This window comes from Panthera pardus, unplaced genomic scaffold (assembly GCF_024362965.1).
Source record: "Panthera pardus isolate Hobbes unplaced genomic scaffold, ASM2436296v1 HiC_scaffold_24, whole genome shotgun sequence".
NCBI classification, from domain to species: Eukaryota; Metazoa; Chordata; class Mammalia; order Carnivora; family Felidae; genus Panthera; species Panthera pardus.
In genome coordinates, this window is record NW_026526810.1 from 122,591,681 (window position 1) to 122,735,859 (window position 144,179).

The following is a 144,179-nucleotide window of genomic DNA, read 5'->3' on the forward strand; positions in this document are numbered from 1 at the left end:
CTGATGAATTCTTGCAGTGGATTCTTTTGTAAAAGTGTCTCCTTGAATTGCTTGCATTTTTAAACATCTGTAATAAGTTATGTACCATTTCTAACCGTATTAGCATTGAATCATTGACTTTTCCAGGAAATAAAATCTTTTTCTTGGTTTTATCACTTTTTATTTCATGATCATGCACATGTGAATGTCTTAGATATTTTTTTTTTTACCCCCAAGGGCTTTACATACCTATAAGAAATGACAATGAGAAGAGAGTTACTCAACCCATTAAATGTCTTTCCAACTGCCGGTAGGAATGCATTTGTGAGCTAAAAATGTGCTATGGTTTGATCTAGGGGAGCTGTCAATGGACCTTTAGAACTCTATGTAGGATATAAAATTGTGGAGATATAGTTCTGTTTCTACTTCATCTCCACCAGCTTTAATTTCTACACAAAGGGAATATTAAATCTTGAAAAAACCTGGAAAAGGACAAAGACTATTTCTTTGTGAGCACATTAAATATACCAGGCTTCTCCTTTGTCATAAAACATGTATGAACAGATACAAGCAGAGGCAAGGAATGAGGGTCATTCCCTTTTCCAAGCTAAATTCACCAACAAATCATTTGTAGATTCTATCAAAATGTGAGCTAATGAATTGTAGTCTGAATATACACTGGCAACACCATTTTTTCTATCTCTTTTTACAAAAATATTCTGCGGGACCAATTCTCTTAAATGGAAGGAGGGAAAGGAATAAGAGAGCAACAGGCTCAGTAATATTTTCATAATAAAGTTGCAGAAACTCTCACTTTTTGTGCAAAGTAATGGAAATAAGTACAAAAATAGTTACTGGGTACAAACAACTTAAGTGTTAAATATATATAAAAAATATCTCCTAGAAACATATGCAAAGTGATATTTGTAAAATTAAATTTGTGATTTGAGCTACTACCCCACAATTCCTCATTTATAATAGAGATAGTTGCACAAATGTACCATAGAGTATTTATTTCCTTCTTATGCAATTTTTGGCAAAATGTTGATATATCATGAAAAAAACCATTTGTTTCTGGGCCCTATTATTTTAACCAGGCTCTGTAAGGTTGGAGAAAACGGAAATGTGAATAATCTGATTAAGGACAGTATACACCCACAGATTTGAAATCCATCCTTTTGTTAATATTATGCCACCAACATGATTTCTCTATGGGCTTCCTGGAAATCGAGAGTCAAATTCTTTCATAAAATTCGAAAAAGAAAAATCTCGGATTTGGTTCTTCAGTTAGACTTCAGTCCCCCAATACCTTGAAAATGTTTGATTTCCTGTTGATTCGGTGGTGAAACTTGAGCTGGTTTGGGTTTCCAGTTTAAAACGAGTGAGAGCTGTGGGTGCCTGGGTGGCTCAGTCAGTTAAGCAACTGACTCTTGATTTCAGCTCAGGTCATGATGTCTTGGTTCCTGGGATGGAGCCCCATGTCAGGCTCTGCACGGTCAGCGCTTGAGACTCTCTCGCTCCCCCTCCTCCTTTATAGGAAGAAAGAAAGAAAGAAAGAAAGAAAGAAAGAAAGAAAGAAAGAAAGAAAGAAAGAAAGAAAGGAAGGAAGAAAGAAAACAAAACAAAAACAAAAAACAAGTGAGAGGCCTGCCAACTCTACAAAGTCGGAGTTAACAGTAGGATTCAAAGGTTTGAACCTCTACAACAGCGCCCTTGAGAGTGCTTGTTTGGAAGGTGGTAGCTCCCCCTTATCCGTGGTTTCACTTCCTGCAGTCAACTGCAGTCTCGAAGGGGATGATCCTCTTCTGACATATGGTCAGGGCAGTAGAAGCCTAAGGCTGCGTCATAATGTCTACACCATTCACCTTATTTCATCTTATCCCGCCAGCCTTTATTTTATCATCTGACGCCACACACAAGATGAAGAAGGGTAAGTATAGAACAATAAGATGTATTGAGAAAGAGAGCATATTCACATAACTTCTATTACAGTATATTGTTAGAACGGTTATATTTTATTATGAGTTATTGTTGTTAATCTCTCACTATGCCTAGTTTGTTTATAAATTGAGCTTTATCCCAGGTATGTATGTATAGGGAAAAATAAAAACATGTAGTGTATGTAGGGTTCAGTACTATTCCAAGTTTCAGGCATCCACTGGAGGTCTTGAAAGATCCTCCTGCAGAGAAGGAGGGATTCGTATGTAGAAACTGAACTTTGAAAGCTTAGCCGGGGAAAATTTGCTTTTCTTCCAATATAGACGGTGTCTTTGAGTTTTGATCAAATCAGCAACATCTGAAGGATGCCTTTGTCACTGGATTTCTCACGTCTTCAACCAGAACCTTAAGAAAGCTGCCTATAGAGGCAGAACTGTATATGTACAATCTATTGATGCCCTTCCTATTGGAAGACAACACTTCTTGCTGGTGATTCATGTGATAGAGGAACTGAGAAGAATCCTTTGCCTCCTTCCCTTCAGTTATTTATAGGACTACATAAAGTCTACATTGCACAAAGCAAAAAATGTCTACTAAAAGCAACCAGAGCTAAAGGAATCTTACTATTTTCAAAATCATAGAAGCAAAATTTCTTGTCATGTGGAGTGATGCATTGAAAAGAGCCTAGTTCTAGGCTCTTATGAGCCTTTTTCATTATGAAAAAGATGACCTTTTAATTTTGAAAGCCAATAAAGTGAAATTTCTTTTCAAGTTCTTTTTGTGGAAGCAATTATGAGATTAGGTCTATTTGCTTTCCGTCTTCATTCCTTCTTTGTCAGATCTACAAAATAACTTTTAAGAACATCTGGGTGGTAACAGCCAAGAATGGCAATGGTTTTAGATATTTTAATTTCCTCCCCTTCCTTTCCTTTCTTTCTCTTTCTTTTCTTTTTCTCTTTCTCTCTTTTTTTCTCTTTCTCTTGATTTCCTATTGGTTCAGTGGTGAAATTTGAGCTGATTTTGGTTTCCAGATTAAAACAAGTGAGAGCTGTGGGCGCCTGGGTGGCATTTCTTCTGCTTAGGAAGCTCTTTGTCCTAAAAGTCTGGATGTAGAGGATGAGAAGAAAATAGAAAGATTTTTATCACAACAGAATGTAATAGATGAGGCATTACGAACTTATGTGCATTTGGGGCCAGATTTGGCAATTTTAGTTATATGTACATAATTTTATAAAGCAGTCACTCAAAATCTGTAGTCTATAGTATATCTTCATCTTTATTATATTCGGGCCTGATCTTTCATTTGGCAGTAAATGAAATTTTAACTTCGCAGAGGACTTTTACTTAGCAGTCATTCAATGTTCTTCAAGCCTACACAAATCAAGTAGAATATAGAAAGCTAAGGAGACACCAGAAAGTTTGGATAGAGGTCTGTCATTGCTTGACCCTGGTCCTGAATTCATATGTGCCATCATTATGCATCTGTTCCTTACTTTCTGGGTGACGATTGACGTGTTAATGGTCCCAGCTCAATCTAAGGATCTTCACTTGTAAAAAAAGAATGATATAATATTTGCTTCACCACATTGATATGGGGTCTGGAGCTGGCATGTTTTTCGAGCCCCCCACCATACTGCAAGGCAGACTTTAGCCTCAACAAGTCAACAACTGGTTAGTTGGTACTACATTATTTCCTTCTCTCTTTGTCATGTGAATGTACAAATGTGTTTAATGTCTCCCATACGAGAAGCAAAATACAACGTCCTTTCATTTGACTTCTTCGCCTGTGCACATACCAGCCAGCTTCTCTGTTGCTATGAAAGAGGTAAAGTTGAAGGAAATATGGTCACCATCCATTCTTACCATCCATTCTCCTTAACCCTAGTCCAGTCAAGGTACAGCCTACATTTTTCTCTCATGCTGTCAAATCCCTTAACTATTTCTGTACACTCCTATTTTTTGACAACATTCGACATAATCAGCCAATTCCCATTTGTTAAAATATTTCCCTTTGGCCTTCTGACATACCTATTTCCCAGTTTTCTATTGACCATGCTGGCCTTTCTATCTCAGCCTTTCCATAAGGTTGTTATATCTAAATAAATCATATTTCTCAGTTTTTCATGGGTATTTTTCACACTCTGTTGTAAGTCTGCCATGTGATGTCACCCATTTTTATGGCTTTAAATATCACATATAACATTGAGAAACAAACATGAGACCCAAACATGAGATATGCTTATCTCCAAGTCAGAAGTCTTACCTGCATGTGAAGCTATCAAGTTGAAATCTTAGACTTTTCTTGTCCAAAAATGATGCTCTTGATTCAGTACTTCACTTCTACCTCAACTCCTCAATCTTTCCCTCATTCCAAATGGCTTTACTATTGCTTAGTTGTTCAGGGCAGAAAACTTAGATATCAGTTAGATACAATGACCAAGAACATGGTCTTTATGGTTCAGATGTTGCCCCTGCCATATTATGCTAGATGACAGTCTAAATCTATTCAGGCTGCTATAATAAAATATATTACGACTTAAACATCAGAATTTATTTCTTTGCACTTTTGAAGACTGGGAAATCCAAGACCAAGGTACCTGAAGATTTGGTGTCTGGTGAGGTCCGCTTCCTGGATCGTAGATGGTCATCTTTTTGCTGTATCCTATGTGGTAGAAGGAGAAAAGAGCTCCCTGGAGCCTTTCTAATCCCATTCATGAGGGTTCTACCATCATGACCTTATCATCTCCCAAAGGCTCCACTTCTAAACATATTTGGGGTTAGGTGCCAATATGCCGATTTTGGGGGGCCATAAACATCTAGTATACAATAGTGACTCTGGGTCATTGTCTATACCTCTCTGAATCACAGTTTCCTCACCTGCATTTTAGTCAGTTTGAGTTGCATTAAGAAATTACAACAGACTGGGTGGGTGCAGAAACAGAAATTCATTTCATGTAATTCTAACGGCTGGAAAGTTCAAGATCTTGGTGTCATCATGGTGAAGTTCTAGCGAAGGCCTTTTTCCTGGTTTTCTGATGACTGACATCATGCTGCATCCTCAGGTGGCAGAGAGAGAGAGAGAGGAGAGAGAGAGGAGAGAGAGAGAAAGAAAGAGAGAGAGATCATTTCTCTTACGTTTCTTCTTATAAGAAACGCATTCATGCAGGTTCCAATCTCTGAGCAGTTTACCTTCCATAGGCCCCCGCTCTAAAGACCATCACATTGGAGGAAAAGGCTTGAACGTATGCATTTTGAGAGACCACAAGCGTTCAGTCCATAGCAACCTACAAAATGAAGATAATCGTTAGTAAAACCTATGTGTTGAGGTTATTGTAAGGACTACATTAGTGACATTAAGAATGTTTTGCTCAGTGCTCTACCTAGAGAAAATACACAGTAAATGCTACCTCTCCCCGTCACCATCATATCACTGTCACCTTCACCCTTACTGCTGCTACATCAGCAGCAGCAGAAGCAGGAATGTTGTCATCATCATTTGTTTGTTTATAACCACCGCTCTCCACATCCAGCCCATAAGAACTCCTTCCTTCTCAGACACCATACTACTGAAGGTCAATATTACTTCTTACTTGGGTTATGACAATAGCCTTCTTGTTGGACTTGCCAATTCTTTTCTTTTTGCCTTCTAATTTTTCACTTTGGAAAAAATGCATTTCCAACATATCAATAATTTGTCTTCAGCTACTTCACATTGTAATTTAGAATAAAAATATATATATGAATGTGATTAGACACTTCTTGCTTCACTTTTCCTTTCCTTTTCCCTGTCTTCTGTTTATCATATTTGTTTTTTATTAAATAGTTTTATGCATTTATAATGGAAATGGAAGTATATGTACACACTAATTGGCAAATACAGATTACCCAAATCGCTGCCGTAGTGTCCAAGATTAATAATTAGTCTACATAGAATCAGTTTTCAAATACAAATTTTGGTAAGTTTCCATAGTCACTCAAGTGGAAATATGAAGCCCACCAAACTACCAAAGAAAAAGAAAAAGAAGGACTAGTAGAAGGAAAAATAAAATGCAAAAATACAGGAAAAGGATGAAACAAAACTCTACTAAAGACAATGCTACATGACTTAAATGTCACTGCACAATAAATAAATTTATTTACACACACATACGCAAACACATATAATGCTAGAAAACCTAGCATCTAAAAGAAAGTAAATGGAAAAAAGAGAAAGTAAATGATGCCTCATTCTATTCCCTGTAGATACATATCTATAGCTCAATACCTCATTCACAATATCAAGGAGCAAATTATTAAGTCAATTTTATTTTAAATACAAAGGTGTTTTGCTTATTTGAGGATTACTTAAGTATAATTATACTTAAGAATAATTATATACTTAATTATATACTAATAAATTAAATAAATTAATAATTTTTTAAACGTTTATTTATTTTTGAGACAGAGAGAGACAGAGCATGAACGGGGGAGGGGCAGAGAGAGAGGGAGACACAGAATCGGAAGCAGGCTCCAGGCTCCGAGCCGTCAACCCAGAGCCCGACTCGGGGCTCGAAATCACGGACCGTGAGATTGTGACCTGAGCTGAAGTCGGACGCCCAACCGACTGAGCCACCCAGGCGCCCCAAATTAAATAATTTTTTACATAAGAAAATTTTATAATAAAATCACGACAAAGAATAAAAAATCACCAAAGACCAAAACTCAAATGCATTTACTATTATCATTTAAATGCATTGGTCTCCAATTATACCTATTTTAATGAGTAAACTTGTATAGATTTAGGAAAGGTTCCTGCCAAATATTAGGATATATTTAAGAAATTGCTATTAACTCAGCATGCAGTAGTCTAACTTCCATTAGAGAAAACTTCTCAGTATAGTGAATAAGCTAGTTCTAAATTTTTCATACATCAAAAACAAAAACAAAAACAAAAAAAAATCTAATTCAATCATCTGCAACACAATACAACTATTTCAGGACATTTATTACATAGAATGAGAGTGAGCTAATGGGTAAAGTACACTTTTCTTTTAGTAATTTTGTAGCCTACAGTGATATAAGCAGATAAATATCGAAAGAAAAGCCAGCATTTAAAATGAAGTAAATGATGCCTCAGTCTATTTCTCAGATGTTTATAGTTTTTGGTTTTTTACACACTTTGGCAGACAATATATGTAGTTTAGTGAGCTTGTACTGACACATTTTATGTGTTTTCTCCTCATTTTCTTTAGCAGTAAAATTTTATCATCTTTTGATTAGATGAACAGAGAAATCTGAAGCTAATTAGAAACCGCAAACATTTAGTGAGGTTTGTTGAGTTCACTGTGTTTGAAGCACAAAACCTTGTTTCTTAGAGCTCCCAGAAAGCTGGGCTACTAAATAGGACTTCTCAGGTAGCTGCATAGCCTCCACACAATTTCACACCCTGCCCCGACACTTGTGTTTATGACACTGTTGGCACAAAATAATGCTTACCCAAATATTCCTGTTGATTTAAGAAAGAGAACACAGAGGCAAACAGAATACACAAAGGATGAATTCATACCGAAATAAGACTAAACAAAAACTAAGGCACATCAAGACAAGACAAAAGTAGGATGCTCCTTTAAAACAAGAAACATGATAGAGAAGCTGAAAAGCTGAATCACCATGCCGTGCACAGAAATAACAGTGGATAAGATGAAGTACAACAAATTGTGTCTTAACAGTCAGAACCATATTCACATTGTAATTGCTGATTTAGTGTCAACAAAGGAACATCATTTGTCACAGGAAACGAATGGTTTTAGTTTGGATTTTATTGTTCAGTTTTGTTTGCATTTAATTTATAAATTCTTCTGACTTTATAGCTTCATGGAAGCTATAAGTAAATAAATTTAGGCACTTTGTTTACGTTTATGCTGATTTAACTAACATTATAATAAAAATAATGCAAGTCAACAAGGAAAGCTAACGTATATGCCATGAATTCTCAAAAAATACCAGTAAAAGCGGAAATATTTGTTACAATATTTTTGTGTATTATCTACATACATGAAAATCAGGTACAAGACCAAGTAAGTAAGGAGACTTCATGCTTTCCACTTTATTCTGTTCTTAAAATTTTTATTTTGAGATAGTTGTAGTTTTACATGCAGTTATAAGAAATAATATGTAGAGATTCAGTCTGTCCTTTACCCAATTCCCCTATAGCAATACGCTACAAAACTTTAGTACAGTATAGAAAGCAGAAAACTGACACTGATATAGTCAAAGTATTGAATATTTCATCACCAGGTTCTCTCCTGTGTTTCCCATTTATAGCCAAACTCACTTCCTTTCTATCTTTACCCCACCTCCCTTAACTCCTGATGACCAGTAATCTGTTCTCCACTTTTTTATAATCTTGGCATTTCAAGAAAGCAGTATAAATAAAATCCTACAGGATGCTAGCCTACTAATGTGGAAGATTACTTTGATTATTAAGTATTTTTTAATATAATTTATTGTCAAGTTAGCTAACATAGAGTGTATACAGTGTGCCCTTGGCTCCAGGAGTAGATTCCCATGATTCATCACTTATACACAACACCCAGTGCTTATCCCCAAAAGTGCCCTCCTCAATGTCGATCACCCATTTCCCCTCCCCGCTGCTTCTCCCCATCAACCATCAGTTTGTTCTCTGCATTTAAGAGTCTCTTATGGTTCACCTCCCTCCCTCTTGTTTGAAACTATTTCCCCCCTTCCCTTCCCCCATAGTCTTCTGTTAAGTTTCTCAAATTCCACATATGAGTGAAAACATATGATATCTGTCTTTCTCTGGCTGATTTATTTCACTTAACGTAATACCCTCCAGTTCCATCCACGTTGTTGCAGATGGCAAGACTGTATTCTTTCTCATTGCCAAGTAGTATTCCATTGTGTATATAAACCACATCTTCCTTATCCATTCACCAGTTGATGGACATTTGGGCTCTGTCCATAATTCAGCTATTGTTGATAGTGCGGCTATAAACATTGGGGTATTTGTGCCCCTATGAATCAGCACTCCTGTATTCTTTTTTTAAAGTTTTTTTTTTTTTTTACATTTAATTATTTTTGAGAGACAGAGAGAGACAGAGCACAAGTGGGGGAGGGGCAGAGAGAGAATGAGAGAATCAGAAGCAGGCTCCAGGCTCTGAGCTGTCCCCACAGAGCCCGAAGCGGGGCTCGGATTCATGAACCGTGAGATCATGACCTGAGCCGGAGTTGGACACTCAACCACCTGAGCCACCCAGCCGCCCCAGAACTCCTGTATCCTTTGGATAAATTCCTAGTAGTGCTATTGTTGGGTCATAGGGTAATTCTATTTTAAATTTTTTGAGGAACCTCCGCACTGTTTTCCAGAGAGGCTGCTCCAGTTTGTATCTCTACCAACAGTGCATCACAATCCCAGACTTTAGCCTCCACTACAAATCTGTAATCATTAAGACAGTATGGTATTGGCTCAAAAACAGACACATAGACCAATGGAATAGAATAGAGAAGCCAGAGTTGGGTCCAAAAATGTATGGCCAACTAGTCTTTGACAAAGCAGGAAAGAGTATCCAATGGATAAAAGTCGGTCTCTTTAGCAAATGATGCTGGGAGAACGGGACAGCCACATGCAGAAGAACGAAACTGGACCCCCTTTCTTCCACCATACATGAAAATAAACTCAAAATGAATTAAAGACCTAAATGTGAGACAGGAAACCATCAAACCCCTGGAGGAAAAAACAGTCAATAACCTCTTTGAGCTCAGCCGTAGCAACTTCTACCTCGACATATCTCTGAAGGCAAGGGAAATAAAAGCAAAAATGAGCTATTGGGATCTCATCATGATGAAAAGCTTCTGCACAGCAAAGGAAACAATCAGCAACACTAAAAAGCAAACAATGAACGGGAGAAGATATTTGCAAATGACATATCGGATTAAGGGTTAGTATCCAAAATCTATAAAGAACTTATCAAACTCAATACCCAAAAAACAATCCAGGGAAGAAATGGGAAGAAGACATGAATAGTCACTTTTCCACAGAAGACATTCAGATGACCAACAGATACATAAAAAGATGCTCAACATCGCTCATCATCAGGGAAATGCAAAGCAAAACCACATAGAGATATCACCAATACTGGTCACAGTGGCTAAAATTAACAACTCAAGAAACAACAGATGTTGGCAAGGATGTGGAGAAATGATTTTTTAAAATATTAAACCAGGCTTATTTCCCTATAGTTAATCCCACTTGGTTATAGTATATATTATTATTTATATTGTCATATGCTACTTACTACTATGTTATTTAAAACGTTTGCTACTTTGTTCAATGGAGATATTTGTTTGGGTTTTGGGTTTTGGTTTTTTTTGTTTGTTTTTTGTTTTGTTTTGTTTTTGTTTGAGTGTCAGGGTAATGCTAACTTAATAAAATAAATTGTGAAGTGTTTTCCCCTGTTGGATTTTCTGGAAGAGACTTGTACGATTTGTATCAATTCTACTTAAAGTATTTGGTAGAATTGTCCAATGTAACCATCTATGCCTGGAGATTTCCTTGGGAGAGGGATTATTAAACTACAAATTCAGTTTCCCTATCAGTTACAGGAATATCCAAATTATCTATTTGATAGTCAATAAGCTATCACAGCCTGTGTTTTTCATGGAACTGGTTAATTTTATCTAAGTTGTGAAAATTGTGTATGTAGCATTGTTCCTGGCCTCCCCCTATTTTCCTTTCAGTGTCTGTACAATCAATAGAGATAGTTCTTGTTTCATTCATGATATTGGTAGTTTGTGTTTTCTTTCTTTTCTTTGTCAGTCTTGCTAGAAGTTTGCCAATTTTGCTGTTCTTTTCAAAGAACCAGCTCTTTGTACATTTTTTTTCTGTTTTCAATTTTACTTTTAATGCTTTTATCTCTGTTTTCCTCCTTATGCTTGTACTTGGCTTATTTTTTTCCTTTTTTCCCCCTAGGTTATTGATATGGAATCTTACATTATTTATTAGAGATTTTTCCTCTTTTCTAATTTCTACATTTAGTGATACAAATTTCTTCTCAGCTGTGCTTGACTTATACTTCAGAAATTATTCCAAATTGTATTTTAGCTTCCATTGAGTCCAATGCATGCTTTATTTCTCTTGAGACTTCTTTAGGAGAGGATTTTATGAAAGTGTGCTTCTTCGTTTTCAAATGTTTGGAGATTTTCCTTTTATATTTCTGTTATTCATTTCTAGTTTGATTGTATTATGGTTGGAGAACACACAATGTAGGATTTAAATTATCTTAAAGTTTAAAAAAATTTAAATTTTTAAAAAGGTTCATTTATTTTTGAGAGAGAGAGCAAGAGAGCAAGAGAGCACAGCAGGGGAAGAGCAGAGAGGGAGATACAGAATCCGAAGCAGGCTCCAGGCTCTGAGCAGTCAGCACACAGCCCGACACGGGGCTCGAACTCATGAACTATGAGATCATGACCTGAGCTGAAGTCAGACACTTATCCACCTGAGCTACCCAGGTGCCCCTGATTTCAATTATTTTAAATTTGTTGAGGTTTGCTTTATGGCCTAGGATATGGTCTCTTGTGGTATATGTCTCATGTAAACTTGAAGAATATGCAAACTCATTAGTGGATGGAGTATTCTATAAATGTTGATTAGATCCTGTTGGTTGTGGTATTGTTAAGTTTCTCTGTATCTTCACTGATTTTTTTTTCTCTAATTGCTCTATCAGTTTCCTAGAGGGACTGTTGAAATATCCAAATGTAATTGCGCATGTGTCTAATTTTCCTTTTCATTTTACCAGGTTTTGCTGCGCATGATTTGCATTTTTTTTGTTTGGTTCGGATGCTAAACTTATTAGTAGATTGACTCTTTTATCATTATTAAATATTCATCACTGCTTCTTGTAACTTTCTTTTCTCTGAAGTACACCCAGTATTATATACTTACACCTGCTTTCTTTTGCTTGATATATGCATAATGTCTATATTTTTTGGTCCTTTTGCTTTCAACTTGATTATATTCTTATATTTGAAGTGAGCTTCTTGTAGATAGCATGTAATTGTGTCACGATTTTTAATCTGTGTCGCGATATCTGTTAATTGATATATTTAGATCATTTACATTTAATGTAATTATTCATATTAGGGCTTAAGTCTGACTTTTTTGTATTTTGTTTTCTGTTTGTTCACTATTTCTCTGTTTGTTTTTTCATATCTTTCTGTGGATTGAAACTTTTAGGAATCAACTTTGTCTTTAGTGTTTTTGAGTGCATATCTCTGTATAGCTTTTTTGAGTGGTTGTTACAAAAACTAAATAATACATATATAGTTTACCACAATCTACTGGAATTCTCATTTTATCAGTTAGAGTGAAATGTAGAAACATTTTATCTTTGCACTTTTCTACCCTTCCTCACTTTCAATACAATCTTTAATATTTATATGTATTTATAGCTGCTTCAGAAAGTGGTAGAGTTTTTCTTTCCACCACAAAGAAACTTTAGAAAACTCAAGAGAAGAAGGAAAGTACACTGCATTTATCCCTATTTTTTCTAACTGTAGTCTTTCTTCCTTTCTGGCGTTCTTAGATTACTTCTTGTATTATTTTTTGTCTGTTTAGAAACCAAATTTCATTTTAGTCTTTATCCATATTTATCCATATATTTTCTGTGTTCTTCCTTCCTTACTAGTGTTCCTGGATTACTTCTTGTATTATTTTCTGTATGTTTAGAAACTTCCTGTAGCCGTTCCTATAGGATAGGTGTGCTAGTAACAACTCCTCCTTATTTTCCTTCATCTGAGTATGTCTTGATTTCTTTCTTCCTTAAGGATATATTTTGGCGATAATATAGGGTTAGCAATTATTTTCTTCCAGCTCTTGAAAAATATTCTGTGACTTCCTTCTGACCTCTATGGCCTCTGATATGAAAGCTATTATTTAAATTGTTTTTCCACTATAGGCAATGTGTTCTTTCTTTCTGTTTCTCAAACTTTTTCTTTGTCTTCTGCTATCAGGGTTTTGACTATAAGTATCTCAGCATGGATTTCTTAGAGTTTATGCTTTTTTAGGCTTACTCAGCTTCTTGAATCTATAAGTATTTATTTTGCTAAATTTGGGAGGTTTTTGTCATTATTTTTAGTGCTTTTTCCTCCCAACCCTTTTTATTGTCCTTTACCCAACCAGGGATTTTGGTAATAGGCACCTTAGTTCATTTCTTCAAATTGTATGGGGTATAGTTGCCACACAAAATGACATTAGTTTCAGGTATGCAACGTAGTGACTCAGCATCTCTATACACTATGCTATGCTCACCACAAGTGTAACCACCCTCTGTCACTGTACAACCCTATTATAATACCATTGGCTATATTCCCCATGCTGTGCCTTTTATTCCAATGGCGTTCATTCCATAACCGGAAGCCTGTATCCCCACTCCCTCTCACCTATTTTGCCCAATTCACCCACACTCCTTCCCTCTGTCAAGCATCAGTTTGTTCTCTGTATTTATAGGTCTGATTCTGCTTTTTGCTTGTTTATTCATTTGTATTGTTTTTTTTAGATTCCATATATGGGTAAAAACCTATGGTGTTTGCCTTTCTCAGTCTGGTTATCTCACTTAGCGTAATACCCTGTATGTCCATCCACATTATTATATAAATGGCAAGATCTCATCTTTTTTATGACTGTGTAATATTCACATACACATGCGCGTGCGCGCACACACACACACGCACCACATCCATTCATGAATTGTTAGACACTTAGGTTGCTTCCATATCTTGGCTTTTGTAAATAATGCCACATAAACAGAGGGGTGCATGTATCTTTTTTGAATCTGGGTTTTTCTAGGGGGGTAAATACCTAGCCGTGTAACTGGATCATGTGGTGTCTCTTTAAAAAACTTTTTTAACATGTATCCATTTTTGAGAGACAGAGAAAGACAGAGCACAAGTAAGGGAGGGGCACAGAAAGTAGGGGAGACACAGGATCCGAAGCAGGCTCCAGGCTCTGAGCAGCCGGCACAGAGCCCAGCACGGGGCTCCAACTCACAAGCCGTGAGATCATGACCTGAGCTGAAGTCAGACACTTCACAGATTGAACCACCCAGGAGCCCCTGATTGTTTCTTCCTTTCAGTGTGAGCTATTCTTGGGTCTTGATGTAACTAGAGCTTTAATATTGAAATTTAGACACTTTTGTATTATGTTTTGAAATGCTGGATCTTATTTAAAACTTGTGTATACAACATCATCTGACAATAAATTTCATAGTTAAAAAAAATTAAAAAAAAATAAAATAACACTTCTATTTTAGCAGATTCCTCTGACAACACTCTGGCAATGGAGGGAGGATTTTTTCCCCTTACTGTCAAATGCAGGTAGAAGGGAGGGAGGGAGGGAGAGAGGGAGGGAGGGAAAGTCATGGCTCCCAGTTTGGCCTTTTCTGATACCACCTAGTCAGAGAAGTTGAAGCACGATGTTACAGCTCGTGAAGGTGGACATCTGGGTTTCTCATTCCATCTTTGCTGAGGAGACTACGGTTTTGTTGCTTTTGTTTGCTTTGTCTTGTTTTGTTTTGTGCCATCTGGCTAGAGTCGAGCGGTTACCATCTAAGACTTTTTTCTTGCTAAACTGCCCCTTTGCTGGTCCTTTGGCCAGACAGAGCAGGCAGTGGGGAAACATGTTGGTCATCACTTGTAAGTATTTCCAGGATGCCAACTTTTTCAGCTCCAAGTCTGGGAAATATAAGCAAAATAAAACTTACATGATGCCCTTCCTTGGATCCTAAGGTCCTTAGCCGATCTGTCTTCCTCGGTCTACCTTACAGAGATTTTTCTTTTGTCTATTTTCTTTTTATTTTTTTAATATTTTGTTTGTTTTTGAGACAGAGAGAGCACAAGCAGGGGAAGGGAAGATAGAAAGGGGATAGAGGCTCTGAAGTGGGCTCCACGTTGACAGCAGGAAGCCCAATGTGGGGCTTGAACACATGAGCCCTGAGATCATGACCTGAGCTGAAGTCAAACACTCAACCCACTGGGACACACAGGCTCCCCCCTTATGTTTATTTTATACATAATTTCCCAAAGTTTTAGCTGAAGCCTTAGCAAGAAAAACAGTGAATTGCATGTCTGCAACATCTTCTCAGAAGTGGAACCTTTCCCTTCTTTTGAACACAAAGTACAATAGTGAATCATGAAAATAACTCATGTTCGTCCTGACAAATTTGTCTTTTCTAGTATCTGCACTTTCAACTCCAAGGTCCACTAAATCTTTGCATCTATTTGACCTTCTATTTTATGTTTTTCACCTCACTTCTCCCATCTGAAAGAGACTGGCATCTCCCTTCCTCAACTCTATATTCTAAATGTACTTAAAATTTGCTGTTATTTTGCAAGCATAGCTATCAATTTTTTTTTAACCTGGGCTCCACCTCTTTACTGCTTGATTATTTTGCTTTTGTTTTTGTTTTTGTTTGCTTTTCTGGTGCTTTTCTGCCACATCTTGTCTTCCATTACTGCTTTTGTATTGTATCGAGTTGAGCCAAACCTTGCCTGGCAGAGCAAACTCTAATGCTGTGTGACGGGACCTCAGTCTTCAGTTGTGTTCAGTATAAATCCCATAATCAGCTGCTGCTGAATTTAAAAACCTCATAGATACAAGCCATCTCAAAGGACGATGCCTCATAAGGCAGAAGACAAAAGAGTTATGCTCTGTTATCAAACGCTGAACTAGATTTCTAAGACCCAATGAATTCTTGTACTTCCTGATCTCAGAGACTTAGCTCTTTCTTCCTGACTTCTGGGCCTTTGAGTTTTGACTCTTGACCAGATTGGGTCATTCACTGAGTTAAATCAGCTTTTAATAAACATTGACATCTGCCTAACCTAGTCTTTGTTATGTTCTTTCCAGACATTTTCTCCCACAACTCGGCCATCCTCAGCCAGGCATTTAAATGGTTTTGTTTTGATTATTAAATCACAGCTCTGGAAACCCTATATTCTGCTAATCCCTCTTTAAACTAGTTGTTTTATGAGGTATATGTGAATGTACTTAGAAAAGTTAAAAACATCTTTATTGAAATGTGGGGAATTATGATCGTTAGAAGTTTATTTTAAAGTAATTCCCTACCCAAATATGTTTATGTGATTCAGAACTCAAAAATGACTAACACTTCTGGGGGAGGTGGTATACATTCAGCCCTTTCAGGGTGAGATGGGGGTGAAGCACATATTCCTTCAGTAGTCTCCTTTATTAATGTAGCACTCATTTATTACATATGTGCACATTTATGTATAAATGCATATTTTCTCCGTAGCAGGGTATACTTTATTATTGTTTTATAAACGGTAAATCTGTACGAAATAAATCTTTATTGTTTAGTTGTTTTGAAAAATCAAAAAAGTCAGCCAAAGAAAGCAAGTGAAAAAAAAAAAAAGAAATATTTTGCACATTGCCTAGATTTTGATAAGCAATGGTATGTAAGGTGCTATTCTGTTCCAAGTATAATCTGTAAATTTCTTATGAAACATTTATTTAATGAGAATGCTCGTTTTCCACCAGTACTAAAGGATGCCACATAAGCAGAGTATAACCCAAATGATTTACTTGTTTATTCCTGATGGTGTCTCTCTTCTTTGGAGAAGAAAACAAGGCAGAATAAAGATATAACGGAAAGCCATTGTTTCCTCTGCCCCAGCACCCATTTATTTTACTTTAGAGAATAGAACCCCAGTTTTCCTTTGGAAAACTTCCCCCTTTACTATCCATATTTTGCAAAGAAATCTACCCCATCTCTGGTTCCCAGGATGGCCACTCAGCCTTGCTCTGGCTGATCAGCACCCTCCAGCTATGATTAGCCATCCTGACCAGAGTGCTAGCAATGTTCAGCAATGGCCAAGTGGCTCAAACCAGGCAAGCAAACTCCAGGTTTTTCACTGGAAACAATGATAAAGTGATGGATAAAAATATGAGACAGAGGAAGCATAGACTACTGGCTAAGACACATACTCTGGAACCAGATTGTCTACCTCTAAAGCTTACATCATTATGACATCATTACATCAAGTTTCTTAACTTCTCTGTGCCTCAGTTTCCTAATCTGCAAAATGTGGGTAATAATGGCGACTACCTCATAGATATTCTCAAGATTGAAAGAAGTACTGGGTGTAAAGTGCTTGGAATAGGTGTTTGTTTATTATTATGTTCTTCCTGACATTTTGTTAAATGGTAGGGCACAAATAGGGAGCTTCTAATAGCCATTTTGCCACAAATACTATTTAGAGAATAAATCCAACAGAAAGCAAGTATAGACAGCTAAGAGATGGAAAGAGAGAAGCCTTGATTTGCAAAGTTCATAACTTCTTTTTCATCTCAATGTGTGTTAGTTGTCTTTCCCCTGCAAGTGAAGATGCCTATTCCCTTATAAGTGGAAGAGCCCTGCGGAACAAAGGAAAAGGAGACAAATTTTCTGGAATAGTCTGTCCATGATGCAAACTGGAGTAGCAAAATAAAAATCTCTAACGGAAGAATGAGGTACCGTATTCAGTCAACACATTTAAACAGTATTTATTGAGTGACTGCTATATGTCAGGTACAAGGTAGGGATTTAAGATACCAGAAAAAAAAGAGCTGCCCCTACATTAGAGGAGGTTACTATCTAATGGGGAGATAAGTGTATTAGCTCAGGCTGCCATGACAGACTACCACAGACCCAGTAGCTTAAATGACACAAATGTATTTTATCACAGTTTTGGAGGCTGGAAGTATAAGATCGAGGTGCCAGAATATTCAGTTTCTGGTGAAACTGTCTTACAGTTGGCCTCCTTCTCATTGTGTCCTCACATGACAGAGAGAGAGAGAGAGAGAGAGAGAGAGAGAGAGAGAGGGAGAATGAGAAAGATCTGATATTTCTTCTTCTTCTTAAAAGGAGACCAGTCTTATCAGATTCAGACATCACCATTATGACATCATTTAACCTTAATTACCTCCCTAAGTACTTTGTCTCCAAATGTAGTTCCATTGGGGGTTAAAGCTCCAACATACAAATTTGGGAGGGACACAATCTAGTCCCTAGCAGCAATTAACAATGCCACCTGAGTTTAGGGAATTGTATGGTTAAATAATGAATTATCATGCATTTAAAAAAATTATTCATTTAATGAAAAGCAATTTTTAAAGACAAATACACTCCAAGGCAGCTTCTTGGAGGTAAAGGCCTAATATAAAAAATGTGCATTGAGAAGATAATTTTTAGCGAAAGCAATTCTACTGTTCCAAAAGAAATTTTACAGAAAAGAAATGTTTATTCTGTAAGATAAATTGGAAAGCATGTTTATCACATGTTTATGGATTTGGCTATGAACACAGAGACCAAACGACGCAAAACAATCTATTAGATCGTGGCTGAGCCTGGCTGTGTTAATTTCACCCAGTCATTATATTGACCTAGTCAATGAACGCAATGAAAAAGAGAAAAAATAACTAAATGAGGAGTTTGACATTCTCAACAATTAATATACATAAGCAAAAAACTCGTTCATTGATCTGACAACAGATTGAGTTGACAAATGGCTGAATCAATTCATTGATTTAAGCCTTTGTAATTCCAAGCACTAAAAGGGCAAAGCTTCCAAGGTCAAGTCGGTGATAGAAACGCATGGGTTGCAGATAGAACGTGATGCTCGAGGCGGTACATTTGGTAGCGGAATGCCAACAAAGAACAAACGACTCTCTGGGCACTGTCTGAATGGAATCACTTTTGATTTTCACAACAAATCTAAGTAGTGGGTCTTACTGGCACTACTTTATAGACTAGGAAACTGGGCAAAAGATTTTTGCTCTCCGGGCTCGGCTCAGCCACAGAAGTCACATCTTAGCCAGAACACATGAAACTGAATACAAGACCTTGTTCTTTGTACTTCAACATGCGCTGAGCCAGGGAGCCTCCAGCATGAGCTACAACCGCGTCAGTTGACGTGTGTAATTAACAGTGAGGGAGAAAAGCCACCACCGGTCCGAGGTAAAAGAAGTCCACGATCCCATGCTCAGTGCCCTTATTTTGCTTTGGTTTTCACCACACACATTGAAGCACGTGGCCTTTCATTTAATGGTTTAACGATTTTTAAAATTTTATCATGCTGTTGGTTTGAAAAAGCCAAACATCTAAAAAATCCTCACTGGGCAGAAATAAAAAATACCAGTCATCTGTGTCATTTCTTGTCAATCCTTAGTCCTACTCCCCAGAGGCAACGATTCTCTTCACTTTTACCTTGTTTTTCTGGTCTGTCACAAATCTCTGAATAACGTATTCAGGCTGTTATTTCATTTTTTTTAATGTTCATTTATTTTGAGAGAGAGGGAGAGGGAGAGAGAGAATCCCAAGCAGGCTCTATGCTGTCAGTGCAGAGCCCAAAGTGGGGCTCGATCCCACGAACCATGAGATCATGACCTGAGCTGAAATCAAGAGTTGGATGTTTAACCTACTGAGCCACGAAGGCACCCCTGTTTTTTTTAAGTTTGTTTATTTATTTATTTATTTATTTATTTATTTATTTAATTTATTTTATTTTATTTAATTAATTAATTTATTTATTTAGAGCATGTGTGAGCAGGGGAGAAGCAGAGAGAGAAGGAGAGAGAATTCAAAGTAGGCTCAGTGCTAACGGGGGAACAAACTCACCAACCATGAGATCATGACCTGAGCCAAAACCAAGAGTTGGACACTCAACCGACTGAACCACTCAGGCACCCCTAGGCCGTTATTTCTTGATTCAATTATGTAAACATTCTTCGTCTACTTCCTGTGATGGTATGTGAGGTATCAGCTCTCCATAATCCTCCTGCCATCTTCCACATTCTTTACATATAGTGAACAAACCTCTGGTCCATATGATGATTATGCAATTATATTTTATTCTTGAGGCAGGTGGTTTGCAATCATCACGTCATCTTGTAAAGTTTTTGTTTCATTTTGCTTTGCTCCATTTTAACTTTTGTATTGTTTTCTTTAACTCTGTAGAAGTTATCCAGGTATTAGTGTTTCCACGTTTTGCTGGAGCTCTCCTCCTCCTGCAGGCAAGATTACATGTTCTGTAGGTCGTGTCGTAGAACTTCTCTGCCTTTCTTTTGGATCAGATGACATCTTTGCTGGATTCCAAATGTTCTTCATTTTCCCAAAGCACATCTGCCAGTAGCTCCTTGGGAGAGAGGAGAAGGACATGAGTGTAAGAGATATGTGATTTGAGGCCACGCAGGTCTGGAAAACATCGCTACTGTACCCTCATTCTTAACTGGTAACTTACCAGGTTGCAAATTTCCAGATTGAAAAAGATTTTTCAGAATTTTGGAAGCAATACTCCACTGCATTCTATCTTTCGGTGTCTTGTTTGAGAAGTTTGTTGCCATTTGATTCCATAATTTCTCATATGAGATTTGGTGTTCTAAACTGCAGAATAATTTAGGATTTTTGCCTCTGGTCTTTTAAAGTTATATGATTAGGTCCTTAGAATTATCTTGTAATTCATTGTGATAAGTACTTGATAGACCCTTTGAATATAGAACCTTATGTCCTACTTGGGGGAATGTCTTTATTTTTTTCTTTTTACTGTATTATAACATTTTCCTTGGCTCTGTTGACACTCTTTTCTGTTTCTGAAACTCCAGTGGATATACCTCCTTCACTAATTCTTTGTCTTATCTTTTCCACTCACACTATCGATCTATCTGTCTTTTGGTTTCAGGAACTCTTAGGTATTATCCTCCACATTTTTTACTCTTTAAGAAGCCATCATGTTTTAATTTTATTTTCTGCTTTTGATAGTGTTTTCTGGTTATTTTCTGGTTTTAATTGTATTCCATTTTTGTATCATAGATGAAATATATTTTCTTAGCTCTTAAAGAGTATTAATGGTGGTAAATTGAAGTTTTCTTCTGTTTTCTACATGGTCTCTGAGGTACTATTCTCTGTTTCTTTTTATTGATCTCTCATCTCTTGCTGGAGCTTTTCTGAAAAAACACTGCTATTTTTATTGTGCAGTCATTTTTACAAGTGTGAAACACAAATTCTGATTGGGTCGACACTTTTGACTGGTAGGGTGGTCAGGCAGTCTGCTGGATTTTTGTTCAAAACACAAAATATTATACTGTTCCTTGGTCTGGACTGTTCGTTCGGTCTTTCACCCTCTTACCCAGGGGTTATAATTCTCTACTTTCAACTTCCTCGTGTCTGGTGGTCCTGAGTTCAGAGTGTACACATTAATTTCTCTAGTAAATATATCTGAGGAAGGAAGATTAGCTGCCTAATAAAATAAGGTGGGATTGGTACAGGAAAGTTTAATTGTTCTTTGCACTTACTTTTGAAATATCCTTTCAATTGTCTGGATCTGACTTTCTTGATGTTTGGTGCCTCCATTTCTAAGGGTTGCAGTTCATCATCATCTCCTTCCATGGGCACACATTTCTTAACTGGTTCTGCCAATGGATTCCCCACTCCTCCACGTATTATCCATCTTCTTATATTATGGTATGGGTATGAAATATTTTTTGATTTCATCAATAACATTTTTGTGTCTAATTTTTGATTTTTAAATTTTTTTCAAAGACAACCTTTTTTTTTTTCTTTTTCTTTTCTTTTTTAAGTAGACTTCACTCCCATTGCAGAGCCCAATGTGGGGCTTGAACTCACCACTCTGAAATTGAGACCCGAGCTGAGTTCAAGAGCTGGACATTTAACCAACTGAGCCACTCAGGTGCCCCTTGAAGATTACTTCTAAGGGGAAAAAAATGCTTTGAGGTCTTAGAAGACATTTTTCATCCTTTCCTTCTTGAAACTAGAAGTAACACACTTTATTTCATACAAGGATATGATGTGGTTGCCGAACATGCTTTGCCTGAAGTAGAAAATCAGAGAAAGGCAGACTTCGTAGCAGATCGAATAATCATGGAACAAATGTTTGGAGCTACTTGCTGTCTAAGAGCCATCGAGGAAATTTACTGTGGATTTTAGACAGGTGTAATAGCTATTGAGGGGAAAGTTTCCTCCAAAAGGATTTTAGTATTGTTTTCTATTGTTTTGCCACAAATTATCAAAAATGTAGGATTTGGCGTGGAATGATTGTTCTCTGCTGAGGGTAGTGCAAAGTGAAAAGTAAGGTATTATCCTGGCTGAATTATTATCTAGATTCTCTGGGAACAAACCTACTTCCAAACTCATTCTTGCTGTTGATTGAATTCGGTTCCTGTGGTCGAAAGACTGAGATCCCTGTTTCCTTGCTGTCTGTAAACCAGGGGCTGCTTTCAGCATCTGGAGGTTGTGTGTGTTCCTTGACACTGGTCCTTCTGTCTTGAAGCCAGCAACAGTGCATAAAGTCCCTGTCTGCATTTTGCATCTCTGATTTGCTCTTGTGTAATGACTCACAAAAACTTTCTGCTTTTAATAGGCTCATGTGATTAGGTCAGGCCCACCCAGATCATCTCCTTATCTGAAGGTCAACCGTGCCAAATAATAGAGCCTAATTATGGGAGTAAAATCTATGATATTTCAAGTTCTGTGGATTATGTAGGTCTGTACGTCTGGGAGTGAGAAACCTTGGGGGTCATTTTAGGATTCTCCCTATTGCAATTAATAACTCAAAATCCTGTCTTATTTATTTCCTATTAAACACATATTTGAAGCTGCTTTTAAACTTACGAAAATTTCCAAAAATATTCTATATTCCATGTTTCTCATCCAACCTCCCTTAATGTTACCATCTTGGATAACTATAGTAGAAGCATTAAAGCCAGGAAATTAAACTTGGTTAATGCCTTAATCGTCTCTTTATCCCACAGAAAACTGGCATTATAAGCTCCATGCACCTTTACCCTTCCTTCCTTTTAAAATGATTACTCTCGGGGTGCGTGGGTGGCTCAGTCGGTTGGGCGTCCAACTTCGGCTTAGGTCGTGATCAGGTGGTTTGTGGGTTTGGGCCCCGCGTCGGGTTCTGTGCTGACAGCTCAGAGCCTGGAGCCTGCATCGGATTCTGTGTCTCCCTCTCTCTCTCTCTGCCCCTCCCCCTCTTGTGCTCTGTCTCTCTGTCTCTCAAAAATGAATAAATGTAAAAAAGTAAATAAATAAAAATAAATAAAATGATTACTCTCTTTCAGGCAGTAGCACAAAATGTGCACTCTCGGGGGCCTCATTCTCTACCCCTGATATTCGACATCATCTTGCAAATGCTTATATTATTTACACATTTACGCAAATAATTAAAAATCAATATATCTGTTTCTTCCGTCTATAATGTGTATGTTTTCATCATCATTTTATTAAGAAATTCCATAGTGCCATATTGCAAACAGGGAGCTACTAAACCCCCAAACCAGAGGTATTTATCTTCTGCCTACCTCGCTCCCTATCTACTGTAAACCCTAGAACTTAATGTGCCATTTATTAATATTTGGTCGAATAAATGAGGGATACAATTAGGGTATTCACAAAAACTGTGATTAAAAGTTTTTTGGATCTCAAAATATACCGAAATGACATCATTATACATTAACATACACAGTATATATTTTTACAAACCTAGGTTTGAGGGTTATTTATTTTTCCTTCAGGTTACTACATTAGTGTGCCAATTTTATTTGTCTGATATGGGTAATAAATAGCAATCTGTGCAGTCATGTGCCTTTTTAGCCCGTGCATATTCTCACAGACCCTTTTCTAAAATTAATGGAGCCTTTTTTTCTTTTTTTATTTCTATATGTTAAAAATGAATCTCCTGATAATAATGCTTTTAAAGTCATTGACTAGTCCCCTCAAAAGCCAAGGCTTGGCAGATATCTGGGTAGTAAAAGAAAACGCACAACCACAGGACGTAATTCCATGACATTCCACTCTTCCATGCACAAATGAAATGATGGAATGATGCCGGTCTTTGCCAAGGGCAGAGCAGAGAAAGGGTGCCCTTTAGAGCTCCACCCTGTAGTGCAGGCTTGCTCATCAAGAAAGACCTCAGAGCAAAAGGGCACTTTCCCATGTCGCATATGGAGACTATCACATAGCCAGCAGGACAAATTAATGACCCTATAATAAAATATGTTTTCACATGCTATTAAAGCTGTTGTCACACTTCATTGCATAGATGACTGGAAGCTCATGGTGATGGAGGGTGAGGTCAGCTTCCTAAGCCAGCCTGAGTTACGAGTGGGCCGTCCTTTCCCGTAAAGTCCGCTGGAGTTTGGGGAGTTCTCTGTGTTCACTTTGGTCACTTTTGTTAAAAGGGCCCTTCCACACGTAATGGCCCTTCCACACGTAGACTTGGAAAGAGAGGTGCAAAATGGCCCTTCCAGGTAGGCACTGCTAACTGGCGTTCCGGCTAGATGACAAAAACAGAAAGGTAACTAAATCTCCTTTAGGAAAATGAGTTGCTTACTTACGGGGCATCTGGCTTATGGAAGACGGCATACAGTTTCTGTGAAAGGGAGAATAGGTTGACACTTCCGGAAAATAATGGCTTCCAGTGTGTATTACGTTAACAGTCTGTGCAAAAGTAACCTACAGAAATTTGTTTGGACCTGCATTATGGACCTCCAAAGCATTTCAGTGAAAAGCATTTCAACTTCTCCCATTCGGTGATTATTTCGTGACTTAGTTAGATATCAGGAAAGCATGACATCTTCCACTGTCTGATAATGTTTGGTTGTAGAGATTACACGTTTTTGAACAGTCCAAACAAAACAAGATGGCGCCTTATTTAATTTTTGGCCACATAATAGTTGCTCAATAATATTTGATATTTTAATGTATGGATGTCACAACAGTGTAAACTCTGGTAGGGTAGAAATGACGCTGTGTTGGGAATGAGAAACCTTTTGTCAATGTTGGGTCTGCATCTCCCTTTTTGTGTCATTCTGGACAATCATGCCATCTTCAAAATTTATATTTATCTCGTATTTTATTTTATTTTTTAATGTTTATTTTTGACAGAGAAAGAGAGATAGAGCATGAGTGGGGGAGGGGCAAACAGAGAGGGAGACACAGAATCCGAAGCAGGCTCCAGGCTCTGAGCTGTCAGCACAGAGCCCGACGCGGGGCTGGAACTCACAGACCGTGAGATCATGACCTGAGCCGAAGTCGGATGCTCAACCGACTGAGCTACCCAGGCGCTCCTCATATTTTAAACTAAGATGAAAATCGGAGCGCCTGGGTGGCTCAGTGGCTTAAGCGCCCGACTCTTGGTTTCAGTTCGGGTCATGATCTCACAGTTTGTAAGTTCAAGCCCTGCATCCAGCTCCACAGCAGGCAGTCCGGAAGCTGCTTTGGAATTCTCTCTCTCTCTCTCTCTCAATCTCTCCCTCGCTCTCATCCCCTGCCCCATTCATGCTGTCTCTGTATCACTTCAAATAAATAAACAAACTTGTAAGAAATAAAATAAGAAGAAACAAAGTAAACTCCCCACTCCATCTTTCTCAAGAATTCCATGATTTTTCTAGATCATCAGCTAAAAGCAACTTCTTCAGTACAGAGACTTCCATAGGCTAAAAGTGCTGTAAAGGATAAAACGGTACTTATAAATACTGAGCATCATCACTTCATAATTTGTCCTTTATTTCATGACTCTTTACATGTGCTGTTTCTTATAAACTGCAGACCATACTGGTTCGTCACAAAACCTTTCTGGTTCAAGAGCTGAACGCTTGTCTTGTCTTATATGGATCACAACCACTGCAGTTGACCTGGCACACACTTCATCACTGTAAAAAGAGGTGGTGAACCCACAGGATCAGGAGGTAAGCTCCCCTTATGCATTCTACGCATTAACAGCTTTTGCTTTTTGTGTCCCCTCTCAGACTTTAGGCCGGTTCTCCCTTTCATTCATCTAAGACTCCATTTCCTGAACCTAGTCTTATAGATGTCTGCATTCACCTGTGACAAGACTGTGTAAGTATTGCAAGGTCGTGTTATTGGCGGTCAAAGCATTAGCCGACTGGTTGAAAAATCAAAGAGAGAGTTCGCAGACCAATGTATGGTTAATTGCACGTTGCTTTGGACTAGACACAATCTTCCAACGCAAGGCTATAAATACCCAAGGAACAATGGGGAACAGTGTTTGCATTTTATTAGGCTGTTATAATATTTTCTTAAACTACAACTGGAATGCGATATCTGCTTCTGTGCGCACAAATATGCATTTGAGGGCACGAGGTCATGTTCCCCAGCCTAGGGATTAGAGAGTTCTTTGGGTTCTCAAATACAATAAGAAAATCTTCTAGCTGATTTCTTCTTTCAAAAATCTAATAGCGAGGAATATAAAATGTATAAAATAAAGAATACAGATGGCCAAGTAAACATATACAATTTATCCCCACTAGTGCTTAAAGACCTGCAAATTAAAATAAAATGAAAATATCACTTTTTGGTTTTGGTAAAAAATAAGGCATTAAAATATTTAATGTTGAGAATATTGCAATATGGGCACATTTCTCTTACCCTGAATGGTAATGGATTTGGAGATGTGTTGATTTTTTTAAAGTAGATTTATGAAATCGCAAACATATGTAACATGCAAATGTTGACAATAAAACTTATTTTTAAAAGTTATATAACTGATGATTTCTTAATGATACATAGTGAATTAGATAAACAAGATATAAAAAAGCAAAATATGCTTTTGAAATGTTCAAAAGTAGGAAGAATCAAATCATCAATCTAAAAACAGAATTCAAAAACAACCCAAGAGAAGGTTAAAATTATTATTAAAATAACTACTTTTTAAAGATGTTTATTTATTTATTTTGAGAGATAAAGAGAAACTCCCAAGCAGGCTCAATCCAGGCTGGATCCCATGAACCGTGAGATCATGACCTGAGCTGAAATCAAGAGTCAGAAGCTGAACCGACTGAGCCACCCAGGCGCCCCTAAAATTACTATTATCTCAAATAAAATGTTCATTTCTTCTGTGTAAGTTATGCCTTCCGTCCCCTCATCTCTGATGAAACTGGCTAGCATCTTCATTATATTCTCCGCACCCTCACACTTTATCCTAACTCCAGAAAATTATTCATTAAGCATCTATTTATAGGTCTATTTCTACATTTAGTGGAGTCTTCCAAGGATTGGATCAAATGTTATTTACTAACTGTTTTCCAATACCTAGCAGAAATTACCACGACTTGACAAGTCAAAGGAATTCTATGACTTGTTTCTTAAAAATTCATATTTGAAGCTGATGCTGACTGTATCTGAATCTCTGTGAAGGGGTTCAGGAATCTGTGTTTTAGTCAGCATCCTAGATAATTCTTATGTGCAGATTAATTGGGAAATGATATCTTTGTCTCTAAGAGGTATACACATTTAGTGAAATGGTGTGCAATGTAAATTTGAGACCCATATGTCCATTTCAGGACAATGGATCCTTAAGTGACTGGGTATCAGTTGACATGGCAAGAGAGGGCTGACATTAAGTCTGCCTGAGGTCGTGTCTGGTGTCCCTTGTCCCAGGGAGCAGAGTAACAATGCTTGGGCAACTTTTGGTGGACTTACTATCCCTGGGTTATAGCCCTCTCCTGTTCACCAGTCTTTGCCAAATGGAATGAGTACAGAGGCTGACACCACCCTCTGGCCACCATCTTCAGGAGTAGCATTTGGGTTGGGAACGACACTGCAGTCTGACGTCTTTTGGTGGCATTCAGCAGCCAATAGTAGAAGAGATATCACACGTGTTAGTGACAGAGTCTACATCTGACTATTTCAATGCCTCCAAGGAGAGCTCCCCACTCTGCTCCTTGAAAGGCACAGCTTCAAGCCTACCTATCCCATTTTTTATTGTTAAGCTGTTAGATTTCCTTGGCTTTGCACACCTTATTTTGGTACATCTACTTTGTGAAAAAATTCTATAGCAAAGCATTTTTTAGTTCACAAGATCTCCTACACTTTATAATGTTTCAAGTTAATCCAACTCATTATCACTTTTGTTTTGTAAACAAACAAACAAACAAAACCCAGACAATAAAAATAAAGCATAGCATCTGGCCCTTTGCTGAAATGGTCTGGACAACTGGAGAGGGACCAGAATCCTTTCTCGGTGAGTTATTCTGGGATTAATTCCCCTGTATTAATTCCCCTGTATAATTCCCCATCTGTTTTTAAGACTATAGCAAATTAAAACCTGGAGATTTTTGAACATTAATCTTGATTAATTTCTTAATTGAGGGACTGGAAAATAGAGTCTGGGCTAAATAAGACCTATTGAAGGAAAAGAAAATTAAATGATGTGATACATGTTCAGGAAGATATTTCAAGAATTAGTTCTTTAATGCATGATATGTAATAACCGACTCCAGATACTTTTGTTTGTTTGTTTCACACTCTATCAGGTGACTTTATGTTTCCTGCGAATCATACGAATATTTTTTTAACTAATATTCCTTTCTCCTGTTAAATCTTATAGAAGAAAAAAAAAAAAAAGCTTTCTTCCGGAAACACTTTTTTTTCTATCAGCTTTATTATTCAACATTTAAAGGGTTATTGTGTTATTATTTTCCTTGAATGATGAACACGATACATCGGAGCCCAGCGACCAGGAAATTGTATGTTTCGAGTGTCATTTCTTACTAAAAATTCAATATTAGGTTAGTGCTTATGTAAGCACATTTTAATTTGCCAACTGTTAATTGGCTATCTCCAGCGCTTAAGATGGTGAATTCCGAGGTACATTCTTCACCGCAGAATTCTGTACAATTCCAGCCAAGATGACCACAAGTGCATTAGGAAAACCATGCCTCTCCCAAGTACATATTCCTGTAATTGTTGTCACTTCCACCCCCTCGGCTCATCTCATGATTAAATCAAGCTCGCCTTGTGCTTCTCAACCCTCTCAGATGCCATGCATCATTCTGTAGAAAAATATTTATAAAAGGAATTAAATCAAATATTCGCACACACCCCAGTCATTATGGGTGATTAATTTTCTTTTCCAGACTCCATTAAGGGCCTTCCCTGATATTCTTACCAGAGGCTGAGGTCTCTAATTTATTTCCCTCCCTCTCTCCTCGAACCCCCCCTCCTTTTAATGGCCCAGGGTCGTGCTGGGATACTCATTAGTTTCCCGCTAGCTGTTCTGCCAAGCAGCCTCAGAGGCCTTGGCGTCACCTCCGAAATCATTAACGTAACGGGCGCTGCAATCTCCACCTGCCAAGCGTAATCATGTAGAGAATGAAACCCGCTCCTCCATAAAGGAGCGTTTGGGGGGAGAGAGGAGTTGGGAGGGGAAGCCCACGTGGGGCGGTCATTTGCTCCGAGCAAGTGAAATCTCACTAACAGAGATGGGAAGCCAGATGTGTGCAGGCATCCCGGTCGTGTTCGGGGAACAGAAAGGGTCCGGTGCGGAGGTGACGGGTCTTACTTCTGGCTCAAGAGGTAGATACGACGATGTACAGAAGGGCGAAGGCGGTCTGATCACGTCCGTGGTTTTCTAGAGCCGCCCCTCGCTTCTGCTGTGTTCATGCGTGGCGGTGGAATCTATTTGCAGATGCCTTCTGAGACATCTGTGACGCTGCTGTTCCCAGCGAGGATGAGGAAAGCCCGCTCGCCCTTCAGTCAAAGAAGAACGTTTACACACAATTTATGTGTGGTTTATGGGGTTTTGGTGAAAGACACAACTGCTGGCATTGTTCCCTAGGTCATCATTCAAAATTAGGTCTGATGTGCTCAGAAGGGCAGACTCCACATTAGGATTCTTGACCCTAAAATACAGTTCATCTGACAGGGGAGAAAGGGGGGGGGAGACCGTCAGCCAACGCAGTTACTGCCTTGTTGGATGCAGAGAAAATAGAAATCGTGCGTGGAAAAAAATGCAGAGACTCTGCATACAAGTTTCCTATGGACAAGAGCTTTCCGGAACATTTTATCTGCGTTTGCTCACTACAGGGCCTGCTTTTGTTCTGCCCCCTACGGTAGCATCGGGGAGCCTGGCATGGTGGGGCTAAGGAGTCGCTGTGTGCACCAGAGGCCACGTAGGGTGGAAGCAGTAATGCAAAGTCGTTCAAAGTAGGAACTATGAAGGGGCACCTGGGTGGCTCAGTCTGTCAAGCATCTGACTCTTGGTTTCGGCTCAGGTCAGGATTTCACGGTTTGTGAGATGGACCCCCACGTCAGGCTCTGCACCGACAGCACAGGGCCTGCCTGGGATTCTCTCTCTCCCCCCCCCCCCCCCAACAAACTCTCTCTCTTTAAAAATAAATAAACTTTAAAAAACATATATGGACTTTGGGAATCCCATAGACCAATGCTGAGGCTTTAGTCACTAGCTGTGTGATCATAGATAGGCATGTTGCCTTAACCTCTTCAAACCTGGGTTTCTTTATTCCTAAAATTTGGTCCGTAACAGTGGCTCAGTAATAGTATAGTGGTTGAATGCTATGAACTCAGGCAAAGCACTTAGCACTAGTACTTAGCATGTACTAAGCAATCAATGAATCGTAACCAAAGCTGGCTGCTTACTTTAGCCAAGCCCCGTGAAAAATAAAAATGTGCAGTCCCTTGCTCAAACATGTCACGTGGTTTGTTATTTGCTGTTTAACATCATTCTCTCTTAGGCACAAAGATACTCACCCAGTAAGTGTAAAATCTTACAGGTCCCCGGGGGCACTTCCCATGGCCCAGGAGCAAACAAGGGTCGCTACCTCCCAGATTCCCTCCTCCTGCCAGTTGACACACTAAATCGTCTCTTCCCAGAAGTCTGCTGCCCAATCCACAGCAGGCCTGAGAACCTAAAGAGATTGCAATTTCTGGGATGAGTGTGGGACAACATGAAGGAGTAGGCCAGAAGCTTATTGCTGCCGAGTCCCCCACTGAACACAATATGGCTCCATCAGCCTGGCCTGAAACGTGGTGTGGGGTACACACTTTTCCTTGGCCCTTCTCGAGAACACCCGCCTCCCCCGCCCCCGCCAGCTCCCTTCTGGGAGTGAAAGGCAGGAGCAGAAAGGCAGAGGCTGGTTGATTCTTGGGGACCCCTGGGAACAGTCCACAGGCATCCGGTCCTGAAGAGGGGGAGTCAACAGGGCGAGGAACCACATATGAGTGGAGCCTCCAAGCCCTAGCACATGCTCCTGTGTCCTCTAGGACTCCACTAGCAGAGCGCCGCTCAAAAATAAAATCGTGAAGGATCCTAAGACATCAGTCCCGGAACATTAAATCCTGAGTGTGGGATCCTGAGAGCTGGGCCGTGGGCACTGGTCACACACCCACGATACTAAGCATATCCACTTGGATCACCAGTGCCGCTTTCCGGTTCTGATCCTGCTTTGCCAATAAAGGGCCAGATAAGTTTGGGTATCGCACTTAGCTGTTCAGGTTATTGGAGCCCCACAAGTAAAATGAAGGGATAGATGGTGTCTAAGTGTTCGTTGTTACTAAGCTTTTCTTTTTTTTTTCTTTGTTAAATTCTTTTATTTTTCCCAGCTTTGCTGAGATATAGTTGGCATGCGGTGTGTACATTTAAAGTGCACAACGTCATGATTTGATATATATGTTATTGCAGAATGATCACCGCAATAAGGTTAGTTAACACACCCATTACCAATTTATGTGTGTGGTGAGAACAAGTAAGATCTCCTCGCTTAGCGAATTTCAAGTATGCAATATCATATTATTAACTATAGCCTCCACGGTGCACACTACAGCCTCGAATTTATTCATCTTATAATTGAAAGTGTGTATTTTCTGGTTGGTATCTCTCCATTCCCCCCACTCCCCACTCCCCTGGTGACCACCAATCTACTCTCCGTTTCCATGAGTTCAACTTTGGGAGATTCCACATATAAGGGAGCCCTTACCATCTTTCTGTGCCTGATTTATTTCACTTAGCAAAATGCCCTCAAGGAGGCAAATAACAGGTACTCCTTTGTTTCTGCTGGATCATATTCCGTTTTATAATATAACACGTTTTCATTATCTCTTTGTTGATGAACACTTACGTTTGCATGTCTTAGGCACTGAGCATAATGCTGCAATGAACATGGGAATACAGAGATCTCTCCAAGATAGAAATTTTATGCCCGTCAGATATGTGCCCAGAAATGGAATTCCTGGGTCACACGGTAGTTTTGGTTTAACTTGATTAAGGAACCTTCATACTGTTTTCCACAGTGGCTGCACCAACATACATTCCAACCAACCCATAAGGGTTCCCTTTTCTCCACACCCTCACCAGCATTTATTATCTCTTGTCTTTTCTTTTTATGATTATTTTAGAGAGGGGGGAGGGGCAGAGGAGGAGAGAGAAAATCATAACCAAGCTCCATGCTTGTGAATCCTGACGTGGGGCTCAATCCCACCCCGGGGGGATCCTGACCTGAGCCAAAATCGAAAGTTGGATGCTCACACCCACGCACCCCACCACTTGTCTTTTTGATAATAAACATCCTAACGGAAGTGAGGTGGTCTGGATGTGGTGGTATTGATTTTAAGAAGCGTTCTTTAAGGGCAGGGGCTACGTTGTAATTATTTTTGTAAACTTCATGGTATGTTGTCCACAAAGGTATTCAGCAAATACATGCTGATTTATATTCAGTCACAGGCCCTGTTTCTGTGACAAGACCACACTTTCCTTGAGAAAAGAAGCCATGTCTTAAATACCTCTTCAGGAAGGCAGCTTTACATAATAATATAAAAACGGACGCTGGAATTGACCATAGAGTTTACATCCTTGCTCTATAGTCTGCTAGCTGTGTTATCTGGAAACAAAAAACCCTGAGGTTCTGGGCTTTATACATGTAAAACAGGCCTAAAATACCTATAATATGGAGCTGGTTAGGGCTTTAATATGATAATGCATAGTAGGTACTTTATGTCAGCAGGTGTTTCATAAATGGAAGATCTCTTGTTAAAACTTAGTCACTGTATGCAAATTGGCTTTCTTTGAGTTAACTAAAACACAAGCCTTAATGTTTTTTGTGTCAGTTATTTTATTTGTGTAAGTGGCCTAGACATTGTTCCCATGCGAATGACTTGTATGGGACCCGATGAAAGGGACTTCACTACCAAACTCACCACGATGTCCTTCGAAACCATTTGGGGGTTAGCTCAGTGTCAAGTTCTAAAGCCGTTGTAAGTCCCGTTTATGTCACATGGCAGATAAGACGGAACACTCACGTGCAGGAAGGATTGACAATAATACAATGAATGGCCGGCCAGCTGTCTCTGCATGCTTATTCATCTGGCCTCTTAACTTTCTGCACTCTTGGACACGCTCCTTAAAGATTCTTGTGTGTGTGTGTGTGTGTGTGTGTGTGTGTGTGTTTTATTATTTGTAATTGTTTTTAAACAAGCAAAGGGGAAAATATAAGAGAGAGAGACACACACAAAGCAAAACAAAACATAACAGGTCACAGAGTACTGTTATGCTCGTACTCCATGGAACTCTCTAGGTCAGGAAAAAGCCAAGCCAATAAGTGAAAAACTACTTTCTCTGACTCGTTTTCTTTTCTTTTCATCTCTGATCAGATACTGACTATTTAGCAAACAGTCATTCTTGTAGTGACATACATGACAGAAACAAAATGAACTTGTCCAATGATGATGGATGGTGAAGCAGGATTATGATTCGCGGGTCTGCAGTCAGTGATGTCTATGGAGTTATTTTCTCACTACTCAGGTGCGAAGGTGTTCAGGCCACTGGAGCAGTGGGAAGTAAGAGCTTTTCTTAGCCTGGATCAGGCCTGTTCTTTATTGTCTGGCTTTGCCCACAAGAGAATTAGCTTGATAGCATGTTTCTTTGCAATCATATATTCACTTTTCTGTCACTCTCATTAGACGCTAAGCTAACGAAAACCAAGCCCTTATTTATTTTTTATATATACACTTATTTATTTACTTATTTTAAGTTTTATTTATTTATTTTGAGGGAGGAGAGAGAACATGAGCAGGGAAGGGGTTCAGAGAAAGGGAGAGAAAGGATCCTAAGCAGGCTCCGTGCTGTCAGTGTGGAGACCGATGTGGGGCTCAAACCCACGAACCGCAAGATCATGACCTGAGCCGAAATCAAGAGTCCAATGCTTAACTGGCTGAGCCACCCAGGCGCCCCCATACTTCTTTATTTATTACATTCTCATGGTTGCTTCCGTCCCTGGCGCAGGATATTTAGGAAGGAAGGGTTAAAAGGAAGGAGTGAAGAATTGAAGAGAGTTTTATGAGGTTTTCACTAATTTTTAAGGAGACTCAACTGCCATTCATATGAAACAGTTGGACTTTGTATAAACTTTGGAATAGGTTTGAATACTTTCTCTATTTGGTGTAATAAATGTTGCTTAATGTATATGAAATAATATTGTACAAAAAGTGACCATACCATGGCTCCAAATATCCTTTACAAATCCATTATGACACAGTAGTATGTGTGTGTGTGTGTGTGTGTGTGTGTGTGTGTGTGTATATATATATATAATATATTATGTATATATATATATATATAATATATTATATATATATATAATCATTCTGTACATAACCCAGGTCGAATGGTTGTGTTGAGGACATGTTTGATACATAAAACACAGTTAAAGACTTCTAGAAACTTTTATTTGTTGCAGAATACCTATTTGAGGAATGTTAACTATAGCACAGTTCTGCTCTGTTTTATTTTGTTCCAAGTAACTTCGTAGTTAGCAAACAAATATTGAGCTGGGAGAGGTACAAGAAACTAGAAAGCACAAAAGGAAGACACAAAGTAATAAAAAGAACGAAATTTGGTTCTAAGGAGCTTTATAGACTATCAGTAAATAATGCTCAATGAAATAACAAGCAATTTTTGTTACTAAAAACAGAGCAATGACGTTTTGGATTCTTATCTCTCAGTTATCAATAAGTTTCTTTTGGCCATGCATGCACGATGATGTGGAACGTGTGTGCATGTGTATGTGTGTGCATGTGAGCGTGTGATAGAAGCTATACAACCCAATTGATAAGCTTTAAAATTTACTGGGTTTTGGTATGGTCAAATCGCAAGTGACAGGAACCACTCCAAGCTGTGAATGATAATCTCTTAATGTGAGGATATTATACAATAGCAAGAAATATGATGCATTAAATGATGGAATGAGTATCCTCTTAAGAGCATTGCAAATGCTGCCAGCCTCTGTGGCAGAATCCATTGGATGGCTTTTGCATTTTGCTGAGTTTGCAGGCTGCCTGAGGCCCTGTGGTTATGCTGTTACTCAGCGGGCAATGACACGCCGGGTTGCCAGAGAGGTGAACACAGGGAATCACATCAAAACATTGAGACCACAAATTCAGTGCCTCGTCTACACGTTGTGAAAACGGAAAAGAATAACTATCTTCACCTGCTGCTGCTTGCTATTTTTCTAAGGGCATTTTTGGATGATTTTTATCCTCTTTTTTTCTGGGAAGGAAAAGAAGAATTCGCCTCTCCCTTCTCCCTAGAGTAAGCCAGTGGAAAGAGCTGATATTCTGTTGCTATTAAGCAGTTCCCACGGTGGCTAGTGGAAAGACCTTTCCACTTAGTAAACATTAAAACAGGAAGTGTTATGTAACTAAAATACATGCAGTAGGGTTGAAATGCTTTGTTAATACTGAATCTAGACAGGAATATGCGATCTGAAAGTAAGAGAACATTAATACCTCTTCGGTGAGTTGTACATAGGAAAATGCTAATAGTACAGAAAGAAATTCTACAACTTTCTGAAAGAAAATGGGAAAATACCTGCCTTGTTCAATTTGGGATATGATAAGACACAAACCCTTTTAACACAGACATTGGCAACTCCTTCTTTGTCTCCTTTTTTCCCTTCCTTGCTTCAGGCAATGCACCATCAAAAATGTATCTAACATCTATTCTGCCTCAGTCATTTTGTTAGGTCACTAGGACACAAATATTAATAAATCAATAACCCTTACACTTGAAGGTCTCAGAGTCAATGTGCTAGATATCAGGAAATCACTATGTTTCCTTAGTCTCCAGTGTTCTTAGCTTTATTACTGAAGTGATGAAGAACAAGGTTTTTTGTATGATTTTTTTTTTTACTACTTGTTCATACAATCAGCCTTGGGTTTGGGGAAGGATCCAAAAACCTTAGTTACATTAGCCTGAGCTGAACATTAAGAGTATGCTTATCTAAGAAATGTACCACTAGGAGGTGTGTTTTTGTCCAGATGAGGGCATTAGATGTCTTCAAGGCTGGCTCATCTCTTTTGGTCATCAATCCATATCCAACATAGGCAGAGTTACTACAGCCCTTCTAGAGAGACAGCTGTGGCATCCACCCACAGGGGCACTTGGGTATCCCTCCAAGAGGCAGCATATCTTCGGGAACCTGCCACTTCCCAGCTGTTTCGCTCCTATCAGTCTCATTTTGCTGTGTATAAATTGTTATGCCAATAATCTTAATATCCACCCTGCAGATTTATTTTCAGGCTGACGTGTGTTAAATAGGGTCCACCAGATAAGAGAATATTCACCTGAATATATTTCAAGAAAGTTTTATTCTCCTCTGTTGGACTGTATTTTTTTTTTCGTTATGATATAATCCGTTAACGAATCCAAAGAGTAAATACCAACTTAACTATTAAAAAAAAAAAAGCTTCACTAATGACTCTAGCTGTGTCGCATGGACGAAGACACTCCAGAGAGTTATAAAATGCCATCAACAAACACTCACAACAATATCAACATCCTAGTAGAATTGGCTGAATTTCATGAAGAATATCTCAATATATTTCTTAGAGGAAACTCTAATATTCAAATTAAGAGACTGTAACATAAAGAGAATGCTTACAAGTGATGTTCATACATGAACTCTAGCTTCCGTTTACCTGGTTTGGATATTTGGTTGGAGGAGGAAAAAGAGGCTGAGGAGGACGAAGAGAAAGAGAAGAAAATGAAGCGTATGTAATATTGACATTATTTTACTTAAAGATTATATCTTTCCTCATTTACCTGGTCAATTATTTGAAGTCTTTTTTTTTTCTCCAAATTACTCTTCTCAATCTAAATATAAATATTTTAAATAAATATTTAAACAACTAAGAATAGAAATAACTCAATAAGCACAAGTGACTTGGTCTAATCTGAAGATAACAGTAGACACTATAAGCATATAGGATATTTTTTTGAAATATTTATGTAGGAAGAAGGTAGGTTAATAGTAAAATTGTAGGATAATAAATCTATATATAATTTGTAAAAAGTTCACTTGTAATAAATGACCCCACAGGCTTGCAGTGAAATAAATCTAATTATTTATTGAAATGATATAAAAATAATGAAGAAAGTCATAATTCAGAAAGAAGATAAGGCAATCGTGGAAAGGAGGCAGCATGAGACTAGAGCAAATAAATCATGTTATATCAACTTCATAATACTACCCAAATTAATAAGTTAATAAATACAAAAAGAACAGTGTTAATATTGCATGTGGTTTTTACATTTAAGAAAGCGCTTTGTATTTTAAGAAAACATTTGAGATTGTTCAAGTGCAGTCTAATTTAACATATTATTTGGGACAAGCTACTTGTTTCTATCTTATTGCTGACTAGTTTGTGTGTCACGTATAGATGAAAGAACAAATATAATATGTTGATGAAAATAGTCACATTCTAATGCATTCACATGTCAACATGGAACCAGAAACATGATTAAATCAAAGAGCTTTTCTGCACCTAACTGGGCTAAGTGGTCTATAGTGATTGCATATTAGATAAACAGTCTTACCTGAGGTGGAGTTTGAATCCACTAAGAGCATGAAGAGGCTGTCAACTCAATTCACCAATCATCCGATACTTTCTACTTGTGCTCTGGATTCTTCCTTCTTAAAATCTCTTTTGTTACTCTTTTACACTAAGTCACAGTATCACTGTTCTGCATTCTGAATAAGATGATCTTTTAATATATTTTATGTAAACTTTATTGTAATGTAATTCAGACACCATAAAATCTACCCATTAAAGTGTATACATTAGTGATTTTTTTTTATGTTCATGGATTTCTACAACCATCACCATTAGCTAATTGTGAAACATTCTCACTACCTTAAAGGAAACCCTGTATTCATTATCAGTCATTCCCCATTACTGTCTGCCTTGAGTCCCCAGCAAACACTCTTCTCTTTCTTTGTGGATTTGCCTATTATGGATAATCTATACGTAGGGAATCATACCATCGTGGCCTTTCTGAATGGCTTCTTTTACTTAGCATAATGTTTTCAAAGTTCATCTGTATTGTCACACATATCCTTTATTTCTACTCATTGATGAATAATATTCCACTGAATGGATATGTCGTACTTGACTTACCCATTTTCCAAGCTGATGCTTCTTTGGGGTGTTTCTCCTTTTGGCTATTAAGAATAATTCTACTATAAACACTAGTGTTTATGGTTTTATTAGTTACATTTTGGGGAGGGTGGCATTTTTTTTCATTCTCTTTGGTATGTACTTAGGGGTATAATTTTGGGATCATATGGTAAACTCAGGTTTAGCAGTTTTAGGACCATCAAACTGTTTTCCATAGTTGCTGCAACATTTTACAATCTCATCTGCAACACTGTCTGAGTGTTTATTCCACATCCTCCTCTCCACTTGTTATTGTCTAGTCATACTGTGGGTGTGATGTGGTATCTCATGTGGTTTGGGTTTGCATTTCCCTAATGACTACTGCCTTGGGGTATTTTTTCACGCGTTTATTGGCCATTTGATTATCTTCTTTGGAGAAATATCTATTCAAATTCATTGTCTCTTTTTGAATCAGACAATCTTCTCCTTGTTGAGTCATAAGTCTTCTTTATATATTCTGGAATTCGTTTCCTGGTAATATCTATGATTTGAAACAATTCTCTTCGTTTTTTTATGGATTGTCATTTCATTTTCTTGATGTCGTCTTTAGAAGCACAAAAATTTAAAATTTTTACAGACTCTAGTTCATCTCCTTTTTTGTTGTTTTCACTTTTGGTTTCATAGAAAGCATTGGCTGAGACAATATCACAAAGGTTTATTTTTTATTTTAAGAGTTTTAGAGTTTTAGTTTTTATATTTAGACTTATGACCCACTTTGAGTTAGTTTTCATATGTGGTTTTAAGTAGGGAGCCCAACTTCATTCTATTACATTCTATTATAGTTGCTCTAGAAACATTTGTTGAAAAGTCTATTCTTTCCTTTATTGAATTATCTCAGCACCTTTGTCAAAAATCAATTGAGCACAAATGCAGGGTTTGTATATGCATTGTCAATTATAATCCAATGATCTTTTTGCTTATTTTTATGCCAGTACCACACTGTATTGATTACTGTAGAATTGTAACAGGTTTTGAAATCGCGAAGTTTGAATCATACAACTTTGTTCTCTTTCTTCCAAGATCATTTTGGCTATTCTGAACCCATCATTTTTGTTTGAATTTTAGGATCAGTTAGTAAGTTTCTGAAAAAAAGAAAAAAAAAGCAACTGGGATTTTGATACGGTCGTATTGTATCTGTTGACTAATTTTGGGAGAGTTGCCATCTAAGATATTAAATCTTCCAATCTATGAACATCAATTCCCTTCACTTCTTTAATTTCTTTCAGCAATGTTCTATGCTTTTCAGTATACAAGTTCTATACTTTTGCTGTTAAATTTATTCTTAAATATTTCAATATTTTGATGTTATTATAAATGGAATTGTTTCCTTGATTACATTAATCTGAGCCCTGTCCTCAGTCCTAAAAATTGATGAAGTAATTATAAAAATATAATTCACAATATTCCTTGATTTAAGTATAATAACTAACACTTAAGTATTATTTATTACACAGCTGGCATTATCCTAAATATGTTACATATATTCATTAATGTAGTCTTTATGCCACACTATGAGATACCATCTTACAAATGAGACAGAAGGAGGTTAAGTGATCCTTTCTGATTAAAACGACAAAACAACACCTGCATATTCCCTTATATCTTTTAGATCACTTATAGTTTCACTGGATTTTTCTTCTGCTCCCTACTTTCTCTATTGTCTTTCGCATAATATCACTTCTTCATGTTAGTTTATTTTGGATTTTGTCATTCCTGCCTTATGAAGCTTGACTGTTGACTGGAACTCTCTGTCCATGTGTAGGACTTACTAAATGGGCCTCAGTGTAAGGAAACCCTTGCTTTTCACAGGGAAACCACATTACCCCACACAAAGATGCCTATGGTTTTTATTTGTTGGCTCTTCAGCCTTTCCGAGAATGGACCTGCTAATGTCCTGTTGAAAGGTGCGTGTGCTGAATATAGGAATTGTGGAAGCAGACTAGAAGAAAAGGATCTGAGCTGCCACTATGTTCTGGTTGTTAGATTTTCAGTGAATCCTCATTTTTTGTGTGAAAACTCACCTTCACTTCCTCTTTTACTCGTGTCCCTGACTTAAAGGCTCTGGTGTTTTTGTGTGTTTGTTTTCAGTGAATAAATGTATAAGGGGGGATGGCTGGCTGGAAGGGAAGAAAGACAAAATGAGAATTACCTTGTAAAGCGTCTATTTCTAATAGATTTTATATTGTCCTCTGTTGTCCTGATGTGTCTTCCTCATCTTCTAAAGTACTTGTATTTTCTAATTCCAAGCCTTCCTGATCTAATGACAGAAGTCACTAGATTATGACATGGAGCCACTCCATTCAGGGGCTTATGTTTCAGCCCTTTCAGGTGTATTGTCAGTTATCATAACTTCTGAACATAAATTCACATTTCTCATTTACCATGTTTCCCCTTCCATTTTTAACATCCTAGTGGGTTTATCTATTTTACTCTTGTTTGTTCTCAGTTTAGTAGTGTTAGAAGGGATCTTAGAGATCAAGCACATAATCCATCCACCACAATCTACTACAAGTATCTGAGACACGTCTCTGTCTCTTGTAACTATGACAATGTTTGGCACACAATATGGAATTAATAAATTATTGGTGAAGCCAATTGAATTGAATGGTACATAGTTTGAAAAAATGGTTTATAACCACTGTAACTAAATATCATATTTCAGTAAAATTACAATGGAATGATGTGGAAAAAAAACACATTTATTGTTGTTGAATTGTATACATTAACTGCTATATAGTCAAACTATATGGAGTAAGAAATCTCCTGGAAATAAAGACGCTTGGTCAATAAAATCTAGAACCCCGTGCCAGATGGCTGGGTATTCGCTGACTATTCATGCTGATTTCATTGTGGTAAGTTTGTTGCTTGAAAGCCACAGCCCAGTTATCCAATGGATTCAGTGTTCAGTTGAGACACTGAGACTCAATTCTAAATAATGTTGTATAGAATGAATCAATATATGGTACAAATCTTGCCCCTCCTTCAAAAATCCACCCTTCCTTTTGAATGGATATCAATATCCAAAAAAAACCCAACAACAACAACAACAAACCTGTGTTAAAAATTATGGAGTCTATGTCAGACTTGGTCCCTGATGACATCACAAAAGAGAGATCCCTCATCTCTGACTTTTGCATCAATTAAACAAAATAGAAATAAGAAGGTATCCTATGTTATTGTATAACACTAGGACTTGAAAGTTTGTTATTAGCATTATCCTAATAATGAAAATAATGAATATAATGCCACCAATATGTTATTAATAGGAAATAAATGTGAAATTGGTTTGAAGATAGGTTAGTATATAGTGTAATCTCTGGACAGTTCACAAAGCCCATCTGCCTTCCTCAGTAATTACTTCTACTAAGAAATCCTGAAAGCAAAGCATTTTGATTAAATATTTAAAAATACATATTTCTGTTTATTCTGCTGTGTGTATGCGTGTGTGTGTGTTGTTTTCATCGTTTTCTTTTTCTGCTTAAAAAGACAAGGACGTTACTCAGTGATTAAGTCTTTCCTTGAGATGAAGGTCACACACTACTGGCCCAAATCCAGATATAGACTCTAATTATCATTTAATTGACTAGAATTGAAAAGCATTACAAAACTTCACATCAAAATCTGGAATTTGCCGTCTCTGTTGACAATAAGATCTGACAAGGGTGCGTCATTTCAACATGGCCGCAATCAGCTGGAGCTGACTGGCTCTTTTTCTTTGATAAGGTGTCTGTTTTCATTTCTCCTTAGGTGCAGCCATTCTCTCAAAGTATACACGTATCCTTACACCTCATTCATGTTACCTGTCTTGTCCCAATAGGAATTTGGATCACAACCATTTTTGCAATGATTAAAAAAAAAAAACCTAGACCATTTAGTCATAAAACAAAATATATTTAGTTTGTTTTCTGGCACTTGAATTTTATAATTGTTACACAGATTTATTATCATCACATAGAGCTTGCATCTGTGATTATCTTAGCTGAGTGTCAGAAAGGTGGATTGCTATTATGATCTTACTTCTGTGTATTAGTTCATATTTTTTAAAAAACTTGTTAGTTACATTTTGTCTCATCTACTTATCTGCTAGCGGGAAACATGAAGCAGTGGTTGTGTTTAATCTTGAAATGGAGAGTCAATTTAAAAAATATAAACTATTAACCATATGTGAGCCCACATAAGCCTCATAGGAAGAATATGTATATTATACATCAGACTTCCAAAGGTATTTAGAAGAAGTTGTCATCGACTCACACATGTGCTCAAATTTCCAAATATTCTTAATACCATTTTCAGATGTGAACTTGGGGAAATCAGTGTTCTTTTAATTTTGTGTAGTGTTTAAAATAGAAATGAATTTTATTTATTTTATTTTTTTTCTGTTTGGCTGCCCAGGGTGTGGGGAATTCGTAATTGTACTAGTTAGAATGTGTTTAGTTTCAAGGAATAGAAAACTTGAGTTCAAAGACCTAAACAAATAGGGGTTTATTTTTCTTATATTACAAGAAGTCTGCATCTTGTTTTTGCTGGCACTGATTCAGTGGTCCTATATTATCAGTGTTTGCATCTGTAATTTTCCTATCCTTGCTACAGTCAAAGCTGATTGCTATGACTCCAGGCCTCATGCCCACTATCGAAGCAGGGCAAGGGGATGAGAGAGAGAGATGACATCAGTTGAAATTATCTTTATTACCAAGAAAAGCAAAAACATCTCCAGAAATCCATCTACATAATTCAACATATGTCTCATTGGTTAGAAAGATTTCAGATGGCCACTTCTAACTCAAAAAGAAGCCTAGACTAAAAATATTTAGAAGAGATGGTCAAGGGAAAAGAGACAGGAATGAGTTTCAGTTAGCCAACGATTTGTATGTGCCCATAAACCATATGGGTTATGATAGGAAAGTGTGTGCTATTTCCTACTATAGTAGAATTAAAAAGCACCAGATACTGACTTACCCAGTCACTCTTGCTAAGCAGTTGCTCCCCTGCCGGTTTCTGACTGGATGTTTGCTACGGAGTAGAGGTAGTCAAGCAGGAACACTGAGTTCTAAGACCAGTAATGTGAATGATGCAGTAGCAATTTCCAGAGGCCATAAAGCAATAAAATCAGTGCAAACGATGGCAGCCAGTAATCAGTACCAATACTAGACTGATTTGGGCCATGGTGTGTCTGCGGTTCTGATACCCAGCTTACCTTATTCCTGTCTGTTCCCATATCTGATTCTGTAGACTTCTTGGATATTACTTCTGTGTTGAATCCCTTATTTGTTTCATGCATCCAAGAAGGTAACATAGAAGTTGGAACAGATAGTTGTTATAAGCCAAAGACATTCGCAGAAATAAGGAGAATCTGGGATTTGTTACTTGGAATTAGTTCCGACTAAAGGCAATTTTTAAACATCTAATAAGCATTAAGGGATGGGTGTCTGGCAACCCATGAAATGCAATAGGAAATGAAAAACAATTATGTTATTATCAATGGTCACCTGGAAGAATTGCCAATTGAAGACAACGTTTAAAAAGTCATTGGGCATCAGAAATAAAATTCAAGACTGTAGAGTGGAGTGATTTACTCCAATGGGACCTTAAAACAAATAAATAGATGGATAAGTTCAAATTCTTATGTTGTTGTTGTTGTTGTTTTCAAATGCAGGTAGAAGACCAGAAAATCCCTGTGCTTCTGTGAAACAATTTTTGTCGTAGAGCCACTAGACCAAGAGCGAAAACCCAGACACAAAGTTTGGTTCTGTGGATCGTCAAATTATATTAATTGAATTCACAACATCTCAAGAAATTTAGGGCACTGATAAGGAAAGAATGGCCAATAATCTTTAGAAAAGGGGCATATGTGAGGAATCAGAGGATCATGAGTACCAAAACTCAATCCGCTCTCAGCCTTCTTTAGCAATAGGAGTGACCACTTTTTTCAAGTCACTGAAGCTGTCCCCTGCTTTGGTGAAAGACCTTGAAAGGTTTGAGATGCAGAGGTTTAGTGATTCCTGGGCTGGAAAGGATTGTCAAGGAATTACAAGGAAGCTGCATGGAGAGTTGATCCTATGAGATTTAGAAAAGAATTATGTATATGGAACTCTCAGAATTGACTCAGAGGGTAAGAAAATTTGTGTCCTATAAGTTTCTCTCTTTGCAAAGATGTTCCCACTTTAATGAGGTTCTTAATAACCAAGGGAGACAACATAACTTTTATAACAATATGAGGTAGTATTTTTTCCATTCACTCTAGAAATTCCTAAATTAGATCATGAACAAATAAGCAAATTAACCACGGTAGTAAAAGTGTATAAAGTATATTGCAAAAGTTCACCTATCTAATGCTATTGATGACTGTTGTACTTTCCGAGAGGAATACCCAAAGACCCAATATGGCAATGTCCACCAAAGAGACAAGATAACCACCTGCTGCATTTGGCCTCCTTCTACCAAGGTTGAGGTAACAATTTGCCCTTACTAGAAGAGTCATATTCTGGATTTGGTTTTGCTTTTTCCAGCTTAGAGGCAAAGATACTTTAAAACAGTAGTAACATCCCACATATATTAGTATGTTTGGGGTGTCATAGCAATATACCATGGAAGGGGTGGCTTACACAACAGAAATTTGTTTTCTCACAGTTTTGAAGCCTGGGAAGTCTGAGAATAAGGTTCAGCAGGGTTCAGTTTCTGGTAAGAATGGTCCTGCCAACTTGAAGACAGCTGCCTTTTTGCTATGTCTCCACATGACTGAGAGAGAAAACTCTGGTTTCTCTTCTTTTTATAGTGACACTAACACTGTCAGATTAAGACCACAGCCTTACCATCTCATTTAGCTTTAAAGACCCTGTCTCTAAATACAGTCGTATTAGGGGTTCATGCTTCAACATATACATTTTGAGGGCACAAAATTCAGTCTACGGCATCACGCACCACTGTTGTTGACCTAGGAATTCTCTTTACCGATAAACAAAAAAAAAGTGCATAAACATATAAGCAAGAGAATGAATATATAAAGGCAATGCATTGATACACATTACGGTTGTATGCCCTTTCATGTACCCATAACTCAGAAACAGCTGACCATACAGAATGACAGGATGTCTTCTAATGTCTTTGTTATGGCACGATTGTCCGAAGCCACCTTATGTTGTGTTTGGAACCACAGGTGATTGATGATGTTGTTTTTCTTGTAGCCAGTATTCATAGACACGGGAACTAAGGGGGGAAAGTAGGAGTGTCAACTTTTTCTATTATATATATTAATCTACTCACAAATCTTTTCCTCACGACTCTGAATTTTTGTAGTTCAGAGGTTTTATTACACAAGGGAGAAAAACATCCCTCAGTGGACTTAGCAGGATCCAGTTCTATTAAACTGAAAGCTAAATGACCACTGGTCATTTGGGGCCTTTCCTGCCAACAGATGAGGACAAAAAGGCTTTAATAGCCTGATATGACTGATCCTGGCTATCAAAGTGAGGTAGGATTGCTGCTATACAGTGGAGACAAGAAGGAACATACATGTAACTAAGGGCTTACTGTATAATATTTAAGAGCTATCTTGTTCGGTGCTAAAAGCTGATGAAATTCTATAGCAACTATAGATGGGGCCAACAAGAAATCTAAAACAAAGGTTTGGATCACCTCTATAAAAAAACAACAACAGGCTGAGGTCCTGATTGAAAGAAATGAAAATAAATATGAACTTCTTAGTTGAGGAGGTAAGTTGTAAATTTTAAATATCGGCTAGGAACCGCTCTGGGAATGAGAGACGTAATGCAGATCTTTCTCTCTCTCTCTCTCTCTCTCTCTCTCTCTCTCTCTCTCTCTCTCTCTTTCTCTGTGTGTGTGTGTGTGTGCGTGTGTGTGTGTGTTTGATTTAAATCATTTATAACACCACTTCATTCCAAAATGCAGCGTTTATTAAAAAAGCATGATACTCTTGGGGTAGGCCTGGGTGGTTCAACCGGTTAAGTGTTCACCTTCAGCTCAGGTCATGATCTCATGGTTCGTGAGTTCAAAGCCCACCTCGGAGTCTATGCTGACAGCTCAAAGCCTGGAGCCTGCTTCGGATTCTAGATCTCCCTCTTTCTCTGCTTCTTCCCTGCTCACACTCTGTCTCTCTCAAAAATAAATAAACTTTAAAAAAAAAAAAAGCATGATGTTATTGAAAAGCTGTAAGCGGGGCATATGCCCTGAGTTGTTGTTTCAAGTGGGTCAAAACTGAGTCCTCAGCATTTTCATACCTAATTCCATAGCTGACAGCAGTAACATATGAGTTGAGAAAAGATTCAGAGTAATTTACAAGGTTTTTCAGAAACCATTTTTCTAGAGAAATGAACCCAGTTTGTTGGCTTCTGGAGGATTAAACTCTAACCAATTGGAATAACTGATCATAGATAATTAAAAGCCTCTAATACTGATGTGTTAATATCTTATAAGTTTCTGATGTATGGATTACTTTGTTGGCTGTTCCAACAAGATGTACATGCATATGAACTTACTTGTTCTGCTAATGATGAAACAAGCCTAGGGAGATTGCAACCATAATCTCAAAGCTATTAAATGGAGAAGCTTGAACTAAAATATGTGGTTCAGAATCCAGATCAATTTTTTTTTACCATGTGACATTGATAGAGTTTATAGACATACTAAAAAACAATACAATTGACCCTTGTAAATAAACTCATGCAACTTTGATAGCTTTGTTGCATGAATATTTTCCAAAGTTATCTTTGAAGCTAAGCATTAGGATAGTCATGATTTATGAAACAGCAATGATTAAACATAATTTTTGGTCACATGTTTTATGTTCCCTCTCTCTTCCTGAATTATATGATGATGAAAACCCGAAAAGGGTTTACATTTGGGGCACAAGGAAAGAAGGCGTTTTAACTTTACTCCTCCATAATGACACTACAATTTTTTAAAAATGTTTTCCTAATTCAAAATAATTCATGTCATTCTGTTTTAGAAGTTATTTAAAAACACATTTAGCAATTCATGTTGTGGGGAGACAATCTTTGGAATTGTCACTTGCATATATCATTGATCCACCATGATATTTTCCTAAAAAATAACTTTGTATGGTTATTAAGTACCCATTTTCATTTATACTTATGGATACAAAAAGCTTCTGCTGATCTCTCCCCCACTTGTTTTCTTCTTGTATAAAAATTCATGAAATGAAAGAAACCATGTCCTTACCTCCAATTTTTTGGAGCAGACATTGTACTGAGCTCTGATATCAGACAAGAGTATCTAGGTAAATATTGACAAAATAGTGAAACTTAAAGAAATATATATTTGCCCTATAGTATGTTATAATACTTAAAAATTACTAAACTAGCAACATACTAATAAAGAATAAGCAAAGTAAAAATTCATAAACAACGCCTCATCCTTCTTTGTAGGAACAGTTCATTTTCTATTTCAATTGACACAAATATAAAATGCTTTTCTTTAACTGAGTATCCATATTGATTTTGCTTTATGATCCGTTCATCTTCTTCATGACTTCATTCCCTTTACTAAGACCACACATAAGTCAAAATCCATCCATTCTCTAAGGTAGTCTCAATTTTCATGATAGATCAACACAGTTTTTGAGCCGAATACCAACAGTAATTCTCTTCTTTGTCTCTTTTGACAAGTAATTGTATCAACTCTATATTAAAAAAAACAAAAAAACAACCCTCATTAATCCACATTGTTCTTTACAAAACCAGATTTTATGTTAAGATGTTGATTTTATGTTAGATGTTGACTGACCATGCATCTCAAATCCCTTTTTATTATATTGAAAAGGTTCAGAGGATGTTACTCATAAATGAACTGCACACCTCGGAAAACAATGTGGTTAAAAAAGATAGAGAGATGCCTGGGTGAGACCTGAATGAACTAGACATTTTCAGAGTGCTGAACGTTTACATTTTCAGCACATCTAATTAACCTTGTGGGTATTACATTCCAGTCGATGCAGAGAAACTCATACACATGCATGAAAACATCACTGCCACAATGAAATGGTGTTTCACACTTATACCCCCACAGGCAGTTTTCTTTATTTCAGAATTAAATGCATCAAAGCTGCATATTGGAGTCCACTTGAAACTTTTCCAATACCTGTTTCTCTTCCTTCATGTCTTTTCACTCTTACCTCCTAGTGAGAATGGAAAGTGGAGACTGTGAAGAACCATGGAAGAAAAACCCTGAGCATATTCTCAACCACAAACATAAAGAAAACAGTATTCGAACTTCATGGGACTTTGTTTTAATCAAATTCAATCCCTTAGAAATTTATTCCTCCACTTCCAATCTAGGAAGAAACCCCGACCTGTTCACTTTAATGAGTAGAATTAGTGAAAACTTTACTCAACACATTATTTTCAACACAGAGTAGAAATAACATCACCACATGCTTATAGGAAGCCCTGTTCATAATCTGGTACTTCCTAAATCTACTCTTGAAAGCATAAATGACCATTTGCAAAATTTCTCTCATGGGCACTGTATACCTTTTAAAGTCCAATTGGGAGTTCAAAATCAGACAATAATATGATCCTCATGGTTTCTTATATTGTGAATTCCTGATCACAGAGAAAGAATATATTCTAAAACTATATTTAAAACTATTAGTTTGGCATGAAAATAACTCAGAATAAATCCATTTCAAGTTTAAGTTTCTTCAAGCAAAAACAATAGATCAAGAAATCACTTTGATGCTTTTGACACTTTTGAATTCACTAATAAGAACAGCTGCATGATGAATTCAGTTGGCTGTGTACAAATTTGTCATTCAGATGGGCAAAAACTTAGTCACAAAATGCATCATTTGTGGGGATAAACAGCCTCTGTCCACACTGACCAAATAGAATATGAAGCAATTTGTCCGTGAAGAAAATACAGAATTTGCACATACATGCCAGCAGAGGAGATGACTTCTTCAAGACGGATTTATTGGTCCTAATGTTGGTTCATTTATCAAGATTTTGGTGTTGCTATTTTATCTTACTTTTGTTCTGTTGGTTTTGCTTTTATTTAACCATCAGTAGGGACTATTACCCACTTAGATTACTTACATTTTAGTCCAGAAGCTAACATAACTTTGTCCTCTTGCTTTCTTCAATTGTCACTTAAAGATATTCAGGATTTATTTATGATATTAACATTTCTCAGAAACAGTAAATCACACAACTACTTTCAAACAAAAACGTAAAAATAGAGGGAAAAAAAAGAAAGAAGAGACTGTGTAAAACTGAACCAAGAATTTCCCCAATCATAATGTGGAGAAATGCTTTATCTCTCTAAATTTTAGACAAAAAGAAATTTCTAAGAGGGAAACTATGTCTGCTTAATCTCTTTGGCAACTGTTTTCCTTTTCTCCTTTCCTTGCTGTTTTTCTAAGACAGATCTAGTGTGCACATCAGAGAAGTAAACACTATATTCTGCAGATACCATATTACACACACAGCAATTTGTATGATAATTTTTTTTCCTTGATTGCAATTTACTTTTTAAATATGCAAATTGTATAATTACTGCCAAAAAAATGTCTTCCATGTGTAACAACAAAAAAAAAAAAGATGCATAAAAATGCTATAAATTTTGCAGAATAATGGGTTTACAGATGAAAAAGGAACGAACTATATTAGATAACTCCATTATGGAAGAAAAACACAAGAGGTTGAAAATCCTTGGAGTTAGAAATGTTTAGGTTGTTGTTGATAACTGTCCAGAGCTGCACCCCACTCTTCCAAAAACTTCATAAGGTAAACTGTTTTTTCTCCTCTGATAGATTGTCCAAACATGATCAGCTAGATCAAAAGTAATGTCATAAAATCTAAAACTAAATATTTAAACCTTTAGCTAATAGAAATATGGGAATACAGCAACATAAAAATTAGATCTATGCTCATAATCGATTGTACAAATGATTGAAAATAGGGACTTCAGTAAACATCTACGCACACTTACTCTATAAATTCTCTGTATATCTTTTTTCTTGATAATTTTTATATGGCCAGATAGAAGAACACTGCATTTCTCTAAAGCAGATCGTCATCATAGGCACCGAAGTTAGTAGTATAAGAGCTAAACCTTGCTGAGCCCCCGTTATTTGCCGAGCTCTGTGCTCAGTGAGCTATAAACATCAGATCCTTTACAGTTCCCAATCAGTAGGCATGAATAGCATCTCAATATACAGATGAGAACTTGAGACACAAAGAGGGTGATTAAGAGGTAAGTCACAAAGCCAAAATTTAACTGTGTATATCTGGTCCTAGAGCCTGCACCCATAATGTTCTACCTAATCCTTCCCCTGGGAAATTGCCAGATTCAGTAGCCAGTTGGCTTGGCTGGGCACATGGGCAAGTTAAGTCATGCACATCTGATAAATGGAAAGCTAATTAACTTGCTTGCCTAATTCATAAAGAAGCTATGTAACATTATACGAATGAGCTTTGAAAATTGATGTATTATGTAAATGTAAACTACAGAAACTTTTACAAATGATTATTTATGCTGCATGGGGTTTAAAAGATTAAAAAGTGTGTATAAGGAAAAAATATCTTCAAAATCAAACACATATAATAAAATCCCGTATTTATCCTTTAATAGCTAAGAAATCACAGAAAGGATCCTTAAACCTGAGGAGACTGATTTTTTTCTCTGTAAAATGGGATAGTGAGTATTGCAAGATTTTTGATAGAACTGGAATAATTCATGGAAAACAATTTGACATGTAGTAGATGTTAAACAAATCATATCTATTATTTTATAAATCAGGAAAAAATATCTGAGCACCAAATCAGTACCTGAAAACTTGTATGCATTCCCTATTTGCATATTGCTTTTCAAGGTAAAACCATCTGCTAACTGAGTGAAAGAGAATCTTAGTTTTAAAGTAAATAAACATAATTCTTTCCCTCTCTTATATCAGATATAACTGGATTAACCAATTAACCATATTAGAAAAAGCCATTCTGGCTAAGGCATATTTGCAACATGTCATCTTGAGTCAAATTTATGTTGCATGTATAAAAAAATGTGACTTACTTGGTGCCAGTTTCATGTGAAGGACCAAGGGAATAGGAGGCACCCATAACTGTGTTGCCAGTTCCCCTATGCTGGACTTGCTAAAGAGTTGGGAACACATCAGTTATGTGGCACTTTGAGGACCATCACTCCTAGCCTGTAAGTTATCAGAGTTTGAAAAAGTAGCAGGAGATTAAAAAGAAAGTTCTTTGGCAAGAGATGGGCTGTGGGGCCACCGCTCTTTTGTGGCAGAGTGGTGGGCAACATTACTCTTACTTTATGTCTAATGAGAAAGGCAAAGAAGTTGATGTATGTCCTCTACAGTTGTGGGCACAGAAAACTGCTGTTTGGTAGACACCTAAGGAAAAGAAAATCCAGAAATTTGCCAAATGACATACACATCTGAAGTCCGACAGGTCAAAGTGTGCGTGAGTTCTCTCTGTGAACCAGATGGGGGTCATGTGTGGGCATTATCTTGAATTCTGTTCAAGAAGGTCACCTTATGATTAAAGGAAAACTCATGGAATAGCTCCAGCCATCTTCTTTCTGGTTTGATAACAAAGCCCACAGATAGAGTTATCTGCAGAGGTGTAGAACCAAGAGAATGAGCAGAGAGTGATGCTAGGAAGGTGCCACACTGCTTCTGATGCCTGTTTAACCTCTGGTCTTCTGGTCATAGGATAGAGTTTTCCATTATTATTACCTAAGCCAACTTTGGTCAAAGATTTTGTTTCTTGTAGCCAAATCATCATAACCACTATAATATCTAATCTACAGGATTAATGTGAGAATTGGTAAAAGTTTATGAAATATCATTAATAAGATACCTTTGAACATAGTTGACAGGCACTAGATAAAGAGTAACATTTTTACTCAAGGTTTTTGATAAAAAGGAGGGAGAGGAGAAATGAAACACACGTAAATCAATTGAAATACATCAAGGAAGACGAAATATGTATGCAGAAGTACATAATACACAAAACTGTGAGTTTTCAGAAGAGGGCGAGATTATTTCCAGCTGAGGACATTTACAGAGACATTAATTGAGAGAGTGTTGCTCTCTGGCTTCCCCCAGGCAAGTTTCTGCTCACAGACATGTTTGCCCATGTCTGAATCAGGCTTCAATCAGAGAAGCAGAGGCCTATGAGCTACACAAAGGAAGGAAGTTGTTATGGAGATTAGACTTTACGTAGTCATGGGAAAGATGAATGGTGGGGAGATCTATGCAAAGCTGTTGGCTCTGCATCTGGTGTTGGAACTAAAGTTGCAATAGATCAGTCAGGAGAACATTTGGAGAGGAAAGCCTGAGAAGAAGTGTGCTAAAATAAGGAAAACCTGGCATCCCTGTTGATGAACAGAAACACACAAGGGCAAACAAACTTGCGTCTCTTTTCCCCACCCTTGTTGATACGGGTAGTCTTCCATTGTAGCAGCACCTCTGACAACAGATCAGCACATAGACCTGGACCTAGACTTAAAGAAACTTTAGAAGATCTACTATGAATTGGAGGCATTACCAGAGGTCTGGACACTGCCCCACACCAACAGCATGAGCTAGTAATCAGAGGTATCATGCCAGACCCTCTAATTCCAAATATAAGGCACTCTCGAAAATGCAAAACTAAGGAGATGATGTAAAGAGCATTGGTAGCTAAGGGTTGTGGGCTGGGGACAGGTCAATAGGGAGAGCTCAGAGGATTTTGAGGGTAGTGAAAATACAGGGTATGACACCCTTTACTTTCAGATAATAAAAATGGCTACTGCTTCACCTGCCACTTCTAAATCTCCAATTTCCTAAATTGTGTTGGGCAACCCCGACCCAAAGCCACACATTCTGACAAACATAGTCACAGCTTAGCAAAGCCAACTGTCTTTTTTTTTTATTATGATTACAATGATTAGATAGCATTTAAACATTAAGAGATTTCACATAAATGACCAAATACTTGAGATTCCCTTAAAAGAAAATGATCTCTAGATATTGACAAATAGATTCTAAATTTATATGGAGAGGCAGCGGACTCAGAAGAGCCAATATTATGTGGAAGGAGAAGAACAAAGTTGGAAAACTGACACTACCTGACTTTACGATTCACTGTAAAATCAAGACAGTGTAGTATTGGTGAAAGAATAGACAAGCAGACCAATGAAGCAGAAAAGAGAACCCAAAAATAAACCCACCAAAATATAATCAACTGACCTTTGACAACAGAGCAAAGACAGTGCAATAAAACAAAGATGGTCTTTTCAACAAAGGATGTTGGAACAACTGGATATCCCCATGCAAAAAAAAAAAAAAAAAAAAAAAAATGAACCTAGACACAGACTTCACACTCTTTGCAAAAATTAAGTCAAAATAGATCACAGACCTACATGTAAAGCACAGAACTATAAAACTGCTAGAAGATATGTAGAGAAAACAAAAGTGACCTTGAGTATGGTGATGACTCTTTAGATACAATGCCAAAAGCATGACACACATACACACACACACACACACACACACACACACACAAATGATAAACTGGATTTCATTAAAATTAAAAATGCTGGCTCTGGAGCATCTGGCAGACTCAGTCGGTTAAGTGACCAACTTCAGCTCAGGTCACGATCTCATGGTTCATGAGTTTGAGCCCCGCGTGGTGCTCTGTGTTGACAACTCAGAGCCTAGAACCTGCTTCGGATTCTGTGTCTCCCTCTCTCTCTCTCTCTCTGATCTTCCACTGCTTGCTCTCTCTCTCTCTCTCTCTCTCAAAAATGAATAAGTAAACTTAAGAAGAATAAAAATGCTGGTTCTGTGAAAGACAATGCCACAGACTGAAAGAAAATTTTTGCAAAGGACAAATCTGATAAAGGACTGTTATCCAAATTATAGAAAGAAGACTATAAACTCAACAAGATGAAACAAACAACCCAACTAAAAAATGGGGAGAAGACCTTAACAGATACCCCACCAAAGAAGTTATACAAATGACAAATAAGCATCCGAAAAAAATGCTCTTCGTGCTATGTCACCAGAGAAGTACAAATTAAAACAGCCATGAGATAGAACTACATACCAATCAGAATGACCAAAATTTGGAACTGATAATATCAAATACTGATGAGGATGTGGAACAAGAGGAACTTTCATTCACTGCTGGTAGAAACGCAAAATTGTATGACCAAAATGACAGTTTGGCTATTTTTTACAGAACTAAGTATACTCTGAACACATAATCCAGCAATCACACTCCTTAGTATTTACTTAAATGAGTTGAAAGCTTACGTCTGCACAAAAACCTGCTATAAAGCAGATGTTTGTAGTAGTTTTATTCATACTTGCCAAAACTTGGAAGGAACTAAGATATCCTTCAGTACGTGAATGGATAAATGAACTGTGATACATCCAGACAATGGAATATTATTCAGTGCTAAAAAGAAATGGGCTATCAAGCTATACAAAGGCATGGGGGAAACTTAAATTCATATGACTATGTTAAAGAAACAAATCTGCAAAGGCTAAATACTATATACTTCCAAACATAAGGCATTCTAGAAAATGCAAAGCTATGGAGATGGTATAAAGATCAGTGGTAGCTAGGGGTTGTGGGCTGGTGAGGGGTCAATAGGCAGAACTCAGAGGATTTTTAGGGTAGTTAAAATACTCTGTATGACACTATAATAATGGATACATATCATTATACATTTGTGCAAACTTACAGAATGCCCAACCCCAAGAGTGAATCAGAATATAAACGATGGACTCTGGGTGATAATAATCAATGGAGGTTCATCAGTTGTACCAAATGCATGACTGGTGAAGGATGTTGATAATGGGGAGGAAGTCTATGCATGTACGAGGAGGGGCTGTCTCTGCACCTTCCTCCCAGTTTTGCTGTGAACCTAAAACTGCTCTAAAAATTAAATTTTAATTAAAAAAAATGACCTGGGCTGGCATTCATACATGATAGCAGATGACAAGAACTTAGGAATAGGAGCCTCCTTAAATGAGTCCTGTGCTTTCTTGTTTGCCATTATCACCATCATTTCCTACCAAACTCCATCACCAAAGCCATGTTGGTTATCATTTACCATTGCTAGTGACTGGATGTTTGTGCCTCCAGCCCCAGACCGTATGTTGAAGCCCTAATCCCCAATGTGGTGGTATCTGAAAATGGAGTGTTTGGGAGGTAACAAGACTTAGATGAGATCATGAAGGTGGGGACCCCATGATGGGGTCGGTGCCCTTAGAAAAGGAAGCAGACAACAGAAGTCTTTCTCTGACATATGAGGACACAGCAAGGAGATAGCTCTTTTTTTTAAATTTTTTTTACATTTATTTATATTTGAGACAGAGAGACAGAGCACAAGTGGGAGAGGGGCAGAGAGAGAGGGAAACACAGAATCCGAAGCAGGCTCCAGGCTCTGAACCATCAACACAGAGCCCGACGCGGGGCTCGAACTCATGAACCATGAGATCATGACCTGAGCTGAAGTCGGATGCTCAACCGACTGAGCCACCCAGGTGCCCCAAGGAGATAGCTCTTTGAAGGAGGAAAGATCTCCTCAAAGCCTGACGATGCTGACACTCTGATCTTCTAGCCCTGAGAACTGTAAAAAATAAGTTTCTGTTGGTTAAGCCACCCAGTCTGTGGTATTTATTATAGCAACTCAAGCTAATTAAGGTAAACTTCATGCTGTTCTTATCTTGTTTCTTTTTACACATGAAAACTGGATTCTGAAGGGTTTTACATTTGGGACCCCATATTCTGAAGGAGGCTTTGGGTTGAGTGTCAGAAGAGTTTGTGGTTGACATGTAAGTGATAGGTATTTCCGGAAGTGGTATTGAAATGAATATTTTTAAACTCATGAACAGTTTTTGGTTTGGTGATGTTTGAAGTGTGGAGAGTTTGGTGAAATACTGTAGTTTGAAACTAGTTTGGATCCAGATGGCAAAGGGTCTGGAATGCCGGTTTTATTTGGTAGATGTCAGGAAACAATTGAAGCCTTTTTACAGAGATGAGAGAAATGCCTACAGCTACGGTATAGGAAAATCAATCTAGAAGTTGTGTAACTGAATTAGGTGGGAGCAGAGACAGATATGGGAACTATCTGTTGTGATGCAGCAAGTTTTATTTTATTATCAGTCTTTGCATGAAAGCACAATCTGGTTATTCTTGTTGCCACTGAGCCATTGTCTTTGTCCCATTTAAATGCATCGCAGAATTTGATGCCCTAGATTTATTTATCACTGTGGTTGATGGATAGAACTCCAAGTTTTCTTCTGTTTAAGGCAAACACATTCAAGCTGGTAATCAAGTTCATATCCAAGCTTCCCAGATGGTTTGGTTGCCAAGACTGTTCTGGAAATCTTGCAAGCACTGTTCTGTGGCATTTTAGCACTGCTGCTTTCAATCTTGGTTGGAAACCATAAAAATAAAAATTTCACTCATTATGCTGTAGAAGAGACCCTTACAGATCTATATTTGAAAGAAGGGGTATTATAGACAGCATCACATTCCTATGCAAAGTGAGGCACCAGATTGACAAACAGGTAAATTATGATTTAGGGGATATCAAATGAATGATGGCATTATACTGTCACCAAAAAGTTATGAGGTCTCAGATACGTCCTCTAAGCGACTGATTGAGAGAGAAATTATTCAAACTAGTGAGCCTGGAAAGCCAATTTAGTTCCTTCTTGAGCAAACCCACGCTTACTCCAAATGATAAATAGAGATGGTGTCTTTCCACAGAAACTCCCAAATGACAATGAACCAAGGAGATATTACCCCACTGATTACATCTCAGAAAACAGAATCCGAGGGCTCAAAAGCAACATTGTTGAATATCTCCAAAATTTCAAATGAGTGCAAAATGACCAGCTGCTGAAAATAGAGATTAAGAAGTAAATAAATAGAAATATTTGATGTACATTAAATATTACTAACGTCTTCTACTCTTTTGGGTAGTAGAGCTTGAGCGATGATTGAACAAAACCACCAGTCCCTCTTCTTATCTGGTATAAGCATAATGTTATCCTTCGGCACACATATCTGGCTTGATTTTACTGACAGAACTTTAGGGTTATGTGCAGAGATACAGCTGGGAGGTCACTAGGTGTGATTAAAATGAGAATACCTTGGTGCTTCATAAAATAAAAGAAGTGCTCACGTAAGCTGTCTCTCTAGAAGTCCTGTACACTAAAGTTCGCTGTTGCCATCTTTGGCTCTCCCAAGCCCTTGTTCCATTTTGGGGAATAGTATCTGCTAGACTTTATTTCCCTTTGAAATGAAAGCAGTTTCAAGGCAGGACAAAGACCTTCTCCTACAACCAATGGCCAACTTCCCTTCTTTTTCACTTTCGTGTAAGCCAACCTACTAATACAAGAGCCTCTTCTACAGCTTTCTGGTTCTAAGTCAACTTGCTTTTTTTCTATCCTCGTATCTGGTTTGAACCACAAATCTTGGCCAATTAGTGGTTTATAATCAGAAAGCAAGAATCAGCTCAGGCTTCCACAATAAAATATCCCAGGTTGCATGGCTTTAACAACAAAAATTTGCTTTCTCACAGTTCTGGAGGCTGGAAAGTCCAATATCAAGGTGCCAGCCAATTAGTTTGGTTCCTGGTGAGAACCTTCTCACTGGTTTGCAGATGGCCGTCTTCTCACTGTCATCAGACGGCAGAGAGATACAGACAGAGGGATGACCGATCTTCTCATAAATCTACCGATCTTACTGAATTAAGGCCATACCCTTATGACCTGCCTCCTTTAACCTTAATTACCTCCTAAAAGCTCTGTATCTAAATAAACATTGAGGGTTAGGACTTCAACATATGTGTTTTGCTGGCACACAATTCAGTACGTAGCACATAGGAAATTACTTAACTTCTAAGCCTCATTGTCCTTATGTTGAACATGGGAGTAATACCTTCTTCAAGTGGCTGTTGTCCAGAACAAATGAGACATTGCATTTTAACAGTAGAACAGTTGTGAAGTAAATGTAAGCTTTCCCCTACATTAAACCACCTGGCTAGGTATCCATAGTATTCCCGGACCTGCACTTTGTCCACATCCCTTCCTCTGCCCTCCTGCTAGGTTTACATCTTTACCCAGTGTTTCCAAGCCCATAACAGCCATGATCGGACCTCTGAATGCCTACTTAAGTCCCCTGCTTGTGCTTAGAAATGTCTACCTGTTTACTGTTTTTTATATATACCCTCAAAAATCCCAGCAGGGATGAAATAGGTCAAAATAGATATGAGCTATTTAGATGTTGACAAATGGATGAAATCCTTGATTTCACTTATGCAGAGTTTGTACATTTCCACGCCCATCCAGTGGCTTCTTCGAACAAGTCCTGGCGTCAGATTCCAGAAGGGCTAACCGATAATATTTTCAAAGAAAGATTAAGAAGATTTAATACCGGCACTCTTTCTACTTATCTGGCCCTATCTTGCTTTTTATTTTTGTCCTATTACCTGCTGCTTTCACCAGACCTCTAGATCAGTGGTTCTCTACTGGCAACATAAGGAAAAATGGCATCAATTGTTCTAAGGATGCTTTTGAGCAATTTCAAATATAATGCTTTATTTGTAAAGAAACCAAGTTCAGTGTATGAACATAAAACTACTTTATGTTTCCAAAAATTGCGATACACTGTGCACTGTTGATCCGTTCACGTTTCCTACTGAGACACTTTTGATGCCAGATCTAGCCACTGCTTTCCAGCTTCTAAGGCACGTGTGCTCTTGTTTCATCCCCACAAAACCCCCTGTGGGCAAATAAAGCACAGAAAGATAGGTGACCGGCCCACGGTCACCCAGCTAGACAGTGGGGAAGCAGAATTTGGACTCAAGCAGTCTGCCTTCATAGGCTACACTTAACCATGGTGCAATATCACCTTGAGTTAGAGGGAAGTGGAATCAGCCAGTATCCATGGGATTGTCCATAACCTTGGCTGTCTTTCCCTGGGATGGCATGCCACTTGTCACATGTCTCGTCAGCCCTTGAAGAATGACTGGACAATGCAGCTCTTTTATATTCTTGCTGGAAACATGATCACATCTCATAGAAAAGGTTTCTGAGAGTACAGTAACCGTTAGATACGTTTCTGCTTAATGAATTAAATCTGACCAGAAGCAGCAGATTACAAAGCCCTCTCCCCAAATCCTACATCTTTCTGTTATTTTAAAATATAATTTGTGGGCGCACCTGGTGGCTCAGTCAGTTAAGCATCCAACTCTTGATTTCGGCTCAGGTTATGATCTCATGGTTCGTGAGTTCGAGCCCCGCATAGGGCTCTGCGCTATTAGCATAGAGCCTGTTTGGGATTCTCTCTCTCTCTCTCTCTCTCTCTCTCTCTCTCTGCCCCTCCCCCCTCAAAATAAATAGAAGCACTTAAAAAATAAAATATAATTTACTTTGTGTCGAATAAAATAGTCCTAGAATGATGCCTCCAAGCTGGAAATATTCAGAGGACTAAATGTCTACATTCAGAATTTAAACTTACATGATATAAACAAAATCCAGTGTTAGGTTATTATTTTTGCATTCATAGAGGAAAATTGGTAATTCTCTTTCTCTGAGATCTTGGACAGGCTGGCCACTAGAAAGGGCTTAGGTCCACCAGTGATTTGACCAATCTATTTGGGAATTAAGCCCTAGCATGCTCAGAATGAGAAAAATGCTGTTTTGTAGAAGTGCAGGCAGATTGGAAAAAGGGAAAATGAGAGACAAGAGACAGAAGGCATCTTGATTCAGCTTTTTTAGAGTCTGTATTATTCACCTAGCATTCTGCAAAGATTTGATATTTGCCTTCTTATTGAAAGGAATGCACATAATTGTAAAAGGAAAAGACTGCCTTTAGATGTTATTTAGGAAAAACAACAGCAACAACAACACAGCGTTAGAGATTTGAAGTCAGCTTTAAACACCCAGATGGCGTCTAAGTCATTAATATAATGTAAATGCCCACCATCAGAAAGTAAAGAGAGCAGTGAAATAAGTGGATATAAGGGTGCTACAATCTGAGTTTCCTCATTTCCAAAATAGGGATTCATCCCATGGGGTTCTCATGAAAAGCAATGAAATATTTCCAAATCATCACGCTCAGGGGCAGCGGGCGTAGTGGAGATTGTGAACAAGGACTTGGGAGCTGGATTTTTTTCCAAATCTTACCTTACTTTCTGTTATTAGCTATGTGAGATCAGGAAAGTTACTTTACCACCGTGCACTTATGAGTTGATTTGAAGAGTGCCTCCCACATTGGATGATTCTGAGGATTTGGTAACTAACTAATCGTAAAGCGATTGGAACCGTGCCCAGATCAGAGTAACTACTATGGAAAATATTGAAAAATAAATAGTATGTTGGCTGTTAATAGTCGGACATTTACTTCCTCCAGTTGCAGAATCAGCACCCCATTTTGGCTTTGGGGAATATCTTCACCACCTGTCTTAAATACAGTCTTAGTGATGCCTAGGTGCTACAACCAAAACTGGCTGGAAGGGGGGCAGGTGACCAGAGCTAAGCTAGTCAGTCATTCTCTCCCTGCAATTTGACTCATAAGCAGAAACCACACAGACTGTATTGTAATGTATTCATCTTGACTACTGCACCCTACAGATACCCTCCGTGAATTCCTCACTCCAAGATTTCCAGTTTGCCTAGTGTCTCTCCACTCTGGGACCTTATCCATCAATTGTATGAGGCAACTTCTTTCAATAAATGAGCCCCTAAACAATAAAATAAATTCAAATAAACAAACCAACAAACAAGCCTCCATTGTTGTTGTTGTTGTCGTTTTAATCTATTTCTATGACTTTTAATCAAATGTTCCCAGATGTCCACAATGGGTACCCAATAAATTTTATTCATTGTTAGAGTCAGAGTGATCCTTCTAAATCGTTCTTTAGTATTGAAATTAATTTATTAGTTCCATAAGAAATTAGTTATATCAGTGTGATCCCCTTCCGCAAATTAGTATCTGTTTATGCTCACTTAAACTCTGATGGGATTATTTAGTGCCATACCATCGTGATGCCCATCCATACCAAGCAGAAAGGCTATATAATTATAATCTGGCAAGGTTTGGCAGTGTGTATGACTGGGGAGTGAGGTCTCCTCAGTTACCAATTGTAGCTCCGGGATCTAGTAGACTACTAGCCTGGTCAATGGAAGACCCACTGTTGGCTGTTCATTTTCTGAAAGTCTCAGAGGTACATAGTACTAAATAAAAAATGAGAGATGGGAAAGAAGTCAAGTCATTGATAACTCATGAGTTCTTGGTGTTGCTGCTATACCCCTCCTCTCACTGCTAAAATATAGAAAGAAATAGAGCAGAAAACAAAATATAATAGGTCTGAATAATCTGAGAATGGCTAATTGGGCTTTGAAAAATATTCCAATACTACAAGATAAACTTTAATTGCTAACACTCCAGACCCTATTACAAAATGAATAACTTCATACTGAGATGCTAGAGATCATATGGTGAGCAATTTGGAGGGGAAAAAAAAGACTTTGTTTTCTGGACTAGTTAAATCATTTATCAAATATTATAAGCAAATCTATAGAGACAGAAAGTACATTAGTGGTTGCCTAGGGCTGGGAGATGGTGTAGGAAGTGATTGCTAATGGGTACAAGACTGCTTTGGAGGGATGATGAAAATGTTCTAAAATTAGATTATGATGATGGCTGTAACCCTGTAAATATGCTAACAATCTGTGAATTCTGCACTTTAAACAGGTAAACTTTATAGTATGCAAGTTAAACCTCAACACGTTGTTTAAAAATGATTGAATCCCCATCTTTCGAGTTATCAGAAAGCTCTAGCTAGCCTGGGTGAAAGTTAGCAGACTTGGATTAGGGGTGTTCAGAATAACCTAAAGCCTAAAAAGCCTAAAAATCAGTAAGATGCACCCAAGTCAAAATCCACATTCAGATCCCTCGGGTCAGTACCAGACCGCCAATGGAAACCAAGTCTGTATTGCAAATGAGAAATGGGACTGTGTTAGGAAGGAGATGGACATTGGACTGAGCGGGAGTCATTTCAATTCAACTTGTTACCCTTATCGATTGGGCGTCATGGTCTAGTAAGCATTTCTCGATGAAAGATAATCCATCTATATTTTCTACCTGCCTGGTGTGGAGTCAAATAGCACCCTGCAGGTAGAGTAAAACAGTACATGTTAGGGCACCCTTCACGGTTTTCTTCTTTCCTTATCTCAGTCTTATTAAGTACTCTCAGGCCGTTGCCAGTTGCTGACACACTGTCTTAGAGAGTGTGGTTACACAGGCCACCCACCTAGCTGGCCCTATGGAATTGCCGATGTTTGACTCGTCATGTATGAGGCTAACTGGTAAGGGCCTTCTTTCTCTCTTTATGTTACGAAGTTGTATGGATAGCAGCTCTCACTGTGAGGGACAAAGCCCTGCTCATGATTTACAAAGCATATATTCATTGCATACTGAAAGGAGCCTAAGACATCGAAATAATGAGAGTTTTAAAAAGTGATATTCAAGAAGAAAATAGAGGGCTCGCACCCACGAACTACAAGATCATGACCAAGGCGAAGTCAGATGCTCAACCGACTGAGCCACCCAGGTGCCCCTTGGCCATTCTTTTTCTGTTAGTACACTTGGGATCGATGACATTTAACACAACTCACATTTTAGTAGACATGGGCAGGTATGCTGTAGGATATAGGCAATCCTCAACATTTACTTTCAGGGAAGCATGCCAGATGACAGGACAATGAGAATAAGACTGTAGAAATTACTCCAAACAGACATGTAGTGAATTACGAATCATTAGCATGATTTAACTCCTGTCGGTCATGATTAATTTGAGATTTGCCTCACAATTAATTGCTCAACACACAAATCACACACAGATGTCATGAGAGCACGTCAGAGAACCTCCAGAAGGGTTCCCTCTCATAGCTTTTATATGAGAAGAAAGAGGATTCAGGGACTTGGGGCATTTTGCTCAAGTGTTATCAGTGTAAATTGAAGTCAACTCTACAAGATTAAGGAGGTTTCCCGTTACACAGTCTCCACCCTTTTTGGACCAGTGTGTCTCCACATTGAATATGCATATGAAATATTGATCAGGGGCATTTGGGTGGCCCAGTAGGTTAAGTGTCTAGCTCTTGATTTTGGCTCAAGTCATGAGATAGAGCCCTGCGTTGGGCTTCATACTGGGGATGGAAACTACTTAAGAGTCTCTCTCTCCCCCTTTCCCTCCAGCCCCCATTTCTCTCTCTCTCTCTCTCTCAAAAATAAGAAAAAAGAAGAAAGAAAAGAAAATACTGATCAACTAGGCAATCTTGTCAAGATCCAGAATCTCACTTTGAGGACCCCTGGGTCGCTCAGTTGATTAAGCATCCGACTCTTGGTTTTGGCTCCTATCATGATTTCATGGTGTTCATGTGATGGAGCCTTGAGTCTGCACTGTCCATGCACAGCCTGCTTGGGATTCTCTTTCTCCCTCTGTCTCAGCCCTTTCCCTGCTCATATGTGCTCTCTCTCTCCCTCTCGCTCTCTCTCTCTCAAAATAAATAAACATTAAAAAAAAAAAAGAATCTCACTTTGAGTTGTAAGGTTCTACATCTACTTGAAAGCACCACTGTATTTTGCAAAGCACTTTACGTATGGTTCTAGTATTTGTTACCATAACACCTATGACAACAGCAGATTATAACTGCACTTTTATAAATGGGGGTGTAATACGCTTTGTATCATGCACTAAGTGATAGATAAGAATTTATGCTAAATTTGCGACTCTAAATCTTACACCTTTCCCCCCAATCCCATTTCTCCTTGATAGGAACACATGTTCTCTGAATGTCTCTTTTTGAAATGTAAAAGGGACTGTAACTTTTCCAAATGTCCTCTTATTTCCTTTGTTTATTTTTTCATTCTCTGCCTGTCACAGATTTTTCTTGACATGTTTCCTATGTTTAAATATGACCCCATATGATAGTAACTTTTACTATCAGTCTCCACCATAAACCCTTTCAAGGTGAAGTTGTATTTCTTCCTCTAGGTTATTTACATATTTTTCCACTGGTTTCAAATCTCTTCTATACTCAGTCTGTTAGCCATGGTACATTAAACACATTATATTCCCGTATTTTATTTCTATCTATCAATTTGCCTTTTAATTATATTTGCTGTTTGCCTAGAACTTTCCTGAACCTCTTAGCCCTGCTTTTGTATCAGAGTAATTAAAGGAATGCAAGTTATCACAGTCCCAGGTTTCCTAGCTCTGAATCTATAAGGCAAATCATTTCTTTGCTCTTTTCAAGGAGTTTTATGAAAATAGATATCAAAGGGTTCCAAATTAATTTTGTTAGTTACTTTTTTATTTTGAATTAAAGAAGTCACAGGAGGAAAAGAGAGAGAGAACACATTTGGAAGGGCGATTGACTGGAATTATAACTTGCAATATTTAGCTGCACATTATTTCATTGGGATCATGAAAATATATAAAAGATACACTACCGCTGATTTTTCTATGCAGAATTCTTAAAATGTATAGCATCTATATTAGTGAAGAAGACTTTCTGATTATTGGTAATAAAAATATTTTGTGCTCTATTAAGAATAAAACATGACCCTTTATTCTGAATATTATTTTGTTTTTCTATTATACGGGTAAAAGACCACTGGGTGGAATAATCAGTCAAGAAAACCCAGGGATGTATAACAACATTTCTAATTTGGGAAGCGTGTTTTCTTCCTGCTCAAATTTTCTGAAATGATCTGAAACAAAATCAGCACCATCTCTCTGGTCATGCCTGGCTAACTGATTCAGTCCTCAATTCCTCCATGTACGGAAGGAAGGAAGAACACCTAAAAGAGAGAAATATGAACACCCCAGAGAGAGGAACCATTCCGTAGGTATCTAGTAGGTTATACTTCCATACTATTGTTTTTAAACAGTCACCACATTGGAGGCCAGCTCTAACTGTCCCATCACATGCAGGGCTGATGGAATCAAGGCACATGAGCCTCTGATTTTGAATTGAATACATTCATTGAATACGGGTTGTACTCAATGAAAGATGAGATGACTACGATGTAGAGACACTTAGGGTAGCTTCAGAGAAGGCGTGTCTTTGGTTCACTTAGAACTGGGATATAATGCTACTCTTAGAACGTGTCTACTCTTAGAACTGGGATATAATGCTAAGGTCATTTATTACTGGTAAGGATTTCTCCCAAGATCTGGGTGTGTGTCTGCAAGAGAACTTACATTCCTTCTAGTCTTAAATTCCTTTCCTTTCCTGGAGATGTTACAGCACCCTAACACTTACCCCACAAGGACAAATCCCCTTAATGAGGGAGAATCTGGGTCCTAGGACAGTGATCTCCAACCTAGGCTTATATTAAAATAGATGAAGATTTTTTTTTACTTTACTTTTTATGTTTATCTGTTGGAGAGAAAGAGACAGAGAGAGAGGGAGAGAGAGAGAATCCCAGGCAGGCTCCACACTGTCAGCACAGAGCCCGATGCAGGCCTCAATGCCATGAACCGTGAGATCATGACTTGAACCAAAACCAAGAGTCGATGCTCAACCAACTGAGCCACCCAGGAGCCCCAGTGAAAAAATTTTTTAAACTTCAAATGTCCATGTTCCAGTCCTATACCAGGTAAACAGGATCATTTACACAAGGGGCTCCCAAGCTTTAATGCTTCTCAGATGATGGGGTGCCTGGGTGAGTCAGACGGTTATGCGTCCGACTTCAGCTCAGGTCATGATCTCACAGCTCTTGAGTTCAAACCCCGCATGGAGCTCTGGGCTGACAGCTCAGAACCTGGAGCCTGCTTCAGATTCTGTGTCTCCTTCTGTCTCTGCCCCTCCCCCTCTTGTTCTCTCTCTCTCTCTCTCTTTCTCTCTCTCAAAAATAAATAAACATTAAAAACATTGTAAAACTTCTCAAATGACTTCAATGTGCACCAATTTTGGAAGCTACTTTGGAGATGATCTAGGTGTATAGTTAAAAAATAAAAATAAATCCAAAAGAAATTGGCCACAGAGTTAGGATGACTCCTTTCTAATCAAGGGCTCTTTGTACTGCAGTAGGAATTACTGCAAATATATTTTAAAGAGGATACACGTTGAATGACTAGTCAATTGCAACTGAAGAAGACACGGATATATGTTGCAGTAAGGTAGGGCAATAGAAATCAAATTTAAAACCCCAGGGGGAGGAAATCACCACGGTCAGTGCAAGTTTGTAGCAGGGGAGATTATGTCACATATTTACGTTATTATTTAATTGTATGTTAAACAGGATTTGTAAAATGAACTACAAATCCAAATACCCCACAGAGGCAGAGTGCTAAAAGCTTTCATCTCGGGTTGACACGGATTAGAGATTTGAAAGCCCACTTCTCCTTTTACCATGTCAAATTATAAAAGGAAAAATAAAATGCTGATTCGCGTCGCTAATGAAAGGTAACTGTGCAGTTATTGGAAACATACTTTCACTGCAAAAACGGATCTTATTACAGCACAGAGCTAGGCCTGCGTCTTCCTACCTTAAGGTTTTGAGGGTGAGATTGCTGTTTACTTTCATCTGGTTTTCATTTGAAAAATCCCATCTGTGCTAAGCCTGAAAGAATTGTAAAAATACTAAAGTTACAAGCATTTAAGTAAGGTGAGCAGAATTTCCTGGGTTTACTTTGCTAAAATGATGTTTAAAGAAGATTTTGGTGATGTCGGCTGTGAGACCACTATAATATACCTGCTATAACTAATTACGTGTCTGAGATGGGATGCAACGCAGGGCTTCAACCCCTCGGGGGTGGGGGGGGGGGGGCAGAATATGCCGGCAGCCTCATGCACTCACATTAAGTATGGACATTTTCAAAAGTGAACGCATTATACTTAAACTAATTATGCAAAACTTTGGATAATAGCCTATTTATCTGCCATTGTATATTATAATCTAAACACATGTTGCTATACACATAAAAGATGGGAATAATGGAGTGGAGGAAAGAGCGTTTCCATATTTCAAAAGAACTGAGAATCAAATCAAAACAAATAAGCTAGAATGTTCTCCTTTTATACATTACTCATAAAGCCTCAGGTTTACTAAGAGAAAACAATGTGTAGCTTAGTTACTCTGGCATCAGCGGATGAAGTATGTCTCAAGGAAAATAGGAGATATAAAAGAAATGGGAATGTCAATAAGTTAAATATGAAGGCTGTAAAAGGTATCTTGGCACCAGACATTACAGAAATAAAGGAGAGTGTTTGGGTCAACATGGCGTCTGAGCAAGTAGGGACACTTATTAACCCCCACTTTCACCCCAGGTATACCATTTATATTAATGGAAATAATTCAGGCCAGATATTTGAAAAGATGACTTTGGTCTTTCTAAGGTGCTCATTTCATAGTTCAAAAGAGACACTGAGCAACCATCTGGCCTTTGCCCAACTTTGGATGATCATTCACTGAGTGTTTCGATGACGTTCAGACCAGCCATTGGTCCAAGAAATAGTATCTGTCTAGGTGATTTTAATCCAGCTGATCAAAATCCTTTGCAAGGTCTGCACCGATGACTAGCTTCCCCCAGATACGTTTGTAGAAGTGTAAGTCCAGTTCAAACTTGACCTCTAATTCTTGCCTGGTTGTAAAGTGTAGAATTTACAAAAGGTCCTCACCTTGAGGACCGATGAAGGAAAAGGGGTCCTTCATTGCTTCTTTGAAGAATTATTCCAGAAATTTAAACACACAGCCACACACACACACACACACACACACACACACACACACTGTGGGAATGGAACATACAGAGCCAGATAAGGAAGAAGGCTCTGCTAGCTGGGGTCTCCCAATCAAGATGGTCATGGGTATATATACTTACCATTCAGGAGTGAGGTGATCGTTGGAATTTCCTTTCTGTGGCTGTTTCCTCTTACTGGTCACAAGTCAGCTGTGTCACAACCTCTAGGTGATGTTCTGTGATGTCTGATTCTGATAAATTCTGATAGATTCTATATGAAAATTCCCCATTACATTTTCATAATGATATTTGCATTTAAAATAAAATTTGTGGCACTTTCTGACTACTTGATGGTCAGTTTCTACCCCAATACTCTAAGGAAGGTCCTAGAAGGCAGACAGAGTATCTTATTTGATTCTCTACAAGTAGGCATAAATAAATATTTTGATAATAAATCAGGATATGAATGAATATTTAACTTGGTTAAATTAAGTAGATATATAATTTATTATATCTATTTGCAAGAGCTTTGAGATCCTGAAATATCCAGCATCATGTTTAGAACTTCCATTCTTTCTATTGTCTTATATAAATTATTTTAGATTGAGTCTTTTTAAAAAATTTTTTTAATGTTTACTTATTTTTGAGAGACAAAGCACAAGCGGAGGAGGGGCAGAGAGAGGAAGACACAGAATCCGAAGCAGGCTCCAGGCTCCAAGCTGTCAGCACAGAGCCCGACGCGGGGCTCGAACTCACCGACTGTGAGGTCATGACTTGAGCGAGGTCAGACGCTCAACCGACTGAGCCACCTAAGCGCCCCTAGATTGAGTCTTAATAATTTTTTTAAATACACTATTTTTAGACACAGAGAAGCCTATAATGATACCTCATAATCACCCAAAGTGTGTAGCTTGCATTAAGATTTATTCTTGATGTGGTATATTTTATGGGTTTTTAAAAATTATACAGTGACCTGGATCCCTCATTATAGTATCAGACAGAATAGTTTCACTGCTCTACAAATTCCCCATTCTCCATCTATTCACCCCCTTCTTCCCATGACTCTCGGCAAACACTTCTGTCCTTACCAGCTCCATAGTTTTGCCTTTTCCAGAATGCGGGATACCTGGAGTGACACGACACGTAGCCTCTGCCGACTGACACCTTTCACTTGGTGACATGCATTTATGGTTCCTTCAAGTCTTTTCATGGCTCACCAGCTCTTTTCTTTTCACTGCTGAATAACATTCCATTGTCTGGATGCACCACCGTTTATTTATTTACCTACCGAAGGGCATTTTGGTGGATTCCGAGTTTTGGCAGGGACGAATAAACATCTGTTTGTAACAGGTTGTTGTGCAGACGTAAGTTTTCAGCTCATTCGGGTAAAATACCAAAGGGCACAATTTATGGATCGTGTAGTAAGAGTATTGTTAGTTTTGTAGGAAATTGCCAAACTGTCTTCCAAAGTGGTTGTATGATTTTGCATCCCCATTAGCAGCGACTGAGATTTCTTTTTGCCCTTCATTCTGAGCAGCATTTTGTGTCGTCAGGGTTGAGGATTTTGGCCATTCTAAGAACGGTGTAGTGCTATCTTGTTATTTTGATTTGCATTTCCCTACTGACATATGATGTCAAGCCTACTTTCACGGTCTCCTTTGTTAACTGTATATCTTCCTTGTTGAGGTATCCACATCTTTTGACAACTTTTTAATCAAATTCTCCATGTTTTTATTGTAAAACTAATTTTTTTTTAACTTGGAAGCTTTATCTAAGTTGTTCTCAAAATTTTTACCAAATTGTTAATCAATAAACTGTTCCTACAGTTCTCGGAGATGTTGGTAGGCAGCTCTCATGTTTACTTGAATAAGTGCAATTTGTTCCTATTATTTTATCTAAACTCACTTTTTGTCACCAGACATTGTTTGAATAGCAAACTGGATAGAGATTCCAATGATGAGCACCCTATACTCTACACTGAAGAAAGCAAGATTTCAGAAAATGAATGGGTACAGCGACAAAAATACTATAGAGGACTTTAAATATTACTTTTCTGAAAATTAAATAAATAGTAGTATGGATTTAATTCTAAGAGCCAGACCCCAAAAATGTGTCATAAAATTGAGTGCCACAGAGGTTGCATTTTCCCAGCTGTATGCCCAGCATTATAATTTCCCAAGAAACATCCAGAAAGAGAAAACTGACAATATTTGATACCTGTATTTAGTCATTCTCTAAGGATTATAAATGTGATTTCAGGTGATTTTAATGAAGGAGAGAGAGAGACAGAGACAGAGAGAGAGGAAGAGAGAAAATGAGAGAAGAGAACTTTTCTCACATCTGGCCACTTCACATCTTTAGCCTTTTAGATTTCCAAATCCTGTTCCCGCAGGGTAAGCAAAGCGTTCTTGCCATGACTCACTTTCTGTACAACAGCTTGTTAGAGAACGAAAATGGAATCCCCAATTAGAAATATATACATAGTGTTCAACTTGTGTCCAGCTCTGCAAATGGAAGGGACAGAAAATAGCAAATGCATTCCATTTACATAAAACAAACACACTTTGCTCTATAGGAGACATCTATTAAAGCATGATGTTGCCCAACCAGTTTGAGCTTCGTGCAATTCCAAATAAGCCAAGAATCAGAGATCTCTGGTACCCAGTCCTGGCTTTCACAATATGGGAATTTACTTTTTTTAAGACGAGGAAAAAAAACACAGCAAATTATATTGCTAATGAGAATTGCTTGTATGGTGCCTGGGTGGCTCAGTCAGTTGAGCATCTGACTCTTGATTTCAGCTCGGGTCCTAATCTCACGGTTCGTGAGTTTGAGTCCGTCACCGAGCTCTGTGCTGACAGTACAGACAGAGCCTGCTTGGGATTCTCTCTCTCTCTCTCTCTCTCTCTCTCTCTGCTTTCCTCTCCCTCTCCTCTCTCTCTCTACCCCACATGCACTGACTCTCCCTCAAAATAAACAAACTTTAAAAGAAAATTTTTAAAACACGGAATTGCTTGGACTACCTGAAGCTTAGGAAATTCTTTGGATATTAAAACAAATTTTATTAGCGGATACTGGGAATAGTCATAGATTCAGGAAGAGTTTACAAGACATTGATCATCCTATTCCAATTTGTGTGTTGTTGCCAATTGACAGCCATCATTTTCTTTCCAGGGCACATAAAATCAATAGTGAATACTAATCCTGATGAAGGGAAGTGATTCCATCCTGTGACTAAGATCGCTGTTCAACAGCTCTATGCCTGCTGCTGACACTGCTCAGGCAAAGCTCTACTTCGTGAACTATCTATACGTCCGGTGGATTTATTCTGTAATCTCTTTGGAAGCAGATGTTTGCCTTGCCTGCCAATCAATGATTATTTTATTGAGTGCTCCGTATGTTTCGTGGAGTACGTGGTACTTGTCCTCAAGGGGCTTATAACTGCTGATTGGATGTCTTGATTAATTTAACAGCTAGCTAAAGAGGAACTCTGTTTGTGTGCCAGTCTCTACATGAGCAGCTCTTAATCTCCTCAATATTCCTGTGTCACGGGTGTTTTTATTGCCATTTTACAGATGGGGAAATAAAAGCTCAAAGCTCAAGCTCTGGGAGTAATGTTGGAATTCAAGCCCCAAACACTATGCTCCAAAAGCCAATGTGATTAATTTCACATATTTTCCTAAGCTGCCTTCCCTTAAACTTCAGAGAAAGGCTTCCTCCTCACCTTTGCTCTTTTTATGACATAAAAATAGCCTTATTTGCATTTAACGCCCTTTACACCGCTGACAGTAATCTTGGTGTATTTTTAGGCCATCGTAACTTTAGAGGAAAGCAGGAACAAATGGGAAAAAGCATCCAATATTGAAAAGTGCTCAACACGTAGCCAGGAGAAATTTTTGCTTGGTCGATATGTTGCGAACCTCAATGTTTGCAATGTAAATTCACTCTAGGGTGAGTAAGTGCCCTTAACGGTAACAACAGCAGTAACAGGGTTCATTCACAGCCTCTTTCCCCTACAAACAGTGTTCCAAATGAAGTGATGTAGTAAAACGATGTCTTGGTCTGGGAGAATTAAAAAGAAAGTCTTTATGGAAATAGCAATATTACATTTTGGTAGATGCGGCTTAACCACATCAATGAATGTATGAAGGACAGCAGGCTGAGTAGCAATGTGCCACAGAAACAAAGATGCAGGGTAAGCATTCTGAGGCAGTGATCGTGTGGGTTCTCGGCTACCCCCCCCCCCCACCCCCTGTCCGACAACCAGAAGGGCCTGTGTCTGCCTGCGTGGCTCAATAAACCCTATGCTTTATTAAAGAAAGTACCGATAGCGGCGCTGGGGGAGGGGGGGGGGGAGGGGGGTGGAGGGGCTCAGTTCGTTAAGCGCCCAACTCTTGATTTTGACACAGGTCATCGTCTCACAGTTGTGAGATTGAGTCCCACGTTGGGTTCAGGGCAGCGCGCAGAGCCTGCTTAGGATTTTTTCTCTGTCCCTCCTCCTCTCCTGCTCTCTCTCTCAAAATAAAGAAATTTAAAAAAAAAAAAAAAGGTCTGATAAAATGTATTACCATATCATTATTTATTTCACTCACTTATTTATTATTGATTAACTTATGAGCATGATGATGATTAATATTTAACCACTCATTTTTTCCTCACTTTTAAATAGTATTTATCTAAAAAAGTGAACCACTTAGCTGTTCGATAAACATTTGCTGAGCCCCGTGTAATGATTCGACACGCACTTCCATAGCCCTTAACTAGATGCCGAATGTTGTCCCAAGTTCCTCACAAATAGGAATTATTTATTCTTCTTTTTTTTTTAAATTTTTTTTAACGTTTACTTATTTTTGAGACAGAGAGAGACAGAGCATGAACAGGAGAGGGGTAGAGAGAGAGGGAGACACAGAGTCTGAAGCAGCCTCCAGGCTCTGAGCTGTCAGCACAGAGCCCAACACAGGGCTCGAACTCACCAGCTATGAGATCATGACCTGAGCCAAAGTCAGACGGACTGAGCCACCCAGGCGCCCCTATTCTTCTTAACTTCTTGAGCCTTCTTCACAATAGGTACACTATTATCCCATTTTCCAATTGAGGAAACTGAGGCAGAACAAAGCCGGGAAAACTTAACTGTGGTCAAGTGGCAGATCCCTGGCTGCAGGCGTCACACTATTAACTGTTACACTTTGTGCCTCTCACTTTCTCAGGAAATTTTCTCGATTATTTATCCCTGAAGAGGTAGTGCGGTTATAAGTATATTTGGTTATAACCAAATTTTGGTTGTGGTACAGTTAAGGAACAAGAAAACGTTTTCTAGCAACATTTCAGAAAATCCCCAAGCAAAATAATTTATCGGGTCATATATAAAATATATATGTTCTTAAAAACGTTAATGACCTAGGAGTCGGACCTAATTGGTCAGGTAAGTGAATGTGAGAAAATCTGCACTGTTTCTTAACCGCAGGAATGTTAATATGCAGACATGTTTAGGGGGAAAAAATTAACTTGAAGGCTATGATGAATTTTATTTTATTATTTTGAAATTAAAATGTGTACGTTTGCAGAATTCATCATCCACGTGCCGCCCACTTGTGCCTAGTATTTGTCACTGCAAATCTCAGCAGATGGAAGCCTTGGTTGGTTGAACTATCTGTAGACTTGTCTCTGTTCGCCATGTTTCCGGTAGCAATATGGGCTGGCAACTGTAGTAAAGACATTTTGGTTGACACTGTGTGCCATTTCCTGCCCGCCCTCGTATTGAACACAGGGGTGCAGTTAGCAGAAATTGCTTTGTAAATCGGCCGGGGGTGGGGGGGAATGCGTGGAACCGGGGAACGGATCAATGTTTCCATGTTATACCAGGAGGCCATGACAGCGATGCTGTAAGTCAGATGTGCCTGGTGAAGAGTTTGGTCATGCTTGACTAAAACCCTATGTCTATTTTGAGACTCTTGAACATGCAAACTCCATCTTTATTCGTGTTACCACATTAGCCCAAATTCTTGATTTTCACAGCTTTCCAGCTGAATCTGTCTACATAGATCAGGTAATTCGCTCACAAGCCAGATGGGTTATCATTAGCCCACTCTTCTCTTTGGAACTCCCAAATCTGCGGTTAATTTCCTCAGCCATAAAGAGGAGTCAGGTTCTGAGAATGGCATCTCGTTTTATTTACACAAATAGGCATGTTCCTTACAAGAATTTCCATAACATTAGAAATGGGAAATGACCACTTTCTCACCCAATATTACTGTCAAAAATCATATTCGGAGGACGAGGTTTCGAGTGCTAAGGTTTTAAATAATTTATAGCACATGTGTATGCCATAAACAAAAATATATTTGAAGCACATGAATAACATGTTAGGGTTTCTTTTTTTTAATCGTTTTCTTTCTTTTTGAAGAGGGAACAATAAGCTGGGTTTCAATCTGAGAGAATTGAATGACTCTTATTTGCAGAAAACAAGCAATTTGGCCGATCATGTTTAATCAAATTATTCATGTGTGAGGGCTGGCATATTTTCTTTGTGGGAGCAACAAGCTAAGTAGGAATGTGCCGTCATCGTAAAGCCTCTGTGTGTGAACATACTCTGTGTGGTCATTTTACTGTCTACTATTTGCTGACTGGGGAAGACAACCAGACATTTTTTAAGTCCCGGTCGCCTACTAATTGCAGACTTTCCCTTGTTATTCTCCTCTCCTGCTTTCCTCTCCTCACTGGATAGTGACAGAGGACAGGCCAGATTTTTTACGTGAATGTGAAGCAAAAATGTGTTCTCGAATATACCCTGTAAAGACATTCCAGTGGTAAGTGTAATCACATCGTGGTCAAAATTCCCTTTCTCGACAGTTTCTAATTTATTTAATAGCAATTGGCATGCTCACTTTCCCTCTCCTTCTATCGCTCCACCTCGCCCCTGGCATCCTGATTCTTTTTCAAACTGGTTTGCCACAGGGAGAGATACACAACTTTTGGGCTCCAGGGACAAGGGAGGAAGATGGTGGAGAGTGTTCAGCTGTGAAATCTCTGAATGTTGTAGTAGGGATCAGAGAGCAAGTGACATCACCGTGGTTCAGGCCCCGCTTTGGCAGAAATCTGTTCTCAATTTTTGAGTTGCCTGGAAGCAAACATAATATTTTAGCAAAATGGGTTATAAAATCAGTGTGTTGGTTGGTATTATGTAAGTCAGTCATTTTATCATTTTACATCTCTAAAAACACTCATGTACATTAAGGAGACATTGGAATTTAGAGCAGGCACCAGGACATTGGGACATCAAAATAACTAAAGAGGAGTTAATGGCTCCATGACTCGTGTTTTGAGGGGTCCTAGCTGTAGCTCGCTCCTCAATAACAGTTTACTATGTGCCTTGAAAATGGGGTTCAGGGGAAGGGAACATGGGGCCCTTTTGTTTTTCCTAACCACTATCTCTAATGAGTTACAAAGAATTTCCTTTTTCTCTCCCTTCCCTCTCTCTCTCTCTGGCCTATTTCTTGGGCCACGTTTAGCAGTTTTCTTATGTTGCTGAGCTACTGAAAGTCCACTCTAGTTGAATTCAGTACTCATATCTCCAGCCTGGCTGTTCCTGCAAAATGATCCTAAGCATGCTTCTGGGTGAGACTTTCTATGAGTCTGACTCCACCCAGCCCTCTGGTCCTGTCCTTCAGCGTGGTCACTCACAACCTCTGGGTCACGCGGGCAGTTCCCCAGCCGGCCAGCCCTGGGGGTGAGTCAACAGCCAGCGAGTGGATGCAAAGCTATCTGCTAGAGTGTACCCAGCCATCTGTGGCGAAACAAAAGAAGCAAGGGTCATCAGCTTCACTGCTGGTCCCTTTATGTGCTCAGGTATCTCTCTCTGGATTTGTTTCCTTCACATCAGGTAAGTGCAGAAAGAATGAACAAGGTCACTACCTAAACTGGTATGCACTGTGGGAAGGAGATAAACATTCATTTTGCAGAAATCCTCCATACTTATAAGTGATTTTCCTGGTGACACCCTCACTAGATGTGGGACGGTTGGCATCCCCTTGTAAGGATCAGAAGGAAAGCCCTGGCACTCCTCAGTTAATGCCTCCCAGATATGAAGATCCCTCGTATTCTTAACCTTATGCAGTCGGAAAAGGCAGAGACTGGATGGGGGGTAGTCTTATCAAGCCCCAAGAGAGATATCTGGCCCTCAGTTCGGGCATGTTCCTCTTTAGAATATTGGCTACGTGGTGTCCACTTCTCCAGGGCTTTGAGATTTAGTCCTCAATGCCAGGATAGGTAGAAAGGCATTTCTAAAGATTATGTGATGCTATCTTACCTCACGTGCAATGGTTACTCTACAAGAGGAATAATTTGCAATAACGGGACCAGCTAAAGGTACTGTTAAGTGTCACATTTTGAATTGTGAATTACCGTTCCCATCACCCCTCTTGAGTTCTCTCCTATCCTAGGTGTACTTTAAGTTAGAGAGAAGAATAATTCATTTTATTATCTGTTTGAAGTATTCCCCACCACCTTGAGAACCCAGGACAGTACAAACATAAATAAATCCCACTCTAACATGTGATACCTGGTGTTCTGGACATTCAGTGGGTGTTTATCAAATATTCCTGCTGTAGAAATAATCAGAAGACTGAAGAACTCAGACGTTATCAGATCTCGATCACTTCCTTGGAGCGACTGAGAGGACAATGGTAAAAAGTAATATATATGAATGCAAATAGAAGTAGCTTTTCCTCCAAAGAGTTAAAGTCTTCATAAAAGTTATTATGTTTATTATGGAATATTTTATTTGAGATAAGTACTCTTCATCTTCAGATTGCATGGATTTGAAATTTGACAAGCTGACGCACACAGTGGCTTATTCCAGTGCTCAAAATGTGGCTGGTTGAGGAAACCAAATCCAAGATATGTTTTTTTTTAGAATTTCACATCCTTTTTTTAAAAAGACTTATTTCTTTACTTTTGACCCAAAGAGAGAGAGAGAGAGAGAGTGAGCAGGGGAAGGGAAGAGAAAAAGAGAGAGAGAATGCCAAGCGGGCTCCACGCTGCCAGCACAGAGCCCAACGTGGGGCTCAAACTCACAAACGTTGAGTTCATGACCTGCGCCAAAATCAAAAGTCAAACGTTTAACCGACAGAGCCACCTAGGCCCCTGGGTTTTTAGAATTTCAGGCTAGAAAGGCTGGGCTCCATGAACGCTGCTTAAAGGAGGCATCTTGCTAACCTTCTGTATCCATTCCTGCTTGAGATCAAATTCCTTTACCCCAGAGAGACCTGGCACATTCAAGAACCTCAAATTGCAGGAAATAATCGAGGATGGCTTATGGTGATCGTTCGTATCATATGCAAACCTTATGAGGTCGGGGAGCTGTGTGGAATAACACTGCTGTGTCCTAGCCACGGAAATTATCCGTATGAATGGTTAGTTGACTGTGTCACTCCAAACCTCAAATATGTGCAACGCTACTTTCATTCAAGTCATATGTGTCCGGAGATCTTCAACGCAGCACAAGTTACTGTGAAAGCAAAAGCTATGCATAAATTCCACACCCCACCCGATGCCTGACTCGGTGTTCTTCACCTGTAGATGCAGATTCTTCTGAAGAGAGCATCTTGGGCTTTCCCTGTCTTGTTTGTAAGAAGCAATACTGAGAGGAGCCATGTCTCGAAACCCAGAAGGACGTTCTGACAGGACACAGAGTTCTCTTCTGCCGGGAGTATTTAGAGGATTTTTTTTAAAATTTGGCTTCTGAAAAAGAGCAGCTGAATTATCACATGTAATAGAGCTCTAATGATTTTGGAACAGGGGGAAAATTGCCTTTAAAGGCACGGAACTATGTTCACATACGCAAATGTGTTTATACAGACACATTCATGCATATGCTGATAAATGTGACTTTTTTTCCTTCTTTTCTTTTCAGTGCCGAAGAGAATTGGGCCAATACTTGAAAAACATTATTTTCTTTGCTTCCAAACTTTTTTTGATTCCAATCACGGAGAGCATAATGCTATCTGGTAAGGATAAATTGGAATGCCATTTATTTCTAGATCTCATACGTTTCTAAATTCCCTGCATTCCACCTCCATCTTATACAAATAAATCGGGCCTCCGTTTTTGCATTTACATCAGATGTCACACTATGACAAGTAACTTGCTGCACCTGCCAGAGAAGTGTGTCCATTTGTTATTAGTTCCCGTTCGGGTAACTGAAATCCTAAGGAAGAAGTTACTCTGCACTGATGAAGGCAGTGTTGTCTCCAGAGTCGAACAAATTGTCTTTCTCGCTGGTGCTGATTCCTTCAACACTCTCTGGAACTTGTCAAGGACGAGTAAGGTCAAGAATAGCTTTCCCATTTTAAGCTACATGACAAAACAGCATAAAGTGTCCCATTTCAGCAAGACTGCATGAAGTTTATTCCTGTCATTGGTGCAATCAAATCAAATCTGTTCACCAGAAGTCAAATGTATTAGCTCCATTCTTTTTTTATAATTCAAGAATTAGAGAGCCATCTACTGGCCTAATCTTCGCGAGTGGGTTTCCAAAAGCTAGGGTACCATCATGAAGAATTGAATCACAGGCCAAAAGTTTAAGCCAAAGAAAAACTATTTACCTTGCCCATTATATTGGGGGAAAGAGAATTAAATGTTTTCTTCTTCTGAGACTAGGGAAGAGAACAGAAGTACAATTTCTGTTGGAAAAATTAGATAAAATGGAGTGTCTATTACATAAGCAAAATGAAATGATAACGAATATTAACTAACAGTTAATCAGCAAGTAGTGATGAAAAACTATGCCGCACGTTCAGGTTTTGTTCTAGAATAATTATAAGACATGTTGAGTCTTGTCAGAGAATGTATATTCTCGTTTGAAACACAAAGAAAAAAATAGGACACTAAATGCATGATACAACATTCTGGCATCACAGTAAATGTACAGGACTTACAGTTACAACACCTATGTCTAAATGTTGCTTATCCCACTTGTGACCCTAAGAATTCCGGGCAGCTCACTTAGCCCTAGTGGTCAGTTCTGAAACTTGAGGGAGATAATATATGCCTCATAATTTCTTATAACTTATTATAATAATATGCCCAAAGTAAAAGTCTGTCGTATACATACAGGGCAAAAATGCTAGAATCATAAAGTCTAAATGCATGAAGTCCCGAGATCTAAACGGGGCACGAATGTTTATCCCATATCCCGCTCCCCCCACCCCCATTAAGGCCAGAGTACTTACGGGTGGTGTTATAAAGAGGGCCTGAATAATGCTGAAAGCGAGTTGGGTGGGCATTTTATAAAGTATTTAAGTCATCTAAACATAGAACACCTCAGTCTGAAGGGAAAAAAAAAAGTTAACACCTGATTTCCCATGGCTGGTGGTAGTTGAGTTTATATTGACACATTTGAAGGATGGGAGGGAGGACGAACTAAGTGGAAATTTAATCTCTGGCTAAGCCGAACATGGGTTTTAAACAATCAGTGAGGGAGAGAATAAAAAATCAAGTATGGAGTAAAATGAAAAAGGGGAAGACGATAAAGAATTTCAGAGAGCATGAAGCTGAAAAGGGAGACTTCATGAAATGTAAGTGAAAACTTCGAAAGAATCAAATTCGCTTGGAGAGCAGGAAGTAAAAATAATACTGTTAGTGACCCAAATCTCTGGGATATCTAGAAGTTTGTGGAAGCGTCCCGACTGTTAGGTGAGCATACTTGTTGCAGATACACGACGGTCTTCTGGGACCGCTAAGGAAGGCGATGGCCCCTGGAAGAACACCGCTCCCCTCCTTCAAAGCCCTCTGGAAGCCAGGAGTTTCCGGACAAAAGGTCTGAGACTCGGAAGCTTCTTTGCAAAGAGAATTCTAAAGCCTACGTTTGCTTCAAGAATAAACGCTGGTATGAGTGTTTCTTCTTTGGGTGACTTCGTTCGAAAGAACTTCCCCTGTATTTTGAGAACGTAATGAAAGAGCCCTGCATCGGCCTTTTGCTTTTTCCGTTTGCATGATGACAGTGAGTAGAATAGCTATTGTTAATTTGTAGACAATGACGGCACATTACTACCGGGCCACCTTGTACGTTTCCCAAGTGTTTCCTATTTTTTGTCTTAATTAAAGAGTGTGTCTGCCAGCATCGCTCATCATCGGGGAAATACAAGTCAAAACCATGAGGAGCTATACCGCCTGACACCTGTCAGAACTTAGAAATAACAGGTGGTGGCCAGGATGCAGAGAAAGGGAGCCCCTCGTGCACTGTCGCTGGGAATTCAAACTGGTACAGCCACTTTGGAGAAGGGCAGGGAGGTTTCTCAGAAAGTTAAAAATAGAGCTACCCTACAACCCAGCAATTGCACTGCTAGGTATTTATCCAAAGGGTACAAAGATAGTGATTCAAAGGGACCCATGTACCCCAATGCTGGTAGGCAAGTTACAGAATGGATAAAGAAGGTGTGGTATATACATGCAATGGAATATTACTCGGCCACCGAAAGGAAGGAAATCTTGCCATTTGCAATGACGTGGATGGAGCTAGAGTGTGTCATGCCAAGCAAAAGGAGTCAGTCAGAGAAAGAAAAATGCCATGCGATTTGGCCCATGTGTCAAATTTAAGAGACGAAACAGATGAACATAGGGGAAGGGAAAGAAAAATAAAATAAGGTAAAAAACAGAGAGGGAGGCAAACCATACCAGATTCTTAACTACAGAGAACAAACTGAGGGTTGCTGGAGGGGAGGTGGGTGGGCAGATGGGCTAAACGGGTGATGGGCATGAAGGAGGGCACTTGTGATGAGCACTGGGTGTTATATGTAAGTGATGAATCACTAAATCCTACTTCTGAAACCAATACTACACCATATGCTATGTGTTAACTAACTTGAATTTAAATAAAATCTTGGAAGGAAAAAAAAAACAAATAAAAAGCATATTCGCCACTTCACTATTTCTAATTTAAAAAAACTCATTAAACGTGATGTATATCAACAGTAATAGATTTAGTGGAAAATACTTAGGATGCCTAAACTTTTTTTTTAATCTTTATTCATTTTTTTGAGAGATACAGAGACAAAGAGACAGAGCACAAGTGGGGGAGGGGCAGAGATAGAGGGAGACACAGAATCCGAAGCAGGCTCCAGGCTCCGAGCTATCCGCACAGAGCCTGACACGGGGCTTGAATCCACAACTATGAGATCATGACCTGAGCCAAAGTCAGACACTTAATTGACTGAGCCACCCAGGCACCCCAAATATATTCTATTTTCTGGATAAAACATTTAACCATTTGCAGTCTATATTTGTAATACAGAATTCAGACGTAAGGTCCATTTTTCCCCCCACACCTACCATCTTTAAAGGCCCAACAAACAGGATACCTCTTTACTGAAGCCAGTTAAATCCTGGTGCTGGAGAAGTCTGAAGGTGAAACACAAGTTCTTATAGCACAGCCTGCTGATTTAATCATCGCCACCTACAATGAACTAAGCTTACGTGCATGTGTATCTTATTTTGTTCCCATTCCTTTCTTAACTGCACTGCAAAATGTCTCTTTTGCACACGAACATTTATTTCCTTCTCTCAAATGAAAATCCCATATTCTTCCCTCTGAAGCCCCCTCTGGGGGGTTTTAACGGACTCCTCACTTGTATTTATATTTCCTTTGCATCTTAATTAGTGTCGTCTTTAATAGATTCTGGCATAAAGTATTGCTTAAAATAGATGCCATGCTCTGGGAGGGGTCAACGGGTTGACGGATGACCCTCTCCCACCACACAAACCACAAGTCCACACTCACACATCTCTTAGCCCGTAACACGATGGAACGGGAAGAAAATGAGGCACATTACCCACTAGGAGTCCTGCTATTCTGATCAGGCCATTTACGCTACGGATGAAGGCAGCGTACCTGATTAACGGATCTAAGAGGTTGCCAAAACTAGCTGGACATCAAAATTACCTGGAAGATTTGTTTTTTCTTAAAAAGAACTTACCTGGACTTATCTTAAAAATTCAGAATTACATGCCCCCCAGGATGGAATCCTAAAAGTTGTGTTTTAAAATCCCTTTTAGTGATTCTTCTGCAGGCAACTTACCATTCACGTCGGGAACCACTGGCTGACCCAAAACTACATGAAATTAGTTAAGTCTTTGACATACACATTTAAATTAGTTTGAGATACTTCTGCCTGCTACCTTCTGACCCAGCCAACTAGAATCCTTTGTAAGGGTTTAGGACTCAGGTTCAATTCATTGCTTTGTCTGCGTTCCTTTGCCTGGTTTTGTATGCTTCTAACTCAAAGTCTATTCGGAACAGAATAGATTTTTGCAAGCGGAATTCTGGATGCTGTGTTTAGAACTCGGGACATCCTGACGTAAGCTAGATTCCCCACGGTCGCCCTACGATTTCTAATACTTATAACATAGTGTTATACTGGCTTAATAAGGTGAATCGAATTAATAGTTAAGTTTAGAATTTAGGGGGTAGCCCTCAAATCCTGAAGGCATTTTTTAATAGAGATAAATTGAGTACAAAACCATCATCTGAGCTACGGTTTACAGCCTTGGAAATCTTTGGAAAGCTGGGACTCAGCGTGTGGATTTTCACATCAAACTGGGGAAGTTCAAAGCACATCTTCCATTTGTTTGCAATTATGCTGAAACTGTTCCATCTTTCTTTTTTCAGTGTTTATTTATTTATTTATTTATTTATTTAGAGAGGTAGAAGGAGGGGGAGAAAGAGAGTCCCAAGCTGGTTCCACACTGTCAGCACAGAATCAGAAGTGGGGCTCGATCTCACAAACCCGTGAGAACATGACCTGAGCCTAATTCAAGAGTCGGACGCTCACCCCACTGAGCCACCCAGGCGCCCCTGTTTCATCCTTCTAAGACTCAGTTGCTTCAGCTGTCAAATGGTGATAATTACATTCTTTATAGCCCACGGTGGTCATGAATATCACATGGCATAAGCCATGTAGTGCACTTAGCACAATTTTTCAGAAAATAAGTACTAGTACCTGCTAGTTAACACTACTTTTACTATATTATTATCATCCTACTGCAAATTTAATAGAGGCAGCCCTCAGAGACACTGCGAGTTTGGTTCCAGACTTCTATAATAAAGAGAATATTGCAATAAAGGGGGTCAATGAGCTTTTGGATTCCCGGTGCACATCCTGGGAATGTTTACACTCTGCTCCATAGTCTATTAAGGGTGCAATAGCGTGTCTCAGAAAGTGTACATACCTTAATTAAAAACAAAATATTTTATCGCTAAAAAATGCTCCCCAACATCTGAGTTTTCAGCAAGTCATGATCACTGATCACAGATAACCACAACAAATATAATAATGATGAAAAAAGGGTTTGAAATATTGCAAGAATTAGCAAAATGGGACGCAGAGATGCAAGGACAGCAAACACTGTTGGAAACATGGGGCTGACAGACTTGCTTAATATGCAGAGTTGCCACAAACCTTCAACTTGTTGGGAAAAAAAAACCATGCAATATCTGTAAATCACAATGAAGTGTAGCACGCTAAAGTGAGGTGTGCCTGGGGCACCTGGGTGGCTCAGTCGGTTAAGCGTCTGACTTCAGCTCAGGTCATGATCTCTCGGTCCGTGAGTTCGAGCCCCGCATCGGGCTCTGTGCTGACAGCTCAGAGCCTGGAGCCTGTTTCAGATTCTGTGTCTCCCTCTCTCTCTGCCCCTCCCCTATTCGTGCTTTCTCTCTGTCTCAAAAATAAATAAACGTTAAAAAAAATTTATAATAAAAAAATAAATAAATAAAGTGAGGTGTGCCTATAACAGATACCCTGAAACGGCTGGAGAATTTAAGCTGGTTTTCTTGGTTTTGGTCAATCCTCCCCGGTACCCTTGGCAAGATAATCTTCAGTACTAAAAAGCCTGAGATGGGATTTGCCACAAGTAGGTGCACTTAGTCGTTGGACTCTTGCCTCTTACAGTGAACTGAACTCTTGAGCATGTGTCCCCTCTTTTGTTTCCATTTCTTTCTCAACCAGGCTGCAAACTATCTCTCGCACGGGAACTTCACAGATACAAAATTGCAGGAAGAAGCCTGGGGAAGCTTTTATTGCAACACCAGAATCTCTCCAAAGCATCCTGGGAAGGTTATTTATTTAATCTTCCTCCTTCTTATTCCATCTTGAAAACAAGGGGGAAAAAAAAAAAACCTGTCCAAAACCTCAACATTCCTACAGAAAAATATCTGTGCAGGATTCAGTAATTACAAAGACTAAAGGAGATGCCACTTGGAGATAAATTGATGAAAACCAAAACCTTCAAGAAAAAAAAAAAAATTAAGTATGCGCGTAATGACCCAGATTTCTGCCTCTACCATTTGGCTAGTTTTAATCTCGGGCTTCTTCATTGTAGTTGATTGAATAAATTGATCTCTTAGCTGTGCCAGGTAGCTTCTGTACGTCTCAGACAATGCCTGGTTTCTGTGTATTTCATAGCTGCGGTAACATGCTGTGGGGTTTTATCTGTACATATTTATGCCTTTGAAAATGATCTCAGCATGAGCTGTTAAATGTTATTGGATTTGGTCAATATTCCATGTGAAGTGGTGAGTACTGCTCAGCTAAGTCACCTGACAAGTCCCTGCAGTTAAGGATTTAATTTATAACACCTTCCAGAGCAAAGGAATAAAACTAAAGTACCACTTAAACCCACATTATATAATATGTCTATGTATCTCAATTCTTCCAGAGGCTGAAGCTGTTGAACCAGCTGGACAACGAAGAGAGTCTTACCTTTTCATAAGTGGAGGGTCCTAAAAATTTTCTTCCTCGCACGGTGCCACAAGGAGTCTTTTTTTTTTTTCCTATTTAACCAAAGCACTACTTTAAACAGGTATTTCTGCATTTACCACTGTCGTGAAATTTCAATTGTGCATGCATTTTTTAGTCTGAAAATATAAAAGCGCTTTATTCAGACATGAAGTAAACCTCTCGGGATTGAGGAGTAAACATTTTAGAGATACAGCAGTTGATGCAAGTGGAGGTTCAGTTCTGTGGTCTGCCCAGGACAATCGGCGGGATATAAACGAAATAAAAGCAGGGATTCTGGAAGTTAGTGTTTTAGTATGCCTTTAGGATGCGTCTGATGTGACTGAAAGAAAATTTTTTTTAATGTTCATTTATTTATTTTGAGAGAGAGAGAGAGAGAGAGATTGAGAGAGAGAGAGAGGTGGGGTGGAAAGTGGCATAGAGAGAGGGAGACAGAGAATCCCAAGCAGTCTCCGTGCTGTCAGCACAGAGCCCAGGTCGGGATTCAAACCCACAAACTGTGAGATCATGACCTGGGTCGAAGTCAAGAGTCTGACACTTAATGGACAGAGCTACCTAGGTGCCCCTGAAGGAGATTTTGGACATCATAATATGTCTTGGAGAAGATTGTTTTGAATTGAGCTAATGGGGTGATCTATTTGCTTCCTGAGCTTAGAGGTCCAGTTCTCCCCAGGTTTGGTATGTTCTCTGCTATGAGTCCTTAAAATAAACTTTCTGTCTCTCTCGTCTCCTTCTGGAACTCCAGCGATTCTTGATGAGATTCTCTAAACTGTGTTGCCCTTATTTACTCTTTTTTCATTCTTTTTTCTTTATTCTCCTCTGCGTTGTTTTCAAAGTTCCAATTGTGTAAACTCGCCGAATCCGTATTCTGTCTGGCTATTCTACCATGGATACCTGCTATCGCATTTTTTATATCATGCAGGGAAATCTTCAGTTCTAGAATTTCCATGCGTTTCCTGTTTACGATTTCTCTTTGTTACATGTCTCATTTTGTTCATGTATTGTTTTCCTAGGTATGTTGAATTGTCTTTCTGTGTTACCTTGTGGGTCTTTGAGTTTCTTCAAAATAGCTATTTTGAATTCTTTATCAGGTAATCACAGATCTCTGTGTCTTCAGGTTTGGTTGTTGGAGGATTATTATGTTCTGGTGATGTCATGTTTCCTTGATTCGTCACATTCCTCAGAGTTTTGCACTGCTGTGTTTGTATTCAAAGTAGCGGTCACCTCCCCCAATCTTTACTAGTGACCTTCAGGTGACACATTTATTTGTGGGCAGATGCTGAAGTTTAAATGTTAAAAGGAGGAAAACATGAGGTGTATCTTTTATGCCATGATGTGGATATCACTCCAGACTACATCCTTATTAAACAGGTTTATACTCTATTCACCATCAATTTTTGCACTAATGTTGAGTTTTTAAAAAATAACACATTAAAATATTATTTACCTTAGTTGTTGAATGTTTTGATCCCCTTTTAAACTGTGTGTACTAGAGGAGGGCCTTCTTTCCCTCCCCCTAGTCTTGGCCCCGCATTCCTGATTACTCACCATGCGAATAGCAATAGTCACCCTCCCCCTTTCATTTTGTACAAAATTATATTATTACACATATCACACAAGATTATATCATTACACGTATCACACAACAAAGTTTCCACATCTCTAAGCACCGCCCACGCACATTTCATCCTCAAAAACGGGAGGGGAGGTAATACTGATTTTCCCATTCCACAGATGTGAACACTGGTATTTGGAGATGGTACGTAATTACCCAAAGCTACATGCTTCTGAGTGGTGGAGGAGGGATGTGAAATCTAGTCTAAGTACGCATCCTTCACTTTAAAAAAAAAAATTTTTTTAATGTTTATTTTTGAGAGAGAGAGAAACACACACACACACACACACACACACACACACACACACACACACAGAATCCGAAGCAGGCTCCAGGCTCTGAGTTGTCAGCACAGAGCCTGATGCCACGAACCACGGGATCATGACCTGAGCTGAAGTCGGACGCTTGACCCACTGAGCCACCCAGGAGCCCCACACATCCTTCACTTCTACCGAAGACTGTATTGAATATATCTGAAGCTTGTGTCAGCCCCCGAAGGAAGAGCATCTGGACTGACTGATCCCCCTGCAGTCGGGAAGGAAGACTGTGACGGTTGTATGCCCTCTGCCAGCCAACGGAAAATGGGTTATCGCATTTGAAGACTTAAGAGTTCTTCCTGAGAGACTGACGGTCAGCTGCCTGAAGCTAATCTTCTTCCCAAGGTTGTGCCCACAGTTTGGGGCTCTATGTTCCATACTCCCTGGAATGGCTGCTTCCTCTTAGGTACTCAACACACATATAAAAGGAATCGATACGCACTTTCAACTGCCGCTGGCAGAGGAAGGTGGATTCTTGTTTCCAAATATTTCAGAGTAACCTGCTCCTGTAGAACTATTAAGTCTGTGTGACTTGTCGGCCCACCAGACTTCAAATAAAGTTATTTCAATAGATAATGAAAGTCTACCAAGCTCACAAGACGAGGGAAACCTTAATTAAAATCAATGAAGAAAAAAAAAATCTCTAAAAACAATTAAGCACTGAAGTTGACTTCTTTTAATTTGGGGTCTGAAGGTCTTCTTGGGAAATTACTGAATCACTGGGATGATTTAATTTGGCTGCCTTGAATTAAATTTTGGTAGATTAGAAATAGTCTCTCAGATACTGTGTAATGTATAATCCTGAGTAGCATTGTAGGAACAGTAAAAATCCAAAGCAAAAAATACAACATTTAAGGAGTCGATTACACGGAATCAGCTGACTTGCGGAAGAGATTCTTTCAGTTGAAATATTTCATGGCCTGTTTGTTCCAAAAAAAATTAGTTGGAACCATTTTTGAGAAGTAAATGGAAGTTTAAATATAAGTTTTACTCAAGGGTCTATGTTTCAGTCTCAGACTTTTTCTAGAATTCAGCGTATTGAAATAAATTCATCAGTAAACAAAACAGAATCACGATTGCATAATTTCTTTATAAACTGTTTACAAAAAGTAGGCAAGGTCATGAATATTAATAAGAATAATTGTCTTGTTACTCATTGTAATAGGCATCTGTTATTTCTATAGCTGGTATACTAATTCTCCTTTGGGAGAATACCTGTTACCTTGTCTCTTTCTAGATGGTTCTTGTGGGGCTAATCCGTCCCCAGCTCCACTGGATACGTGTGATTCAAGTCAAAACCAATGCACCATTCCATTTGCCAAGATCAAGGATGGCCATGTGATTCAATTCAGTCCAAAAATTTACAAAAAAACAAAAATGAGGTTTAAGACTTTATGTTTAATTGATTAAAGAAGAACATTTCTCTCTCTCTCTCTCTCTCTCTCTCTCTCTCTCTGTCTCTCTCTTTATGGACTTTAACCAAGAGCATTTGTGCCTAAATCTGCTAGAGTCACTATGGGAAGAAAGAGTAAAGGAATGGAGAAAAGCCAAAGCCTAATGATATCATTTGGACTCCTGGATCAAACCTATTCTGAAGCTTACATCTAAGTTTTTTAAGACTATGACTCTTTCTGCATAATACAATTTGGATTTGGTTTTCTCTTGTTTGCAAATAGTGAAGCAAATGTCTCTGAGGAAGCTTATTATCCCTCACCTGACTTTGAGTCAGATGATACCATTCCATGAATGAAATGCATACATTTACTCGGGTTACATTAATAGGAGATAACTAATTCTCATTTTCTTGAATGGAAGTTTCCCTATCTATATATTCCATAAAGAAGATACTTGACCTATTCAGAGATTTTTCTCATTCACCTTAAATTTGCATATGTGCAACCACTGAGCAGGTCTTTAAAAAATTCAGCCTTTAAATTTTATGAGGCCCTTTCTCTTCTGAAAGTATGACTTAAGCCAGGAGGGCATCATAAAACAAGATAATAATCTGAAATTTCCCAATTTATTATATAGGACTGATCTTACTATGGTCAATTGACAGTAGTATTAGGCAGACAAGGAAGGAATAGAGAAAACCACAGTTCCAAAGTGAATTCGGGGTAGCAAAGGTTGACTAATGATTGAAGAGCATTACATGGAAACAAAAAAAGTTTAAATAATTGGAAGCAGTATTATTGAAAGCAATCTGACCCACTTTCTTTGATTTCTTATATCTGTGAACTGTTGTCAAGTAACTTACTATTGTACCATCATCAGAATGGATTGTTTTTGATAATCACATCCCTTCCTCAAATGTTTATGTCGGGGTAAAAAAGGGAGACAGCCAAACTAATGACATCCAGTCGTATGAATTTTCACTTCCTTGGTTGAGTCAGCCTTGCATGGACACAGTCTTTAGGAAATTCATGCCCAAATACTTTGGTTAATGATGAACTTACTCTGCAATTGTTTAACTCCCTTTGGCTTTTCTTTCCCATCTGTAATGGGTGACACATCCCCCACTGAGTCACTTTTGACTTTAAATTGTGAAATGATGCCAAAGCTCTTTGCAAAAATAAAGTGTTCTGTATGTGATTCATAATCAAAATAATGATGTTAACCTCTACAGAGTCTCCTAAAAATAATTATGCTTCATAGACTCCAAATCGGTACAGCTGGCTTGAGTTTCGTTTTTAAACCCACGTTAAGTTAGAAGCATTTGATCAAGTAGACCTGCCTTAAAAGCAATAGACAAGCTAGGGAGAAGATGGAATCTCTAGTTAAGAAGAAACTAAGTGGAAAGAGTCAGAATGTGGTTTTTGGCAATTTGTATACGTAAACACAGGTCTATTCCCAAAGGCAGGGAAGTAATTCCTTGTTTAAAACAAAACAAAAGAAGCAACAACAACAAAGAAAGGGTTGATAAAGCCAGAATGAGTCAATACCTTTTGAAAAAACAATGGTTACAGTTTTCGTTTATTGAGGGTGTTGTCTGCACCAGAAACCAGCTAAACTACGTATGTGTATTTTCCAAATTATTTCGTGTAACAACTTTAGGAGTTGTGTTATTAAATCCCACATTTTACAGAAAAAGAAACTGAAATTTCAAGAGGTTAACTAGCAGTACCAGAATTACAAATTAGTTAATGACAAAGAGGTATTCACAGAAAGCTTGGGTAGTTGCCAGAAACTACAATTTACAACAAGAAGGATCTTACACCCCATGTATTATTAGGTCATGTGTACCTAAAAATAACAATTTTGCTTACACTTAAGCAACATAAGCTACGACCTCAATTTTGAAGCAGTTCATAAACTAAAATTTTCCCTTTCTTTCTTTCTTTCTTTCTTTCTTTCTCCCTTTCTCTCTCTCTTTCTCTCTCTCTTTCTTTCTTTCTTTCTTTCTTTCTTTCTTTCTTTTCTTTCTTTCTCCCTCTCTCTCTCTTTCTTTCTTTCTCTTTTTCTTTCTTTCTCTCTTCCTTTCTCTCTCTCTGTTTCTTTCTTTCTCTTTCTTTCTTTCTTTCTTTCTTTCTCCCTTTATTTTCTTCCTTCCTTCCTTCCTTCCTTCCTTCCTTCCTTCCTTCCTTCCCTCCTTCCCTCCTTCCCCCCTCTTTTTGTCATCCCAATATCCTAAGAGCCAATCTCAACTGTGATAGAAAGAAATGGCAATCACAGATTTTTTTTTCACAAATCCTTCTAATTACACCAAAATGTGGTCGAAGATAACAGTAGGGTTCCAAGGAAACCCCCAAAATGCTCAGCGGGTATTTCAAACTATCAGTGACAGAACCTCAAGGTAATTAGCTGAAGCAATGAAAAATGCTGAGCAGATTTACTGGGTGATATAACTGGGAATTCCAAGGGCAGATATAGCTTCAAGCACAGCTGGAACCCAGAGCTAAAAAGGTTCATAAAGTCTTCCACTCTCCCCAACCGCACCCACCCATCTCTCAGTTGGGCTTCTCAGTGTGGGTCTCATTTTGGTGGGGTGATGACTACCAACCATTAGCTTTAGGACCACAGATGTAACTTAGTTATAGCAGCATGAAGCTTATCTTTCTTTCCAGGCCTGTGGATCAGTTTGAGGTAAGGAATTTGAGTGACTTGCCTGGATCACTGGTCCGAATTGCAGACCAATCAATGCCACCAAGATGTGGGGGCTAGGGAGGTACAGGCCCACAAATAATTGTCCCCTATCCTAACTCTCATTGTGAGGAGGGCACACTGGGAAGACAAAGATGACAGATATTCATTATACAGGCTGCTGTTTTTTGTGTGCACTGTATGTAATATTGTTTCAGGACTTATTACCTCAATGCCCGGGGCTCGTTGTCTTGTGCTCCAAAGAACGAAGAATTGGACACAAAATGAACAGCAGGCAAAAGTTTATGATCGTATAAGATCAGAAAGGAAGAATGGTTTGAAAGCTGTCTTTATAGAGAGGGGGCATTTGAAAGTGAATGCCCAGGATAATAGGCAAGGGTCCTTGTTTTATAAGGTTCTGGCTGACCCACCCCTTCCCTTCCCCCTTGTTCCTTCTAAGGTCCTCCCATTATTGGCTGGATAACTCTAGGTACTGGGTGGTCCATTCCTGATTGGCTCACTTCCATTGTGTGAGGGGTGGTCTATGGTCATACCATTCTTTGTGGGTCATACGTTTTATGGTCTACTATTTATTTTAGTTAGGTCTCTTGTCAAATTCCTGAGGGGAACCTGAGAGGGAGTAGGTCGTGTCTGTTACATTCTTAAGAGGAACCTAACGCCCAAGGGGGTTTGCTGTGGTCACAGGCTCCCAGCATTATTCCAAAACATGCATTTTCCCACCCAGGGACTCAGGTCCTAACCTCTGCGTACTGAATCCTATCTTTTCCTATCATTATATCTTACTTAGCTTTCATAAACCTCCAATAAGGTAGCATTATTATTATTTTAGAAAGGTTGAAGTTCAGAGAGCTTAGGTATTTCGCCCATTACAACGCAGTGTTATCTTCAACACATGCTTATGCCCTAACCCATAATGCTATGCCTGTAGGAAAGACTGACGTCACTTACCTCTCAAAGATGAAAAATAATTTTTTTTTTTCCTGGATACCTAGGATACCTAGAAATTGAAAAAAGCCTCTATTTCCTTTCAATTTGACCTAGGGTTTCCAAAATTTTCAGCATAGCCAGACTTATCCATAAAGAAATGGAATCTGAATCTGCCTGGAACTTTACAAACTATGATGAAAATCTCCTTGCTACTTTATTATCACTGAGAGGAAGCACTGATTCTTGCTTTCCTTACCAACCTGATTGAGGCTAATTAAATCAGACATACTGGCGTGCAAGCTGTTAAAAAAAGAAGCTCATTTATAGAAAGGCAGAGGTTCAAGTAAGAGAAGTAGTGGACACTCTTATTCAATCTTTTTCTACCCTTCTTGGACCCAGGCAGGGATAAAGACTTCACTCTGATATAGATTTGCAACAAAATTACCACCTGAAGTAGAAATAGCCAATGGAATGGAATGAGCCCTCTGGCTAGGAGTGGTTCTTCAATTGTCTTAGGAAAGCAGAGAATAAAAGCAACTATGTTCTGTCCCTTCAGAAGACTCCATTTTCATAGCCCCAGGCTGTTTGATCCTGAGCTGGATAAGTGGTACCTCACTGGCCCACAGGGAAGACAGTGGTATCATTGGCCAGTTCTAAATTTAATGTGTTTGCTCTGTTGTAAATGGCCTCCATTTAAATGATTTCGGTCTAAGTTTTCCTTAAAAATCCCCCTTTGGATTCTAATACTCACCCTCTTTGGCTGATATGCCAAAACCTGACATAATTATTAGTACAAGATATGTAGGACATATATTAACCTGGGTTCGATAACAGTTCTCAAGAGAAGCTAATATGTAAGTTCACATAACCAACGTCAGCAGTGTAGTAAGTACATAATACCACTCTGGGGTTATACCGGGGGTGTGGGCAACAGATATTGTCCCTGATCTCTGACATTATTTTGACTCAAAACATTTAGTCAATTCAACCCAATCAACATTTATTAAACACTAGCTGAAAACTGAGCAGTAGTTTTGGAAATATGGGGACCGTTTGTGAAAGGTATGTGATGGTCCAGCTGCTGGCAAGGCCATCATTCGTTCTATGCCAGCTATAGCCTTGGAGTGGGGAATAGTCACATTCTTAACTGTGCATCTAGACTCTAAATTTCCCAAGGGCATTTCTAAAATCCCAAATTAAGCTGCAGTATGTAAAAGCACCACCACATCTTAATTTTGCCAAAGTATTATTTTCCAGAGAAACTCCAAGTATGGAGATTCTAGAAGGAGACCTCAGGGTAGGGTATTTATACCTCAATGTAGACCATTGTGGTAGGTGGTAACACACACGTAGAAGATGAAATTCTAATTATGCCATGAAATGACTATCTCATTGTCCAATGTTGATTTGGTTTCCATCACTTCTGAGGGTTATAAACCCTTAAAGTATTATAGCCAGGACCTGCTGATACTTATTCATATTAGACCAAGGACCATTAGCTGGCAAAGAAGATGCTGAGAAGTCCTTTTGACTAGTCCCTAGATATCAAGTATTAACTACAAAGGGATGTCATCTTTTTCTTTTTCCTTTCATAGTTAATCTCAGTGTTAAGGATACTATATGAAAAAAAAAAAAGATTTAATTGCCCATATGAGGATTACACAAGGATTAGATAAGTATTAACACCTGTTCTCACCAAAATCTTAGTAAGACCTCTCACTATTCATCCTTGAAAGATCCCTTGCACTTAAATAAATTGTCAGGTATGACAAGCACATTGGCCTAGTCAAAAAGTTATTAACACATAGTAACTTTATGCCAACAGAAAAATTAAATCTCCAGATTTAATGGCACATAAAAAAAAATAAGGAAACAATGTTTGCTGAAGAGGTCAATATCACTTTCTTCTTGGAACCAATTTAGAATATGACTTAGAGAGCAAAGAAATCTACTTGAAAAAATAGTTTATTCTTATTTTTCTTGTAAGGTGTTATTTTCGAGTGCATGTTTTCATTATATTAGTCCCCATTTTGGTTTTAAGTCTGTTAGATAAAAGCATGATTAAGATATTGAACCAAGTAGAGTAAAAGTGGCCCTCAGTTGAGGAAAAAAAATTGAAGATGGTATTCAGGAAAAATTGAATATTTATTATAACTATCTGCTGAATTAACTTTCAAAAAATCTAAGAAAAACTTAGGATCATATTGATGCCTCTCTCTCTCCCCCCCTATGTATCTATCTATGTGCCTATCTATCTATCTATCTATCTATCATCTATCTATCATCTATCTATCATCTATCATCTATTTCTATCAACATATATATCTCTATCCTCTATCTAGTTATATCTATCATCTATCTATCGATCTATTTATCTTTATCTATCTATCTATCTATCCCTATCATCTATCTGTATCACCCTATCTCTATCATCTATCATCTAGTTATATCTATCATCTATCTATCTATCTATCATTATCATCTTCTTTATATATCTTAGAAACATCTGAGTTTGCTTCAGTTCCTATTGCCAGATTGGAATATCATTGATTCTCTTTTTCTCAAAAATGTTACAGATAACGAAATAGGAAGGTAACAGGGAAATGCAGTGGAAATTATCTGAGGTTTTGTGACCAATATAAAGCCTCCTGCTCAAATCTTGCCTGGAGACAGTCCCAGTGCTAGTCCCCATACTTCAGAAGTTAAGACTACTTCAACCGCAACAGGCTACAAAGCCTTATTATGGAAAAGAGACTGAGAGAAGTCAGCTTATACTCACTGACTAAGAAAAGAATCCGTAATGATCTAACCTCAGGTTATAAAGTTACATCTGAGTTGAATATTCAAGGAAACATTTCGCACATAAAGTAATAAATCCACACAAAAGAAAAATTAAGGCTTCTGTCAGTGTAAACAAAAAGAAATAGGCAATGCTCCATTCCAAACCTTCTGAATGAGACAGGAAGAGATTTTGAGATAAGAGCTAATAAGATAAGATTTACAGAGTGAAGAGGGAGCGTAAGGGAAGAATAATTTTTGGAAGCTGTAATAGCATTGAGGATGACTTTTGGGTTAGTCACTGGAGATTAGGACTGGAAGGCGTCTGTTTGTACCACTGCCTAACTGGTTAGTTACCTTTACTGAGCACAGCTCATCACACATTGCTGAAATGTCCCCTTTCCCCTCGACTTCCGTGTGGCCTTTTGTATCCAGAAGATGCTCTTGAATATAAATTGTTGCGAATGGACCTAGTTTCAAATTTCTCAGCAGGCAATGTTTGCATTCAAATTTGAGTGTAATTTCTAAAGATACCTGCATTAAGATACTTCACAAGTATCATTCTAATAGAAATATTAGGTTAGCAGTGTACTTCAGCGTCGATAGAGATTTCTCCTATGTTGTTTCATTTGAACGCCCACCACCTTGTAAGGTAAGGCACGTGTGTTTTACCCCATTACACGGAAGAAGAAATGTGAGGTTTTAGGTCTCAAATAACTGTCCCAATTTGCATCGCTGGTAAAGGGTTATAAGGAGCTTTGCTATAGAAAATGAAGAAGAATAGTGCACAGTGACAATCAGTCTCTAAGAAGTGGCTTTGGTGATGGAAATCTACAGTTCGACCAGTCCCTGTAGCAACTAAGAGAGGAAGCTCTGACAGAGCCAGTGTTGATATACAGACGAATTATGCAATTTTAGGATTTTATAATCATTTATTCACTCACTCCTTCGTTTATTTTCACTGCTATAATAAATTATTGTGGAACCATCATCCAGTCCCAAAACAAAAATATTTTTAATAACTTAATGTTCTCTTCTCCAGTCTTATCCCCTTATGCTCCCATCTCCCCTAGAAGTGACCACACTACTGAATTTTGTGTTTATCATATATATAATATATAGAGTATATATATTGTATTTCTCACATATATATATATATCACATGTATATACTTAAACAATAATATACCATATCTATATCTGTAGATATTCCATATATATGAATATATATATTCAAATATATACTTACGATACGTACAGGCATACGCACACACGCATATGCCTAAAACAAATAAAATCATGAAAAAATAATAAAATGTATTTATTTTACTTGAATTTGCCTTTGAAATTTCAAATCATTCCCAATTTTGTTACTACGATTCATCTGTGTTTGTTTGTTTAGTTGCAGGCCATTTATGTTCAATAGTGTACAATATGCAGAAATGTAATAGTGTACATTTATGTACAATAGTGTACAATATTTTGGGGATAGGCCACACAGTAAAAGCCATTTTCCTATGGCAAATCATTTAATTATTTATTCTCTATTATGAATAGAAATGTTCTGAACCTTCTCGGAAGTATCTCCTATACACATAAATTAAAATGTATGTTTGTTATCTACGTAGCTCCCTCGACTGATGAGGCACAGTTCCTGTGAATGTCCAGGTTTACCAGACAATGTTACATTGTTTTCCGAAGGGACAATACCGATTTACACTTTTACCAACAATGTATAAGACAGCACTGTGACCATTGGTACTGTCGGACTTTTCAGCTTTTTCTAATCAAATGATTGTAGAATGGTTTCTCACTGTGTACTTAATTTGCATTTTCCTAGTTACTAGTGAAATTGATGTTCATTCACATAGCTGTTAGTTGTATGTTAAGTCCACTGATGTTCAACCTTTCCTTATTGACATGTAAGTGCTCCGATTAAATGCGCTGCAAATATTTTCTCCGGGTTTTTAAGTTACCTTTTCACATTTTTTAAGGTGTCTTTTGATGAACCAAACTATCTGATTTTATTCAACTCAAAGCTTTTAGTCTTTGTAGTTCTGCTCTGGACTTTCTGTGTTTGCTTAAGAAATCCTTCCATGTCCTCAGGTGAGAAGGGTGTTCATTTATTCCTCTTAGAAGTTTCAAAATTTTTCTTTTGGTATTTAAATGCTTAATCCATCTGGAGCCTGGTTTTGTACATGCTGTTAGCTAGAGATCTGATTTTTAACAGAGGCATAATAAATTTCTTATCTACATTTGTTGAACAACTCATTTCTTTCTCAGTAATATGCTATGCTATCTCTTTCATGTAATAATTTTCATTATGTGAGTCTGCTTCTAAGCTCTCCATTCTATTCAGCTGGTCAATGTTCTCTTTCCTGCATAAACATCACATTGTCCTAATTACTGATGTCTTTGTATCTGCCCCTCCTAAACCTGCTTTTTCAAAAATATCCTGGCTGTTCTTCCCAATTTGCCGGTCTAGACACATTTTCTAAAACATTACTGTGAAATAAAATAACAGAAAAGTGTGTAAAAACATAAATGTGCAGCTGCGTAAGATATTATAATGCCAACACAAAGAAATAGGACTCGCCTTTCTTTCCAGAGGTCTCCCAAATCCCTCTTCTCCCTGAATGAAACTGACATACAATTTTAGTGATAATCACTTACCTGCTGTGCTTTATACTTTTATCATATAAGAATGGCTGCACATCTTAGCAATATACTTTAATTTTGACCGCTTTTAAATATTGTATCTGTGGATAAATATAGTATTACATTCTGTTTGGCTTCTTTGGAAATATATTGTTTTTAAGATTCATTCATGTTGTGACATATAGGTGTACTGCATTCATTTTTCTCTCTATATAGTATTCCATTGTATGAATAGGTACCACAATTAGTGTATATTTTGGAAATTTGTGTTGTTTCCAGTTTGGAGCTATTAAGAATAGCATCGCCAGGGTGCCTGGGTGGCTCAGTCGGTTGAGCATCTGTCTGACTCTTGATTTAGGCTCAGGTCATGATCCCAGGGTCGTGGGATCGAGCTCCCTGCTGCTCGAGCTCCGAGTTTAGGATTCTCTCTCTCTCTCTCTCCCCCTCTTCCCTCTGCCCTTACTCCCTGTTCTTACTCCCTCTCTCTCTTAAAAAAAAAAAAGCATCTCCATGAATTGTTGTAAATGTCTTCTTTAATGCGTGCACACACATTTCTCTAGAATAATGCTGGCCCTGAAACGAATGGTCACAAAAGGATGCATAAATTAAAGCTTGACAGGTAAATGCTGAACTAGATAGACCAATTTGTATGCCCATAAGAAGTATATAAACGTTCTGGTTACTGAATATTTTCACTACTGGTAGTGAAGTTTTTTTTCTTTTGGTAAGGTGTTTAGCTACTCTGATGAACAGGTATTGGTATATCATGGTTTAAATTTGCGTTTTTCTGATTACTAATAATGAGGCCATTTCCATATAAATATTGGTCCTAAATATTATTTTTGTTGTACTTGTCCATTTTTTCCTACTTGGTCTCTTTTTCGCAATGAGTTTAGAATTTTAAAAAATATTGTAGGCAACTTTTGTTGGCTAAGTTTGTAGTAAATATGTTTTTGAGCTATATGTTTTGCCTTTTTATTCCCCTCCTCTCTAAAAGGTGGTCTTTCTCTCTCTCCCATTTCATGAACAGAAGTTTTAAATATAAACATAGTCAAATTCATTGATTTTTCCCCCTTTGTTATTGGTGCATTTTGTGTTTGTTTTTGAAATCTTTTCCTATCCCAAAGCATAAAGGGATTTTTCTGTAATATATCCTGAAGTTGAATATGCTTTTACATTACATTTTTGGTGCTCCTTTATTATAAGATTCATAATCCATATGGAATTGATAATTTGGGGGATGGCGTAAGGTAGGGGCTAATGTTCTTTGCCCCCTTCCTGACTAAATATCAGGTTACTCTAAAAGTTTACTGAAAAGATGGCTTTTTCCCATTATTATGAAACATCACCTTTCAAATTAAGTGTCAGTGTGGGATATGTTTGTGTGTATGTGTTTATCCTTGCTCCAGTAATCTACTATTTTAATTATAATAACTTTATGTAGATTATGTCTTTTTATTGTTTTCATCTTCCAGAGCATTCCAGCTATTCTCAGTTCTTTGCATTTCCACATGATCTTTTAAATGATGTCTCAGTTCGCGCACACACACACACACACACACACACGCATGCATGACTCATGCACATTAGTTACAATTGCACTGAAACAATGAACAATCCGTAGGGAATCTGTATCTCTATCTTGTTCCTTCTTCCAATCTATGAAGATTGTTTGTGTATTTTCTTATTCCAGCTGGTTTGATAATTTTCTGGGAAGTGACCTTTAAATCTTGTTATAAAGACGTAATTTCATATGAAAATATTTTAAAGATGTATTCCTAGATAATTTGTTATTTGAGATGCTATTATAAATAGCATTTTCACATTTTATTTTTGATTTGCATCAGAAGTTGAGAAGTAAGATATATTTTTTGCTGTAATGAATTCATACTCCTTGATAGATAGATAAATAAATAAATAAATAATTTTGTGTTTCTGTTTTTTAGGATCATACTAAATCTTCATAGCAAAGTGGTGGGAACATCTATCTTTATGGTATTATCTTTTTATTTTTATTTTATTTATTTATTTATTTATTTTTTTTATTTTTTAATATATGAAATTTACTGTCAAATTGGTTTCCATACAACACCCAGTGCTCATCCCAAAAGGTGCCCTCCTCAATACCCATCACCCACCCTGCCCTCCCTCCCACCCCCCATCAACCCTCAGTTTGTTCTCAGTTTTTAACAGTCTCTTATGCTTTGGCTCTCTCCCACTCTAACCTCTTTTTTTTTTTTTTTTTTTTCCTTCCCCTCCCCCATGGGTTTCTGTTATGTTTCTCAGGATCCACATAAGAGTGAAACCATATGGTATCTGTCTTTCTCTGTATGGCTTATTTCACTTAGCATCACACTCTCCAGTTCCATCCATGTTGCTACAAAAGGCCATATTTCATTTTTTCTCATTGCCACGTAGTATTCCATTGTGTATATAAACCACAATTTCTTTATCCATTCATCAGTTGATGGACATTTAGGCTCTTTCCATAATTTGGCTATTGTTGAGAGTGCCGCTATAAACATTGGGGTACAGGTGCCCCTATGCATCAGTACTCCTGTATCCCTTGGATAAATTCCTAGCAGTGCTATTGCTGGGTCATAGGGTAGGTCTATTTTTAATTTTCTGAGGAACCTCCACACTGCTTTCCAGAGCTGCTGCACCAATTTGCATTCCCACCAACAGTGCAAGAGGGTTCCTGTTTCTCCACATCCTCTCCAGCATCTATAGTCTCCTGATTTCTTCATTTTGGCCACTCTGACTGGCGTGAGGTGATATCTGAGTGTGGTTTTGATTTGTATTTCCCTGATGAGGAGCGACGTTGAACATCTTTTCATGTGCCTGTTGGCCATCCGGATGTCTTCTTTAGAGAAGTGTCTATTCATGTTTTCTGCCCATTTCTTCACTGGGTTATTTGGTTTTCGGGTGTGGAGTTTGATGAGCTCTTTATAGATTTTGGATACTAGCCCTTTGTCCGATGTGTCATTTGCAAATATCTTTTCCCATTCCGTTGGTTGCCTTTTAGTTTTGTTGGTTGTTTCCTTTGCTGTGCAGAAGCTTTTTATCTTCATAAGGTCCCAGTAATTCACTTTTGCTTTTAATTCCCTTGCCTTTGGGGATGTGCCGAGTAAGAGATTGCTACGGCTGAGGTCAGAGAGGTCTTTTCCTGCTTTCTCCTCTAAGGTTTTGATGGTTTCCTGTCTCACATTCAGGTCCTTTATCCATTTTGAGTTTATTTTTGTGAATGGTGTGAGAAAGTGGTCTAGTTTCAACCTTCTGCATGTTGCTGTCCACTTCTCCCAGCACCATTTGTTAAAGAGACTGTCTTTTTTCCATTGGATGTTCTTTCCTGCTTTGTCAAAGATGAGTTGGCCATACGTTTGTGGGTCTAGTTCTGGGGTTTCTATTCTATTCCATTGGTCTATGTGTCTGTTTTTATGCCAATACCATGCTGACTTGATGATGACAGCTTTGTAGTAGAGGCTAAAGTCTGGGATTGTGATGCCTCCTGCTTTGGTCTTCTTCTTCAAAATTACTTTGGCTATTCGGGGCCTTTTGTGGTTCCATATGAATTTTAGGATTGCTTGTTCTAGTTTCGAGAAGAATGCTGGTGCAATTTTGATTGGGATTGCATTGAATGTGTAGATAGCTTTGGGTAGTATTGACATTTTGACAATATTTATTCTTCCAATCCATGAGCAGGGAATGTCTTTCCATTTCTTTATATCTTCTTCAATTACCTTCATAAGCTTTCTATAGTTTTCAGCATACAGATCTTTTACATCTTTGGTTAGATTTATTCCTAGGTATTTTATGCTTCTTGGTGCAATTGTGAATGGGATCAGTTTCTTCATTTGTCTTTCTGTTGCTTCATTGTTAGTGTATAAGAATGCAACTGATTTCTGCACATTGATTTTGTATCCTGCAACTTTGCTGAATTCATGTATCAGTTCTAGCAGACTTTTGGTGGAGTCTATCGGATTTTCCATGTATAATATCATGTCATCTGCAAAAAGCGAAAGCTTGACTTCATCTTTGCCAATTTTGATGCCTTTGATTTCCTTTTGTTGTCTGATTGCTGATGCTAGAACTTCCAGCACTATATTAAACAACAGCGGTGACAGTGGGCATCCCTGTCGTGTTCCTGGTCTCAGGGAAAAAGCTCTCAGTTTTTCCCCGTTGAGGATGATGTTAGCTGTGGGCTTTTCATAAATGGCCTTTATGATCTTTAAGTATGTTCCTTCTATCCCGACTTTCTCAAGGGTTTTTATTAAGAAAGGGTGCTGGATTTTGTCAAAGGCCTTTTCTGCATCGATTGACAGGATCATATGGTTCTTCTCTTTTTTTTTGTTAATGTGATGTATCACGTTGATCGATTTGCGAATGTTGAACCAGCCCTGCATCCCAGGAATGAATCCCACTTGATCATGGTGAATAATTCTTTTTATATGCTGTTGAATTCGATTTGCTAGTATCTTATTAAGAATTTTTGCATCCATATTCATCAGGGATATTGGCCTGTAGTTCTCTTTTTTTACTGGGTCTCTGTCTGGTTTAGGAATCAAAGTAATACTGGCTTCATAGAATGAGTCTGGAAGTTTTCCTTCCCTTTCTATTTCTTGGAATAGCTTGAGAAGGATAGGTATTATCTCTGCTTTAAATGTCTGGTAGAACTCCCCTGGGAAGCCATCTGGTCCTGGACTCTTATTTGTTGGGAGATTTTTGATAACCGATTCAATTTCTTCGCTGGTTATGGGTCTGTTCAAGCTTTCTATTTCCTCCTGATTGAGTTTTGGAAGAGTGTGGGTGTTTAGGAATTTGTCCATTTCTTCCAGGTTGTCCAATTTGCTGGCATATAATTTTTCATAGTATTCCCTGATAATTGTTTGTATCTCTGAGGGATTGGTTGTAATCATTCCATTTTCATTCATGATTTTATCTATCTGGGTCATCTCCCTTTTCTTTTTGAGAAGCCTGGCTAGAGGTTTGTCAATTTTGTTTATTTTTTCAAAAAACCAACTCTTGGTTTCGTTGATCTGCTCTACAGTTTTTTTAGATTCTATATTGTTTATTTCTGCTCTGATCTTTATTATTTCTCTTCTTCTGCTGGGTTTAGGCTGCCTTTGCTGTTCTGCTTCTATTTCCTTTAGGTGTGCTGTTAGATTTTGTATTTGGGATTTTTCTTGTTTCTTGAGATAGGCCTGGATTGCAATGTATTTTCCTCTCAGGACTGCCTTCGCTGCATCCCAAAGCGTTTGGATTGTTGTATTTTCATTTTCGTTTGTTTCCATGTATATTTTAATTTCTTCTCTAATTGCCTGGTTGACCCACTCATTCGTTAGTAGGGTGTTCTTTAACCTCCATGCTTTTGGAGGTTTTCCAGACTTTTTCCTGTGGTTGATTTCAAGCTTCATAGCATTGTGGTCTGAAAGTATGCATGGTATAATTTCAATTCTTGTAAACTTATGAAGGGCTGTTTTGTGACCCAGTATATGATCTATCTTGGAGAATGTTCCATGTGCACTCGAGAAGAAAGTATATTCTGTTGCTTTGGGATGCAGAGTTCTAAATATATCTGTCAAGTCCATCTGATCCAATGTATCATTCAGGGCCCTTGTTTCTTTATTGACCGTGTGTCTAGATGATCTATCCATTTCTGTAAGTGGGGTGTTAAAGTCCCCTGCAATGACCACATTCTTATCAATAAGATTGCTTATGTTTATGAGTAATTGTTTTATATATCTGGGGGCTCCGGTATTTGGCGCATAGACATTTATAATAGTTAGCTCTTCCTGGTGGATAGACCCTGTGATTATTATATAATGCCCTTCTTCATCTCTTGTTACAGCCTTTAATTTAAAGTCTAGTTTGTCTGATATAAGTATGGCTACTCCAGGTTTCTTTTGGCTTCCAGGAGCATGATAAATAGTTCTCCATCCCCTCACTCTCAATCTAAAGGTGTCCTCAGATCTAAAATGAGTCTCTTGTAGACAGCAAATAGATGGGTCTTGTTTTTTTATCCATTCTGATACCCTATGTCTTTTAGTTGGCGCATTTAATCCATTTACATTCAGTGTTATTATAGAAAGATATGGGTTTAGAGTCATTGTGATGTCTGTATGTTTTATGCTTGTAGTGATGTCTCTGGTACTTTGTCTCACAGGATCCCCCTTAGGATCTCTTGTAGGGCTGGTTTCGTGGTGACAAATTCCTTCAGTTTTTGTTTGTTTGGGAAGACCTTTATCTCTCCTTCTATTCTAAATGACAGACTTGCTGGATAAAGGATTCTCGGCTGCATATTTTTTCTGTTTAGCACACTGTAGATATCGTGCCAAGCCTTTCTGGCCTGCCAAGTTTCAAAGGAGAGATCAGTCACGAGTCTTATAGGTCTCCCTTTATATGTGAGGGCACGTTTATCCCTTGCTGCTTTCAGAATTTTCTCTTTATCCTTGTATTTTGCCAGTTTCACTATGATATGTCGTGCAGAAGATCGATTCAAGTTACGTCTGAAGGGAGTTCTCTGTGCCTCTTGGATTTCAATGCCTTTTTCCTTCCCCAGTTCAGGGAAGTTCTCAGCTATAATTTGTTCAAGTACCCCTTCAGCACCCTTCCCTCTCTCTTCCTCCTCTGGGATACCAATTATGCGTATATTATTTTTTTTTAGTGTATCACTTAGTTCTCTAATTTTCCCCTCATACTCCTGGATTTTTTTATCTCTCTTTCTTTCAGCTTCCTCTTTCTCCATAACTTTATCTTCTAGTTCACCTATTCTCTCCTCTGCCTCTTCAAGCCGAGCCATCGTGGATTCCATTTTGTTTTGCATTTCGTTTAAAGCGTTTTTCAACTCCTTGTGACTGTTCCTTAGTCCCTCGATCTTTGTGGCAAGAGATTCTCTGCTGTCCTGTATACTGTTTTCAAGCCCAGCGATTAATTTTATGACTATTATTCTAAATTCACTTTCTGTTATATTATTTAAATCCTTTTTGATCAGTTCATTAGCTGTTGTTATTTCCTGGAGATTCTTCTGAGGGGAATTCTTCCGTTTGGTCATTTTGGAGAGTCCCTTGCGTGGTGAGGACCTGCAGTGCACTTCCCCTGTGCTGTGGTGTATAACTGGAGTTAGTGGGCGGGGCCGCAGTCCGACCCGATGTCTGCCCCCAGCCCACCGCTGGGGCCACAGTCAGACTGGTGTGTGCCTTCTCTTCCCCTCTCCTAGGGGTGGGATTCACTGTGGGGTGGCGTGTCCCGTCTGGGCTACTTGCACACTGCCAGGCTTGTGTTGCTGGGGATCTGGCGTATTAGCTGGGGTGGGTAGGCAAGGTGCACGGGGGGTGGAGGGGCAGGCTTAGCTCGCTTCTCCTTAGGTGATCCACTTCAGGAGGAGCCCTGTGGCAGCGGGAGGGAGTCAGATCCGCTGCCGGAGGTTTGGCTCCGCAGAAGCACAGAGTTGGGTGTTTGCGCGGAGCGAGCAAGTTCCCTGGCAGGAACTGGTTCCCTTTGGGATTTTGGCTGGGGGATGGGCGGGGGAGATGGCGCTGGCGCCTTTGTTCCCCGCCAAGCTGAGCTCTGCCGTCCGGGGGCTCAGCAGCTCTCCCTCCCTTTGTCCTCCAGCCTTCCCGCTTTCCGAGCAGAGCTGTTAACTTCTGACCTCCCAGACACTAAGTCGCGCTTGCTGTCGGAACACAGTCTGTCCGGCCCCTCCGCTTTTGCCAGCCAGACTCGGGGGCTCTGCTTGGCCGGCGAGCCGCCCCTCCGCCCCGGCTCCCTCCCGCCAGTCCGTGGAGCGCGCACCGCCTCGCCGCCCTTCCTACCCTCTTCCGTGGGCCTCTCGTCTGCGCTTGACTCCGGAGACTCCCTTCTGCTAATCCTCTGGCGGTTTTCTGGGTTCTTTAGGCAGGTGTAGGTGGAATCTAAGTGATCGGCAGGACGCGCTGTGAGCCCCGCGTCCTCCTACGCCGCCATCTTCCGGAACCCCCTGGTATTATCTTTTTATCCATGAACATGGGTTATATCCTTTACCAGGTCATTCAATGACTTTTGAGAAATTTTGTAATTTTATACATATATAATTTTATACATATCACACAATTAGCATAGGATTTTTTTTCCAAAAATGTTATACTTTTGTAATTGTTAAAATTGATCTCTTTCTACATTTATGAAGTTTATCTCTATGCATGTTTATAGATATTTCAATATTAAAACATCCTTGTGTTACTAAGATAGGTAAATTGGTTTTAATTTTAAATTGACTTCAGCCTGCTTATATTTTTAGGAATTTTTTTTTTCATTCAAACTTAAATATGAGGATATGGGAACTTAAAATTTCCTTACTTATTCCATTCCTTCCTAGTTTGCTATCAAAAATATACTACTTACATGGAATGAGCTGGAAAACCCTCCATCTTTTTCTCTTCCCTAAAAGAATTTTTTATGTTCATCCATCTAGGTTAAATGAGATCATATTTTAAATGACTTTTCAATTTCTGAGATCATTTATGATTTCTATTTCTTTTCAAGTTGGTTTTAGGAAGACACAAGCTTTAAATTCTATTGACTGTAAATTTCACAGAATTCTTTCTTGATTCTAAAAACATCTATTTTATCTACTGTGATAGTCCTTTTCATTTATGATACAGTAGGGTCCCCTTGTCCCTGGTCTCGCTTTCTGTGTTTGCAGTTACCCACGGTCCACCACCTTCTGGAAGCAGATGCACTTCCTTCTGACATATCATCAGAAGGTCAGTAGTGGCCTAACCCTACATCACAAAGCTGTCTCACTTGACTTCATCCCATCGCATGTCTATTTCATCTCAGAAGAAGGGCGAGTACAGTACAATAAGATATCTTAAAAGATCACATTCACATAACTAATTCCGAGGTATTGTTGTGATGGTTTTATTTTTAGTTATTGTTAATCTCTTAAAGTACCTAATTTATAAATTAAACTTTATCATAGCTCTACATGTATAAGAAAAAACAGAGTATACATGTATAAGAAAAAACAGAGTTTTATTTTTAGTTATTGTTAATCTCTTAAAGTACCTAATTTATAAATTAAACTTTATCATAGCTCTACATGTATAAGAAAAAACAGAGTATACATAGGGTTTGACATAATCTATGATTTCAGGCATCCCCTGGGAGTCTTGAAACATACACCCTGCATTTAGAAGGGGGACTACTGGACTTGATTTTTTTTCTTTTTTGTCTTCATTTTTTGTTTATATGTTTTGCTCAATGGTGACAGAGATTTGTCTGTTTTACTAGGCATTTAAAGGAACCAACTTTTGTGATTATGAATCCTTTTTATTTCTTAACTGATTTTTGCTTTTATCTATGTTTTCTTCTTTGTGCTCTGGTTATTCTGTTGTTCTTTTTCTAATTTCTTAAACTGAAAAATTAGCTTATTTATTTTACCCTCTCTTAGTTTCTAATGTAAAATATTCAGGACTGAAAATTATCCTCAAGTTACCACTTTTGCTGTGACCCTCTGGTTTTGATATGTAATATTACATTGTCATTAGATTTTGCATATTTTTAGAAAGTGTCCATCGATTTTTTTCTTGGACCCATGCATTATTTATTAGTGCCATTTCCAAGTTTCAAATATATGAAGATTTTAAAAATGATCTAAATTAATTGCATTGAAGTCAGAGAAAATTATCTGTATGTAAAATTTGTTGAGAAGCACTTTACATCTTACAACATGGTTAACATAAGTAAATGTTCAATGGGCTTTTATCAGTCAGCTTTTTTTTTCTTTTTTTTTTTAAATGTTTCTTTATTTCTGAGACAGAGAGAGACAGAGCATGAGTGGGGGAGGGACAGAGAGAGAGGGAGGCACAGAATCCAAAGCAGGTTTCAGTCTCTGAGCTGTCAGCAGTGAGTCCGACACGGGGACCGAACTCACAAACCATGAGATCATGACCTGAGCTGAAGTCGGTCGCTCAACCGACTGAGCCATCCAAGCGCCCCCTTTTTTTTTCAATAACAAATGTTCCCTGTTGTCTATGGCTTGCAACAATAACAACAACAACATCTTTGTTTCTTAATTCATATTAAGAACTAAGCATCAGCTTCGGTTGTGTTCAACTCTTCTGGGCTCAGCTGAGCTCCAGGTGTCTTCTCATTCTAGAAATTACAATAAAGGAGCCAGCAATACCTTTCTGGGACACACTGATATCATGGCAAAGAGCAGAAACACCTGAGGCTAACCCACACCACGCAAGCAAATTATTGTTTTGTCTTAGTTGTGTTATGACTGGATTGTTCATATCTCTTATGCAAAGCAAGTTATATACCAATCCTGACTTTGGGATAGGAACATATATACTCACTCTTCCTGAAGACATAACACCATTAAAAATAATAATACTCTTACAAGTGAGGGATCCTATATTGGAAACAGTAGTACAATCTACCATTAGGGTTGAAAAGGATGCCGATTCTGGTTTGTTTGTTTTTTTTTTTCAGAATTGGCATATGCTTATTAGACCATGCTTATTAATTATTGCTCAAATCTTTGTATCTTTGTATCTTTCTGCTTGACACAACAGAACAGAAGTTCACCAGGAAGATAAAGTGCATTTACTTGATAAAGTAGCTTCATACGTATGAAACAAAAAATACTAGGCCTGTTGACGAATTGAATAAATCCATCATCATAATGGGATATTTTGAAACACCTCGTGGTCTGACTAAAAAAGAAACAAAATCTTATCTGCTCAATTGCTTGTGTGAGCAGTTTAATTTCGTGTAAATTTTTGCAAGTAGCCTTTTTTTTATTTCCTTAAAACAGAGAGGAGGAGGGGGAGGAGGGGGAAGAAAGAGAATATTTAATTTCTGAATCTATTTTATATGGTTTAGCTGTCCGGACTATTTTCAGTGCAGTGGTCTGAACTTGGAAAGCAAGGGATGCCTGGGCGGCTCAGTCGGCTAAGCGTCCAATTCTTGATTTCGGCTCAGGTCATGATCCACGGTCTTGAGATCAAGACCTCATTGGGCTCTGCACTCAGCATGGAGCCTGCTTATGATTCCCTCTCTCTCCCTCTACCTCTCCCCTGCCCATTCTCTCTCTCCCTCTCAGAAAAAAAAAATACAATAAAATACAAAAATATATAATTTCGAACTAAGAAAGGCAAGTTATTTAAGTTCAAAAAATACTCAAATTTTTACATGTAGAAGAGATTAATTATTCTTAAGTTATTGTTAACACGGGTTTTATTTTAAGTTTTTATTTTGTCACTCGTAACAAAATCACATCGAAAGACATAGCTTCGCTCCCAAAGGCCGAGATTCAAGTATGTCTATGAGTCACATGAATGGAAGGAAGATAGGAAAGATTTAGGTTTGGCCTGAGATAAGACTCCGAATTGTGAAATTCAGGTTAGATGAGTCATAAGCCCAAGTGCAAAATAACAGATAACCCATAAATTGACTTAAAAGATAGTTGATTGGATGGATTGGTATTTCTTACACATACTGCTTCCATAGACAGCTTCTAGCTGATGGAAGCTGTGTTACTGTTAGCAGCTATTGAAATTTACAGAGCAAGGCAATGCCATCCCAAAAAGAAAAATTAAAAATTAAAATTCTGTGTGTATACGAATATGTGTGTGTTAACAGTTTTGCTGCACCAATTTAGAAGAACTATCCTGTTGTTCAAATATAATTTTATCATTAATATTCATCAGAATTTTGCAGCTGGATTCCCCCGAATGTTTTAATCCTGACAGATTTTGTTAAAATGTGCAGTTGTAGGTTCTGGAAGAGGGCAAGTCAGGCAGAGATAAGACGGTCTGTCCCCAGTGAACTTTACAGTTTCTCTGTTGCTGTGGTTCATGTCGGAGTCAGACAGAGGTAATTTCTCTGAGCACTTCACAAAACTCTGGAATACTGCCTTCAACTACATGGAAAAACACAAGTTTCAATTCATAGAAAATTTTAGACCATGCCTCCCTAGGCGTGAACACAGGGAGCTTTCCTAAATCCACCTGAATTCTTTGTACCCATCATATCCTGAACTATGTGAAACAAATGACTCAAAACACGTCCATTGCACTGTTCTTTCATTCATTCTCTTTCCTAGCTATTGTCTTTGTGCAAGTTATTTATTGACAATACAATTCTTGGCCTCCTGACTTCTTCTGTGTAACTAAGAATATATTTGTTCATTCATTCATTCATTCATTCATTCAACAGACGGGGAGATCTATGGAAAAGTTCGACAAATAGGAGAACGCTAACCAAGGGTTATGTAACATGATGGTTCTACCACTGTATCCTTTGTATTCTGTCCCCAGCACTCAACAGACCTTGCGCAAATCAGCCAGTCATTGGTCCTATCCCAATCCATCTTTTGTAGGCCTTTGATACAGGACTCCATGACCTCATTCCTCACATAAAGAAACTACAGTACTGAGGCACCTGGGTGGCTCAGTGCGTTGAGCGTCCAACTTCAGCTTCAGGTCATGATCTCATGGTTCATAGGTTTGAGCCCCATGTTGATCCTCTGTTCACCCACCCCCCCAAACCTCCTTTGCTCATGGTCTGTCTCTCAAAAATAAGTTTAAAATTTAAATTAAAAAAATGTTTAAAAAATGAAGATAAGTTAACAAAAAAAATAATAATAAAGAAACGACAACTGTCACCTCTCCCATCATTGTTCGACTTAAATTTAAGACCCTTCCACCTGTCCTTCCCCAAATTCTTCTAATCAGGCAGTTTGTCATTCAGCAATGTCATTGCTTTGCCCAGACTGGCAAAAATCTCTTCAGGCTGTTTTGTCATTCCATGATCTTTTGACTTTCTATGAGCTCACTCCAATTCCAATAGAGCAGACTCTTTTTTTTCTTTCCTTACCTGACCAAATGCAACCCCCAAAAAGTGTACAATGCAAAAATTCCCCTTTGTGATCTAGGGACAACATGGGGTTGTTTATTCAGGCCGTTCTGTCCTTAAAATCCCAACTGTTGCCCATGAAGGAAGATTCCATTTCAAAATGTGTTGGAGTCAGTGTAGCTCATCTCATTTTGAAATTGAGACTTATCTGGGAGTTGGGTATGAATGGTAGACCCTGGTTAAGAGGCAAAGGTTTTCATAAGCGCTGGATCAATAGAAAGTGCATTTATGAAGGTTTGGATTTGTTTTCAGAAGCCAAGAAAGGTGAAAGCTCTGATTTATGAGTTTGGGATTAAGAATGAGTTATAGGCAGTAGGAAAGACAATGTTCGGCACTATTTTTTTTAACGATGAGTCATCTCTAAAACCGGAGCAAACGGAAGGCTGATGTTCAGATCAAAATGAAGAGTTGTAATTGAGTTAAAAGACTGAGGTTATCGCCCGTCCTTACTAATTGTATCACATACTATTTTGATTTTTAAGGTGAGATTAGAACCATGCATAATATGAATCGCAGTGCTCCAGAGTGATACATAAATTACAGTTAGTTTCATTAAAATTGAAAGACACTCTTGTGTGATACAAGAGAATTTCACAAATAGGGATTATCATTAACAAAACCTTAAGAAAATCAATTAAGGAAAAAATTTCCTTGCAGAAGTGAAAATAACATTTAATAATACTAGAAATCCTTGTTTTGTAGAGTTTTCAAAGTCTTAACGTGCACAGGCAAAGCGATCATTATGCCAAAAATGCCTTCAACTACATCAATTAATTATAAGCTTACTCTGTCTTTTTTGGACATGCACTTCTGTGGAAACTTTAAGGACATATATTCAGCAAAACCAACTACCAATCATCACTTTTTTAGGTTTCTAAATACAAAATGGAAAAGATAAGGTTTCTCGATACCCAGGATTTTAGGATCTGATTACGCCAAGAAAAAGAATTAAGGAAAGCCTTTCAAAATTTCTGTTTTCTGGCAATAATTTCATTGGACTGGTTTAAAGGAAAAAGATGAGAGTTCTCATTATGTGAGGAAAAACCAAATAAAACTCATTTCAAAGTGCATTTACCCAGTCTACAAGAAACTTCTATGATGCAGTCCAGCTAACCAGTAGAAGTATATGTATATGCTGTATAATCAATATTTATGCAAAATGAATGCTAAGTCATAGTTGAGGGAAAACACCATCTGTCCGGTTTTGGTGTAGTTCCTAACGAAGCCATCAGGTGAACCCCCCCCAACACACTCCTCCTCTCATTTGCCACCAGTTTCATGTGAAGTTGTCCATAACATGAAATCCTGTTAATGTGCCGCTTCACAAAACATCTTAATATTCATACAAGGGAGACAGTGTTCTCCCCAGATTATAGGTGGAGTATACTCATATACCTTCCAGGGTTATTAATATGTTTTCTGATTACGGTTTCTACAAAAGGGGGCAAAAGTATTTTTCGCCACTGTTCAGGGTGATTCAATATGATTCATGTCAGAGGAGAAAGAACACGACGTGAGGCCACGGGACACCAGCAAGCCACTTGGCATAAGAAATGGAAAGAAAGCAGGATTTGGAGGGGGTGGCCCTGGCTTGAATTGATTATGTTATCTCCAGAGACAGTCACTTCTCAGACCTGTTTTCACCTCCTCACAATGAGGAGAATGAGAAGTGCCACTCTTTTAATTCTTGAGAGTTCCTGTAAGGATATAAGGATATAATCTGTAGATACGCCATGTACATATATAGTTACTTATTTCCATTTGAGTAACACAAAAAGGAAATGTGTTCTGTGGCCATTGTCCCCACATTACCTCCAAGCAAACTCTGAATTGCATTCATGATGGCTGCCCGCCTTCTCCTCAGACATTGGTTATTCTCCTTATGGTCTCTAATTCACAGGGTTGCCCTTTCTTTCTTTCTCCTTTTTCTACTCAATTCTCTCTCCTTGGTCTTCTTGCTGGTCTCCGTCTGCTTGATTTAGTCCTATTGTTTTCTATTTAACAAAATCCCCCTATACAACATAGCAACATAATTGCAACACTGAAGAAGGCTGAAGACAGTTTGTTGGCCTCATATAGGATTGTTTATCCTACTTCAAAACTTAGAGTCATCATTCCCCCTCCATGGTCCTCAGAGCCCCTTTCTTTGCAAAATGATTTCTTGGTCCTCTGGCAACTGAATTCTTGACTAGCGTTCAGCTGTTGAATTACAACAGCTATGCAATGTTTCTCCAACCGGGCGTTCTTCTGTAGGAGTTAAGTGACATCTGTTTGGTGTCTCTTTCAATCTGTTTTGGTGGAGGTAACTATCTTCCCTGATGATATTTAAGAAAATGAAAGAAGAGAGTGAAACAAGCTAAAAAAAAACCATAAGAGAGCTTAACTCTGTGTCTACACCAACTGCATGCATGTAATACCAGTCTCTTTGACTCGAAGAACGTCTGCAGGGCCACTGTGATGTACCTCACGTGGAAATGAAGATATGCTCAAATGCCAGAGTCATCCACAAAATGTCTCGTCTGAACTGTCAAGCTCCTAATTCACAAGAGTAAGTCTACTTGATGTCCCTCTTTTATTAAAACTGTACATTATTTTCAGTAAATACCTTGTTTCTTTCCTACAATATGGTCTTTGAAAGCTCAGAGTCCTGGTAAAAATGCTCCAAAGAATCCAAGGTCAATATTGATGTGTCCAAATGGTGAGTGTCACTCTTCCAAAACAAATAAGATCTGGGGCTCTGGGATTATCATAAGGTTGTATAAAAACTGCAAAGTACATATATACAACCTACGAACAACATCAGATTTTTGTACACTCAACATAAAGTTCAAATTAAATAAATGTGCCAAGTGTTATATTACACTGAATATTAAGAATTATCCTTGTAATGCACTCTTGGTTGCAAGGTTTATTTTTCTTAAAACAAGTATTTCAGATCACAGTTATGTAAGCAGAGGCAGCAAACACTTACTGGCTGATCAGCCAGCCCCCGGGATGGTGTCAATCAGTCTTTAAAAATCAGTGCTGAAACCTACACATGCATAAATCACATTTGATCAAGCATAGCAATTAGTACTGAGCCACACAGCTAAAGACTCAAAAGGTATGAACTATAAAATTTGGGCAACCGGGTCAAAAGAAATCGAATACTCTGACACTTATAAGCCTTTTTTTTTTCTTAAATGTACTATTTATTGCTAGTAGTGGAACCTACTTCAGAACACAATTAAAAATACCGGGAAAACACGTCTTTACTCTTTACACAGTATTTTTTTTTTATATTAGCAATATTCAAAAATGGTTTTAAGAGCAGGATCTTGCTCTAAGCACAGAAGGCCAGTCTATTTTACAACTGATACAAGCTGGACTTGTGATGTAGAGGCAAGCCAGTGGAGAAAAAGATAGGAACACTTCGCACATATCCTCCAGAGACTTGTAGAGGCCTCAGGGACCCCTCCATCTGGGGAATCATCAGGACTCTGTCCAGAGTAATTTTCAGACCACTCCATTTGGACTTTTTGTTTTTAAAAACTACCCCCTTACCCGCCAAGAACACTTGTTATTATCTCAGAGAAAGCTGGGCCTGAATGACACGGAGATCTGCCCAAGTTTTCCTGCCAGCAAGGCAGAGTTTTCCAAATCCAAAGCGCTTGCCCTTTTTTATGAAGCCACGTGTGTCTACAGGAGAAAATAGTAGCCGCCTGCCTACAAAACAGAGATCACGGTAGAAAAGAGACGAGTATAGGCGATGGCTGAACGGTCAAACATAATTAATTTGGTGGAATGATTATAAAATACCTACGAATCCTTTTGGTCCTGGGAAATAACTGCCGATCAAAATCCTACAGGCAACCCTATAAAATGACAGCCTTCTCTGGATCCTTTAAAGTGGGGAAAGGTGATTTTTCTAAGTTGAAAGATGTCAGAGGATGAATAAACATACACATTTTCTAACTTAGGAGTGGTCTGCAAATTCAGTTCTGGTCAATTTCATCGGTTTTATGCTAGCTGTGAACCTATCTGCTTGTCACTGGCGAGTTACCCTTTATTGACTAGCTATATACCCATATAACTTCCAGTTAATGAGCATTTTAAGGCCATCAATTTGTGGGAAGAAAAAAAAATCAGTATCTTTAATCGTTCACACTTATATGGAAAATTCAATATAAGAGGAGGGCTTAAAAACTTTATTTTGGTGTCCTTTTATTTATTTATTTTTATACCAGTGTAGTATTTTGGTTTAAAGAGGTTAAAAAAAAAATCAGTCTTCTTTGGAGGTAGATAACATAAAGACTTCATTATATGCATGATTTAGGGACCCTAATGTCTTGTTTCAAAGAAAAGGAAAAGTGAATCTAGAAGTTCTGACCTTCCAGTTTTTGTCTCACAAATGTTTTATAACAACACTCACATGTGATGTTGGGAGTAAAACTATTCAGAATGTTTAAGATTATTGCAACTCTTTGGTTGTAAAGTACTCATGAAGCATTGAATAATGATATTTACATTTCTTTTTTTAGCAAAATTAAGTTTGTAAAAATGTCTTCAGTAAGTTAGGATAAATTAAAGTACATAACACATATTAATAAAAACCCAGTGGTACACCAGGCACTGTGCCAGTAGCTTGGGGAACAAGAAGGACTTGTTCCCCCAAGGTCCTCAGCCTAGTGGTGGGGACAGAGACCCCAAAACAATAAAAATTGGACTAAATTAAAAATAATAATCGTGTGTCATTTCCTGCATTTTCCTTTCTGTCTTTTTTTTCAAGCAGAGGAAGCATGTGATTTCTGGAGCCATGCAAGGGAACCAAATCTCCCTAGTCGCCAGGCTCACAGGAAGATCCCCAGGTAGCGGTAGTAATGGCTGTGTGCCATATGTGGAGGTTGGGCCCTAATTTCCCCCAAATGTCTCCATGCCCTTCACAAAGTGCAAAGGAAGAGTCGGGGACAAATAAGACTGGGAAGAGGGGTATCGCATGGCATGAGGAATCTTCCTAACATTCCTGTATGGCATATTATCCCAAGAAATTTCTACAGCTTCTGGGGTAGGAAACCTCCAAAATGCCGACACTTGAATTCCCATCATCCGAGCAGAATGGATAGTTAAGGTCAGAATTAAATTGATAGGAAGGAAAACAAATGCAATCTGCCCTTAATACCTGAGATGAAATGCATATCTATACAATGGAAAATTGTTTTTACTGGAAGCTCTACGAAAAAAATATACATAAGTAAGTGGGATGACGAAGGATGTCTCCTCTGTGGAGGTGATGATTCACCAGAGAATTAGGTGCAAGAAAAGTTGTATGGGGAACACCATTTAGCCAAATATGGGATTTATGGGGCCATCTATCTGGCTCCTTGCTGTCACGCATGAGTCACATGATGGCATTACTAGCCAATGGGTAGCCATTTCTGTAAGGTAAAAGCTGTACTTCTGTGCCAGATGTACAGGGCACTTGAGGACTCACCCTCTCCGCCATTTTCATGGATGGACATTCCTCGCTCACACTCTACATCCAACTAAACTGAGGTGTCGTCAGATCCCAATCATACCACACTCTTCGCCTTTCCATGCCTCTTCGGAGTAAGGTTCTCTTTACCTCAAATGCCTCATCAATTCTTATTCATTCTGTGAGATTAAATAAAATAGCTACTTTCCTTTCAGTAGTGCCTTGAGCTCCCCACGGTAAACTGAGCACTCTGCTACCCTGTTGTGACATGGTCTCCATCTCTTACCCACCTGTTATATCACATTGACTTTGGATAGCTGCATTTTCCAAGAGCTCATAAGCAGTTTGGGAGAAGGGACAACAAGGTAGTGGCAGAATTTAATGCAGAGCCCGGCACTTTTCTGAAAAAGATTAAATTTAATTGAATCTGTTCTCTAAAAAGACAGGGGCAATGTTTACCAGCTACAAATTACCTGGACTCTGCCCAACTTCTTACAAATGGCCCACCCTTTGCACGAGTGCGAGCCTAGTCCTGATCTCAGGACGGATGGACAGTTTCCGCATGGTCTTAAAAATAAGAGATGTTCTCTCCTCTCCCAGTTTCTAGAGCGATGCACCTCCTGTTTGACATAACTGTTGCCAGGGCACCTGCATACTCTTCTTCTTCCTCCTCCACGTGATATAACCAAACCATCACTGGTCTCATAGTATGTGCCAGGCCTGTTCACACCAGCTCCCCTGAGCCATCCGTGACGCCTTGTCCCAAATCCACATTCACTTACTCCATGTGAGTAGCTTGAAGTTTGCCTTGGTGGAATTGATTCACTATGGAAATTGGGAAATACTACTAACCACACAGAAGCTGACATAGAGACAGACACAGAGATAGAGATGATTGAGAGCAAGAGAGAGAAGGGGAATGAGTGAAAGAGTTTTAAACTGAGGCTCAAAGAGATGGGGAAACTTTCTCAAGGTCGTCAAATGACAGAGCCAGAAAGTGTGTCTGTTACCTCAACGTCATGCATTCCTTCTCTCATTTCATAGCTAGGTGCCCTTTCAAGTTCTTCTTTCCCAGCCCCCTCATCATCCAGTTGGCAAACTGCCCCAAATTCATGTAATGCTAATTTGCCGAAAGTATGTCCAGAGTCAGGGCTGAGGCTCAAATGGTTTGTTAAACAGCAGGTAGAAGGAATTGCCAAGAAAGACTGCTCTGGCGATCCTTTGCCCGTGGTGGGCCATCACTCAATTGTAATCTGCTACATTCCCCCAACCAATCCTACAGCCACGTGTCCTTCCTCCATGGAGCTGAATGGCCTTCAGTGGCTGGTGGTGCCCCCCCTCCCACACACACACAAACAGGTCAGGGGTCCTTACCTTCAGACCCAGAATTTGCCAACTAAGATTGATGCTTGGGGCCTATAGTTGTGTCAAAGCACAAAGTGTTCTAGAGTATAACCCGAATCTCATTTTTATGTACATTTTGACAGTAGAGAGTTCACGTACTTGACTGATGGTATTCTACAATTTATTTATCTTGAAAACTGACCTAAAATAGTCCCACTCTGGATGTGCCCTAAAGCCCCCATGGCATTCATCACAGCAGGGTGGCAGAGGAATCTGAATGCACGAAAACTTCAAGTTTGTAGTAGCTTCACTTTTAAAGCCTACCGAATTGTGTGTTTCTAAATCAAGTCCTAACACAATGACTTCAGGCAGGTGTCGGGGAAATGCTTTGCACTTTGAAAGATAAGAAGGCACAGACGCCGAGCTGAGTGAACTACTGATGCCTTCATGAGTCGGTAAAATTACCCAAGAAAACAAAAGGATTTCCTCCGCTAACCCTAGACGAAACCACCCTCTACCATAGGGAATGAGAATTTTATCACCGCCATTGAGAGGGATGGATTTGCAAGAGCAGGACCCAGATGCCATCTTCTAAGCTTCCAGTACTTTCCTCAAGCACCAAATGTGAAAGTCTCCAGGAGGTACTCAAAGGAGAAATAAAGATAAACCTTTTCATTTGGGGAAGCTAAATGGGAATCATAATGCTAAAATATTAGCGTAGTGATCTTTCTCTGGGATGAACATGATTTAGGGAGGGGCTTCCTTAATCAAGAGATAGAGAATGTCGGTCTGCTCCAGAAATTGAGAGCCAGACTCTCTCTACTTCTCCAGCGGGACTTAGAAACGTATCTCCATCTACTTTAAATGAGAAAAAATACAAATACTCAGTGGACAAATCCTTTCTCATTTCTTGTCAATATCCACCCCTCCCATCATCCTGTGTTGACAGGACCGATTTGCAGAAGGAGGGTTTAACATTACAAACACCCTTTCATCAGCTTAAAAATTGAGGTGAGTCAATATTTACATCATGTTGCTGATCTTTAAAGTGCATACTCTGTTTTCTGTCGTAATAAATAGCTGTCACTCTTGCCTCCATCAGAGTTTAGCTGAAGTGGGTTGGCATGCTCAGTGGTCCCTGCATTCCGGGAACGATCTAATATTTCAGGTCTCTCATGTGGCAGCGGGTCGATTTCTTTCTCTCGCTCCTTCGTATTGGTTTCCAATGACAGACCTTATAAAACCATTTAGGTCTGCTCAAAGAAAAAAATCCATAAGCATGCTAGGTTTATCTTTCTCCAGAAATGTGTGAAAGCTAATACTTAATGAGAGAATGTAGACAGGATATTTGTTACCCATTTTGCTATGCAATTTTCAGGACGTATCTTTAGACTAAAACACTAGATGGACTTCCTATCACTTCCCAGTGCCGACCATTGATAGGAAATAGCATCAAGCTGGGACAAAAGAAAACCTTTATCCTTTACCAGGGAGTTCAAAACTATGGCACAATGGTTTGTGACCGTCCTTCAATCCAGAAGCACTCTCACTGGCTCCGGATAAGTTTAATTGGGGTTTCCTCAGGACACAGCTATCCCAGTGGACCCACACGGATCACAGAGGAATCTCGAAATTTCCTTATTTGTTTTTTTCCCCCTTTGGTCGGTATCGTTAATTGGTACCTTCCAAAATCACTAGTGTGGCTCGGGAGCACGGAGGAGTCTGGAACAGAAACGAGTACTCTTTTCTTTTGAACCATTTGCTTCTCAGACTGCAGAAAGCTGACCTCAGGAGAGCTTAGTGAGTACAGTTCTTAGCAATGAAGCAAAAGGGACATACAGAGAGATGTTTTGAGAAAATAGAGATGTCTTGGAATACTTGAAGGAATATTCATTTTACAGATGTGAATGAGTAACTCTGCGATTAAGAGCAAATGCAGGTAAGAACTCTGTCCTCCAGTTTGCACAGACTTTCTGGAGACAAAATAAGAAAGTGTGATACCAAAGCAGATGTTCCTTTCCTGCATTTCCCTGCCGCCCTCAGGGCATGCATTAAAGATGGGAGCTATGTGTACACAATGGATGTGATCCAGCAGAGGGTGGCAGAGAATTCTGCCACCATGCTGTAGACATAGATGTGACCCCTACTTCCACTGTGTGTGTGTGTGTGTGTGTGTGTGAGAGAGAGAGAGAGAGAGAGAGAGAGAGAGAGAGAGAGAGAAGCGGGGAGAGCCAGACAGAATTCCACTTTGATTTCTTCTGTTTCAAAAATCTGATGATGCCTTGCTATTCTAAGAAATCACCTTAATTCACTGAAAAATCACAAGGATAGATTTGCCTGGGCTATTTGGCTAAAAGATGCTTAAACCGCAATTTGTGATTAAGAGATTAAGACCAGTTAAGTGCAAGGTTTCAGAATCTACAGGTTCACCTAAAACAGAGCTAATGAGAGTATGAATAACGGTCAGCCCTTATGTCCTCTGAAATCCATCTCTGAGCTCAGTACCCCAAGCTGAAGTACAACCAGTGATCATTCCCATGTGGCTGATGACTCAGCTCTTGCTATGGATTTGATGTCAGCAGGTATTTTTGAGTGACAAATGACATGTAAAGTCACTTCTTATGCCTTATCAATAGCAGTGCACAAATAACCAAGATGAAAAGACAAATCCTACTAATGGATTTGCAGAAGTTGAAAATCCTCAAATGTAAGTGGGAAATGTCTAAACCATCAATTATAAAGGACATCAGTAATTATGTAGATACATAGTCAATAATTAATTAGGCTATGAATTGATCAGCAACCAGGTCAGTTTCAGTCCTTGACCCCATATATTTATAGATAATTTCTCTTGTCAAATAGGGAGCTCCCCCCCCCGCCCCCACGGCATGACCCCCAGGGAAATGGTGAGAAAAAATTTAAAGGTCTTTCCACTGTTAATGACTGCTTTGTTTTGTTTTAGCTTGGCACAGTATATTAGCCTTTATGTGATGAGTTTGTATTATTACAGTTTCTAAAGTATGAGAGGAAATGAGGTAAATGATTAACGGCAGAGTAACTTAAAGCAAGATGGCATTATAGAAGCCATTGAAAAATAGATGGGAAATGCCGCCTCCCCGATGGAATTTGATCCAGCTCCAAGAGGAACAGTCTTATCAAAGGTGCCACAGGGCTTTTATTCATGATCCCAAGAAGTGGGGCTCTCAGCATTCAATCTTAGTGACTGTACTATACCTTGCAGCCACAGGAAGCTTTTCTCGGCCCTGGCGTGTGATCCATCCTGTCTCAGAGGGAAGCCCTCTTTGCTCCACGGCTAGCATCATTTTTATACATCAACTCCTCTTTATTTTGACTTTCTAAAGTTGGAGCTCAGTTCTCTTCTGCTTTGGAGATCGTCTCAGAGACGTGCTGTACATATTGAAATGAGCATGGTTTTCTTCTGCTTTTCAAGGCTGCAATGTAGAGTCTGATGGATGGGTATTGGCCACGGGACCAGAAGATTTCAACTTTCCTTCTGTCCTGGGTGGACTTACTGCATAAACAGAGGTGATCTCCCCATTTAAAATGCAGCCCCCCCTGCCCTCAGGAGGTTATTGTGCTGTTATGAAGGTCAGTTGGCAAGTGGGTAGGAGTGATTCCAGGTGAAAGAGAGGTCTTAGCACATCAGATAAATAGAGATCCTAGCATAATGCCCCACATTCTTAAATACATGACATTTTAAAATACTACAAACTTGCATGAGTTTACTTTGAAGAGTACAGGTAAATACTGTGGCCTTCCCCACACCAGCTCATACAGAGGCATTATATGGATTTCTTATTTTTTCTCCACCGCTCTCTGGTTCCATTCTGACCATATAACAATAATGAATACCGTCATGTTTAATGAGACTTCTAATAATTAGGAGGAAAATTGCTGGATGTTCCAAACACGCACATTTCCTTGAATCCACGAGAACCACGTGGGGTAGATTTTACGAGAACCCCCGTTTTCACAAACGCCCACACTGAAATCCCAGTGTAGCGCCTCTTCTAAGTTCCTCGCCTGGGGCTTGAATTCCACATTTTGTTTGATGTTATATTGCTTTTAAGAAAAGGTGTTTTTTTTTTGGGGGGGGGGCGGTTCTCACTAGAGATACATTTCTGAAAGCCTCAGGAGTTCCTTTAGCTTAGACTTCTCAAACCAACGCAAAGAATTTTCAAGAACTGAGCTGCCGATTCTCTTGCCTCAGCTGCCACCAAGACGACCCCTTGCAGAGGCAAAGCTGAAGGTAGAAGAGTGTTTTTCTACCCTGCCCTTCCCACCTGCCTCTGCTCCACCCCCCCCCCCCTCAGCCATGCTGATCCCCGGGGAAGCAAAATAAATGGGATCAACCCGGATGTCCTTTCCTAGGAGAAATGCTTCGGGCCAGAGAGAAAGATAATATAGATTACCGGTATGCTGTAGAGGCAAGTTCAATAGAGAGAGCGATTAAATAAAAGCCTAACGAGGAAATAAACACCATGTTTGCCAAGAAGCACGCACACACACACACACATGCGCGCACACACACACACACACACACACACACACAGGTGAAAAAGGAGACCCAGCAAGAAGCAAGGGACAGCCTAGCATCGCCAGAATTAAACCAGAATGTTTGAATCGTTGCAATGATAAAAGATGACATTTCCTATCAGCTTTTTTTCAGTCTTATATACTTTTAAAGGTAATCTTTGCAGCACTGAGTCTGTTCTTATGGTAGAAAAAGCCAGTGTATATTCTTTTCATAGCCTGAACTCTTGTCAGTTGATGGGTAGTTTATCCAATATCGCCTTTTAGTCTCACTTCACGGTGTGTTGCCAGAACTTCTCATGAGGGAAAACTCCAGCTCCAAATAAGATGCCCTCCAGAGAAAGGCTGACTAGACTTTGTTGTGTGTGTGCACCAAATGACTTATTTTTTTCAATAAAGCCCTCGGTGTGGCTTGGTAGTTACACATTACCTCCTCTCTAAAGAGCCCAAGGGGCCACAGAGATCATTTTCAAAGTGAGCCATCGAGAATTGCAAGGCTGTGCAGCGAGGAAGCAGGACTCGGCTGGTAGGGGAAGAAGGCTTCCAAGAGGCTGGGGAGAGGAGAGGGAGTCCAGCAGACAACTGTCACTCCATATCCCTTAAGGACACGCTGTCTGGCCTTGAGTGTGAATAGTCGACAGAAAGGAAATTCAACACTGGAGGGAGGACCCATAACTGCTATCGCTTCCTGCTTCCTGCATGTTTATGGAACTGGGTTATTGTACAGGTTGTTAAATTGATACCTTAATTACATGCATTGTGGCCAAGTTATAGCTGTCACGAGAGGCATAAATCTGGTCTTTTTTGACATGCTCTCAACCAGAGTGTTTTGTTAGGGTAGCCTTGAACACAATGTTGATGTTGAGAAGAAGGTACACAACACAAAACCTTATTTTGCCTAAGTAAGTGCAACTGTTCTCTACCTGGTTGCTGATGGTTGTATTGTGTAAAAAGAGCGAAGTATGATCTGATGTCAGATTCTGAAGGAAGCACAGTATATTGCAGAATTTTTAGATGAAGTTCTCTCTTTCAGCTAATTTAATAGCTAGCTCATATTTACCATAAGTATAGTGAAGATAGATTCAATTAGAATTTCTGAAAAAAACTATGAAAATATAAATGTTGGGGATTGAATATATACATATACATACATATACATATACATATACATATACATATACATATACATATACATATACATTCCTATGGGTTCTCTAGAGAAGGAAAATCCTCTCTTACCCAAAGAAGACATATCTACTCCAACTCCATAACAGAATTTCAGTCTTACTTTGCTTACTACCCAGCACCTATGAGGCAAGAAAAAATATCAATATTTTTGAAAAAAATGTCTAAAAGACATACTATCTACTCAGAACTCTATATCTAAATAAATAAATAAATATCAAGAAAAGTGAAGAGTCCGACATTTTACCCTATTTTCAAGGTAACAGGTTAATCCGTCACAGTTGCGTGGATGCTGGCAGAAGACATGAGATTCCAGAGTCAGAGACAAAGGACCTGGTTATTCAAAGCAATGGCAGTAGCCAGAATATCCACACTTTTCCCCCCACTGGTTCCCTGAGCCCCAAATCCCACAGGAAAACAAGAAAAGACAGAGGTGGAACTTGCAGTGAGTTGCATTACCAGAGAGGAACTTAGAGCTTAAGGAAGCTGATCTTTTATAATCAGCATAAGCATGACTCCTCTTTGTTCTAAAGAGAGACACTATATCTTCCAATGCTCTTTACTTGCCAGAACAAAGGCTTTCTGTGTCTCTGCTCACAAGATGTATTAAAATGGTAGATAGTCATGGATAATTATCTCTCAATAATCAACAAGTAAGTAAATAGTTATATGCATGCATATATATATATATATATATATATGTAGTACATTTAATGTTACCATTTTGTCAACTCAAAATAATAGAAAGCTACATAGGCAGCCCCATCTCAATGGCCTGATCACCTTTCTGAAATATATTTAGCAAGATATATTATAATGTTATTTATTTTTACTGATGATCCAAGCCTTAACCATGTAAAGATCCCCTTGTCTCACTCTGTAAACCAGTTTGACAATAATGTTAATTTTCTGTTGTAGGCCTCTTGTATAGGGACCAAATACTCTATTTTGTTTTTATTTTTTATTTACTTTATTTTATGAAAAAAATTTTTAATGTTTATTTATTTTTGAGAGAGAGAGAGAAACACCAGAGGGGCGGAGAGAGAGGGAGACACAGAATCCGAAGCAGGCTCCAGGCTCTGAGCTGTCAGCACAGAGGCCGACGCGGGGCTCGAACTCATGGAGTGTGAGATCATGACCTGAGCTGAAGTTGGACACTCAACCGACTGAGCCACCCAGGCAGCCCTTGATTTTGATTTTGTTTTGTTATTAAATATGGTATCAAGTCATCTCGTGGATGACTGTTATGCTTTCTTTAGCAAAGGATACTTTTGAGGATACCCTTATACTTCTTCTACCATAAAGTGTATCCCCTTGTCTGGCATGATCACAAGTAGGATCTCATCACAATGGATTTCAAATAATTCTTAAATAGTGAGTCTTCTTGCCTCAGTCCCTGAGGGCAGGAAAGACAAACCCAAAACTGCAATGTAGCTGTTCATTAAGAATAAACCTCTATTTAAAAACAAAAACAAAAACAAAAAACCTCCTGGACCTTCCAGGATGGAAGTCAGAATGTAGTCAACTTGACAGTAAGTGGTCAGTTTATCTCCTCAAAAAGGTGCCATACCAGTGGCTATGGAGTTGGACATTCATAGCCTGAAACAACTGAATGAGCCTTCTTAAAGTGGAATTCATGTTGCTGGGCTCTCATGTCTTCTATAATGGAGAAATACGTTCATACGTTCATTGTTTCAGAGCCTAAAGACAGAAGCTAATTGACGTCAGTTGGCCAGTTCTATTTTATACTTCGTTGTTTCGTGCATCTCTCGTAGTTGACGGTCTCTGGTAAGCATCAACATGTGATAAAAAGATCTGCATGCTTTCTGTCCACTCCCCTACGTCTACCAACATATCTGAATTCTAGACACTCTTGACCCCAATCTTTCACATTTTGACTCTACATGGAAGCTATTTTTCCACCAATAACTCCTTCCAAAATCCTAACGTCTGCCAGACTGTACGGTCTAAGCGTCAGCATCACCTACGCCTCAAGTAGCTCTATTCTCTTCTGGGCCCATCCAGAGTCTACATCGCAGAGTAGACCACTATCCTTAGGTGTAGAGTATGCTCCCTCCAGAACTCTCCAGGTGTGTTGCTTCCCTCTTCATTGTAGGGTGTGCAAAATACTAAGGAAGTTTTTTGTTTGTTTGGTTGGTTTTGGTTTTTGGTTTTTAATTTTTAACTTAATTTGTCCTAGCATGTCTCTGACCACTGAGAACCTACATTTTTTTTTTACTATTGTGGTAGCCCACTGGATCTTCTTCCCAGGAAACCTGGAAAGTCAAAATCTTTGAGTGTATCCATGCAGATGTGAGGGTACCAAGTTTTTTTGGCTTTTGCTTTCAAACAGGGATCTAATCTTGACATACCATATATGTCTTATTTGGGCACTTATCTCTGAAGTTCGGCCACTCTGATGAAGAAACAGTCTTCTTCCTTGACTTTCTACACTCTTGCAAGAGGAAATGACAATTTTGTTGTATATATCCAAAGAGGTTCTCTGTTTTGCACCTGACTTTCAATTCTGTGTTATTCCCTCAGAGGTTCATTTATCTTTATGTAGAACAGGAATGGTTCTTAACAATAACCATCTAAGGTCTTACTCCTCTAGCTACTCTTTTCTTTATACCTCTCAATTGCCTGTACTTCATACCCACCAGCACATTCCCTTCATCAAATACCCTGTCAACTTACCACAGGTCAACATTTTATCAGTTGGAAGGCCATCTGATGCAGAGGCTGTCTTTTTCACCTACCAGCAATAATGGGTTCTTCACTGCCAGCTGAGCTGTGAGTGATCTGGGTCAAAACCCCATTTACCTCTTGCTAACTTGGAGTATCCTCATAACCTAGGCTGGAGGTTGAGTCCTCTGGGAGCCGATGATGACAGGGAGTCTAAGATGTAAGATATTGATTAGGGAGCAAAACCCGGGAAAGGAACAGAGCTGAAGAGGGATGGGGAGGAGGAAAAATCTGAACTCCAATGCAACCCTGCCAAAGCCTAGAAAAACCTCGGTGAGTATAGTAGCCAACTCTAGAAAATGCATTGTAATTCTGCCTGACTCAACTACAGACAGTCACTGTTCCAGAAGGATGTGAGCTTAGGCCAGGAAGCTCTCAGAAGCTGAGGCAGCCCCTGAAGCCGCTGAGAATTGGAAGATATCTGTTGACCACACACTCTACAGCTGGATAGCAAGTCCTTCCTTAAAGGAGACACTGGGAGGACATCTCTGCAGCCATGGCAAGCACTCATCTAGAAACACACACACACACGCACACACACACACACAGAGAATAAACCTCAAGAACTGACAACCTAATTCATAATGAGCTTGGAATGTTTGACTTGCCCCCGCAGTCTCCCTTTGAGCTCTGGTATGTTGACTTTCAAAGTTTGAGGTTTTAAATGACTGTCATTCACTACCTGTGAGACTGAGGAAGAATCAGCAAAGTGATTAGGTTTTTGGCTGGAAACATGAATAAAGTTGTCCATGTGGATCGATGTCACCCTGCCACTATTAGCCAACATGACAGTGATAGCTAACTGCCTCTAGGGCATCTGCTCAATTGCTGCTATTGCCATAGGAACCAGCACGCCTCTCATGCCCTCCTCCAGTAGGCACAAAATGCCCCCTGATTTTTATTATCATAAGCAGATTGCTTCTAACGGAGCAGACCAGCCAGCTTATTAATAGCCATACCTTTGTAGAAATTCAGAAGGGGTAACTCATGGTTCCAGCAGAATTCAGAATCCCATATACTGATGCCTCTGAACCCCACAAAACAATCTGAGGTACTGGAAAGAAACTGGGAATGAGTAACAGGATAATTTTACTCTTCACTACACACAGATAAGAGGGCTAAGACTCAGAAAAAAATAAGGATTTTGTGACTTTTTCTTTTCTGTTCTACTAAAAATAGTTTTAATATTAGGCTACAATTTCTTAAATGCATTCTGCCAGGCATTTAATATACTTTATCTATTTTGATTTGAAAAATAATGCTATGAAGTGTGCACGGACATTGAGGCTGAGACCCCGATAAGGGAGTCGCCCGGTGTCCCATGAGAGGCACATGGTGTTAGAGCGAACCAATCGGCCGGACAGCTAGCCAGATAAAACTTTTGCATTTAGAGCACAAAGCGAGGCATGTTAAGATGAAATGGTATGTTCTCCTTCATTTTAAAATGTTAATCCTTACAATGATTCTTTACTTACATGAGGGAAAGCATCTTGTCCCCTTCATATAGATGAGGAATTTAAAGTTCACAGGATCAGGGCATCTGGGTGGCTCAGCTGGTTAAGCGTCCAACTTCAGCTCAGGTCATGATCTCGCGGTCTGTGAGTTCGAGCCCCCCATTGGGCTCTGTGCTGACAGCTCAGAGCCTGGAGCTGCTTCAGATTCTGTGTCTCCCTCCCTCTCTGCCTGTCCCCTGCTCATGCTTCCTCTCTCCCTCTCTCTCTCTCTCTCTCTCTCCTTCAAAAATAAATAAACTTTAAAAAATTTTAAAGTTCGCAGGATCAAAATGATTCACAGAAGATAACATGGTTAGTCTTCTGAAGATACGGAAATTGAATCCAAATGTGTGCGTTGCATTCTTTTTCTTTCTTTCCCTTTTTTCCCCCCAAAAGAGGCAGTCACAAATGATGCATAGGAAAATATTATATGTAAGCTTTTAATAAAAACAGTAAGCCCAAATTGCACATTGCCAAACTATCCAAACAATCTTCCACAAATAATGAACTTTGTTTGAGGAAATTAAAACATGGTTTATTGGAAAGGGCATTCCGCTCAGCATTAATGCCTGTTTTTCAAGCACAGTTTCTCTCCCAGATTCCACGATAGCCAGACAGCTTCACCAAGACTGCAAACCTCAGGAACTGCTTCCACAGCCCCCTGCCCCGCCCACCAGGTGCTGAGCCCCACACTTTCCTCACACTGTCATACACTCATTATTGCATCAGGAGGTGGGTGTTATCATGCCGTTTTCTAGATAATAAAATAGAATCTTAGAGAAGTTAGTTGCTCAAAACCAAAGAATGTGGCTAATCAATAAGAGTGCATGCTTTGAAATCATGCCATATATTTGCATACTAGCTCAGACATTTACCAGCTTCATGAACTGGAAAAAGTTACTTTCCTGGTCTCAGTTTTAAATGATAGATTTTGGACCAGATAGTCCTTAAGGACCTGAGAATCTCTGTTTTTAGGCTGCTGTGTTTTTGTTTGTTTGTTTGTTTGCTTGTGTTTTCATCTGATTTGGTTTTGTTCTAAATAATCGGTTGAGACCTCTGTCCTTCCAGGCTCCCATGGAACCTCCAACAATTGAATTTCAACTCATAGTATCAGGGCGTTGCCTTAGAAATTCAGCTCAATGCTTGTAAATTCCATGCTCCTTAAAGGGAACCCCTGCTCTTAAAGTCATCCATGATGAGCCTGATGCACTTGGCATTAGCCTAAGTATCCAGGAGTAAAGGGTGGTGGTAGCAGTGGTAAGGTTTTCTGAGCGAAGGATGTGAAGCTAGAATGTTACGAACTCTCACACATACTTGTTCATTCTCTTCCAAACTCCATCTGCCTCCTGTATCCATTCTTATATTTCCATGAGCCCAACAATCCCCCCTCGGTGTTATTGGCTTTAAGCTTAATTTTCCATTAAATGGATTGCAGGCAGCCCTGGAGACTGAGAAGCCAAAGAACCACCCCCACCCCCCCACCCCCCGCCAAATCATTTGAGATCATTGATCCCTGCGTGAATTATTCCCTTTCTGCTTTTGATAAGACTCATAAAATCACTTAGAAACAACAAGGCTTGAGTAGTCATTCAACTTTTGATTTTTAAAGACCTAGCACCTTGAGTTTGGAGAACTTTGCTAAAATGGGTTTTGAGCCATCGTAATCTCTCGTAATGAAAAGGAATTTCATGCCTACTTCAGAAATAAACTAAAAAATAAGAACATCTTTCAAGAATGTATTACATTCTAAAATATTAAAGCTATCTCCAAAGCAAATTCTTGGTATACTAAGAGGGTTGGGAGGTTCACGTCAGAGTAAAGTTTGGATCCCAGCTCTAACGCTCATTGGTGTGTGACCTTGGGTGAGTTACTCAAACTCTCTGAGCCTCTGCATGACATAATAATAATATTTACATTAAAAGGTTTTCATGAGGATTAAATGGGATAACATTTATAAAGTGTCTCATACTGAATATGACAAAATGAGGCCTCAAATAATTGCTGATTTCCTTCATTAAAGAGACAAGTAAAATCTAATTTCTGGCGCCTCATTTCCTAGTGAATGAGAACTGAAGGGTAATATTTATGTTGGAGAGGATAATACTCTTGGGTGACCTTGAGGAAAAAGGGAGCTTTGCTTCCCTTCCATTTAGAATTGCTGTGCCAGGAATTACTGGACAGATTCATTTGAAATGAGAACTTTCATACCTGAGCCACTGCCCAGAAATTATGGCACCACTTCTGGGAAGTTTTGAAATCACTTTGAACTTAACTTTGTGGAGTTGCTTTGCATTCCATACTGCTGGGCCCCTCTGCACATCCATGACTTGGCTGGAACGCATTCCGGCTGTGCCAGCATATTTTCAACCTGATCAAGGCATAGAGGTCTGAAAATTTCATGAGATTCTGTTTTTGTGAGATTTCCAGATTTATACCAAGTTTTACAGATCCCAAAGGGATGCATAATTCAGAAAAAAAATAGAGAGTCTACCCACTCTAATATACAATTGACATACTTAATTCAGGTTGAATTAAGGCTGCTTAAGAGTGTGACTTCTTATTTCATTGTTAGCGGGGAAAAAAAAAACAAACCTTATTGTTTTACAGGATTGTTTTTCAAATTTAACAATAGTAGAAAGTTCCTAGAAACTGGAAGAGAATAATGCCTGGCAACACTTATAAAGATTTAGAATCACTTCCTCGACTGAATCGAACTAGGTATGTGTTCTCCTGGATTAACCGTAAATTTACTTCCTTTCGTGCCTTTTTAATGGAATATAATCCAAGGAATATAGCCTCAGTAGTTTCTTAGCAATGATCAGATATCTGTTAAGCAAGGCACTGTTCCTTATTTTCCTTAATTGTCTATTGTTTTAATGCAGTTGTATACACCTTATTCAACCACTAATAATAGTTCACTGTTTCCTTTCATCAGTCACTTCTGGAAAAATCTTGCCAATTCAACTACATTGATTATGGAACAGATAATCTATTTTCTCTTTTTTAATCAGACATATAAATATCAGCTGGAGTCTCGACACAGCATGAGGCATCCAACATGGCACATTGATCTGCTCCAATTCCAGGCAAAAGGGAAGAAACATGGTGATTTACTTAACCTAGAGCAACATATTGTGGGAAAATGTTCTGTTCCTGTCGGATTTCTAAACATATTGAAAACAAAAAACTCACTTGACTCTCTTTTTATAATGAGGATTTCCAGGCTGAGAATCATCATTATATTCATTCATTCATCCATCCATGCACTCAACCAACAATTTTTAAGTATATACCATGTACCGGGTGCCAGGTAGAGATACAACATATCCTTTGTTTGATGTCTGTGCCAACATATATTCACATAGAACTATTGAAGAACCATCTTAAAATAAATGTTCAAATATATGGGTCCAATTCTTATTGATGTAAAGTATTCTTCTTTGATATATATCCAGGCAAAAGGAAAGAAACATGTTGAGAGTATCTATCTATCTATCTATCTATATCTATATCTATATATCTATCTATCTATATATCTATATCTATATCTATATATATGCACTGTTAATTTTTTGTCACTGATTTTTCTAAGTCTCATACCCTTATTTTATGTGGAAGGAAAAAAGAAAGATTTTTTACTAGTTGTATTTTTCAAAACAAAGATTTGAAGCTGTCTGAATTTGGGTAAAGAAGATTGGCATGGGTTAGTTTCATCTCACATAAAGCCAAAATAGGCAGATAGCCACGTGATACAAGAGATACCTCTGCTGTTGCACTTGTATTTCTCATGATCACTTTATTTAACTCTCACATGTTGTCCTCTATACTTGTTCTCATTAGATTAAATAACAAAAAGGATATAAAATGGTCAATTAATCTAGAAAGTTAAAACAACAAAACTAGTTGTCTAGTGGATGGTAGGAAGATAGTGGTCCTCTTCTATTGGTGTTGACTGGTTGATTACATCCAACCTTGAGGATCTAGAATATAAGTCTTTAGCTTCCACAGTTAATAGAATGGTCTACAGGAAAAAAGCCAAACTTTGAGGACAATTGACTGGCATTTGGGTCCCAACTTCATCAATTATTAGTTCATGACTTTGGGAAAAGTCATTTAACCTCTTTAAGGCTCAAGTCCCTATCCCTTATCTGTAAAATGGAGATGATACACATATCCGACCTATCAGTTTTAGATTCAGAGCATCAGGGTGAGTAACATCAGTTGCCAATACAGGTAAATCCTGAAAGTTTACTACAATATAATTATATGGCACATTCTTGACACAACCCAAAGTGATCTACAGAATTAGGAGGAATGGAGATTTTTTTCCCAAGCAATACTGTTAGCCCTTGAGACCATGGAGTCTGGTGATGGATTTTCTGCATTCAGCTGGCCAGAGAATGAAAAGGGAGAGTGAATAACAACAACAACAAAAATACCATGGGGAGTTTGGGTCCAGGCCAGGAAGTAGTTCTATATAACTACTTTGTTCACTGTCTACTGTCTAGAGCTAACCCTACAGATACGCCAAGATGTAATAAGTCTTCTTTGAAATGTAGTCTTTCATTATGCCTGTCAGAAAATGGGAAAAAGTGATTGTGAATACGTAGCTTCAAATGAACCACAGAAGTCTCCTGAAGGGATGAAACTTAACTAAACAAATGTGGCAACTAGAAATAGTTCTGAAGATAAAAGAGTTTTATACAGAATTTGATGTCAGAATCATGGGTCACCAAAGTTATTCTCATTCTATGATCCCCGAATGCCTAGATATTGATTGTGTTAGCCGCAAACATCTTCAGGTTATTATCTAAAGAAAGTCTGTGCTTATAATTAAAAGGGAAAAAAATACAACAGAAAAAGCACAGGACAGCTATTTATTAAACAATTATTTAAACAAGGCAAGCCAATATCATTTGAAAATTACTGCTTCATTGCATATTCAGTTATATTTGTCTTTGATTAATGCAAAATTAGAGGTTTACTTATATTTTCCTTATCTACATTTGTTTGGTTGACAAAACCTTTCAAATACAGAATCCCTTGAAGAAAGTACTAAAATAACTTGCAAAGTAGTAATGAATGGTCATCTTAGATGTAGTCATTAGACTGAATATGTACTGTAGGAATCAAATTTGAATCAAGTAAGAAATCTTTTGTGAGTTGCTCTTCACCATTTATTCTAGCTATGGTCTTCAAAGGTTGATTGACAGTGTTGGATGGATCTTTCGTATTGACCAATCAGAGAATCCACAGAAACATGCATGTTCTTAATCATTATGACCTAAACACTGACCATATGACCCTTTCCCCAAAGCCAGCCAAGTACATGAATTCATTGGTGGGTTCTGCAAATTGCTAGCTGAACTCATCTGTCTTATTTGAGTGTGATGAATTCCAAGTCTTCATTTTATGTAATATGGAAGTTCATACAAGAAAAGTACCATATATATGTATATCTGATGTTCCAGCCCAAGCTCTTTCCATACTGCATAAAACATGTGTAAACCTCAAGGATCTGTTCATCACTCATTGGCCAAAATGTCTAAATTCCAGACCTAGACAAGTTTTGACTCTTATCACTTTCAGAACTAGAAGTAGATAAGAAAAGAAGAATAAATCAAGAAATAAGAATTCAAAGAAAGAGAGCCCAAGGAGAGATTCTTTGTTGTTGTTGTTGTTTTTAAACCACAATGTGGACTTATTTTACTTTTTCACCTTTAAAGTTTCACTCTTTACCAAATGTGTCAATATGCCTTTTTTTATTTTAGCATTACTTTTACTTTGGAAATGGAAAATGGGCCAGTAGCTTTCTCTAAAACAGAAGTGTAAGAGCAGTGGCTCATTTCAATAGATTCAGAGAAAGCATTTGACAAATTACATCTATTCATGATAAAAAACAAACCCTCAACAAAGTAGGTATAGAGAGAACACACCTCAATTTACTAAAGGCCATATACTAAAAACCCACAGCTGATATCCTCAATTGGGAAAAACTGAGAGTTTTTCCTCTATGGTCAGGAACCAGACAGGGATGCCGACTCTCACCACTGTGTTTTAACATAGTATTGGAAGTCCTAGCCACAGCAATCAAACAACACAAAGAAATGAAAGGCATCCAAACTGGCAAGAAAGAAGTCAAACTTTCACTGTTTGCAGATGACATGATACTTTATACAGGAAACCCAAAAGACTCCACCAAAAAACTGCTAGGACTGATACACTAATCCAGTAAAGTCACAGAATACAAAATCAATGTATAGATATCTGTTGTATTTCTATATACCACTAGTGGAGCAGCAGAAAAATAAATAAAGGAATCAATCCCATCTAAAATGGTACCAAAAACAATAAGATACCAAAAAATAAACCTAATAAAAAGGTAAAAGATCTGTACTCTGAAAACTATAAAACAAAGAAAAGAAATTGAAGATAGCACAAAGAAATAGAAAGACATTCCATGCTCATGGATTAAGAACAAATATTGTTAAAATATCTATACCACCCATATCACCTACACATTTAATGCAACCTCTAAAAAAATCCAACAGCATTTTTCACAGAGGTAGAATAAGCAATCCTGAATTTGCATGGAACCACAAAAGACCCCAAATAGCCAAAGCAACCTTGAAAAAGAACAGCAAAGCTGGAGGTATCACAATCCCAGACTTCAAGTTATATTACAAAGCTATAGTGATCCAAACAGAATAGCACTGGCACAAAACTAGACACATAGATCAGTGGAGCAGAATAGAAAACCCAGAAAGGAACCCACAACTTTATGGTCAAGTAATCTTGGACAAAGCAGGAAAGAATATCCAATGGGAAAAAGACAGTCTATTCAATAAATGGTGCTGGGAAAACTGGACAGCAACCTGAAAAAGAATGAAACTGGCCCACTTTCTTACACCATACACAAAAATAAATTCAGAATGGATTAAAGACCTAGATATGAGATGTGAAACCATTAAAATCTAGAGGAGAACACAGGCAGTAAGTAACCTCTTTGACATCGGCCATAGCAACTTCCTTCTAGATACGTCTCCTGAGGCAAGGGAAACAAAAGCAAAAATAAATTATTGAGATTTCATCAAGATAAAAAGTTTCTGCACAGTGAAAGAAACAATCAACAAAACTAAAAGGCAACCTATGGAGTGGGAGAAGATATTTACAAATGACATAGCTGATAAAGGGTTAGTATCCAAAATATATAAAGAACAACAATAATATAAAACTCAACACCCAGAAAAAAAATTATCCAATTAAAAATGGGCAGAAGACATGAATAGATATTTTTGCAAAGGAGACATACAGATGACCAACAGACACATGAAAAGATACTTCACATGACTCATCATCAGGGAAATACAAATCAAAACTACAATGAGATATCACCTCACGCCTGTCAGAGTGGTTAAAATCAATAACACAAGAAACAACAGGGGTTGGTGTGGATATGGCGAAAAGGGAACCTGTTGCTGGGAATGCAACTCTGGAAAACAGTATGGAGGTTCCTCAAAAAGTTAAAATAGAACTACCCTAGATCCAGTAATTGCACTACTAGGTATTTACCCAAAGAATACAAAAATACTGATTCCAAGGGATACATGTACCACGATGTTTATAGCATTCTCTTCAGTAGTCAAAAAATGGAAATAGCCCAAATGTCCATTGAGTGATGAATAGATAAAGAAGATGTGGTGTATATATATATATATATAAATATATATATATATATATATATTTATATATATATATTTATATTTATAAATGTATTGGTGTATATAAATATATTGGTATATATGAATATATTGGTGGTATATATATGTGTATATGTATACGTATATATGCATATATGTATATATATATGTAAATATAATGGCTCTATGACCATTAGATACGCTTTATGTATATTTTTAATTTTTACCCACATTCAAATTAGTTGCCAAACATTAAAATCCAGGCAATTTCGTACGGAAAACAAAATGAAACAAAACAAAACAATGATTTCTAGCTTCTTTTGAGAAAGGGGATGATCTAACAACTCTGTGTCAACATTTGTGGAGCCAAATGGCAGGGGCAATTTTTATATGGGATGTGCCCTCTCCAGTGTACCCGAGGCTCCCCCACTCCTTGATTATTTATTTCACACTGGAGTGTGGCATCAGGGAACACTTTTCTCTCCCTGGTCTAATCTACTAACATGTCACTTTCTTGGTCCCTCAAGTCTTCTGTGTTGGTGATGTCTCTCTAAGACACTGTAATTTGCCATCAGTGACAGATCTGGGGATTGAAAGCTTGATGCTATACTCTCCAACTCTATAGTTTTATGAAAGTAAATTTAACTCTCAGTCACTTCGACTGGTAAATACATGTGATTAATTTTATTTTATAACATTGTTTCTCTGATCACGTAACACGTGAGGAAATTTGCACATATCCTAATTCATGGGAAATGCTCCATAAGTAAACTCTATCCCTTTTCCAAAAGTCCCTTATTTTGATCAGTAAATACTCCATAGGAACCTGTTAATTGGCTTCAATTTTCAAGCTGCTTAATTTTTTAGAAATATTTCTGTTCTAATTGACTGTATCCATCAAATTTACACAGGTTCACAAATAAGTACTACAATAATGGGCAACGCTTACCAAGTACAGGTATTTTAAAACACAGAAACACTTTTTAAATATTAAATTATGTACTTGCCTTTATGTGTAGCGGAAAAATAGATAATACATCTATTTTTTTTTTATTTCTCTGATATTCTTGCATTGCAGTGGGGGAGGTAATGGGGGAAGTTGAGGCGATTTAAAGTTCACTTAAAGAAAAAGTCTCATGAAGAAATGTGTGACAGATCTGCACTTGGATATAATAAAAGTATGACGATTATCATCTAATAGATAATCATTCAGAAACGCCAACTTAGGAGGTTGATATCTGACTGCTCAGTCATCACCTTTGGAGCTCGATTTCTTAGCCTCAACAGGTGCTAACACAAAACGGTGTTAAATATCCAATACTCACTTGCTAATGGCCAAGCTGTCATTGTTTTAGCTTCTCTGCTGTAAGCGAATTTCTCTCATGGCCTTTCTTTGGTCAGTGCTTCTTTATACTGAGAACATTACCTACACAGCACACCTGTTTCTGCCAGGAGACAGGTGGCTTAAAAAGGTAAAGGGGCCTAGTTCCTGTGACATTTTGTTAAACAATGAATAATGCAAACAAAATCCTTTATGGCTCATGAAGTCTTACTAATAAGGCAGATGTCCTCTGTGCAGTTCCTTGGGGCCGAAAATGCAAATATTGATGTGCTGATGATCACCGGACCCTAGTTTCAGTAATTGTTTCCATCTTCATTATCCTCTATTATTCCCCATAAGAAATCCATTCTAGAAACCTGATGCAGAGAATACAACGGGTATCAAAGGTTTAACGGTCTTGCCATCAATAAACTGAATTAAACCTCTTTTATTACTAACGATTCTTCAGACAGGGCAACACATTATAAGACCATGGCAATGGAACAGTCCATGATGATTCTTACACACTGAAACTTAACATCATAGCTAATTGGTCATTGCTACCTATTCTTTGAGGTATATTGGTTAGGTCTCCTCGGAAGCATCTCAATGCTAGCTCACTTGCTTCAGGAGAAAGTCTTATTGGAAGTATGACACATCATTAAACTACACAATAGGGCACTATCTTTCAGCTTAGACAATGCTAAAGACCATATTGTTCCAAATGGTCTAATAAAAAAAGTAGCCAAGCGCCCATTTGGTGACATTAAAAACAAAAACCAACGTTCTGGCCATGAAAAATATCCACATTCTTGCCTTTTGCCCGTCTTAATTATGAGGATTTTTCTTTCTTTTTTATTTTGCTTTTGCTTTCCCTTAATTTTCCAGTGGTTTCTTAAATTATGTCCCAGTAAAACTAGGACTGTCTCCTCAGTCTATTGTTTAATAATTATATATAACTTGCTTGTATAATGAAAATAAAAAAAAAAAACTAGCAGGAAAGAGTAACTGGAAGTAAAAATTGAAAGGTTAGACTCCAGGAATGATGTGTAAGTTTGCTGCCATCTATAGGCTGGCTGTAACTAATGTTCATGGCCAAAATGAATCTTGAAGGCTAGGCTTCCTTGCACTGTTAATATAGGATGAGGTGTTTCCTGACAATTAAGAATCCTGGGAGGTTGGTTTTGTTTTGTTTTGTTTTGTTTTGTTTTGTTTTGTTTTGTTCTGTTTTGTTTTGTTGGGTTTTTTTTTAAGTTGATTTATTTTAAAAGAGAGAAAGTGTGCAAGTGAGGAAGGGTTAGAGAGACAGGGAGAGGGAGAGAATCCCAAACAGGTTCTGCACTCTCAGCACACAGCCCAACAAAGGGCTTGAACTCAGGAACTGGGAGATCATGACCTGAGACAAAATCAAGAGTGGGATGCTTACCTGCTTAACTGACTGAGCCACCCAGGCACCCCAAGAACCCTGGGAGTTTTAGGAGAATGTCTGGTCAATATCACTTCGCTTAATTTCTCCCTATATAATAGTTGCGATTTTTACTTGATCTGAAGACATTGGAGTTGAAAGTGAAATAGATATGAGGCAAAATTACAATTTTAAAGTAATATTAGGAAAAGCAATTCTTTCAACAAAATGTGCATTTTCAGTTACTTGACTGTTAGTAATTTTTCTTTTTTAATAAAAAGCGAGAATGGAAATTAAATATTAGGATAGATTTATGTCGTTCACTTGAGATAAATTTGGAAGTCATATATAATTTACCCTTTGCCACTCTATATTCTCTACAGTAATAAAATTATCTTCTTTACTTCTTTGTGCCACCTCTTCTCTACTACAAATACGTGTCATTCTTAGTATTTACTAAGATGAATTTTCAGAATATTCCTTTGAAATAGCGTGCAGGCATTTATTCACAGAGTTTTTCCTTTTGCCATAAATATCCAAGCCTCTGTGATTTTGGATTTTGACAAAAGCTCTGGCCTAAACAGGTTTTTGCAAAATATTCTTCCTTTATCTCTCTTCTGCCTCTGTACTAAGGAACCAGTGCGGGACCCTGTGCAGAGACCCCCCCGGGGGCAATGCCTAGAGGAAAGAAGGCCAAGTTGGCCATGGCCCAGATAGCATGTCTTCAAATATGCAGAATGCAATGTACTTGGACAAGGCAGTGCTCCAGGCTCTGCTGGAGGCTTGCTGGGGGGAACCAACAGCAGTTGCTACCACAGGTGGCATCCCAGAGGAAAAACACAAATCAGTTGCTAATCATTCTATTTCACTCCTGCTGTTAACATATGTTGTCTGAAAGTCTCTCCCCGCACTGTCTCACTGCCTCGGATGGGAAACGCATGTATTGAAGGCTTATCTCCTCAGCTAAGCTGTCGACTACTACTTAAGGGTAGTGGCTTTGTGCCCCTCCCAGTCAGACTTACAATGCCTTGAGTTTATTAAAAACAATAAATAGTTTTTCAATAGTTACAGAAACAGAGAACCGGAAACGGGTTCTCTCTGTCCATCTCTCTCAGCCCGTGCACAGGTAGAAAATATTGCCATCCTTGCCAATTAGGAGGCTGTATCTACCCAATCCTTATGTTTATCTTTATGCGTCTTCTTTCAGTTATTGTCCCCAGGCATTGAGAACTTGCTTGATACCTATGGAATGATAATAATAAAAATTACTACTATTAATGCCTTTTTACATTCCTGGGACTGTGACTCGTTCTGAAAACACTAGAAGGGATACCTGGAAGCACACTTGACTTCATCTGATTCAATCTATGTAATTTCACTGTATGCGCGTTGCAGAATCCCATAGTCAAGTTGTGCCTTTGATTCTTGGGCCCGATGCTTTCCTATACGATGCTGTCCCAGAAAGACCATGGTCTAGAAGCCGGAAGTCGGAAGTCAGAAGTCAGAAGATCCAGTTCCAGCATTGGTTCTACTTACCACATATGGAAAGATTAAAGCACTTACTTTCATTAAGGCTGTTGCCCAATATGTACAAAGGAGCTAATACTTTTTAACGTTCTTTACAATGCGTTCGCGTATGTGAAAGCAATATGTAAACCATAAATGCCTATGGAAGCACATGTGGGTCAACAGTTATCACTGCTACCAAATGAATACTGGGGTACGAGTGCCACTCACCCTTCCAGGGCCAGCAGAGTGCCCCCACTCCAAGATCTGCCTGGACTACCTTAGCCTAAGTCAGTACTTGGGGCACCGGAAGTCATTTACAGTCATTGTTATTCCCTGATTTGTTTCAACTCTACTAGTTTTCCCTGACTGGCTGGTTGAGGTCAAGGAATTGTTTTCTAAGAAAGCATTTCTACTCTGTCACGTTCACGTACACCATACTTAACGGGAAACCTGGTACACATGAAGGGTAAGTATACGGGAACAGCCTTACAAGGAATCTGCCGTCTGTATGACATCCTTGTCCCGTGCCTCTTCAAAATCATGTGACTGCAACTTCTACTCCAACTGTGACTACAGGAACCCATTGCTCACAGGTTGCCAATGACCTCTCTACAGGAAGGTACACACTTTGCCTGAGCCGGTGAAATAGCTCTCCCTCGCTGCCCTAGGGAGCTCGGCAGCTAAAATGTGTTTGTATGTTGTTTGTGCACACGAACATTTGGGAGTGGACGTCAATGTTCATGGGGCCATTTTTTTAAACTTTTTTTTTTTTTCATTTTTATTTTCGAGAAAGAGAGAGAGACGGAGCATGAGCGGGGGTGGGGCAGAAAGAGAGGGAGACACAGAATCCAAAGCAGGCTCCAGGCTCCGAGCTGCCGGCACAGAGCCCGACGTGGGGCTCGAACTCACGAATTGCGAGATCATGACCTGAGCCGAAGTCAGAAGCTTAACTGACTGAGTCACCCAGGTGCCCCTTCATGGGGCCATTTTTAACCAATGTAGTGACAGCAAGCAGACAAGTGTTTGCCCCTTTCATTCCTGGAGGAATGTTCTGAACTGCATTTCCTGAGGCTTCTCAGAACAACCAGGCAGCGTCAGGCCCCAGTAGCCCACGAGCGTGGCCTGGATAACACCTTCCTTTGCCCTTTGTTCTTTGTGTGTTTTACTCCCACTGTCCAGTATTTCTGTATTAGCTTCTCTCTCTGGCTTTGTTTTCAGGGACTCCCGGTTAAGAGACCATCTCTAAAACTTCAGCAAGAATTTGGCATCAGAATGTCTACGACATTAGTGACGTAGTACTGCCCCTCCTTTTTTTCTGTTTCCCACCTTTAAATTTGAATGCTGAATCTGTGTAATATAGACATATAGCATTAGAGTGAATACATGATTGTCAGGGAAACTAAGACCAGGTTTAAAAATATATAGTCAGCTTAGATACACTCTTCAGGCTTAAAAGGTGCTAAACCATAGTCCTGGCCCTAAAAATTCAGATTTGGGACAGACGGTCCTTAGAAGGGTCACCTGACCTTCTGAGCTCTGTCCACGGACATACCATGAACTGATGGCATATATGTCATTCCACTGTAGGGACCCGGTGTTTCTCCTGTAGCCTTTATAGGAATTGGACAGCGGTCTGTTAAAAGAAAAAAAAAAAGGCTCAGTAAAACCTGGGAATATTCACATGTTTATGCACCGCCACTCTCATCACATCCTCTCCCACAAAATAAAGACAGTCTGGGCCTAGGAAGGGACTAGCTCCAAGAGGGCTGTGGCAGAATGAATCAGGACTGTTCAGGTTACACATGTGGGCACCCAATCCCCAATGTTTACTGCAGCCTAAGAGCTATTCTCCAGGGGCTGGCGGCTTCCTCAATATGACTTGTAATAATAATAATGATAATGACATTAATAACCAGAATTTGTCAGGTGTCAGGAACTTACACTTTACGTAATTAGGAAAACAGCACTCCGAAAAGGTTACCTAATGTACAGTTCCTACCGTAAGACACTACGGGAAAGGCAAAACCATGGCGACAGCAAAAAGATCAGGGCAGCGAAACTACTCTGTATGATACCGTAATGATGGACCCATGTCATTATACATTTGTCCAAACCCATAGAACGTACAACACAAAGAGGGAACCCTAATGTATTATGGACTTCGGGTGATGATGAAGTGTCAATGTAGGGTCATCAGTTATAACCCAAGTACCACTCTGATGGAGGATGTGGATAAGGGAGAGGTTGTGCATGTGTGCAGGAAGGGGGTGTATGGGAAATCTCTGTACTTCCTTCTCAGTTTTGCTGTGAACTTAAAATTGCTCTAAGAAAATTGAGTCTTTTCTTTAATGTTTATTAGTTGTTTTTTTTTTGAGACAGAGACACAGAGCGTGAACAGGGCAGGGGCCCAGGGAGAGGGAGACACAGAATCTGAAGCAGGGTCCAGGCTCTGAGCTGTCAGCACAGAGCCCGACGCGGGGCTCCAACCCACGAAGCGTGAGATCATGACCTGAGCCGAAGTTGGACACTCAACCGACTGAGCCACCCAGGTGCTCTGAAAATTGAATGTTTCCAAAAAAATTTTTAAAAAGAAAAAAAAGAACATCTAAGTTGGCTATCGTTCACTCCCTACCCACTTTGGTACCATTACCACCAATGAGAAAATAAGGCACTGCTTCATCCATGAGCAGCAACCCCGGTGTCCTCGAAATGGGAATGGCCAAGTTAGGATTTGAACCCAGGTTTGTGTATATTAATGACACCCTGTAGGTAGGGGATGAAAAGATTTCTTCCATCTCTGATACTCTTTTTTCTATTTACCCCTAGACCCCGGAGAATCGAACAAGAGACCAGCCTAAAGGCACCTCACGCAGCCAGTCAGTCTTCCAAACAATCAGATACCATTTTCCTTTCAACCCACCTTAAGCTCCTCAAGTCTGGGATGTCAAGAATTGGGTTAGGTACGGCTTGGCGTTGAATGACTGGTAGAGGAGGTGGTGGTGGGTGGGGTTCTGATTTCCCTCCTGTCACTCTCCTTTTCTTGCATGGTGATATCGTTTGCCAAAAACTTTGTCACCTCTGGAGTGGAGTTCCGCTAGGACTTGATCCGATTTGTTAGCAGACCAGGCAGTCTCTCTGGATCTCACCCAAAAGAGGCTCCACTTGGAGCTTAGCTCTCCTCTGAGCCCAGTTGGCAGGCCCCTCCGTGTTACCATAGCAACAGCACACAGGCCGTGGTCTCCTTCCCAAGAAGCTGTCAATCAGAACGGGAGAGGAGATTAAGTGACAGTGTGTGGTCATCCACCCATATTTAGACACAAGTGAAATAACTCAGTAGCCAGAAACAAATGAATTCTCACCCCTCTTCCACTCTTTGCTCAGACGGGGAAGAAAAAGCTCATGTTTTATACCAGTTGTTTTCCAACTTTAAATAGTGGACATAAGAATCATCACTGATGTTTGTTTAAAATGAAGTTTCCCCAGCCATATCCTAAATGACTTTTACTCAACAGCATCTAGAATAAAGTACTAGAAATTTGCATAGTAAAATGCGATTCTGGTACAGATGACTTGAAAACCGCCTATGACAAACACTGGTTTACAGAAGTGTTACTGGAGACCCTAAGTCTTAAGATACTTGTTATAAGCTGAATCGCGTCTCCCAGAATTCATACGCTGAGCCCTTACCGCCCCCAACCCCGTACCTAAGAATGTGACAGTATTTGGAGATAGAGATTTTTAAATAGGTGATTAAGTTAAAACGAGGCTGTTAAATCCAATTTGACCGGTGTCCTTATAATAAAATGAGACGAGGGCACACAAAGAGGCATGAGGGATGTGTGTGTGTGTGGTGGGGGGGGGGGGGGACACGGGGGGGAGCTTATGTGAAGGTTGGCCACCTGCACACCTAGGAGAGAGGCCCTGGAAGAAACCAAAGCTACTGACACCTTGATCTTAGAATGCTAGCCTCCAGAGCTATGACAAAATAAATTCTGGTTGCTTAAGGCATCCAGTCTGTGGTATTTTGTTACGGCAGTCCTAGCAAAACACAGCACTATGTAAACAAAGGAAGCTCCAAAAACAGCAAATATGGCAAAATATTTCTTACCAGAGGCTAACATAACATGTGGCATTTTTGTTTTGTGTCCTTTTTTTAAAGAGATTTTAATTTTTATTATGTGTGTGTGTGTGTCTGTGTTTGTGTGTATTTTGAGAGAGAGAAAGAAAGAGAGAGACAATGGAGGGTGGAGGGTCAGAGGGAGAGAGAGATCTTAAGCAGGCTCGATACCCAGCATGGAGTCGGACCTCACAACCCAGATATTGTGACCTGAGCCGAAATCAAGAGTTGCACGCTTACCCGACTGACTGAGCCACCCGGGCGCCCTTGTTATGTGTCCTTCTTACGTGGCCAGTACAGTGCTATTGACCTAGAAGTCTGCGAATGATTTCAGAAAAGCATGGCATGAGTTACACAATCTTGCAACATAAAACAAAAGAGACTGAATGCCAGAGAAGCTACGTTTATGTGATGAATTAGATGGTACATGTCGTTAGTTAGAGATGAGAAGAGATCCATGACTTCTCTGGAATCTTCAAGGAAGGGCCCAGAGCACGGTGGGTTCCAGATGGATATAGATGGGGCTTCCCAATAGTTAGAGGGAAGTGTAGAATTGATGAGTCGACACTGATCAGGATCACGTGTGTGGAGATGTCTTATATCACACCCGATAATTATTTTCCCAGCCCTTTAATGGCCTATTCAACATTTTGTTCGGTGACTCAGGAAGGACGTAGATAAGGTGACCGGATCAGTTAGACAGATGTTAGAATCAGGATTCAAAAAAGACTGGAAAATGGGCTGAATTTCATAAAATGAATGTAAATTCTTGCTTGGAGGCCAAAAAAAAAAAAATTACTGGAAAATTGCTCACTTTCTAAGCTATTTCTCTTTCTAAGAAATTTTAGCCAATAATCCTTGTGTCCCTTTAACAATCCTAAGCATACAGTATGTAAAACGCGTGAAGCTTGCTTTGAGACCAAAACTAATTAATTTAGTCAATTTGGTACCAAAACTAAAATCATTGGATACAAAATTGTGAGCATTAGAAGCACACAACCTGAAAATGGCTGAGGAGGACCACAGTCATTCATTGTTTTCGCCCATCCACCAGGTGCAGTGAAACTGGTTTGTTGGTGTGGTTTTAATTAGATGAATGTATGCAACCATGACTAATATTTCCTAGTGCATTTAATGACTTTGTAGACCAATTGAATAGTGAGATGTCAGATGACAGGTAGGGTTACAAATGCCTGCTATTAAAAAACTGAATCAGAATTTTAGTGGCTTGATTGCATAGAGGTTTATTTCTCGGTCATGTAGTCCGCCTGTGCAGGC